Raw genomic sequence first — 144,179 nt, forward strand, 5'->3', positions numbered from 1 at the left:
AGAAAATCCTAATCTAACCCTAAGAGAGAGAAAATATATTAGGCTAAATTAATCTAATCTATCTCAAATAAAAATGTTGATTGAAAGTTTCTTGAGAAAATAACCCCAAAGGGGTATTTATAATACAAGTTAAATAAAAATAAATAAAAATAAATAAAAATAAATAAAACTAAATAAAACAATTAAAATAACTAAACTAAAAACCAAAAAAAAAAACAAAACTACAATAAAATAAAATAAAAGAAAATGAAAAGGAAAAAGAAAACCCCAAAACCCCCTAAAATTCCCACCCAAACCCACGAATCATCAGACCCCCAAACTCCCCTTCCTCGTGGTTGCTCTGATTCTCATCCTCCATTCCATTACTCAGAAGCCGCATGCATCCTCACCCTTCATCAAAAATCTTCATCAAGCAAAACTAAATTGCGGTCGTCCGATTTTCATTAAAATCACGTGAAAAGCTCGTGATTGACCCACAATTGCGCGACCGCACAGAAGTCGCGCACAGGTCGCGCAAAGCTACTGCCTCAACTCTGATTTTGGACTCCAATTTGTGCGCTTTCTGATAGGGCTGCGCGGCCGCGAATTGGCTGCTCTGTGAGTTTGTGTTGCTGTGAGTTGTGTGGCTTAATTGGTGAGTAATTGGGTTGGAGTTTGGTGGTCGATTGTGGGTGAAGGGCTGGTGGTTGTTACGGGGGGTGATTGGTGGTTCAGGTGGTTTGGGTGGCTGCGTGGTGGTTGATTGGAGTTGCGGGGTGTTGGTGGTGATTTGGGTGGTTGTTGTTGTTGTGTGAAGTGAGGGAGCAGGGGAATTGGTTGTTGCGGTGGTGTTGGCAATTGAAAAGATTTGACTTGGACCTTGAACTCGAGCCTACACACAAACAAACCCGAGGACAAAAGTGTGAAACCGAGACAAATAAAATAAAATAAATAAAAAGGAAATAAATAAAATAAAATAGAAAAAGAGAAGTAACACTAAACTAATAAAAATAAATAAATAAAACTAAAATAGAAATAAGAGAAATAAAACTAAAACTAACAAAGACATAAAACTATACAAGTAAATAAAATAAACTTAAAACTAATTAAAACTATGAAAGTAACAAAGAAAAGGAACGAAATAAAATAAATCGAAAGCAAATAAAATATGAAAATAAACTAGAAACTAATTAAATAAAGAAATTAAATTAAAACATACTAAAACTAAGAAATAAACTAGAAACTTTATTAAAAAGAAAATAAGAGAATAAAAGGGAAAATAAGGGAAAATAAACACGAAAATGACTCTAAAACTACTCCCTAAGAGTGACATAAATGTCACTCATCAAATTAAAATAAAATAGAACTAAGTAACCGGAACACACCTACAACCAAAAACCGACACGAGGATAGAACAAAATATAATAAAATAAAACGAAGTAAAAATAAAATAAAATTAGTAAAACAAAATAAATGACTAAATTAAAACAAATAAGAAAATGTGAGAAACTAGGAACTTATAAAAACTTAAAATATAAACATAGAAAATAAGAGAAATTAAATAAATAAAGAAAATAAGCTAAAAACTATTAAAAACTACTAAAATACATAAAATAAAGATAAGAGATGAGAATAAGCAAATAATAGAAATAAAGAACAAAATGAGCTAAATTATTGGAAAACAAGCCGGAAAATGACTCAATAAACACCCTAGAAGTGACATAAAAGTCACTTATCAGACATACATTCCTCTATCTCATATAACTTTTGCTTAGATCCACACCAACAACCTTCTACACCAATTATCGACCCACGCCAATAGCATCTACATAACCCACATCACCGTCATGCCACGTAGGCCTGACCTCTTCCACTAATTTTGTAATGTTTAAAGGGTTTTTTTATTTATTATTTTATTATCATCACAAGGGTGATAGGGGTGAACATGGTCTAGTTTGGTGCGGTTTGAGTTCAAACAAAACCAAACCGTAAAATACAGTTTAGTCAATTTTTTCAAACCAAACCATAATAGTATTGAAACCTGACCAAACCAAACCGTAATAATACGGTTTGGAGCGGTTTGGTTTGCGGTTGATGTTGAGACAAACATTCTATATAATACTACATTAACTTATAATAAAGTTAAATAATTAGCCCAACGGATTAAATTGTATTACAAATTTACAATAAAAACAACAATTATTATTATTTTTAAATTTTTTTAATATATAATAATTATATTTATTTATTCAAAAATTATATAAATATTAAAATACGGTTTATTGGTTTACGGTTTGTTTTGGTTTATAAATTTTGAAAAATCAAACTAAACTATATACTGTATTTACAAAAAAATTTGAAACCAAACCATATTTTTATAAACCGTAAACCAAACCAAACTGCTTAAATATGGTTTGGTTTAGTTTGGTTACGGCTGACCAAACTGTGTACAACCCTAACTAGGGTGGCTAACATCGCGCCATAGCTAGCCTTGTTTATGGAGCTTTTTTAGTTGTTGGCTATATTAATGAGGTAAAATATGTAAACAAATATTTCAGGGGTGTATAAATGTTGCACACTATATATTCTAAATAACATTAACAAACGTAAAAAAACTTTACTCCCTCTGTTTTTAAATACTTGCTCTACTTTCCTTTTTCGTCGTTTTTAAATACTTGCTTCATTTCCTTATTCGGAAATTTTTTACAATATTTAATTACTTTCTCTCACCTAATGGACCCACCATTTATCATATTTTATTAATTTCATGTTCTCTACTCTCCTTCAATTCTCACCACTACTTTTGCTTTTTACAATTTTTTATTCTTCCACCTACCTTACTATCTCCATATTTTATTACATTCTCCAATTTCTCCTAAAACTGTACGCATGGAGAAATAGAGCAAGTATCAAACCGGAGGGAGAACATATTAATGAGAGCACACATGCAAATACAAGTACACATTTTGAATGGTATAATTGGCAGCATACTATTCATAAGATCAATCGTGCATTTTTTATAAGGTAGGGATTTTTTATTAGTTAGGAATTCATGTGCTTTGGTGACGATTTAAATTATGTAGTAGGCATTTAATGGATATGGGTGCCTATTGTTCGGATTAAAACCAAAATTCAATCCAATTCAAACCGAATTATTGGATCGGATCGGATTGAAGTTTTTTAAAAATTCGGATCGGATTGACCATAATTGGATCCAATCCAAACCGAAAACCGAATTGTAAAATTAAGCTTGTATAAATATGTATTTTTTAATTTTTGAAGTTTAGCTCAAATACTTACTACTACATAAAATATATAAAGGGAGACTTTGTATTAATTAATTAATGACTTGATGTTGAACTATTTATTTTAATAATGATTTTGAAGACTTGTAACTATATTAAAGCTTTATTTTTTTAATTGTATTAAGCACTAAAAAAATATTGTATTACAATTTGGATTTTCGATTCGGATCCAAATAACCAAATTTAAATTCGGATTGGATTGAGAGAGAAATTCAGATCGGATCGGATCAGATTAAAAAATTGAAAATCGAATTATATTTCGAATTGGATCGGATTTGGGCTAAATCCAAACTGAAAACTGAACGGACACCCCTATTATTGGATAAAAATAATAGTGTCATATTGCTTAGAATTTCGATTAAAAATTGAAAACAAAACAAAGTAAACTTGAAAAATCATAAATTTTTAAACATTAGCCAAAAATAAATTAAATTAAAAAAAAAATCTCTAAACCCGTTGAGTTGACCTAAATCGAAACTTTGGGTTAGGGTTAAGCATTTCTCGACCCGTGAACCAAAGTAACTTGACCCGAAATGACCTGTGACCCGACCCAACCCCGACCCGATTGACAAACCTAATCATTAGTCATCATCCATAAATTAAACTAAGGTGTTAAAAATTGACCAGACTAAAAAAATTGACCTGAACCGACAAGATCCGAACTCGAACTATACTAAACAATGGATGATATGAGTGGTTCGAAACCTGACTTGAACCTAACTTGATATTAACCAATAACTGATTTGACATGATACTCTATGACCTATACTCAAACATGCACCTAACTTGATATTACCTGATGATTTAACCCGACCCACCAATAATTTAATCCCAAACTAGCACCTTACCCGATTGAAATCTAGAATTATTTATAACCTGACACAACCCATTTATTCACCCGACTTCTTTGACCCAATATGTAATTTAAGTGTTTACTGGATCTATTTCTATTCAACTTGGAAGTTTAATTTAGTTTCAATGGTTTAAACAAATATAATTTAACTTTGTCAATCCATTTTTTTTTTTTGAAGAACAATACTTATATATATATATATATATATATATATATATATATATATATATATATATATATATATATATATATATATATATATATATATATATATATATATATATATATATATATATAAGTTCAGTTTTGGTTTAATAACATGCTAATAACTATTGGTCAAATCATCGAAAGCATAATTATAATACATGTCTTATTTGATAGGGTTCGATATTAAGCCAACCCAAATTTAACCCCTGAAATTGACCTAAAATTGATGTTTGTCCAATTAACCAGATTATTATACGGTAAAATATGACTCGTACATAGATTTATCCGCTATAAACTCGCTCAAACCCAACACAACAAAACACAAACCCGAAATATTATCCAATTAAAAATTGACTTTAAACAGAACCGACTTGCACTCGAAAGCAAAATAGACTTGACATAACCCAATCCAAACTAGATCCCACCCGAACTTAAACTCGATCGGGAGACTGTATTGACCCAACCTGACCTAACGTGGACATGACTTGAGACTTGACTTAACTTGAACCAAAATAAACCCGAATATTCAAATCGACACCTCTAATTTAACCTCTCAAATCTCGAACATTTCGTTGCTCAATAACGTATAAAACCGGCAGGTAGGGAAATGAAGAATAGACAAGTTGTCCATGTTTAGCTTAAACAAAGGAATGTGTAGGATCCCCATTTGATCACCAACGTTAAGATTTATGTAGAAGGTGTGATTTTATGCATTATGTTAATCATCATCGACAATCAACTTTTTTTTAATTTGCATCTTTTTTTTTGTAGCACAATGATCATGTATAGCGGAAGATGGTAACAATGTCTCAACATTGTCTATCAATTATTATTTATTTTAACCAAAAGATACCGTGTATATAGCTACTACTCTACTAGCTTCTTGGGATTCTAATGTCTTGGTTTGGACCGTCAAAATTATGACTAATTGAATCATTTTAAATCTTTGATAAAGCTTTGTTTTTCTAATAATATTGCCCAAATGCCAAAAGTTTAGGAATTATCTTGTCTCCAACTCTGCTACGGACAAGTACAATATATTTTTGGATCTTGCACTCTATGAACAAGTACACAAAAGTATATCAACTGATTTAGAAGCATAATACTCCGTTGTTTATGTGAAGGTAAATCAATAATCAAATCAAACAATTTTGAAATATATGACATATTTATTGTCTTGGGTGAGCCGGACTCACTTTGGGCCTACCCACCAAGATATAAACGGCCATCATACTTCCTTCCAATTAATCTTCCATTAATACTTAACACTATTTCTTCCGTTATAATAAGTGATCCATTTGGCTATGACACATTGATATATCTATTTTATATAGTATTTTACCCCCGTCTTTTGGTCATAATTGGTACTCCCTCCGTTTTTAAATACTTGCTTCATTTCTCTTGTACACGCATGTTGATGCTAATTTTTGATCACTAATATCTTTAATTATCAATAAGTATAAATTCTAACAATTGAAAATTAATAATCTATTCATTGAGATGATTCCAACAAGTACCCATAAGACTATATTTTTTTCTTATGTATGAATCACAAATATTAGTCAAAGTATAATAAATGAATAGTGCAAAAAATAGAAATGGAGCAAGTATTTAAAAACGGAGGGAGTAGTGTTTTTAACTCTTTAGAGTCACTTTTATTACTAATTAGTGTTTTATAGTGTTTTCATAGTTTTGGGTGAATTTTGTAGGAAATTGCACTTTTGGAGCATTTTCTCGGGGTTTATGGAGCGACTAGAGCATTGGAGGGCCCGACCACTTTTCATAGCCCAGGGCCGGTTAGAGTCATCGAGCTGGTGATTAAGGGCTCGACATGTGAAATACCGAGCATTGGACATCGAGTGATCAAGCCCCAAAGTGGAAATTCGGAATGGGCCAAGAAGTGAAGCCCAATCCAAGTCCAACCAATAGCCGGGCCCGATCGGGCAATCCTTAGCTCGATCGGGCGGCTGGCCAGATTCAGAACTCAAAGAAAAAGGCGGGCCCGATCAAATTTTGACAGGCTAAAGTCATATCACCCAATCAAAAGTAATTCCTAAATCCTCTAACTAATGCAGATAGGGAAGTAGGGTCGAATCCATAGGGAAAATGGTATTTCTATTCCTAATTAATTAAAGCAATCTAAATTATTAAGTAACAAATTATTATTGCAGTGAAAGGAATCTAAACTACGGAGAGTAAAAGTAGGGAAGAATAAGAAAAAGAGAAAATCAATGTATAAAAGACCTAGGGTATAGGTTCACCAATAAACAACATTGCAGGGTAAAACATAATAATCAATCATCAATGCATCAATTAATCAGATCATAAAGGGCTTTCGCTACGTATTACAATCACATAATTAATCTACCGATATTAAATCTCATCTTTCGAATCTCGACTTAACCATTTATAAATTAACCTGCCTATTGAAACTAAGCCTAAATATCAATTATCATCTCTCGAATCTCGAATCAATATTGCTAAACTCATACATAAAAGATCTGTGCAAATCTACTTGCATAACATTAAATCAATCAATAGGAAATTAATTAAACATTGATAAAAAAAAAAACAACAATAAATTACCCCTTCATATTATTTATGGATCCCCATAAACCCTAGAAAGAAAACTACTCACGCATAATTAAATCTAAACTAAGCAAAGCAATTAAAGAAGACATGATGAATAAAAGAAATAAAATTACTGAAATTAATAAAGAAGAAATCGTTACCGAAATTAACAGAAATAACAAGTTGAATCAAGAAAAAAGCATAGAGTTGTAGAGAGAGAAAAAATAAAGCTAAGTAGAGAGAGAAAGTCTAAGAGAAGAGGTATTAAATCTAAACACTAAAACGTACTTATACAAAACTCCTCTATAATCCTAATTAAAACTAAGTAAATCGCCGAACACATCCCCTCAGAAACAAGCGCCTGATCGAGCGAAGGGTCGCCCTATCGGGCTCGCCTTTTTCTTTGACTTTTGAATCTGGCCAGCCACCCGATCGAGTTAAGGATTGCCCGATCGGGCCCGGCTATTGGTTGGACTTGGATTGGGCTTCACTTCTTGGACCATTCCGAATTTCCACTTTAGGGCTTGATCACTCGGTGCCCAATGCTCGGTATTTCACATGTCGAGCCCTTAATCATCGACTCGATGATTTTAACCGGCCCTGGGCTATGAAAAGTGGTCGTGCCCTCCAATGCTCGTAGTCGCTCCATAAAATCCCAGGAAAATGCTCCAAAAGTGCAATTTCCTACAAAACTCAGCCAAAACTACAAAAACACTAGAAAACACCAATTAGTAATAAAAGTGGCTCTAAAGAGTAAAAAACACTACCAATTATGACCAAGGAACGGGGGTAAAATACTATATAAAATAGACATATCACACATATGCGTATAAATTTTAGTTTGACTAATAATATATTTATGAGAAGCTATTGCATGCATACAGACGCACGAACTGTTTGCTGCGGCTGGCTGATATATTTTACTCGTTGGCTTATATGTTTCATGTGTTGGCTGATATGGTTTTTTGTGTTGGCGAATATATTCCTTTTGTTAGCTGTTTTTTTTTTCCTTTTGTTGGATGGTATCGGACATAATTTGGTTTATATATTTCTTTAATTAGCTGATATATTTATTTTTTGGCTGATATGTATGTTTTAATTGTTGGCTTATATGTTTCATTTTGTTGGCTGATATATTTATTTTATTGGCTTACCTGTTGCTTTTGTTTGCTAATTGACTTGTATGTTCTTTTTGTTGGCTGATATACTCTTGTTGTTAGCTTATATACTCCTTTTGTTGATTGATATGTATTTTTTGTTAATGTCTTTAATGTTGACTGATACAAAATATTAATTGGCTGATACGTTACTTGTATTAGCTTATGTAGAAAGTATATACAAGTACAAACTATTTTAATTTCATTTTCTCTCCTCTTTCCCCCCTTTTCCTCACTTGCTTTCTAGCACATTCACAAAACCAGATAAGCCAAGCCCAATTCTCCTCTTTCTTCCTTTCGCACGCCATTTCTCACGCCAAACATGTAACACCCCCAAATCTCCCTCTACGAAAATACCAGTATAATACGTATAATTATACCGTAGAGATAGACTCAGGTGTATTACCGTCGCGTGATTACGCAAGGATACTCAAAACTTGCTAAACAAAACTAATACTTTGCAGCGGAAAACTTCAATACTCTTCTTTTATTAATAATAAACCATAAATAAACATAAAGACCAACATTTCTTAATCTAGGTGAAACCATTCTCGGGACTCCAAATGCTCAATCATTGACTCAACCTGAAATTAGTCAACACTCCTTACCATTACGGTAAACAGGGCGAACCAAAACAAAATAAGAAATACGGGTTAGCAAAATATGCTAAGTACGCTAAGTGCAAGATAATTTAAACTCAATTTATTAGCAAACATGCTTTTGAAATCAATTCCATCCATTCCAATAATCAAACCAATAATTCCAAAACCAATTTTAATAATAATAATCAATAGTCAAATTCAATAAAACTAATTCCTCATTAAAATCCAATAATTCTTTTAAAACCAATTCCTCACCCAAGTGTGCACACCCCCCAAACTAGTTTCCTTATGTTACAAGACTATTCTTGAAGAAAGACTTGGTCATACAAAGTCCAAAGTCTTATCAAATAAACCAAATCCGCATAGTGGAATTACTAACATGCTTATAAAGCTTTAATAATAATAATTCAATAAATCCACCTTAAATACAATACTTCTAACTTTTAATAATAATAATTCAAACACCTTTTTATTAATTCCACATGCTTTTAAAATCAAACCTTTTAAACATGGATAATAATTTTAATTATCCAAAACATGATATAAAATCAATACTCAAATTTAATTATTAAAACTAATTATTTAAACATACTTTTATTTCATAAATCATAATCCAATTCAATATACTTTAATTCAATCATCATAAAATCATTCAAACATGCTAATTCAAACCGATCACTTTCAATGTATCTAGCCACCTAACGTACCTTGATCCTTGCTTAGCAAAACACACCAAAAGAACCTCAAGAATCTTGATCGAACACACCCTACAAATAAATATAACATTAATCAATATAAGGTTAACAAGTAATTAAAACCCCCCAACTATATGTACATGAACCATTTAAATTAATTTCTCATAAACATCATTAAAAATATGATTTTATATAATTAAAACTACTCATAATAATAATTTATAAATCTCCCCATAATAATAATAATAAGAGAATAAGAGAAGAGAAGAAAAAAAGATAAGAAACCAAGGAAAAGAAAAGAATTGGATTTGCATTGGAAAGAATAGGCAGAACTTGTAGTGCCTGTAACTCCTTTGACATAATTCCTAATTGGGTGATTCTTGAGCATAACCACAAGTATTTTTTGAGAGGAACATTCTTATGTGAAACATCAATACCCCAAAAACTGACCAGAAGTGCTCGCAAATTGGCTTCAAAGATAAATGGGATGATTTGTGTAAAAAGAGGAGAAGAAAAGTAGAGAATTGGTGTGAAGAATGTGAGAGGTATGGAGGGGAATTTATAGGCTAGCTCATGAAAGAATTATGGCAAGAGAATGTGGGAAGAATTATGGAAAGTAGGGTTTATGGAATTACTTTGAGAAGTGAATGAAAGAAATATGGAAGGTTTTGATATTAAGGTGATTGTGCAAAATAAAAATATGGAAGGTGTATAGTCATGAAAAGTAATATGACAATTGGAATTACTTGGGGAATAATCAAGAGGAATAAAAGGCAAGAAAATATGATGATCAAATATTAAGAAGATGGAAAAATAGAATTAAGGAAAATAAGAGATTTTGGGAGATAATTAAAAATACAATTTACCAAAATAAATCTCCCCAAAATAATACAAGAGGGCCGAAAATCTTGAGCTTTCCATAGCTTAAATTTTCTGATTACCTTAATAGTATAAAAGGAAGATTTTTGCTCGGTTTAAGGAATAAAAATAATTGTGTAAATAATATAGAATAATTAATTAAATAAGTAATTAATTGAATATCAATTATTCACCAATAATTTACTAAGAAAATCAGATTTTCTATACATAGAAAATCCGAATTTTCTAGCTAAATAAATGGAAATTTTCGGCCATTTAATATAATTAATAGAATATAATTTTGCTTTGATTTAAATACCGAAATATATAAATAATCCGGTTTTTTAAATAAGATAAATGGATAATAAATTTTATACAAAATAATAATTAGATTTTGAAATATTTTTTGCGCCAAAATTCAAATATTGTTTTGGCTTCAAATAATAAATTTACTAAAATACCCTTTTTATAAAATAATTCATAATTAATTAATTAGAAAATACGAATGAAAATACGGGGTATTACAAAACACCAGCCTTTCTTTCTCACGCCACCACCCAAGACCTAACAAACTACGACCCTAACCTCACACAACCACCCTAGCTAAACAAAACCCACCCAGCCAGGGAAACAACCCACGCACCACCAAACCCATCTTACCACCTGTAGACACCCATTTGTGTCTCCCCAAAACCAAACCCGGTGATGAGTACCTTTCACGTCGAATCATAATCGAATGAAGCGAAAGTGTGGAAAGTCTAGTGTTGCGGATAGTTTTAATTTCTTTTCTCTTCTCTCTGTTTTTGAAAACTTATTTTAAGAAAACAGTCAATCCAGTTTGTTTGGTCCATGATATGGGTCCAATAGTAGTGTAGTTGGATGGGGCTTGACAAGACCTTTCCAACGATATATTATAAGCCCAATTCCGATGAATATTGAGGAAGTTATGGCTAATTTACTAAACTGGGCCCGGTTTGAGCTTTATATGCGGCTCAATGATCTAGGGGAGGGCCTAATATGATTTATCATTCCTAATGCAATTAGGAATGGTTTAGTCTTCTAGACTCTTCTAGAAGGTTCTTTTCATTCCTAATTCAATTAGCATTCATAAATTGACTTTTGTTGACTTTTCAGAGTTTTAATTAAAATCAAATAGCATTTTCGAAGAAAATATATAATTTTATCCTCCAGTACGACAAACTTATCTAATTTTCAAAAACGCGTTAAAACCAGGCTTGGCGCCTAACTCCAGGCATTGGCGCCTGGAACCAGGCCTGGCGCCTAGCGCTAGCCATTGGCGCCTGGCGCTGGTGTTGGTGCATGGCGCCAGTTAGCAAGGGTTTGCGCCAGCTCTGTTTTTTGTGCGTCAGGCTCTGTTTTGATATTTTATCTTTTTAGCTGATTTGCTCTATAAATAACGTATTAAAAACTCCGTTTTCATTCACCAATTCTCACGAATATTCACCTACAATCAGTTTTCATTCGCAATCATTAATTCTCTAATTCTCTCTTAATCATTCACCAATTCTCATCAAGTTTTCTTGATTATTTCATCTCTCTCTCTTTTTCTAAACTTTCTTTTTCACACAAAATTCCGCATTCACAAGATCTAGAAACACCTAGCCAAGTTCAAAGTTGCCTTCGCCCTAGACGTGAAAGGTTTAATTTCTGAGGGTTTGGTCCCAAATATCTATTTCAATTATTTAATTTAATTGTTTTGATTATTATTTTCCTTGAAGTTACTAACGCGTGTATTTTGTTATTAGAAAGAGGTACGAGGCATCAAAGTAAGTACTTTAACGGTTTTAATTGATGTTATGATGTCGAAATCATGTTTATATTGTTATTATGATATTCCTAGTATCATGTCTAGGGTAATTTTAATATCAAATATGATTGTTACGATGCTTCCTATTTTCTTCCTAATATTTATGATTGTTAGTATCATGTTAGGGTTAAAGATTTGATTTTTATTGCTTAGTGACATGCTAGGGTTTGTTATTAATCTTGTTAGTATCATGCCTAGGATCTTGCTATTATTATGCTTTAATATTAACATGAACATGATTATGATTATAATTGTTGTAATTTATGATGATCATGATTATGATTATTATTATTATTTTGAGGATGATTATTTTATTTATGATGATTATAATTATTATTATGATTATTTATTATGTTTCTTGATATTTATTGTTTATTGCTTGATCACAGCTTTTATTGCATGTTTAAAGGGAATTTGTACTTGTAATCACGCTTAATGAGATAATTAATAATCATATTTAGGGTTATTTGTGATTATAATTTCAAGTGATCGCCAATAATAGTTTTATTTGTGCATTAATATTCAACCAACATAGATAAACAGGTTTAGGGTTAATTCTATTGATTGTATGTTAATTAAAAAGCGCACATGAATACGATCAGAATAAAGTAGAGGCCTATTATTAGGGCAGGTTCAATCTCTTTTAGGTTGGATTTGTACCTTCATCCCCGAACCCTTATTTGGTTCAAGACCTTATGGAGTTGACGATCTCTTGGATCGTTAAGGGGTGTAACCTTCACCCTGTGAATGGTTTACAAGTTCCTAAAACTTGTTGGCGACTCTTTTGCTCTATCTTCTTCCCTTTTGGACGCCACCGTACTTTAGTGTATGATCACAGTAGGGTTCAAGCTCGAGGTTAAAGCTTGTAATTTATTCCCCACAGTTTTTGGCGACTCCATTGGGGAGGATTTCTATTTTAATTCCTGAATTTGTTTCGGCAATTATTTAGAATGAGTGGATGAGACTCGAAACGTTCTAAGTATTTCATGTGCGTAATTTTGATTAACATTATTGTCATATGCATAAAAAATATCTCATTGGAAAGACCATCCGTAATGAGTTAAAAACTTAGGATTTTACACGTAGGAAATTTGAGAAATATCTTTCACAACTAGAACCGAAATAACACCGCGCGAAACTGAAAAATTCTATCGAGCACAGAAAGCTGCTGAGGCATGTAGGAAGTAGCGTCAGGGGCCAGAGCATTGGCGCCAGTATTTTAACCGTAGCGGCAGACGCCAGCATTGGCGCCAGGCGCTACAGCTAAAAGCTGGTGCCAGTCTCTGTTTGCTGGCCCCAATTTCCCCCAATAGCGAGCCAGAAATATGCGTTCTAATTTCGACCGGTTTTTCGTATTGTTTGCTCAATCCTACTTCCTGATTGAATTTTTTCTCACTTTTCTGAAACCCATATGTGTTCTACATATGGACATAACCCTCTGGGAATTCATGCTCCATCTACCCGATTGAACGCTCTGTGCAACAAAGGGTACATCCGAGATTGTTGAATTCACCAAACCATGGAAGCGAGTTTTTTCTAAAACTCGCGGTGTCCCATCCACTCGCGCCAACCCTTCACGGTTAGGCTTCAGCGCGGTGCATCCGGACAATTAACCATGGACCCTCTATTGACTAAACCATATCCCGAACTTTAGAGAACTAGAGCCATGGTTAGGTTGCAAACTCATTGCATCATATTGTGCCTACTTGACTAATTGTGCATTATTTGTTGTGCATACTCTATGTGTTTTTCCTAACCGTTTGTTTGACTTGTGTTAAGACTAAATAAACTAATTAATTACTAAAGGAATTTTTTTTAATAAATAAACATAAAATCGAGTCATAGTTCCTTTAAATCAACCCAGATTTTTATTCCAGTATACTGCACAAACGCCAACTTGTTTTGGTTATATCTGGAGTTCTAGAAAGAACTAAGAGTCTTACAACCTATGGATCTGTAGCCCCGAGTTTTATATTTAATTTGGAGTTGGTTTCATCCAAATCAGAGTCATAGATAAAAAGTTATGACTAAAATACCACAGTCTATCCAGTTTAATGCATATACGTGAGGTCTTAACTTAGTCTTTGCTTGAGTCTAGTCACATAGTCTAGCCACATTGTCATGACACGAGTCTTAACATGTCACCTACACTTACTAGTCTTAGCACACACTTCGTACATACTCTTTTCACACCATGACCATGTCTTAGGTTCATGCATGAGTCGGTCTTTTCCGTCATTTGAGTTGGGGGGTACATTCTATTCCTAATTCTTCATATCCCTCCATCTACATCGTTTTTCCTCCATATTCTATTCCATTTTTCTTCACTTCCTCCATCCATTGCATGTTGAATAAAGTTTGAGTCAAATAATCAACAATGAATATCCCCAAATTCCTTATCCACAGTACTTGGTCGAGGAGTGAAGGGCGATTAATCAAGGATAACCTCTTTATTCAAGTTTCACTTTTCGATAAACCGATTCGTCAAAAGAGGAAGGCTAAAAAGATAATGGCAACTCAAGAGGAAGTTAATGAACTTAGGAGTCAATTGACTAACGTGACTGAGACACTGAAGCTACTCACACTCAAGATCGATGATCCCGTGAAGCAACAACAAATGAACCTCATGCAAGAAAGTTTGAGCAAGCTATCTAGCAACTATAAATTTCAGGGCATGAGTTCACAAGGGGTCTCGCTGGACAAGGAACTTCTTCCGCATAAGTTCAACGCCACTGACATCCCTAAATTCAAGGCAACGGATAACCCTTATTTTCATCTAAGAGCTTTCGAAACTATAATGAACATTAAGGGTATCGATAAGAAGGTTTTCCCCTCTCTGTTCCCACTATCTCTTGAAACCGTTTGCCAACAATGGTTCTTCTCCCTTGACAAAGAGAAAACCTCTACCTGGGAATCGATAGCAAACGCTTTCGTTGATAGATACAAGTGCAATATTCAAGTTGAAACCGATCATAGACAACTTGAGATGCTAAGACAAAAAGAGAATGAAGGTTTTACTTCTTTCTTTAATAAATGGAGGGAAACTTCCGCCAAGATGATTGAGGTCCCCACCAAAAAGGAGTCTGTGAGGATGTTTATCAAGAATCTCCAAGAAAAGTATTCAAAGAACTTAAAATATCAACACAACTTGAATACTTTCAAGGCCGTTTATGACATCGGAATTGAAATCGAAGATGACCTCGCAAAGCAAAAAGCTACTAAGAATAGTAACCACGGTGGCTGGAAAGGAAAGAAGAGCGGCAATCCTTCTTCTTCTGAAAACGCCCACTCTAGTAATAATGTTAGTATCTTTGACCATAATGGTGTCTTAGCCATGGACAATCAAGGATATAAAAGGAAACCCAGGCGAGAGTTCACACCCATTGGAATGACCTACGATGCTGCTTTCGATCGTCTCTATAATCGAGGATTAATCAAACCTATTGGCCCTACCGAGGATCCAACACCTGAAAATTGATCTTCGAGATAGAATCCAAACTCCTATTGCAAGTACCATTGAAGGCGCGGTCATAATACTAATGAATGCTACAGGTTTTCAAAACCTCATTCAAGATCTCATAGAGGCAAATAAGATCCCATTGCCTCTAGCTAGCGAGAAGACTAGATGATGTCGGAGCAAACAACACAAGACAGAGGCGAGCTTCAACGACAAGATTTCATGACCTCTTTTTCTATTTCTTTTTCATTTTTTCCTTTCCCCAATAAGTCTAGCATAGGCATCTTTTCTTTTCCTTTAGATTAATTTTGTAGTTTTTTTTCCTTTTCCCTTTTTAATAAAATGAGCATTTATTTCCTTATATATGATCATTTCATTATATTGCGTTAAATAAACAAAAAAAAATAATAATAAAAAATCCATGACGAATTAAGCACAAGGTATACCAATGATTTGAGGCACCCCTTGTAGCCACATCATATCTCCTTTCACCTTCCTAATTTACAATCCTTTCTTCATAAACCACTTTGAGCCTCGTCTAATGATAGACCTTTCTTTTTTCAACCTACATCTACCTAACCTTGGGATGGGATGGTGTGCAACTTATGCAATTCTAAAAAAAGGGCTTGAGTGATTTAAAAAAATTAAAACAGCAAAAATAAGCAAAAGCAAGAATAAATAAAAGTGTACAAAAGGGCAAGTGTTCCAATGTCTTTGATATGAAAATATCTTTGATAAGAACACGTCTCAGATTGCGTCTCTTACCGAGTGCTCGGTACCGTGCCTGAGAAACATGAATGCTAAGTGAGTGATAGACCGCATGATCGGGATTGCCCACACTTATAAAATAAAATAGATGCTAAAGCAAAAGATAAAAGAGAGCTAAAAAGAGTAGAAACTCAAGCATAAAAATATAAATATTCGAAAGCAAGGTTGCACACCTTGGGGGCTTATCTAGGGTCTTGAGCCTTTATCCCCTTCTTCTATAGCCTTTACCCTAACCACGTTACAACCCTTAAAAATACCTTTTTGAGGTATACACACACTTGTGCGAGGTTCAGCTAGAGCTACGTTCGACCTGATTCCTAACGGATACGTAGGCAACCTCACATCGAGGTACGGCCGTAATAAACATGCATTCATATTCATTTTCACACACTTGCACCATGATCATATCAAGGGATCTCCAATGCTCATCCCTATTCACTTAGAGCTAGACTTGGGGGCTTGATCCTTATATCATTAGCTTACCTAGCCTAAGAGTCACCACCATTTGACTCTTTTCAATAATATTTTCTCCACACACTTAGCCTTTACGGCCTAACTTTAGTGACACTTTCACACACATCACAGATACATGACCAAATATACTTCCTTTAGGAACCTTTGTCATGAAATCTTAACACAACGCTGAAGCTTGTCATATCAACATCACTCATCAATCATAATCGTCATTGCATCACAAAGTATGAAGTGCTTAGCCTCCGTGCCTAAGTTACCCAAATGCTTTCATCATTGAGTCAACAATTGAGATAGCATAGGATGAATTAATCCTTGCACCTTAAGAGACAGTATCAAATGACATTTGACTAAGCTCATTCAACATGCACCTTCAAAAAATCCTCGATTCTTTTTTCGCGTCTTTCTTTTTTCGGGAGAAAGTCGGTACCCTCCACACAAAAATGACGGAAAATTTTTGCTTTTTTGCATTTTTGAATCGCACAATCATAATACAATGCACACACGAGTCATGTACACATTGAGTCATGTCGTGTCATATCACTTTGATTTGAGTCTAACACATGTGTCAAACTCTTTGAGTCGAGTCAACCTCGAGTCAGTCAATCATATCGAGTTAAGTTTATACCTTGAGTCGTGTCGAGTCAATGAGTCAAGAAATGCTAAACCTTAGGTCAACCCTAAGATAATTAAAAGATTGGCAAAGTTCTATAGTCAAAATAAATACAGGTGCAGCAGAATAGGGAAGACCCTACTCCAATTCCTGGCGCCAGAAATATCTCAACAACGACAGAGCTCGAAGCCTCTCAGAAAGGTGATTTCGACCTCATGCAGCAATTTCGGGTTCCTTGGTACGCCAGTTAGCCCCTATAAGCAATTTGACATGATTAAGTAGTCAGTTTGATTACAATCACAATAAGTGGTCTACCTGATGCAAGATCGTCTCACTTAGCTTCAGCGTCTAAAACACTGGCTCATTACAATCGGTTTAAAAGCAAGCAATTAAACGACAATATTTCCAAATATGGATTGTCGCGCATTCTTCTTAAACGACAATTTTTCCAAGAGTGGATTGTCATCTCTGGCAAAATTTCCAAGCGTGGATTTTCGTGCTCCTTCTTTATTGACAAGTTTTTCCAAGTTCGGATTGTCATACATTCATCGGCTCGTTGGCAAGTTTTCCAAGATTGGATTGTCATACACCCAGTTCCCTATGGCAAAATTTCCCAAAGGATTGTTGTAGGTCTCTATTCATCATAAATTTCGGCAAAGTTCCTCAAACGTGGATTGTCATTCATTTCAGTAAGTGGCAAATTTTCCCGAATTGGATTGTCGGTCGACTCTTTTTTTTGCAAATGTTCCAAGACGCGGATTGTCAATTGTGGCGATATTTTCCCAAAAGGATTGTCGCATAGCGTTGGCAAAATTCCAAGGTGGATTGCTTTCAAGAGTTATATTCCAAGATGTTGATTGTCGATCGTAGCAAAGTTCTTATGAAAGATTGTTACGAAGCATTGGCAACTTTTCCAAAGATTGGATTTTGGCAAATTTTCCGAGGTACGGATTGTCGCTTCATCGTGGCAACATTTCCAAGGATGGATTGTTACGTGGCATTGATAACTTTCCCTAAATCGAATTGTCATACATTACACAAGAGTTGTGTTGGCAAATATTCCCAAATAAAAGAGGATTGTCGACATACTGGTACACAAGCAGCAAAGCGCCGACGTACTAGCATAACAAGCATTAAGAAGCAGTGATCTTTTCGAAGACTATCACAGCAAAAATTGGAACATATCAAAAAGAAGCTCTTTATTCAGAGATGAGTGAACATCGAAACAGCAAGGTGGCGTTCCCTGGATTATGGAGAGTTGTCACAAACAACTGTGGATTGTTTCAAGAGAAGCAATCTTCGATGGTATTCCCTTGGACGTGGAATATTATCAATGCGGATGAGGATTGTTTCAAGAGAAGCAATCTTCGATAATATTCCCTTGGATGTGGAATATTATCATAGCGGGGGAGGATCGTTTCAGGCGAAGCAGTCTTCAATATTGGAAGCAGTTACAGGCGTAGCGGTTTTCAAGCGGGATGGAATTCTCTAGCTTGCAGGAGGTCATCAAAACAATCGGTTACTTTAAGATGCGTGTGCTCGACGGTGCAAGATACGCGTTTCTTAACTCTTTTATCTGTTTAACTAACGCTAGTTCGCAGGTATCGGCATTACAAGAATGATTTAGGATCGCAGAACGTTCTTAATCATTCTCCGTCCCTATTGATACTTTGATTTTTGTTTTCGAAACTTGTGTTTCTCCAAACTCATTCAAAGTGGGGGCTTCTGTAGACACCCATTTGTGTCTCCCCAAAATCAAACCCGGTGATGAGTACCTTTCACGTCGAATCATAATCGAATGAAGCGAAAGTGTGGAAAGTCTAGTGTTGCGGATAGTTTTAATTTCTTTTCTCTTCTCTCTGTTTTTGAAAACTTATTTTAAGAAAACAGTCAAATCCAGTTTGGTTGGTACATGATATGGGTCCAATAGTAGTGTAGTTGGATGGGGATTGATAAGACCTTTCCAACGATATATTATAAGCCCAATTCCGATGAATATTGAGGAAGTTATGGCCAATTTATTAAACTGGGCCCGGTTTGAGCTTTATATGCGGCCCAATGATCTAGGGGAGGGCCTAATATGATTTATCATTCCTAATGCAATTAGGAATGGTTTTAGTCTTCTAAACTCTTCTACAAGTTTCTTTTCATTCCTAATTCAATTAGCATTGATAAATTGACTTTTGTTGACTTTTCAGAGTTTTAATTAAAATCAAATAGCATTTTCGAGGAAAATATATGATTTTATCCTCCAGTACGGCAACCTTATCTGATTTTCGAAAACGCGTTAAAACCAGGCTTGGCGCCTGACTCCAGGCATTGGCGCTTGGAACCAGGCCTGGCGCTAGCCATTGGCGCCTGGCGCTGGTGTTGGTGCCTGGCGCTAGTTAGCCAGGGTTTGCGCCAGCTCTGTTTTTTGTGCGTCAGGCTCTGTTTTGATATTTTATCTTTTTGACTGATTTTCTCTATAAATAACGTATTAAAAACTCCGTTTTCATTCACCAATTCTCACGAATATTCACCTACAATCAGTTTTCATTCGCAATCATTAATTCTCTAATTCTCTCTTAATCATTCACCAATTCTCATCAAGTTTTCTTGATTATTTCATCTCTCTCTCTCTTTTTCTAAACTTGTTTTTTCACACAAAATTCCGCATTCACAAGATCTAGAAACACCTAGCCAAGTTCGAAGCTGCCTTCGACCTAGACGTGAAAGGTTTAATTTCTGAGGGTTTGGTCCCAAATCTCTATTTCAATTATTTAATTTAATTGTTTTGATTATTATTTTCCTTGAAGTTACTAACGCGTGTATTTTGTTATTAGAAAGAGGTACAAGGCATCAAAGTAAGTAATTTAACGGTTTTAATTGATGTTATGATGTAGAAATCATGTTTATATTGTTATTATGATATTCCTAGTATCATGTCTAGGGTAATTTTAATATCAAATATGATTGTTACGATGCTTCCTATTTTCTTCCTAATATTTATGATTGTTAGTATCATGTTAGGGTTAAAGATTTGATTTTTATTGCTTAGTGACATGCTAGGGTTTGTTATTAATCTTGTTAGTATCATGCCAAGGATCTTGCTATTATTATGCTTTAATATTAACATGAACATGATTATGATTATAATTGTTGTAATTTATGATGATCATGATTATGATTATTATTATTATTTTGATGATGATTATTTTATTTATGACGATTATAATTATTATTATGATTATTTATTATGTTGCTTGATATTTATTGTTTATTGCTTGATCACAGCTTTTATTGCATGTTTAAAGGGAATTTGTACTTGTAATCACGCTTAATGAGATAATTAATAATCTTATTTAGGGTTAATTGTGATTATAATTTCAAGTGATTGCCAATAATAGTTTTATTTGTGCATTAATATTCAATCAACATAGATAAACAGGTTTAGGGTTAATCCTATTGATTGTATGTTAATTAAAAAGCGCACATGAATACGATCAGAATAAAGTAGAGGCCTATTATTAGGGCAGGTTCAATCTCTTTTAGGTTGGATTTGTACCTTCATCCCCGAACCCTTATTTGGTTCAAGACCTTATGGAGTTGACGATCTCTTGGATCGTTAAGGGGTGTAACCTTCACCCTGTGAATGGTTTACAAGTTCCTAAAACTTGTTGGCGACTCTTTTGCTCTATCTTCTTCCCTTTTGGATGCCACCGTACTTTAGTGTATGATCACAGTGGGGTTCAAGCTAGTGGTTAAGGCTTGAAATTTATTCCCCACACCACCGAACCCACTTACCCACCATTAAACCCACACATCCACCACCTAAAAAAGGCCCTAAATGCGATTACCCGTCAGATCTACTAGCGTTGGAATTCGCATCTCCAATTCAAACTCCACCAAATCAAACCTCCACCTAATCGCACCAGTGTAGCGAACCAGCACCACCGACTGAAGCAGGCCATGCCCATTATTTCCGGCAACAGTATCGGGGGCAGAAATCACAGTGGCCCGATCTTCCATGTCCAAATTGCCTCCAATTAAATCACAAATTGTTTGAATAAAGAAAAAAGAGGATAGATAAAAGGTTCACTTTTGTGATTTTAGGGAGAAGTAAAGTGAAATAGCGGAAAATGGAGAATGGCAGCATAAACACTTGGGTGCGGGTGGACGCACCCAATAGTTTGCATATATTTATAATAATCTATTTATTAAGATAATATCAATAAGTACCCACAAGATTATATTTTATTTTTATGTGTAAATCACAAACATTAATTAAAAGGGTAATGCTGCATGTAGTCCTTAGGGTTGCATATAAACATTAAATATATTTTGGGTGTTTTTTTCCCTCGAGAGAGTTACAGCTCGAAGACTGGTGAATGCAGCCTGTACCTGCGACACAGCGGAGACTCCGGGTGGTTGGAGCTCCGCCTCCGACGATCAAGTTAGTACTTGAGTGAGAGTATGAAAAGCTGCGAAAATTAAGGTGAGATCTTCTCAGATTCCGAGATCAGGTGTTTCTCTGATGTAAGAGAATGTACGGTATGCTGTAATAAATTGTAGGTGCCCCCAAAATAGGGGAAACCTCCCTATTTATAGGGTCATCGGGAAATGTGCCCCTGATTAGGTCATTCTGACCTAATTCTGTTAGGCTACGCTGAGTTACGGTTTTCTCGGGATTTGGGCCCTTAAAGGCCGCCTTTTCTCCCAGGTTCTGGGAGTGACACGTGTCAAATGGGGATTGGTCCAATTTGGACCGATCGGGGTATGACATGTGTCACAATTTGGTTGGCCCACGTGGCATGGGTAAAATTACCCAAAACAAAATACACTTTTGAAAATTGTATAAAATTAGGAGCTCATGACAAAAATACGAATAAATCAGAGTAATTGGTGTATTTTTGTCATAATTTTCTAGCGTGTGGGTAAAGCTTATATGTAGCCCGGCCTAAAGGCTATGCATAGTATTTTTCTTAATTTAATAGGTCAAGTGAATTTGCAAAAAGTGCTAATTGACATATGAATCTAACTTCATCATATTCCAGCAGGACTAAGTCTCTAGTGTATTAATCCTAAGTCTTTTAGGTACACTAATTGCTTTTTAAAGATTTTTCAATCACACTTTCGGAGAAATTAAGTTTTAATTATTAAAGGAGTAATTTTGATGGATATTAATGTATTGAAATACATTGGTTGATTCATGTTTGAGAAATTATTTAATGTTTTGTTAATAGTATTCTTTAAATTTATTTGAACAATTGTTGCAAATTTGTAGCATTGAGCTCCCAATTTATGATGGAGAAGCTATTGCGTTCGCACACAAATTTCCGTGCGGTTGGCTTGGCTTATATGTTTTATTTGTTGGCAGATATGTTTCATTTGTTGGTTGATATGGTTTTTGTTTTGACTAATATACTCTTTTTGTTGGCTTATGTTTTTTTTTAATTCTTTTATTTGCTGGTATCAGACATCATTTGATTTATATGTATTTTTAGTTGGATGATATATTTATTTTGTTGGCTAATATGTATATTTTAATTGTTATTTTATATGTTTTATTTTTTGGCTTATATATTTATTTTGTTGGCTTACCTGTTGCCTTTGTTTGCTGATTTCATCCTTTTATTGACTAATATGATTCATTTATTGGCTGATATGTTCCTTCTGTTGGCTGCTAAGTAGATATTGTTGGCTGATACGTTTTTTTTTTTTTTTTATCAATGTCAGATATATTTATGATGTTTATTGATATCGTACATCAATTGGCTGATATGTACCTTTCAATGGCAAATATGAATAATATATCAGCTAAGAACCCAAAATGTATTAGCCAACAACCAAAACTGTATAAGCTAACTATTCAAAATCTATAAGCGAACAGCCCAAAATAAGGCCATACATTATTTTTATTTCATTCTCTCTCCTCTTTCCCCTCTTCCTCTCTTTCTCTTTCACGTGAAAATTGGAACAAATCCTCACAAATTCCCTCACTCCTTCAATTTTTTCCTCACTTCCCCCTAATTTCCTTCTCCATCGCACCTACCAACCCACTACACCTACCGACCGAACCCACCAGCTGAAAACCTGCAACCTCCACCAAATCGCATCTCCAAATCAAATCTAGGGTTTCAATTGTCGTCGTCTTCATTGTCATTGTTGTCATTCACCATTGCCATCATCGCCATCGTCATCGTCATCATCGTGTTCGAAGACCGGATGCACAAACACTTGGGTGCATGAGGGTCCCTGCACCCAATAGTTTGCGGTAATGATGTTGTCTTTGATCCGATATAATAATCCCTCCGTTTTTAAATACTTGCCCCATTTCTCTTGGACACGTAAGCCGATTCCAATTTTTTATCAATAATATCTTTAGTTATCAATAAGTATAGATTCTAACAATTGAAATTTAATAATCTATTCATTGAGATGATTCTAACAAGTACCCACAAGACTATATTTTTTCTTATTTATAAATCACAAAATTCAAAGTAGAACAAATGAATAATGCAAAAAGTAGAAATGGAGCAAGTATTTAAAAGTGGAGGGAGTACAAGTTTATCATCTAGATTAATATTACTCCATTCATCCCTAACTTTTTCCTCATTTAACTTCACGGTTTTGAATACGAAGTATATATCTTTACTTGCATACGCATAAAAATTATAAGTGCTTGATATTAATATATTTATATATGGCCTAAAATAGCACTATTTATGGGTAAAATCATTTATAATAAAATCGCTAACATCATTAACTTATTTTTATCATTATGATAAACTAAAACTCTCTCCTTTGATTATTGCATTATTTTTTAGATTGTTGGTATAAACTATTAAATTGTCGATTAAAGCTACTCCCTTGAATTATTTATTTATTCTTTTTTATATAATTCTTGAGATTTGATGTGTTCAACTTATAGACATTTTGACCATAGAAACTCGATTAAGACAATCACTATTATAAACATTAAAATTTTATTATGTGATTTTGTTAGATTCAACTTGAAATATATTTTTAAAATATTAATTATATTAGAATATTTTTACTTGTGTTTCATAAAGATATTTTTGGTTAATCTAATATCATATCACTAATATATAAAGATGGTCTCGTAGTTAGATCACGAGACATAGACACTTAACATTATATTTTAATTTTTATGTTATTTATAACCCGTGCAATTTACTTATATATGCCATATGTCTCTATTTTGTTGCATATTTTGACCGGCGAAATATTTTATAGCATACTTTAACTAGCACAAGTATTTATATACAAGAAAAAAAAAATGATTTTATTAATGAAAGATAGTCAAATGATAGTTACAAACAATTCTTAGGAAATCTAAAATGCCAACACAAGTACAAATCACCTTATAACTAGTTACATCGCAGAATTGATCAACGATCGCCTTAATAAGAAACTTCATCTGAAGCAATACAATCTGTAAGTTAGCACTAATTCGGCTTGAGGTTCGATGGATGAGTAGTTGTTTCAGTGAAAAAACTTCATCTGATGCAATACAATATAAAGCAATACAATCTCTAAGTTAGCACTAATTCGGCTTGAGGTTCGACGGATGAGTAGTTGTTTCGGTGAAAAAACTCACATGACCTTCTAGATACTTTCTTAGATTGTGAAACCCTAATACTTCAATCTTTAGTAGACGAAAAAACAAAGAAATTAATCCTAATAAAATAAGCACCATCATAAAGACGAGACCCATTTATTGAAAGAAAATAAAAAGTTTTTTGGGGCTTACCACCGATAAAAACACCAATAAAAGCCCCTACAAAAATTTACAATTGAGATCAGAAGAAAATAAATGAGAGAGAGAGAGAGAGAGAGAGAGAGAGAAGAGTGAAGGAAAACCTACAAAAAACGTAGAAAAAAAAATCTATCAATGGAGGCTAAAAAACCCTCCCAAGGATAAACTTAGAGGGAACAAAAACAACCTCTCAAGGAGAAAAACTAGAGGGAACGATAAGAAAAAGATAACATTTCACACTTATTTTTATACACATTTAAGTGACTTATTATTTGTGACAATTAATAATCAAGTTTTTTTTTACAAAAATAAAATAAAATTATATTTATACTTATTGAAGTGTAGTGTTATCATTATAAATAAACCAATATATATATATATATATATATATATATATATATATATATATATATATAAATAAATAAAGTGTTAATCATGGATGGAGCAAAAAAAAATGTCAAAAGAAAAAATACGATGTCAAATGATACAAAGTACAAGAGTAGTGCATTATTATAGTAATATTACCTTATATAAGTAGTATATGTTTGTTTATCATAGAAAAATACCTTTTTGGAGGCTAAAAATACCTATTATAAAATATAAGAAATGTTAAAAAATTTTATTAAATGCATATAGAATATACTTAGAATATAGTTGTCAAATTAAAAGTTAGAAATATAGGATATATAAATTAATATGCATGAAGATTTGGAAAAAAAAAAAAAAAAAAAATGAAAGTGGCTGGAAATTTTTTAATCAGAACATGATAAATGTCATGTCAGATTTGCTTTTAGTATGTTACTAGCTTATGGTCCCGTGCTATGCACGGTTTTACCAAATTTTATAAAGAATTTTAACAAAATGTTTAATTTTTTTTCTCTTTATAAAAAAGTATATGAAAAAGGTGGTCAAGGCAAAGGTCAATATTTTGTATTAAAATATTTTGTAGTAAATTTTAGGTTATACATACCAATATGATATATTTCGTACAAATTTTATACTCCCTCCGTCCACTATTATCTACAACATTTACCATAAATAATGGGTGCTCTCTATCATCTGTAACAAATGTTTTTCTTTCCATATTTAGTAACTTTTTTCTAACAAATTGACTACAATACCCTTACTTTAAAATTTATAACCTCAATTACATACTTAAAAAAAATTAATTAAAAACTAATCTAATGTAATTAATCTCAAAATATTCCACTCATCATCTTCATCTTCATATTTATATTATCTTTCTCTCTCATCCTTTAACCCATTCTCATGAATTGAAGAAGAAGAAGACCAACCTTAAGTGTTCCGATTCTAGATCTAAGTTGGTGGGTTTCGTTTGTGGTATAGGTTTGTGGGTTTCATGGTCTGGGTTCGTGGATTTCGTGGTCTGGGTTTGTGGGATTCGTGGTCGGGTTCAGTGATTTGGGTTCGTCGACTGGTGGGTTTGGGTGGTCTAGGTTCGTCGATTGGTGGGTTTCGGTGGTATGGGTTCGTGTAGTGGTGGGTTTTGGTGGTTTAGGTTCATAGGATGGTGGGTTTCAGTGGTGGTTGTGTAGTTGGGCATGGGTTGTTGGTGGTTTGTGGGGTGGCCTGTTTAATTGTAGTTTTTTACTCCCTCCGGTACATATTACTTGCAACAATTACTAAAAATAGTTGTTACGTATTACTCGCAACAAACCGACTTTTTTCCTGTTAATAGTAAAAAAAAAATTGTGTGATTTTACAAAATTACTATCACTTTTTTTTAAACACCCTAATTAAACGTCTGATTTTATCTTATTAACTTAAACATAACATTGATTAACTTAACCATTTCTACCTAAATCATCATCTTCCATCTAAATTCAACATCACCTTCCATCTAAATTCATCATCACCTTCATTGGCAACCACCACCACCACTACCGATCTCCACTCTATCTTCATTGGCAACGACTACCACTGCAACCTTCTATGACGACCTCTACCATTATCGGAAGTCACCACCGTTGTCTTATTCCTTGGTGTCGCCTTCATTTTCTCTCTCTTCCTTTTGTCGTTGTTTCTTCATTATTGCTAAAGCTCAAATTTAAAGGTTTATGGACAAATTTAAACCATTAAAGCTCTAAATCTAGAGTTTTGATGGTTTAATTTGACCAATTAAAGCTTTGATTTTCCAAATCTGTCTATTTAATTTTATGGGTTCACATTTCGTGGCCTGGGTTCGACTTTGGTGGTTCGATTTTTTGGGCTGGTTGGTTCGATTTTCGTGGTGTCGCCGACTTTGGTGGTTCGCTTTTTGGGGGGTTGGTTCGATTTTCGTGGTGTCACCGACTTTGGTGGTTCTATTTTCGTTGGTTGGTTGGTTCGTGGGTTGTTTGGTTTGATTTTCGTGGTGTCCCCAACTTTGGTGGTTCGACTTCCGTGGGTTGGTTGGTTGGTTCAAATTTTCTGGGTTCCATTGTGTTGTTGCTTGGTGGTGGTGGAGCTGCTAGGTTGTTGTATTTGATTTTTTTTTTGGCTGGATTAATAATAAACACATGCCCTTATTTTTCATTAATTACACTTACCATCTTTTGTCTAGGAGTCTGCAATCCTCATGTTTGTTGCGAGTAATACGTAACGGAGAGAGTATTTACTTTAAATTAATTATCCCTTCTCTCTCCTCTTACTACTTTCCCTCCTTTTTCCACTTAATTGAACCCATTTAAATATAATTACACTCCACTAAAAGTTGTGTCTATGAGTCCGCAAAAAGTACATTTGTTGTATATAATAGTGGGCGGAGGGAGTATTAAAAATTATGCATATCTTTATAATATTTTTCTTAATTTCAATTTATAAGTAGTTGTAAAAATGCGATTACGTTATATAAACTATATGGAAGATTTGGAATAATATTATATCTATTTACAAATAAAACTAAATAAATACACTATTATATATATATATATATATATATATATATATATATATATATATATATATATATATATATATATATATATATATATATATAAGCGATATAATATCGTATGTCTAAATATTTTACAATATCAGAAGGGGTTATATGATCGTATTTACCATTCAAGCTAAAAAATTTAGGACAATCCGGGCATCGCCAGGGCTAGGGGTGAAAATTCGGTTTGCAGTTTGGATTATAGCCAAAACCGAATCCAATCCGAATTTGGTTTCAGAAATCTCAATCCAAATCCAAACCAAATTAAGATTCAATCCAAACCAAATTAATACAGTTTTTCAAATTAGAATCCAATCCAAACCGAAATTTGTTCCCTTCTTTTGCAACATTCAAATCCAAAACTCGAACTTTACCCTGAAAATTCCTACAATCATTTCTTGTTAACTACATTCTCTGTGAGAGAGTAAGATATTGAGAAAGGAGAAGTGAGAATTAGATTCTTTTTATATATGAAAGGGGAAAGTGGTTAGATACTTTGAAAAAGAAAATGGGCTTAAAGTATTGGGCCGAAATTCGGTTTGTAATTCGGTTTTCGATTTTTTTAAACCCCAAACCGAATCCCATCCGTAATCCATATTTTTTAATTTTTCCAATCCGATCCAATCCGAATTAAAAAAAAAATCCAAGCCAAATTACTAATTCGGTTTGATTTTCGGTTCGTTTGATTTTAATCAAAATTACTTTTACCCCTAGCCCGGGCACAAAACTAGTATATATATAAAGGGGAGTTTTTTTCCTGTGTTTTTAAAGCGCCACATAGGATTTTAATTTTTAAAAAATTATTAGAGCGCCACTTATGATTAATATTTTTAAAACGCTATAATAGTATTTTTGCCATGTAAGATTAGTTTTTTTAAAAACGCTATGTAGCATTATATATATAAAAAAAATCGACACATATGACTAATAATTTAAAAAAAAAATACTAAAATAGGATTATGCCACGTAAGATTAATTTTAGAGCGTCACATAGGAAAATGTTATATTTTAGCCAATAAAAATTGCAATTTTATTTAGATCGAAAATTTAATATTAATTATAAAAATAAAGCCAGCTCATTTTTTGTGTGCCTGGCTATATCATGTGGCCTGTTGAGACACACACGAAATCTGACCGAGTAACCCTTGACCGTCCGAGTAACCCCTAATCAATTGAGTAACCCTTCACATCCCAAGTAACTCCTGACCAAGTAATTTATGACCACACAGTGTGACCAGCCACATATAAACTTGGAAAAAAAAATATTTTCTTTTTATGTAACGAATTTTATCTAAATACATGAAACAAAGTTAATAATTCATTTTATGATAAAAAATTCAAGTAGCCAGCGAATATCAAAAAATTTATTAAATAAATATATATTAGAGCAACTCCAACAACAAGCACTAGTGGAAAAATAGCTATCAAAAAAGGGCTATCCGTAACGGGAAACAAGCGTTACGTATGCCACCGTTACGGATAGCTAGTGTTATTCGTAACGGGCAGTGTCCGTTACGAATAATGGGTTATTCGTAACAGGCACTTGAAATGTCCGTTACGAATAATGGGTTATTCGTAACAGACATTTCAAGTGCCCGTTACGAATATCCCGTTATTAGTAACGGACATTTCAAGTGCCCGTTACAAATAGCCCGTTATTCGTAACGGACATTTCAAGTGCCCGTTTCGAATAACGACTTATTTGTAACGGGAATTTCAACTGCCCGTTACAAATAACAAAGGGGAAAATAAAGCAATATGAAACAGCAATTAAAACATCAGTATGTCAACAAGGAAATTTGTGAATCCCAGGTACTAACATCTGAATGTAGATTCAACCACAAACCTTTCACGTCTCTGGTAAAATTTAGACTCCTTTTTTAATACAAAACTAATTTGGACTCCTTTTTTAATACAAAACTAAATTCATCGCTATATCCGTATGAAAATATTATGTCAGTGTATTCCTCCATGACAGCATTTGCATATGAACTCATCAACTCCAAGGCTTTTTTATCACGAGGCTTCTCAAATTTATGAGCTTCAGAGAACCTTCGAATATTCCAGCCATCAATGACAACAACCATCAGAGTGGGCAACATAATTTTGTACTTCAAAGGACTTAACATACTCATATTTGCTGTTTGCCATGGACTTTTCAGCTGTTTCTTTTGTCAAAAAAAAATAAATAAAAAAACAAAAAAAAACAAACAAACTAAAAAAATAGAGCAAAAGAAAATCGATCATGTCTTGTGTCTCCTTCATGTCTCCAATCCCACTTCCACCCACCATCTTTCTCCAATCGATCATGTTTGCATTTGATATGGTCCAACAGCAGGAACAGTTAGACCATGGCAACATAATTTTGTACTTCAAAGGACTTAACATACTCATATTTGCTGTTTGCCATGGACTTTTCAGCTGTTTCTTTTGTCAAAAAAAAATAAATAAAAAAACAAAAAAAAACAAACAAAACTAAAAAAATAGAGCAAAAGAAAATCGATCATGTCTTGTGTCTCCTTCATGTCTCCAATCCCACTTCCACCCACCATCTTTCTCCAATCGATCATGTTTGCATTTGATATGGTCCAACAGCAGGAACAGTTAGACCATGTATCTTATCAGCCCATCCTAAGAAATTCCAACATCGAACAATTGTCAAAACAAAACTCAAATTTCATATTCTTAAACCCAAATAGCTTAGCTTATTTCAATACCTACCAGCATAATATCTCATTAGACGAACACACATTGGTAATTCGGCTTTAGCAGCTTGCTCATATGGCTTGCCATTATCCCAAGTCTCAAGAGCAGCTATCTCATCAGTATGCTGCTCAAGTAGATCAGCAAATTTGAACAGAATTTTTGACCTTTCCTGAAAAATAAAAATATACTTATTTACTGCTGTTTTACTGTGGCCTGTATAATCAGTTTTAATGAAAGAAGCTAGCTGATTACATAAGCAGTCATCTTAGGCCAAGGCCCCTCATCAAATGCTTTGCGAGCAGCAGCAACTGCACGATTAATATCCTCAGCATCACCCTCAGCAACTTCTGCAATCACATTTCCTGTCCTTGGATCGTATGTTTTGAATTTTTTACCTGAAACAGATGGAGAGCTATTAATCATCATGGCATCAGCAATCGTTAGTAATTTTCTCGTCTGATTAGTCATCATTAGGAGCTTAATAAAAACACACCTGATGCAGAATCCACAAATTTTCCATCGATCAGAAGCTGAGTATATTTTACACTCACAGGCGGCGTAATAGGATCCTCAGTGGCAGCAGCTGTGCTGTATCTGCTCACCACTCTTCTGCAGTTACTAGTCCTTCCTGAACAATTACAGAAGCTTCAGCATCAGTCTTAAACAAAAGAATACTGTGATTAAAATACCATACATTTGAAACAAATGGAGTATTGACATAAATTATGGGTGCATATATCTTGAAGTTTTTCTTACATGTTTTCACAATACTTCTAATTAAAGTGAATGTTTATTATATAGCTTCACTAGTCAATTTACAATATAAAATGTTGTTGCATATACAGCTCATTGCAATTTACAAGACTGCAGATCATGTTTTCTTTTGCTCCCTTCATTTCCCATAAAAATCCTACCTTCTCTTCATTTTCTGTTTCATTTAAAATAAGCCAACTTAATTGAAAATTTGGTAAGCAAAATTCTGTAAGATAACATACTGCTTCTAGAATAAATTTAGCATATTATGCACAGAGATATATGTGAGTTATGAACCTGGGTTTCTGACAGTGGCACGTACAGTGTGTCCCTTTTCAAGCAGCGACTTTACTTACTAGCACATATGCAATCTCCAATCATTTAGAACTACAAAGAGATTTTGTTCCACCTATACGGTATATCTGGAAATTTAAATGTTGTTTTTGAATGAATTTTAGAGTTTTATACCACCAAAAATATGAAGGATATCCCAGATTTATTTTCAAGTTACAATCAAAAGAAAGAGATCACAGGGGAGGGAGGATTCGCCATTGGGTATGCTTCGTTTCATATTTTCGATAACCCCCTCCAACACACCCCCCTCCCCCCCCCCCCAACCTTGCATAGAGAATCAACAACCAATACCCAAATTCTCACTTCAATAAACAGATTAACAGAGATTATATACCAACAACCCATAAATTACCACTAAAAATGAACGAATTAGGGATAAATTGATCGATTTCGGGAAAGAACTCGAAGAACCCTAAAATTAATCAACTTGCCATCTCAGGTTTCTTAATTCTCTCTATAAACAAAAAAAATTACAAAAAAATTTGGGTATTAATCGACAAAGATGAACTAAATTCACTACTATTTGCATGTATTACTCGTTTCAACTGAAGAACATATTTTTTTTAGATTTATTATTCGTTTGGTCGTATAAAAGATAACCGAACCATATAAATGCCAAAAATGCATCAAATACAAAATGCATGTAGAAAAAAATAAAGCAAATCAGAATTCACAAGAACAAATTCAAGAATTTAAACAATTAGATGCCCAAAAATCAATTCAAGAAAGGAAAAAATGATTGAAGGATATCTTACCTCACGATCTAAAATGGTTGAAGTTTTCGGCAAAGATATCCTAAATTATCTAAGAATTGTTCATCAGTGGTTAGGTTTAGAGATCTTCACTTGTTGTTAAGGGGAAGATTGATGGAGGAGAGGAGAGAGGTGAATGACGGGGAGGAGAGGAGAGGAGAGAGAGAGGCAGTGAGGGACTGATGAGAGAGAGAGAGAGAGAGGTGAATGACGGCTGTGAAACCCTAAAAAGCCAAGTACTGGGCTCCTCTCATCAGTTGGGCCAAGTTTGGGCATTTGTATCGGGCACAATACGCCTGTTACGTGTAATATAGTATTCGTAACGGGCAAAATATTGTCCGTTACGAATAAATGTATTCGTAACGGATACTATTTTGCCCGTTACGAATATCTTAATTGTAACGGGCAAAGCTTTGCCCGTTACAAATAGCCTGTTACGAATGAGATTTTTTCCACTAGTGAAGCTAATTGCCAAATTAGCTTGCCATGCTACATAGGATTGCAAAGCTATTCTTCCTTCTAGCTAATTTATGCCACAATGGTTAAGCTAAGTAGCATTTAGATTTTTCAGCTTTATTTTTTAAATAATTAGTATTTTATTAGAGACAATTAATTTTTAAACTAATTAGCTTAGCTAAGCTAATTTGCTTGGCATTAGCTTGGCCAAGCTAATTATTAAACTATCCTCCAATGGTTTGGCTATTAGCTTGAAAATTATTAAAATTGCAAGCTAGTCCCTAAAAGCAACCGTTGGAGTTGCTCTTAGTAAAATACGTAGTATTTTATTTAAAAAAAATACAAACAAACCATGCATTGCACGACCTTCATCTAGTAACGTATATTTGAGGCCGTAAAATTTAGAGCGTGAAAAATAAAAAGAAATAGAGGGAGTTTAAATTGTCAATATAAGCTACTATATATTAAATTATTAATATTGGATATTTCAAAAAAAAAATCAATAAAAGTATTTCAGTTTGCGATATATGTTTGTAGACACCCATTTGTGTCTCTCCAAAACCAAACCCAGTGATGAGTACCTTTCACGTCGAATCATAATCGAATGAAGTGAAAGTGTGGAAAGTCTAGTGTTTGGGTTAGTTTTTATTTCTTATCTTTTTTTCTGTTTTTGAAAACCTATTTTAAGAAAACAGCCAATCCAATTTAGTTTGGTCCATAGCAAGGGTCCAATAATAGTGTAGTTGGATCAGTTCAAAAAGACCTTTCCAATGATATATTATAAGCCCAATTCCGATGAATAATGAGGAAGTTATGGCCAAATTACTAAACTAGGCCCGATTTGATCTTTATATGCGGCCCAATGATATAGAGGAGGGCATATTATTGATTTGTCATTCCTAATGCGATTATGATTGATTATAGTCTTCTAGAATCTTCTAGAAAGTTCTTTTGAATCCTAATTTGATTAGCATTGATTAATTGACTTTTAAGAGTTTTAATTAGAATAAAAGAGGTGTTTTTAAGGAAATTACAGTTTTACCCTCTCGTACGCTTAAATTTTATCAAAATATGAAAACGCATGGAAAAACTGATTGCAGCGCCGTACGACACGTCTGTCGCCTGGCGACAGAACTGGCGTCTGGCGACACGTCTGGCGTCTGGCGACAGGCGCGTGTTTGGCGACAACGTCGTGTTTTATTCTTTTCGAATGATTCGTTCTTTATCATATCCGGCTGATTTTCTCTATAAATAGCCTCCTATAACCTCCATTTTAATCATCAATTCTTCTCATCAACTATCACCAATTCTCGTCAAGAAATTCTTGATATATTCTCTCTCACTTTTCTAAACTAGCCTTTTCTCAAACAAAATTCCGCATTCACAAGATCTAGACACACCTAGCCCAATTCGAAGTTGTCTTCGCCCTATAAGTGAAAGGTTTGATATTTCTGAGGGTTTGGTCCCAAATCTCTATTTCAATTATTTAATTTAATTATTTGATTTTATATTTTCCTTGAAGTTACTAACGTGTGTATTTTGTTATTAGTAAGAGGTACGAGACATCCAAGTAAGTGTTTTAATTGTTTAATTGATATTATGATATAGAAATCATGTTTAGTTTGTTATTTTGATTCCTAGAATCATGTTAGGATGCTTTTCCTAGTATCATGTTAGGATGCTTTTCTTAGTATCATGTTTAGGGTGACAACAATAAGTTCCTAATATCAATTATGATTTCTACGATACTTCCTATTTTCTTTCTTAATATCATGTTAGTATCATGTTAGACTAAAACTTTGATTTTTAATGTTTAGTGACATGTTAGGGTTTGTTATTAATCTTGTTAGTATCATACCTAGGATCTTGCTATTAATATTATGCTTTATTATTAACATAAACATGGTTATGATAATCGTGATTATTATTATTTTGATGATGATTAAAGTTATTTTAATTATGATTATAATTGTTATAATTTATGATGATTATGTTGCTTGATATTTATTGTTATTGCTTGATCACACCTTTTATGCATGTTAAAGGGAATTAGTACTTGTAATCACGCTTAATAAGATAATTAATAATCTTGTTTGGGTTAATTTGATTATAATTCAAGTGATCACCAATAATAGTTTTGTTTGTGCATTTAATATTCAACCAACATAGATTAAACAGGTTTAAGGTAAACCTATTAATTGCATGTTAGTCAGAAAGCGCACATGAATACGAGAAGAATAAAGTAGAGGCCTATTATTAGGGCAGATTCAATCTCTTTTAGGTTGGATTTGTACCTTCATCCCCGAACTTCCAATCATGGTTCCAGACCTATTGGAGTTAACAATCTCATGGATCTTTAAGGGGTGTAACCTTCACCATGTGAACGGTTTACAGGTTCCTAAAACTTGTTGATTGACGACTCTTTTGCTCTAGCTTTCTTCCCTTTGGACGCCACCGTGCTTAAGTGTATGATCATAGTGGGGTTTAAGTTTGGGGTAATGCTTGAAATATTCCCTACATTTATTGAATATTCAATATAAAATATTAAACTGTTGATTTCAAGAGCTATTAATATTCAAAAAGACTTGCGTGGACCTGATCCACAATAATATTATTGTGGACCCGGGATTTATACACACGCAATTGACATTATATTAAACATAGTGACCCTTATTTTTAACATGGTAACCTTTATTAAAACTTGTATACGTTTAATATTATTGTGAATTTGAATACGATGTTATGACCCTAATTTGAACATAGTGACCTTTATGATTCATATTAACCAGTATATAAAATATTTCATTAAAAAAATTAACCTCTTATATAACCTATTTATTACCAAAATGACTTTTATTTCAACATAGTGATCTTGTTTTTATTATAGTGACCTTTTTTTTTTAATTAATAAAACACCCATATTTTCTCTAATACTAGTGGTCCACAATGAATTAATATGAACTAGATTCATTTAAGAATTTGTGACATTCAGTAACCGATCATTACGTGATTTTGACATATATTTCCAAATTAATGTCATTTTAGAAACCAAAAGGATTATCTAATGCCCTGGACGCGTTCGTTAGCAAGATCCTTAAAATATTACAAATTCGATAGAGCCTACAAAATTGTCACTATATGCAATTGAATCAATTGGAGCTGATCGTGGTTTCTCAAGCGACCAAATAGTCATTTGTATTAGCAAGTGAGGCTACTTTTGTGATTAGGTTTGAAGGCTGAAGTTAGCGAAAGTTAGCTCCTTCATCCTTCTTTTACTTAGTCCTTCTTCCTTCAACCCCCACAGACCTTCAATTTTGTTTTCCTTCTCCTATCAATATACCCACCGTTGCCCATACCAACACCATTATTTCCGACACCAGCACCATCTTAGTCTCCACCGACATCGATACCGACATCTTCTTGTGTTTATAGATGTGTGTAAACTCAGGAGGGTTTAAACTAGCTTACTTATGAAACAACTAGCAGAACAAAAATTTGAGTGATTTTTCTTTCTCAAAGGGATGTAAACTTCAATATTCCTTTAGACATGGTATTGGCAGTTGCCTCCAAAACAGAACCTGTAAAAGAAAGTTGTATCTATACACATTTGAGTGGTCACTCGCAGATTTGTAGAGGAAATGTAGCAGGACACAAGGAAGAGCAAATTATGCTGTCATGGAACCTAGGCTTTGGAATAGCAAAAAGACCATACTATTTTTTTTTTGACGGGGACCATACTACTCTTTACTAAGCGGCAAATTAGCAAAAGTTTGCCAAAGTCCAAGGTTCATGACGCTAGTCGATTTAGGGACCTTGAAATTGAATAGGTTAGTCACTTTCCTTCGTAACTCAGCTTGTATAGTGCTATTCCTTCCACTGGGGGAGGCAATTCAACATTGATAAAATACCTTCCGCAATTTAATGTTATTTTTATGATTCCCTTTGAAATCATCATATAAAACCAGACAAATTATACTTACATTAATTCTACACCTTAAATTTAATTCAAGAATCAAATCCTTAAAACAAAAGACACTTCTCCAAATGGTCCTCTCTATAGCTTTTCATCACCTTCTGCTTAAATTATTCGGCACTAAGAAACCTCATGGTTAACCCTTCTTTGTTTCCTGATTTTCTGACTTTTCTCCTAAAATCAGGAAGGGCGGCTGTCACACACTCCCGCCCCAACCCCAAAATGGATGTCACCTTTAACTTTCAGGTACTCCCCAAACAGCAAGATAGCAGTTGAATAAGAAAAGATCACAATATACGATCCACTACAACACCAAGATGAAATATTATTTACGCTCAATCAGGCACAAGCCACCCTTGAAGCGCCTGCAGATACAAAATACAACCCACAATAACACATGCAAAATTTTCACCACACCAGAACAAAATCTAGGAACATTTAGAGTTACCACAACGAAACCTATTAATGATTTCTCACGTCTTCAGCAACTGTTTGCAATAAGAATGTTTTCCAAGATAAATCAAGGTTTCACTGCACAACTGAAAGTTATGTACATAGCACAATTATGACCAACACCTGAAAGATATTATCATAACTAAAATCAAATGAATTTTTCAGGTGAAAGCACATGGATTCGGAAAATATTAAAGGACCTAACTTCATATATAGCGACACAGAAGTTGATGCGCAAACCCTGGTGAATGAGTATATTCATTCTAGGGCTTACAGGTTTCTACCACAACGATCACATACATCAGTTTCCATTGAAGTAACATGTTCAGGCTTTTCCTTTTGCATCTTAGGTAGATCAAACTCAAACACTTCAGACAGTGCCTTGGTTCCAAGTTTAAGCTCATCCATGCTGCATGTGTAAATTGTTTATTAGGCAACAGCCTGACAATACCAATATATTGGGAAAAAAACATGCAGATAAACATGTACCAAACAAGGATAGCAACCCTAGGCAAAAAAGAGAGCTAAGATAGCAGGGTATGCATAACTACGTAGTATAACAAAATAAAAGATGAATATACATTTTCTATTACAATATACAAGATGAAAATACAAAAATCTATAACAATAGTCTAAATGGAAGGCTAAACAAATTTCCAATGTAAAGTGTATAAACAATTGAGCACATCAGATAATTAGTTGAAATAGTCTAGCAACCAAACTATTAGAGCATCAACACTCGTGGTATAATTTTATACCACGGTATAAAAACTCATAAAAAATAGGAAAAATTGACATTTACTACCAGCGAAAACACCCCGTGTCACATTACAACCACATAAATTCCCTAACTGTATATACTGCTACCACTTAACAGATTCCGTTAAGATTTTGTTAAGTGGGCCCCATATTTCATTAAATAATAATTTAAATTATATAAAAAAAAACTTTTTTTTAAAAAAAAATTCTCAAACAACTCCCCTCCCCTTCCCAGCGTCAGCCACCCTCCCCCCTCCCCTTGCTGGCGGCCAAATGTTTCCTCGAAACCAGCGAACCCCACCTCCTCCATTTCCCCACCTGCTAACCACCCCTAACCTCGTGGTCGGTGCACCGACCCACTGCTAAACCACCTCCGCCGCGAAACTCCACCAAATTCTTCATCGGCGGCGCCCCGACCTTCCCCCCACCCCTACCTAGCCAACGAACCCCAATCTCCTTCTTGTTGCCCCGACCACCAGCCCCAAACCACCAGCCAATCGAAACCCTAAAATTCAAAATCGAAATCGAATTCGAAATCCTAAACCACCAGCCCCAAACCACCGAAATCGAAACCCTCGTCTAGGGTGGTTTGGCGCTGGTGGTTTAGAAGTAGGGAGGGGGGCGATTTTCGGTGTGGGGAATAGGGAGGGGGGCGATTTCCTGTGGGGGAAAGGGAAAGGGAAAGGCAGTGGTTTCCGGTACGGGGTGGGGGTCGGGGCAGCAACAACGGGAAAAGGGAGGGGGGGTTGTCTGCGTAGGTGGGGGAAAGGGAGGGAGTGGGGTTCGCGCGCTGGAGGGGGATGTGGTGGGGTCGCGCCGGCGCCGGCAGGGGGGAGGGGGTGGCAGTTGAGGGGAGGGGCTGCAAGGTGGTTGAACGAAGGGGTGGCTGCCGTTGTTGTGGAGGGGTGGAGGGGTGGCTGCCATTGTTGTGGGCCCCTCAAACAGAAACAGTAACGGAGTTAGTCACTGGTAGTTATTTCTACAGTTAGGGAATTATAGTGGTAGTAATATAAAATATTTTTTTAAACAGGTAGTAAATCCGATACATGGTGCTTTTGCTGGTAGTAAATGTGAATTTTTCCTAAAAAATATGCAATTTTTTACTATATTGGTGGTAAAACTATACCATTTGATGGTACATACCATCCCATGATAAACAATTGCTTTGGTCCCCGTAAAACATGAACCAACCATGTCACGCCATGTGGCCTGGTTATCATGTATCTTTTTTTTTTTTCAATTGCATTTTAAGAAAAAATTATAAAGTAAAAAATTATGAAAAAATTACCATTGTTCATAATTTTTCAAGAGCTACACATAGACACCCATATTGATATAATTTTATATATTTTTTCGAATTCACTTTTTAATACATAAAATGCTTATTTTATTTAATTTAACTTTACAAACATTAATTAGTTATTTCCAATAATAAAATGAAATATAATTATAATTAAATTTGGTGTATTATTAATACAAATAGGAGAGAGAAAGTGTGGTGGTAAACCTTTTTTTATACCATGGGTGAGATGCTTTTTGGAGAAAGTATATTGTATTGTGGTATAAATGATGTGGAGGAGTGAGAAAGTGGTAGAGAGAGAGGGATAGTATAAATTTTTATACCATGAGTGATGATGGTCTTGGAGCACACAATCCCAAAGGCTGCAGCAAAGTAGCAAATCATAGGTGCATTCTAAAATCTCACCAAGGTTATAGATATCTTTAACTGCCACATGTCAGAAATGACTTGCTCCTTTCTTTCAATTGATAATTGCCAAACGAGCATAGCAAAAATATGTATGGCCATTTCTTTTAGGCTTCTTCTATTCTATTTTAAGCTGCTATTTCCAAAAATAGTCTCAAGAATATTTTTATTTATTTATTTATTTTTTATCTAGGCTATGTGATATGTCTAGTCTATATAGTGTTTTATCCCCGTCCCGTGGTCATTATTAGTAGTGTTTTTGGCTCTTTCGGGCCACTTTTATTACTAATTTGTGTGTTCAAGTGTTTTCGTAGTTTTAGTTGTATTTTACAGGTAATTGCACTCTTGGAGAATTTTCCCGGGCCTTATTGGATCGACTACGGAAGCTAGAAGGACACAACCACTTTTGGAGCCCAAGATCGGTGAGAGCCGGTGACTAAGGGCTCGGTAATTTGGATCACGAGGCATTTGGACCATGTATTCGAGACCCGAGAGGAAATATGGATTGGGCTGAGAAATCTAGCCCAATCGAAGTTCAAGCCTCGAAGATGAAGATCGGGCCCGATCGGGCAAGCATACGCCCGATCGGGCGGCTGCGTGCATTAGTGCCCTCAAGGAGGAGGCGCGCCCGATCGGGTGAGCTAGGCTCGATCGGGCGCGGCACATCAGTAGGAGCATAGTAAAAAAGGCGGGCCCGATCGGGCGGCCCTTCGCCCGTTCGGGCGCGTGTTTTCTTAGGACCTGATTAAGTTTTGTTTTAATTCTTGTTTTAGGAGAAGTTTATATACGTTTTTGTACGGAATAATTACTTACCTCTTTCTCTTAGACTTTCTCTCTCTACTTAGTATTTTTCTCTCTCTTAAATTCTCTCTAAACTTTTGTTCTTAATTCCTTCATTAATTCCAGATTTACTTTGGTACAATTTCTTCCCTTTTTAATTTCAGCTATTTTAATTTTTTTCTTGATTATGCTTTTAATTATTTATTTGATTGGTTTAGTTATGATGATTAGTGAGTAGTTTAATTCTAGGGTTTATGGGGATCCATAATTAATATGAAGGGATAGTTTATTATTATTGATTTTTGATATTGCATGATAATTTCCTATTGAATTGTTTTAATTCTTCGCAATTAGATTATGAATCGAGCAGATGTAATTTGATTGTGAATGTTTAGCAATATTAAATTGATGAATCGAGCAGATGTTGATTTAATATTAAAGGCTATTTTTAATAGGAACTTAGGTCTAGTAAATTGCGAGAGCCTGTTAGATCTATGTTGAGTAATAAATTGCGAGAGCCTGTTAATCATGTTATCTATGCATTGTTAATTATTAATTACTTCGTTCTATCACGGAATATTATTTATTAGTGAACCTGTGACCCTAGGTTTCCTTATTATTGGTTCTTTTCTCCCTAAACTTATTCTTCGTAGTATAGAATTCTTACCCAAAAATATTGGTTACTTAGATAATTTAGAGTATAATAATTAATTAGAATTAAAAAGACCTGTTTCCCTGTGGAGTTCGACCCTACTTCCCTATCTACTGTAGTTAGTGATTTAGGTAATTATTTTTGATTAGGGGATACGACTTTACCCTGTCACTATGCTCTAGTTTGACAACAATTATCTTTAATTATGCGTTGATTATAATCATAAAAAGTTAATATTTTTAAAATAAATATTAGATGTTTCCAACAAGATCTCATTTGAATATATATTTTCCTGTACTCCCTCTGTCCCTATTTTTTGCACCATTTGACTTTTCACAGTCTATAAGGCTCATCTTAAAACGCATATATCTTCATTTTCATACACGTAAAAATAATAAAAACGCAATATTAATATATACAATTAGACGATTCTTTAATAAAATCCCACATGACTCTATTATCTCTTAAAAATTAACAGTAATATATGGACAAAATTTTCAAAGTTAAACCCAAAAATGACAATGAGGCAAAAATAAAGGAACAAGGAGAATATGATATTGTAAATCGTGGTTGAAGTTTATAAAGTTTGATGTTTAAAACAGAAATAGTACATCTTTTGTGTCACTATGAAGTATATAAGAATGAAAAGGTGTGAAAATACGACAACACCACCACCAACAACAATAACAAGCCTTAATTCCAAAATGATTTAGGGTTGGCTGACATATATCGTCATAAGGAACCGTCGGAAAAGGAAAGAGCATAGCAAGATAATTGATAGACTCAAAGAAAAAAGACCAAAATGACTAATGCATAATTAAATAACAGTACAAGGAAACAAGGTATTAGAAAGCAGTTTGTAATAAGCACAATTATACATATAGAACTGCCTTCAAGCCAATGACGATTCTATATATATACATATATATATATATATACTAATTTATCCTTTATCTTAGATAGTTTAATCTACTAATTTATCCTTCTATTTGATTCAGCCAACCCCTCATCTCCCCACGACCATACACCAACCTGAACCCTGCCATGACTAGCCGAACCCGACCCAACAAAAGGGCAAAAACCGCTATCCACCCACCAAAATCCACCACCTAACCACAAAAAACCTCACATCCACTAAAAAACATCCCTCCCCCACCCCCCAAACCCTTTTCCCAACCTTTGAAACCATCACCCATCATTTAAAATACCAATGACACAGAAAAATACCACCTAACCCACCAAAATGAAAGCCTCCTTGACCTTCATTCCCATCTATATTCTCTATCCTTCCTTGAAGGGTGGTTTAGTGGTTAGGCTGCTGGTACGGCCATCCAATGTAGCTGGTGGATGGGGTGGTGGATCTAAATAGAGGGCAACGTGGTTGGTGGTTGTTAGAGCGAAGATTAATCATTTAAGCCTAAGTTAGCCATCTTAATGGCAATTGGCGGGCTCTAGTTAAACATGCAAACTAGTCACTTGAGAAAAGGGCCAAATTATATCCACCAAGAGGAATTTGCAATAACATGAGGCCATTATATTGAATTTCCAAAATTAAAAAAAAAAAAAAAAAAAAAAAAAATAAACGAGAAATGCTTAGCTAGGAGGAAAAGATGGAAATAAAAAATGAAACAATAGAATTGATTATAGTTTTAAGCAAATAGGGATTCCTTGATTATGATTTCACAAACACTACATTCTAGTTTACAATTAGATTCTATCTTACTAAGACTCTACATTTCATCTAAAGTACTCGTGCTCTAGTACCCGTGCTAGACAATTATGGGTATGACACTTGGACACTTTAATTTTAGTTCAAATTCATGAAATTTTTCACAAGATAGCCAAGTCGGACCTGTATATGTATCCGTACCCATCATGGGTACCCGTGTCCAAGTAAGATAGATTAGAGTTCACATATTAGACCACTATGAGCATCAATAATGGTTTATAGCTAGGGACTTGTTAAATAGCTAACTAATTTCAAAATTTGCTCTAACTAAAATTTCAAAAGACTCTACTTAAAATTCGCTTGGGCAAATTAATTGCTTGAAAAATCGCCAAAAGATGAGGAACTGGTACATAAATGAAATTTCCTTCTATTAACTACTTTAAATAGCTAACCATTGGGACACAAACTAGCTACAAAAGAGTTAAGTTAGAAATCTTACGAGGCATGGCAAGCTAATTTAACAATTAGCTTAGCATTGGAAATGCTCTAATGCAATATAAAAAATTCGAGAAGAAGAGAATTGCAAGAATGCACATTTGCATCAAATTATAATCATATGAAGTATAATTAGATCACAAATGAACATAACCAATAATCAGGGAACTCTAAACCAAAGAAAGGAACCATCCCATTGGCCCATTTTCGAGAAAAGTTGACTTCTATGTCAGCTTTACAAAAGACAAAGAATACCCAAACTTTAAACCATATAAATTCTTCGTATCCATATTGTTGGAAAAATATAATTACCTTATTGAGAGTGGAGGAGTTAATCTTATGATTGTGTTGTGGGTAGGCTTAGCAAGAACACCTCTCTCCTTCAATTTAAGGCATATATCATAAGCTGATGCAGGGAACAGAGCTTTGCTATTGAGTTCTACTGCGTTAAAAAGACCTTTTCCACACACTTTTACAATGAAGTTAGGGTACTGCTGTTGAAGCTTATTTAGCAAATGCCTAAGCTCCTCTCCTAACTCTGCAGATCTGTATCAAGAAAATGTATAATTAAACAATCTACAAATGCTTTAAATGAAAACACCAAGAATAAAACAATTTGTTAAAGACATTAATAACTGCATATTATCTTGATGACTAATTTAGTCCATGTAAAGGATATACATTTTGCCATTTTAAACCACTATGCTGAAATATTTCGCTAATAGCAAGTTTCAAAGTCTTACTATAGGAGTTCATTCGTGTTAGGTGGTCTTTGAAAAATATTCTAAGACATCATGTTGCAGAAATTTCTTAAGTGGACTACCCTAAGAAGTTGCACACTTCAGCAAACCACCTAAATCACAAGTTATAGTTGAATTTATAATGAATACACAACCACCTTCTTATTGTTCAAAGATGGATACATTTTATTTCAGATAACCACCCACAAATGTGTTGAAAGTCACCAAACATTAATTTAGAAAACACTAAAATTAGTTTACTTTAACTAACGTTTAGTGAGAGGTTGGAAATGAGAAAAATTTTCGTCATCAAATTTAGCAAATTCGATAACATATTTGCAATGTATTGTTTTCAATTTATACTGCAGAAGAAAAAGAAGAATAAGAGAGGGATAAAAAAAAAAGAAAGGAGATATAAGGATTAGAAAGTTATTTGTGAAAAAATATATAAAAGTGCACTTTTGTGATTTGGGATTGTAACCCATGTTTCTTTCTCCTTGATAATAACACATAAACTATACAACGGTTTTCACTAGTTATTATATTGTATTTAGTATTACCTAAATTTAGAGCAAACAATAGACGTTACCATTTCACTAATAATCAGACTTCCAGGAGAATAATTAATTACCTAAGTTACCAATTTGTAAATTGTAACTCCTACATTTGGTATCACAGCCACGTTATTTTCTCAACAAAAATGTCTACTAACTTTATTCAGCCACAAGTGCCCCAATTATCAAAGACCAATTATGAAGATTGGTGCATTAAAACGAAAGCACTATTTAGTTCCAAAATTTGTGAAAACGATGGGTTTGAAAAACCATCATATGAGGCAAAATTGGCATTAACTCAAGAAAAGAAAGATGATTTGTAAGAATATAATAAAGGAGATCAAAGGGCATTACTTTTGATTTACGCAGGTGTAGATCGCGAAACACATGTAAAGATCTCCAATGCAACCAGCAAGTAAGCTAGGGACAATCTTGCAATTATATTAAAGGAGTTGAGAGAGTTCGAAAAATTCATTCACAAGCCTACGAGGTGAGTTTAAGAAAATCACAATGACTATTTTTCTTGCCTACCTACAAATGCTAACCAGCAGAAATTAAATGGAGAAAAGACCGAAGACACAAGGATCGTTGAAAAGTACTTAGATCATCCAGTAAAATATTTAATCATGTATTACATGCAACTGAAGAATCAAAACACATTATCAATAGAACTTATAGAATCCCTTCTAGTGCATGAATAAAGAAGTCTGAAGAATGATGAACCAGGTGTTATGGAGCAAGCTTTTGAATCAAAGTTTTCATATGAACAAAAAGGTGTAAACCAACGAGGCGGTTTTCATGGACAAGGTACAGGTTGTGGTAACTACCCACCAAAGTAATGAGAGATATTTTGGCCATGGAAGAGGGTCAAACAGAAGAGGAATCAGTTTTAATGAACGTAATAAGACAAAAGTCATTCCACGATTTAATTGTAAAAAAATGGACATCGCATCTGAGCAGAAAAACAAAATGATCAAGGAAATCGATTGAAGTTTGTTGAAGATTCAAGAAACGATTAGGAAAGTCTGACATTGTTGCTAGCCCATGAAGAAGTTATTAATCAACAACACGTGGTTTTTCGATTCTGAAGCGATTAACCACATGTGCGGAAGAAGAGAATTATTTATTGATCTTCAGAAAATCAAAGGTAATGTAAGTTTGGGAGATACGTCCAAACTATAGGTTGAAGAAAAAGGGAAAATTCAAAATTTTCTCAAGCATGGAAATGAAGAATTAATTTATGATGTTTATTACGTGCCTAATATGAAAGTAACTTTTAGCGTCGGGTAACTTTTGAAAAAAAGGATATATCATTCATTTGGAGAGTAATAATCATCAACTTAAAGATAACATTGGAAGAATTACTGTTCAATAAAAAGTAGAGAAGAATCGCATGTTTCCTCTACAACTTAACACTAAAGTACAAAAGTGCTTTCATATTGTCATAGAGAATGAGTCATGGAAATGACATAAACGTTTGGGGCATTTGCATTTCAAAGGCCTAAAATTATTACAGTCAAAGAACATGGTGCAAGGGTACTTTGAAGATCTTAAACAAGTTTGAAAAATATGTACGATGGAAAACAAGCAAGACTAAGGGATTATCATCGAGAGCGAAAGAACCATTGGAATTGTACACATGGATCATTGGAGCCCGTATAATTGCTACTTTATTATATACATTGATGATTATAGTAGAAAATTATGGGTGCATATGCTAAAGTTGCGTTTGATACATTAGTTGAATCTGATCAAGGGGTGAATATACATCAAATATATTAATTTTTTAAAATAAATTTACAGGAATTAGACAACAATATACAGCCCCCTATACACCACAACATAATGGAACTACTTAATGGGAGAATCGAACAGTTTTGGACATGACACAAAAGCATTTTATAAGAAAAAGGATTTCCAACATGGACAACCTGTATACTAAATGATTGTCCTATAAAGTGTAAAGAATATGACTTCACAAGAAGCATGGAGTAGTGAGAAGCCAAATGTTAAACATTTTCGAGTGTTTGGGTGCATTGCATATGCCCAAATACCTGACGCAAAAAGGAAAAACTTAGATGATTGAGGTGAAAAATGTATCTTTATTTGATATAGTTCACAATCAATCAAAAGCTTATAAGTTATACAATCCAATCACTGGAAAGTTGATTGAAAGTAGAGATGCAATCATTAGTGAAGGAGAATCTTGGAAATGGGATAATTAAGAAAGGAAAAAAGGAAAATAAAATTTGTGTTCGAAGAACATACTTATATTTCTAGGATGAGTTCTGAAAAAAACACATCCAAAAATTCCTAGAAATAACAATAAAGCATCATCATCACCATCATTGGAAAAGTGTCATCATCGAAAACACATATTAAGATGAGTAGCCTAAATGACATCTATGAAAAGACAGCTAAAGTTGAAGGCGTTGATTTATTTTATGTATATATAGACCATGAACCCATCAATTTTTAAGAAGTTGTTGGAGAAGTAAAATGGATATCTGCTACGAAAGAGCTAAATAGAGAAAAATGATGCATGGGAGTAGGTTACATTGCGAAAGGGCCATAAATCTATAGGTGCAAAAAAAGATCAAAAGAGGTACATGGTGTTGATTATGATGAAGTATTTGCTCATGTAGCTCGTTTAAACATTATGAGAATGATGATCTCACTTGCCGCACAACATAAATTGAAGATATGTCAACCTAGTGTTGAGTCGATATTTTTAAATGGCATTTTAGAACAAGTTTACATTGAACAACCAAAAGGTTTTATGATCAAGGGAGAAGGTAAAGTGCTCCATTTAAAAAAGTCACTTTATGGTTTAATGCAAGCCCCATGAGGTTGGAATACACATATTGATGGATACGAAATAAAAAAATGGTTTTATCAAGTGTCCATACAAACATGTTATGTATGTAAAGAAGAATGGTGATGATGTTCTTATAATAAGCTTATATGTTGACAATCTACTATTCATTAAGAACACCCAAACTATGTTTGATGATTTCAAGGTAGCAATGTTTAAATAATTGAGATGACATATTGTGGTTTAATAAACTTCTTTCTTGGCATAGAGGTGAAGAAATGTGAAAATGGAATGTAAAGAAGATTCTTGAAAAATGTAAAATGGATTCATGCAAACCTATGAACACTTCTATTGCAACAATGTTAAAGTTGACAAAAATAGAAGGGAAATTCATTAATCTAACTTACAAGAGTCTTGTTGGGAATCTAAGATATTTAACCATCACCTATTATATATGGTATCAAGCTTGTTAGTAGATATATGGAAACACCTAAGGAATCTCATTCGTGCATTGTAAAGAGAATAGTAAGTTATATCCAAGATACCTTAGATTATGAAATGTTCTATTCTTATGGAGATGGAGCAACATTATTTATTTATTCTAAAAAAGTACAACAGGATACGTTTTAACATGGTTCAATTGCTTTTAATCGAGTTCAAAAAAGTAACCAGCAATTGCTTTCCCAAGGTGTGAAGCAAAATAAATAATATCTTCATTTGCAATATGTGAAGCATTATGGTTTAAGAATTTATCGAAAGAACTTGGACATGTTCAAGAAGGATCTACTATGATCTATGTGGATAACATATCAGCAATAAAACTTGCCAAAAATCCAGTACAACATGGGAGAAGCAAGCATATTGATACTCGGTTTCATTTCCTACGAGATCAAGGCAAAAAAGAAAAAAAAATAAGAGAGAAAAAGAAAGAAGAGGTGTTAGAGATATGATATATCGGAAAATATGTGTGATATATATTTTCCGTAGATATAATTAGAAGAATAATATATTTAGGATTATTTATGTTAAGATATTATTTAGAGAAAATGTCTGTAAGATTTATGGTTATGGTATTATATCTTTTACAAATATTGTTTCCTATCTTATGATTTTAGGTTTTTTTTTTATAAATACTCAACCTATTGATGAATAATAATCAAGCCATTCTGTAAACTCTTTCCCCCAAATTTATCATGGTATTAAGAGCAAGTTAGATTTTGGGATCCTTCACACCAATTTCCCCGTGTTCGTGGGTTGGAAATTAAACCCAACGGTGGGATGAACTTTTAGCTAAGATTACATTTTAAAAAAAATCCGTTGTGCAAGTTTTTAGATATATGATGGTATGTGATTTTGTTGGAGTACGTGAGTGAGTTTTATCCTGTAATGCATCTCCATGGAGATGAAGAAAAACCACGTTTGGCGCAATATTTTTATAAAATAAAAAGGATTTTTGGCTTTCTTGTGTCGTGAGACAAGATATTTTGGTTCTCCTTGTGCCGTGAGACAAGGTTTTATATATGGGTTCCAGGGTTTGGTTGGCCCTTGATGTTGTACCTTGAAACGACCGGAGAAGCATATTGGTTTACCTTGAGACGACAAGGCAAGCATATGACGTCTTTTAAACATTAGGATAAGAATAAACGTGGTTGTAGAAAACTACGGACAGTAGCAAAGGATGGATGTTACAGAAGACCATAGAATCTAGTAAAGGGACGTGGCAGAAGACCTACACTAGCAAAAAGTTAGTTTATAATCACTTTTATTTAATGAAGATGAGTTCGAAAAAAATGAACGTTCTCATCATTAAAAAAAAAAAAAAAGATTGAAGGCGACATCACCAAAGTAGTGCATTTCGACTTCAACCAAAAGAAGAATCTCCAATCGCAACGTTCGTGTTACTGCCATTACGAATGCGTGAGGGCGTTAGAGATATGATATAATGGAAAATATATGTGTGATACATTTTCCGTAGATATAATTAGAATAATAATATATTTAAGATAATTTATGTTAAGATATTATTTAGTAAATATATCTTAAGGATTTATGATTATGGTAGTATATATTTTACGAATATTGTTTCCAATCTTATAATCTTAGGTTTTGTATAAATACTCAACCTATTGATGAATAATAATTGAGCATTAACTTTTTCTCCCAAATTTATCAAAAGGAGATACAAGAATTAGAAATGTCATTTGTGAAAAAATATATAGAAGTGCAAATTTTTTTTTATTGAGGGTTGAAAACCATAACTATTTGCGTTACCAAGTTGTAAATTGTAACTCCTACATTTGGTATCATAGCCACGATATTTTTTTAATAAAAGTGAGTACAACTTTGTTCACACATAAGAGCATATCAAATAGAGTATTTTAAAGACCTCTTACAAACCTGTAAAATATTAAAATTGTTGCTTAATCGTTGTAGCACTATTGAAATACAATACAGATGAGTTAAGCAACACTGCATGGAAAATCTATGCAAATGAAAATTATTTTCATAGATTGGGGCGTGGATACACGGTTTTTTTTTTTATTTTTTTTATTTTTTATCGAACATGAGGTACACTAGGTACACTGTTGCACAAGATAAGAGCAACATCATTTTTAACTTGTTCTAAGGAAAAATAAATTTAATACTTCCTTTGTTTTTAATTATTGCATCACTTGTCTTTTAAAGAAGTTTCACAAATATAGCACCATATTTATTTAAGGAAACAAAATGTTTGTGTTCACACTACAAATACCCAATGTACCAATACTTTTAATACTTGATTCTTTAGTTTATGCTTACATCATATGGTTAATTTTGTACTTCTACCACTCTCTCTCACTTCCTTTTTTTTTACTACAAAAAAAATTGTGCCCAAACCTATATGATCCAATCATAAAAGAAACGAGGAAGTTTATTATATTCAACTTTATACATAGGTGAGATGTTGACTCACATATCATTCCTAGAGCATCTTTATTCATTTATAGGTAGACTTGACTAACATATGACATTCTAGAGGACCTAACGGTGTTGTAAACATCATATGTTTTATTTTATTTTTTAATTTTTTTTTACAATATTTAAATATAAATTTATTTGATTACTTCATATAATAAAAAACTAGACTTTTTCAACAATGGATTGTACCAAAATTTTTAGCCAACGTAAAGTATTTTGTAGCCGTATTTAGCATTGAGTTATCAAAAATTTATGAGCTAATGTGATTACTTCTTATAACAACAAACTAGAGTTTTTCAACAATGGATTTTGCAAATATTTTAGCCAACGTAAAATATTTTGTAACCGCATTTAGCTTTGAGTTATCAAAAATTTATATGCTAATGTATCTATAAATAACAAACTAAAACTTAAGAATACATCCAACATATTGTCTCATAACAATATAATCTATAAATACTTTCATATCTACGATTAATTCTTCGTAAAAAATTAGAAGGATGATACAGATAATCTATTTAGTTAATATTTTGGTTATTTGGGAATTTCACCAAACACTGACAATTACGCCTCCGAATATTCCTACCCTCAAACGCTACTATTGTCCCAAACACTACAATGCCTAATTTGCATGACACTAGGTCGAGCTACTATCCTCAACCTCCACTTTCGAGTGAATTTTATGTGGTTCATGATGCTACAAGAAGAGAAAGTGTAGGGGCCTCTAGCATGCATCATGAATCTTCATTTCAAAGGTCTAAAACTATTAATAAGAGATAAATCCATAAGCTATTAATAAGTTGACAGATAAGCTTTCATGGACCCATGGACGAAGATTTTTGCATGAGTTGGTTAGATTACAACTGATTCAATCAAAGGCACCAAGTAAAGTAAGGCGAATTATTGGAAAAATATTATAGAGTATTATAACGAGTAAAAAAAGGGAAGACCTCTTAATAACTCACTGATATAAAATGAATCATGATGTTAGCAAGTTCAACGAGTGTTATATACAAGTTAAAAGTGCTCATCCAAGTGGCAATGACGATGACCAAATAATTAGTAATGCCCAAAATCTTTTTACTGGCCAAAGTGAAAACAAGAGATGAACATTTCAAAATTTTCATTCATGGAAAATTCTTCGAAGTGGAAGCATTATGTTTCTCCACAAAGTAATTCTACAAAAAAGAACAAAGACTTCTACTCCCGGGGATTACATTACCTCTTCCTTAAATCCTGATTTGTGAAATTAATAACGTGGAGCTGAGGAGATAAACGACCAATGGGACCAAAAGCAACTACAGAGGTTGCGAGGAATAAAAGCAAAACAACTCATTTTGACGAGAAATGGGATAATTATCAAGATATAAATAAATAAATAATTAAAAAAAAAAAGACTTACATTGTGCAAAGAACACATTCGACAACAAGATTTTGGGATACTTTGCAAGGACACGTCTAATATGGACGAAAAAACTAGAAAAAAAAAAGAGAAAGTATGCGAAATCATTAAGGCCAAGTATGGAATATCATTATCACAAATCCCTTTAATATGATGACTATTAAGTCAAGTATTTTAAGCATTTTTTGTTAGGGGGAGTAATTTAGGTACTTTTATGTTGAACTTAATAAGCAAGTTATTAGAATTTTTCTTCTCGTGTAATATTCACAATTTTCTTATTGTTATGCATTAAGGTTTATAGCATCATTGTGCTTTTTATTCTTTCTCTATTATTAATGATTAAAGTTACTGTTTAATTTGCTACTTCTCGTTTCCATTTCATTGTTATTCATTTGTATTTTAAAAAACGAGTAAACCATTGTCTTAAAGATTTGTGCCTTCAAAGTACGACTAACAATGAAAGAAACAATATTTGGAGAAAGAAGTTGAATTGTTCATCATGTCATCATCAGAGGAGTTAAGAGAAAAAACTTGGCTTAAGCTAAAAATATGATGGGAGAGAATATAGTTACAACTTTGACTTATCTTCTTTATTATATATGCATTTTTACAAGAACATTTATTATATATGCATTATATATATAGAACTTTACTTGTATATGGTTAGATTATTATATACGTCTTCCATTTTTTTGTCAACACGTTTCCGTTTTTACATTATTTATATTTTATACATGTATATAGTATATGTATAAAGCGACACTTTTATAAGTTGACACGTTTATATTTTTACGAAAGTAGTTTACAGGTATATATACAACGATTTACTTTGAATAACTTTTGTAATTTATAGTTGTTTAGGGTAAAAATACCCTCGATATGTGGACCAATGCCACAGCGACACGTGTCCACAAGCTAATTAAAGCATGACATGTGTCATTCAATATTAGAAGGGTAAAAATGGGCTCCGAGAGTACATTAACTCAATATAAGCTTGTTGTGCTTGATTTTCGAGGTCGTAGATATGTAAGGACGCGGAGACCACAAGTGGAGCCAAAGATCAAGTGGTGGAAACTTAAGGGGAAAACCAACAAAAAATAGTAAGAAAGATAGCACTGGATGTGGGGTAAAATGGAGCATAACACAAACGAAGTGGCGAAAGAAATCCTAGGAGAATCTAAAGGAAACATGCCACTAACTTGGTGAAATGAAGAAGTGCAACATGCAATAAAGAATAAACGAGATTGCTATAAGATGTTGGGTAGATGCAGAAGTGATGAAATTATGAGAAATATAAAGAAGCTAGAGGAGAACGAAGCAAAGAAAGTTGTACGTGATGCGAGAATGAAAGTGAACTGAAACCTTTATGCAAGCTTGGATACAAAGGAAGGAGAAAAAGGCATCTATAGGCTTACTCATATTAGAGATCGAAAGACGCGGAATATTGGAAAGTCCAATAAGTGAAGGAGATTGACCAAAGGTTTCATGTTAGAGACAAGGAGTTAAAGGATGGATGAAGGTCTTACTTGGATAGTTTATTTAATGGAGATCGAACTCAAGATGTTGGTAATACAGTGTCCCTCATGATATGGTTAATCGGGAGTTTATTCGAAGAATTCAAAAAGGAGAAGTCAAAATGGCATTAAAAAAGATGGTATTGAAGAAAGCAGTTGGACCTGATGCCATTCCTTCTGGGGTTTGGAGATGTTTGGGAGAAAGAGGAATTGAACGGTTGACAACTTTTTTGAACAAGATTTGGTGATGTAATAAGATGTTTTTTAAGTGGAGGAGAAGTACTTTGATACCTTTGTATATGAATAAAGGTGATGTCCTGTGCTAGCTATTGAGGGATCGAACAATGAGTTATATTATGAAACTTTAGCAGCGAGTGATTAAACAAAGGTTAAGGAGAAAAGTCAAGATCTCGGAAAACCAATTTGGATTTGGATTTATGCCTAGATGATCGATTGTGGAGGCAATCCATCTTATGAGACAACTAATAGAGATCGGAATAAGAAGAAGGATTTACATATGCTTTTTATTAATTTGGAGAAGGCTTATGATAAGGTACCAAGGGAGATTCTTTGGTGGACTTTAACAAGGAAAGGCGTTTTGCGGAAATATATTGACATCATTAGGGACATGCATACGAGAGCTAGCACAAGTGTGCGGACTGTGAGGAAAACTGGAGAGTTCCCAATTACAATTAGAGTTCATGAAGGTTCCTTACTTAGTCCTTTTCTTTTTGCTAGAGTTCAATTCAAGATGATATACCATGGTGCATAATGTTTGCTGATGATATTGTGTTCATTGATGAGACGAATGAAGGCGTAGAAAGTAAGTTGGAACTGTGAAGACGTACTTTGGAGTCCCGTGGCTCGAAGGTGAGCAAAAGTACATAGTATTTAAAATGTAAGTGTAGCGGTGTGAGAATCAATAAGGCACGGGTAATCACGTGGATGGGAAGAGTGTTTAAAGTTGTGAGGTCTTCCGATATCTGGGATCTATTATTCAAAAGGATAGAAAATTGGATGGAGATGTAGCTCATATGATCAAAGCGGGTTAGTTGAAGTGGAAGAGTGCGACGAGTTTTTTACAACATTGCCACGTGCATAAGATGAATGTGGCACAGATGCGTACGTTGCAATTGATGTGTGGTCATACAAGAAAAGATCGTGGAATGAGATGATAAGGAAGAGAGTATGGGTTACATCGATTGAATACAAGATGAGGGAGAATCGCTCAAGATGGTTTGGCCATGTAAGAAGGAGACCAAGTGACGCTCCAGTAAGGAGGCTTGAAGAATTGCAAAGTGTTGGGATTGCGAGAGCCGAGAGGTAGAGGAAGACCTAAGAAAACTTGGAAGTGGGTGACGACATGAGTGTTTTGAGGATTAAGGAAAATATGTTGTTGGATAGGGTGGTGTGAAGGGAGAAAATTCATGTCAGCGACGTGTCGTGATTATATATACTTTCTAAATTTATTTTCGTATGGAAAAATTGTCAAAAATAATACAACTTTTGAGTGGTCCGCTAAAAACAAGTCAATCTTTTAATTATTTCTGAATAATACAAACTTGGTGAGTTATTCGCTTTAAATAAGTTATTTTATCTACAACTTATTTTGACGTTTAATTTTTTTATTCATCTTATAAACTTGTTTAACAGTTTAAATAAAATTATACAATGCCACTTGTTCCATATAACATTTTCATCGGATAACTAATCGGTTTTAACTTGTTTAAAGCGGATACCTCTCAAAGTTTGTATAATTCATAAATAATTAAAAGATTGACTTGTTTTTGGCGGGCTGCTTAAAGTTTGTATTATTTTTTACAATTTTTCCATTTCGTATTTTATTTTATTTTTAGCCCACCAATGTTTTATGAACTGTAATGTTTTCCTTTGTAAAAGTTTTCTCAAATCATTATGTTTTCTACTTCAACGTTTTAACCAGTGTTATTAAAATCACGATTCGGATTGTAGATCCCAATCCACCCAAACGATTTGGTAGAATCGCTCGGCGATAGGATCGCTCATGGAATCAGTAGAATCGGTTAGAATATGTGGAATCGGACCAATTCCATAATTCTATACCGATTTTAACAATTCCACTCTTGCATAAAGTCTGATTTTTCGAAACCCATAACTTTTGATAGCAAAGTCGAAATAGGGCTTATAATATATTGTTGGGAAGCTCTTGAGGTCTACTTTCTAATAAAATTGGTCCCGCACCCATATCATTTATATATTTTATGTTATACCCTAATGAATGTAAAGGTATCATAGTTGAGCCTAACTTTAATCAATGACTTATATATTATTCAATATAAATCATACTTAAAGCTTATCAAACATTAATATAAAGAAATTTTAAAATTCTATCCAACCATTTAAATATTTTGGGCAAAAGAATATATTCACGAGTCTTATACACTAACTTTGGGCATATATACACTTTTATAATATGAGTTTGTCGTAGTTGTCATTCGATCTTTAGCTATCTCTTTGAAATGAACTAACTTGACACTTAGTATTCTATTATCAACGCATTATTTATTAAGGGAAACAATTTTAGGAGTCAAGAACGTTATTTTTTTTCATAAATTTAACAACAATTGTCTCGTACTCTTGTGATAAATATTATATACCAATATTATGACTTGATAGAGTACTGTGTGACTTATCCGCGTGCGAAATTACTTCTAAAACTATTTTATGTTTGTATTGTCGATATTGTGTTATCAACACTATATATTTTTATCATTCTCATTGCTTGAAAATTATGTATGTAATCATTTATTACATTTTGAAGCCCAATTTTTCACCTTTGTAGAATCGAATCGTATTATCGATTCGATTCTACCCCACTCATCGATCCAAGGTAGAATCTCGATTCTAATAACTATGGTTCAAACCACTCTTTAAAAAAAATTATTAAATTTTATTCTTGATTCTCTTTTAAAACTCCCCTAATTTTTCTTATATGCTTTGTCGTTTACTCACTTTACTTGCCTTTTTTCAAACTCTTTTAAATGATGATTTTGTTATGTCCTTTTCTTTATATCGTACGATTCCTTATGACGATTCATGTTAGCCAACCCTAAATCTTTTTGGGACTAAGGCTTTGTTGTTGTTGTAGTAGTCTATCTCTCTCAAATAACCCCACATGCACATATGCACTCTCAATTATTAGTTTTAAGGAAGCTACAATCTCCTTAATTCTCGTAAAAAAAAAACAAAAAAAAAAAAAAACCAAAAAGGCTCTGTAGTTTGTACTATATGACCATGACCCAAGAATGCCACATACACCCAAGTCTAAGAATTTTTAAATTCAAAACACCTACTCAAAAGGCCATGCATGATTTGTATCCCTCTAGTTATTGTCTTGACATGCTAGGACAGACAAACTGCATGAGTATTTTAACTTAAGACTTTCACAGTTTCAAGGACAAAATTATGCAAGCAATACATTTAAGTACCTCTCAGCAAGCCCTTCCTCTCTGAGAACATCTAGTGATGCAACAGCAATCGCACTTGCCAATGGATTTCCACCAAAAGTACTGAAAATGAATGATAGTGATAAAGCTTATTAGAAATAAAGAAAATGACATAATCAGCAGATATATACAAAAAAAAAAAAAAAAAAAAAAAAAATTAAATGAGAAATGATTAATTTTTCAGGTCATTAAGCATAGCATTGATCAGAGGGCTTTGACTGCAGTATAAAGTGAACGATGTACCAACAGTCCACTTGTATCCATAGTAAAAGCTAGATAAATCCTAGTAAGCCATATAAATACACATCAACAAATTATAAAGATCGCGCTCTACTTGCAAACAAACGATATATTCCATATCAATATATACCAGTGCAATTCAACATTTCAAATATTTTTTCAAAAGGTTTTTTCAAATTTAAAAAAAAAGGGAAAAAAAAAACTAAAAGGCAGTAATTATGAGTGTTAATACAGAAAAGGTTAGGGTATATACAAATTAAGCCATGGACAAATGGAACAGAAATCATATTGTATCATAAGCATCATAGAAATACAAACCTCCCATGTTCTCCAGGTCGAAAACACAGCATCACATCTTTGTCAGCAAGAACAGCGCTGACAGGCATTACTCCACCTCCCAAAGCTTTTCCAAGGATCTACAGGAAAATAATAAACAACATTTTAAAGGCATACTTCTGATGATGGTAAGTTGTACTAATTTAACAGTGACAATAAAATCAAAGTTTGTAGAATCATAATAGGAGAGAGAAGAAAGAATACTCCTTCCAATCCTAAATGTTCATGTCATTTTGACTGTGCATGTTTGTCAATGCATTATTTGGACCATAAACATCTATCTACAGTTGCATAAAAAGAAAAAAAATAGTAGTTTAATATTAATAAACTACTCAATAAAATGAATCAAATAAGACCCAACATGACTATGTTATGTTTTATATATTGAGAGTAATTTAGAAGATGTTCTCAACTTATAAATAGTGTCAAGATTCTAAATAGGAAGAACAAAAAGGATCCAATGGAGTATAAAAGGAAAACCAAGAATAATTTATGTACCAAATTAATGGAAATATCAAGATCAATCATCCCTCTATTAGAGGCCGTCACAAAATTTTCCTAAATCTTCACTCGATCAAATTAATTTTAACTATGGGGCAACCTTTTCAAAACAAAATCTCAAAGTTGCTAGAGTGTTGGGCTGGTTAAAAATAATAATAATGTGTCATGAGCTAATTGGCCATCAAAATTTTTGTTTTACTCAGTAATATATTAAGACAATATATTCATACCTCTCGATCTTCACAACCACTTGGTCTAATAATATATACCAAACAGAAGTAGAAGAAACTGCTTACAAAATCATATGATAAAATTTACATTTAAATCATTTCTGTAAGCACATAATTCCTCCTTCAATTAATTTTTTCTGCCTAAGGTGCGGCTCTAAAATGCCATGTTTGGTATGCTTCATAAACACAAAATGAAAAATACAGATGGATCCTTATTGATGACATTATGATTGATTCTCCCCTGTCCAGACATTCCAATAAAATGCAACAAACATTAAAGATGCTAATGCACACAAAAATAGTCTTACAACAAGACTGGACGAACACCTTCCCAGTCACAAGCAAGCATTTTTCCAGATCTTCCAAGGCCAGATTGAATTTCATCAGCAATCATCAATATTCCATATTTTGTGCATAGATCCCTGACAGCTTTTAAATAACCTTCTTTAGGAACTATAACCTGCAAAGATGAAAAAGGTTCTGTAAAAAAAGATATGTTAATTAAGAGAAGAAACAAAAAATTAAATAGGATGATGAGTTCCACTCAGGGAGACGTAAATGAGAAAATAAAGAAGTCACTTTCCTTATACTTGCTTTTCTTATATAAGATGAAGTAAGAAAATATTTAAAAACCAGCATGAACACAGAGAAGACTAAGGTCAGCCTTTTCTTTGATAAGGATACAAATTTTATTTAGCAACAGCAACAGCAACAACAAAAGAGTACCAAAAGTCCACCAAAAATCAGGGCCAAAGACAAAAAGAGCTCCAAACTCTCAATACATCAGAAAAGGGCACACTGCTATGATCCCCATGTGAGTGCTCCCAAAAAAAAGGCTAAATAAACCATTCCTCACATAGAGTAACCAACAAAGGCTCCCGATCTTGGATAATCTTACTAGACCCCTACCACAATATCACCACATAACGGCCAAATGCATCCTGACACAATAACTCTTGTTGCTTTCAACTTCCAAACTTCACATATGGTATCTGAAGATAACTCCGAGTAGAAAAAAATAATTTAAAAAAAATTAAACAAAACTTAGCAATATTATGGAACCATGCAAAAAACAAATGTGCTTTTTCCCTTTTTGCTCTTAGATTTGTTCTGGTACTTTGGGATTTCTCTTACAGCAAGCATGTATTGGCTAAACAGGAGTTTTTTGATGGCTAAAAAATGCCATGTGACCATGACCATGAAAAAAACATACTTCCTCTGTTCTCTTTTACTCACAACGTTTAACAATTTGCACTATTCACGTTCTCTCATTCGATCACCTTTATTGATTTACATATTAGACAACATATAGTAATGTGGGAACTTGTTAGATTGTAACGCCCTTGTTAGCTGTAAATGTAAGCTCAAGTATTCAAGCAATAAAGATATGATTTTTTTAGGGAAGAAGGCTGTTGTTTCATTGATTCAAAAAATGGAAGCTTTAAACAAAATGGTGACTTGAGGCCACTAGTCTCAAGGGAGTACCTTTAGGGCACCAATCTCCTATCCTAGAATTTACGAATTCACAGCCTACCAACACACTCCCCCCTCCCCTTTGTTATATACACATATCAAGCCAAAAGCAAAAGAGACAAAAATGTAATATGGCAGCTGTCACTGATTGGTGCACTGATTTGATGGCCTTCCCTGCTGTTGTCCTTTCTTGCCCATACGCTCATAAGTAATCCAATCATTGTGCTTGCTCTTGCTCTTCTCAACAGTCGTTACATCCCCCCCCCCCCGCCTTCAAGAGTCAACTTGTCCTCAAGGTGAAATGATGGAAATCTCTCTTGAATAGTGCTTTCTTCCTCCCAATTAGCTTCAATTAAGGGTAACCCTTGCCACTTAATTAGCACCTCTCGAGCCTTGGGGTTACTTGCAGCAGCCCTGATGTCCAGTACACTCTCTGGCTCAGCTCTTAACTCGAGCTCCTCTGTTAGCTGCTGAGGTATCGTGGGGCTTACCAAGTGTTCACCTATTGCGCGTTTGAGTTGAGACACGTGGAATATGGGGTGTACTCTGCAAGTTTGTGGCAGTTCCAGCTTGTATGCTACCTTCCCAATACATTGAACCACTTTGAAGGGACCGTAAAAGCGCGGTGCTAACTTCACATTGGGTATCCTTGCAAGAGATTTTTGCCTATACGGCTGCAACTTCAAATAGACCCAATCATCAACCTGAAATTCCTCTTCCCTCCTCTTGTCTGCGTGAAACTTCATCTTGTTTTGAGCTCGAATCAGGTTCATGTGCAAGTCATCTATCACCACATCTCTCTCTTGAAGCCATTCTTCCAGCCTATCAACTGGGGTCTGCCCATGACCTACTTTAATTAGCTTGGGTGGTTCCCTTCGATAAACCACTTGAAAAGGTGTGAACCCCGTAGAAGAATGATAAGAAGTATTATAGGCATACTCCGCCCAATGCAGCCATTTTCCCCATGATTTGGGCTTACCATTCACAAAACAACGCAAATAGGTCTCAAGAATTTTGTTAACGATCTCGGTTTAACCATCGGTTTGTGGGTGATATGAAGTGCTTCGCTTGAGGTCCGTCCCTTGTAGCCAAAACAGTTCCTTCCAAAAACACACTCATAAAAATGCGATCCCTATCCGAAACAATTGAGGTTGGCATTCCATGGAGCCGCACAATCTCCTTAGTGAACACCTCGGCTACTGTCAAAGCACTATAAGGGTGCTTCAACCCAATAAAATGCACATACTTAGACAACCTGTCAACTACCACCAACACCGAATCCATCCCTTTCGAATGGGGGTGCCCTTCCACAAAATCCATTGAGATGTCTTCCCATATGGCCTCGGGAATGGGTAAAGATTGCAGCAAACCCAAGGGCTGCAATTGTGAGTGTTTGGCCTGTTGACACACGACACATTGCCTTACATACACGCCAATTTCTTTCCGCATTCCCAACCAATACCATTCCGAGGCTATCCTCAAATATGTTTTAGTTTCCCCTTGATGTCCTCCAACCGGACTATCGTGGTATTCTGCCAAGAGTTTGGTGATTAGGAACGACCCCTTAGAAATCACCACTCTTCCTTTGAATAGCAACCTCTCCCTCTCCAATGTGAAGCCTACATGAGCCTTAGCATCTGCTGCCAGGTCTACTATAATTCGACTTAAGTCTTGGTCAGCCTTGACTTCCTTCTCCAATTCTTCCCAATTGATTCCCACCATTGAAATTAAATTTGCTAACCCCTTCTCGGTTCCTCCCTTTCTAGACAAGGCATCGGCTACCCGGTTACTAGCCCCGGGTTTAAATTGGATCTCGAAATCAAACCCCAACAATTTCCGAACCCATTTTTTATGTTCCCCACTTACCTTTCTTTGCTCCATAATGTACTTCAAATTTTGTTGGTCGGTCCTCACAACAAAGTATCGCCCAAGGAGGTAATGGCGTCATTTATTTACCGCCAAGCAAATTGCCATTAATTCTTTTTCATAAATGGCTTTAGCTTGCGATTTTAGCCCCAATAATTTGCTGGAAAATGCCACAGGCCGAGCCTCCTGCATTAGTACCGCGCCCAGCCCATAATTAGAACAGGGGCCGAAACCATAGCCGATTTCAGCCTCTCAAAAGTTGTTGTAGCTTCACTTGACCACCCAAAATTATCCTTGCGTAATTGTTCAGTCAACGGCCTTGCAATTTGGGCATACCCTCTTATGAATTTCCGGTAATACCCGGTAAATCCAAGGAACCCGCACAATTCTTTCAGATTTTGTGGGATAGGCCAATCCACCATGGCCCTTACTTTCTCAAGGTCGACCGCCACTCCATCCTTGGACACTACATGTCCCAAGTAAGCTACCTTAGCTTGGCCGAAATCACACTTCTTGAAATTAGCCACCAAGCTATGCTCCCTTAGTTTGGATAACACCACTTTCATGTGTTCCAAGTGACTATCCTTATCCGAGCTATAGATTAGGATGTCATCGAAAAACACTAGCACGAATTTCCGAAAATATGGTCGAAACACATCGTTCATGAGTGCTTAGAAGGTGGCCGGCGCATTTGTGAGTCGAAGGGCATCACTAGAAATTCATAATGCCCTTCGTGGGTCCGAAAGGCTGTCTTGTGCGTATCTTCTTCTCTCACTAAAATCTGATGATAACCCGATTTGAGGTCCAATTTCAAAAACACAGCAGCCCCCGTGGAGCTCATCAAGTAATTCCTCTATGATAGGAATAGGGTATTTGTCGGAAATTGTTTCCCGGTTCAAGGCCTGGTAGTCTACACAAAACAACCACGAACCATCTTTCTTTTTAACTAATAAAACCGGACTGGCGGAAGGTTTAATTATCCATGCCTCTAGCATCTCTTTGATCAACCTTTCAATTTCATCTTTCTGAAATTGTGGATATCGATAGGGCCTAACACTATAGCATGCTCATTACCAACGTTACAAGGTTCGCGGTAGGTTGCTGCGAATCGCGACCTGATTCGCTCGTACCGGAACACGGTATAGGCACAACTCAGTTCGCCGGTGGTCGCGACTCAAGTCGCCGGACTCTGCGACCCCAATTTCGTAGCTTGGAACGTGTAAAAACTCGGCCGTGATTTTGTGAAGACTCCATTATTAAGCTTGTTGCAGACCCCAAAGAGAGAGAAGGGACAAGGCTACTAGGGTAGGTGGAGGGGGAGTTGGGTGGGACAGCTGTCCACATTGTGTGGTTTCTTTTATTTTCATCTTTTATTAATTTCTTGACTTTTTGACCCCACTAAAGAAAGTCACGTGATGATTTTGGGGATTTCAATTTTCTTTTTTATTTTTTAAAATTCCACTACTTTTATTTAAATTTAAATTGTTACATTATTATACTAATATAAAAATAATAAGTACAGTATTAGATTTTTAAACACATCGTACCCATCATACCGGATTCATACATGGTAACGTACCACGTATCCGTTTCTGTACCGCGTTTCGAATCGTACCTTGTACCTTGTAACGTTGCTCATGACCACCCTTCGGTGGCAGCCCACTAGGGGGACAAACACCCCTCTTGAACTGCTCTAAAACCTCGGTCAACCACCCTGGCACATCTGTTTCTTCTGCTTCTGCCACCTGCCTGCCCTGCCTTCTCAACACTATTAACTTCCACCCAAAATCCTCCCCGTTCATGTCGTAAATTTCTGATCATGGCCTTGAGGGTGACTCGAGTTCGAGTCAAGGCAGGATTCCCCTCCAAGGTCACCTTCTCTTCACCCACCATAAACTCATGAGATGAGTTTTCCAATTGTGTACGACCGGCCCTAGCTTCTCCAACCATTCAATTCCCAAGATTAAATCTGCATTACCCAACTTCAATGGCAAGAAGTTTTCGACCACCACAAATCCACCATTAATGACTACCCTCACTCCCCTGCATCTTCCCTTACCCACAATAATGTCCCCATTACCCAAAGAAACCCCAAATTCTTGCGTACCTGACACGGGTATTCAAACCTCCGACACCAAGCCGTCGGAGATGAAGTTATGGGTTGCTCCTGGGTCTACAAGGACCACCACCGACCTTGGCCCCACTCTTCCTTCGAGTTGCATTGTTTTCGGGTTAGAGATACCCACTACCGAGCACAAAGTGACCTTGGGTGATAGTTCTTCTTCGCTGGTGTCGTCGGCAGCGGCCCTCGAAGGACCCACATCGCCGTCGTCTGTTCCCCCTAGAATGAGAAAACTCATTTCTCGGTTCTTACACCGATGTCCGACACTCCAGCGCTCATCACAGCAAAAACAAAGGCCTTTCGCCTTTCGATCTTGATGTTCGGCGTCAGTTAACCGCTGTGGTTCACCGGTCTTGACTAAAGTGGTGTTGGTAGACCTTGCAAAATTAACAGAGGCCTAAGGGGCTTTAGGCTAGCCTTTGAACGTTAAAGCTAGCTGGGTTGGAGTCCCGTCAGCTTGTATGAGTCCAGGCCCACTTGGCCTAACTAAGCTTTTAGGCCCAGATCCGCTACTGCTAGCCATGGAACTACCCGACCCAAAATAACCGGTTCCCTTCTTATACCCACCAACCCGGTTCCTCTCTTTGACCGGACCCGCTATTTCCATAGCCTGTTCCAGATCAAAAGGATTCATCAACCTCACATCAGCTTTAATGTCATCCTTTAGTCCGTTAATAAAGTGCCCCATCATTATCGTCTCCGGTATGTCCTCTAACGGAGCAGACAACTCGATGAACCTCTTGCGATATTCCGTCACCGTCGTCTCCTGAGTCGCCGCCAACCATTGCTCGTGAAGGCTGCCGGCGTAGGTTAGCTGGAACTGGCGCAAAATACGGCTCTTCATGCTCTCCCAGTTAGGTATAGGTCGCCTCCTAATTTCCCATTGGAACCACCTCAGAGCATCGCCTTCCATGGCGGAGATGGCGGCTTGTAGTTTTTTATCCTCCGTGAGTCCAAGGGTGGTCGCCACCGCCGTTCAAATCATTCAAGTTCCGCATTCCAAAGTTCATCCCCTATCCTTGGTCGTGGTTTCTCAGATTCACCAAATTTCGCAACTCTTCGAAAAATTGGGTTTGGATGGTGGTGTTTACTGTCATCTGTGCCTCCTGTTGTTGCCAGAACAACTCGAATCGGTTATGGCCTCCTCCATCGATTTCTTCAGGGACTCCTCCTGGGTCTTCAACGCTGTTTCTAACGCTCCTAGTTGAGTTTGAACTCCGGCCATTTGTTCTTCTAAGGTATCACACCTCTGAGTTGCAAAAATAACCATTTTTTCTCTTTTTTATTATTATTATTATTATTATTAATAATAATGAGAGTTGTGGTGTGATGTTTTCCGGTGACGGCAGTCACAGGATCACCGCTCTGATACCACTTGTAACGCCCTTGTTAGCTGTAAATGTAAACTCAAGTATTCAAGCAATAAAGATATGATTTTTTTAGGGAAGAAGGTTGTTGTTTCATTGATTCAAAAACGGAAGATTTAAACAAAATGGTGACTTGAGGCCTGGCCTCAAGGGAGTACCTTTAGGGCACCAATCTCCTATCCTAGAATTTACGAATTCACAGCCTACCAACACACTCCCCCCTCCCCTTTGTTATATACACATATCAAGCCAAAAGCAAAAGAGACAAAAATGTAATATGGAAGCTGTCACTGATTAGTGCACTGATTTGGTGGCTTTCCCTGCTGCTGTCCTTTCTTGCCCCTGCGCTCATAAGTAATCTAATCATTGTGCTTGCTCTTGCTCTTCTCAGCAGTCGTTACATAGATTTGTCTCAATTTACAATTTTCCCAATATCAATTTTTTATGTTTTTTACTTTTCTATAATTATAAATAAAAAGAAAAAAAATTGGGGGGGGGGGAAGGTGTTCAATCATGTATTGGAAAACGTGAAAGTCAAAACGTTGTGGGTAAAAGTGAACAGAGGAAGTATAATTTTGTTTCATCTCTAGCAAGACTAGGAGTAGTAAAGAGCCTAACCTAATAACTAATTATTCGAGACTGACTCTGCTATATGATGTGTTAAACATGATCCTTTGACGATAAATCTAATTTATTTTTTCGATGACAACAGTCGTGATTATACAAAATTTCGGCTCAATACGAATATTAAAATAAAAATAAAATTAAAAAAACGAGGAAAAATGTTGTACTTTCCTATATTCCCATTATAATCCTACCTAAAAACTTAAGAACAAGGAGGTTAATTTTTAAATAAATTTCCTCTTAAAATTATTGGAAAAGAATCAAGCAATGTATCGTGAGGGCTTGTTATGAACACAGCATGCAAAGTGATTTTGGGAAGGTTTTGGTGCATGGATTATTTATTTTGGTGATGAGGGGCATTGTGTTTATAAATTTATTTTTTAATTATAAAATTTAATATTGAAATTATATACTCCCTTATGTCTTTTAAGGGTTACACCTGGTTATATCATCAGTTTTATTTAAGTGTTACACTTCTATCTAAAGTAAAATACTACATTTATGTATTCTGTCTCACTCTCTCATGATTCCCCCCTGTTACTTAATTTTATTGCTTCTATAATCTTACATTTATCACATTTGAATAACAATTAACTCCTCAATTACTCTGGTGCTTTGGTTTAACAATGGGTGTCGCATGTCGACATAACTCAACTCCACAGCTCCGAAAAATTGTTAATGTCAATGATGTGTATGAAAACAAGTGTCAATATCCTACTATTTGACCCAAATTTCTTCAATGTAACTTTCAGATCTGGGATTCAGATCAAAAACCTATAAACCGGTTCATGAGTTGTAGGACACCTACAAACAATAAAACAATATGGCCACCAGTGGATTTCAAAACATGGTATAGATTGCCGATCGGCATGTGCTGGAGGCCCGTTGTGGTGGCCAAGTGTGGGACAGTGGTAAGAACGCGAGAATATAGGGTCTTTAACCCTCTCCTAATCGTCAATGTTTTTAAAAAGTGACGACCCTACTTATGGGATTAAGGCTTTGATTGATTGACTGATTGTTTTTAGAAAGAGGAAATGGAATTAAAAGTTAAACCCCGCTTAAATTCTTCAGTTACCACCTTTCTATCTCTCCAACTTCTGCCACATAGGGTTCACTGCTTAGACCTGAACACCTTCACCTAGATCTTCCTCCCTCCTTGTTTATTATTGGGCTGTTTTTGTTGACTTAGGTTTGAGTAGGTAGTTTTTACCCAAGTGTAAACTGGTATATCCATACCATATTTTATACCCAGATCAGTGTCAGGGTTATCGACCTGGATATGGGGCATTTTTCAGTGTCCGAGTAACACAGCTCGTGACCCACCCAACCCATTAAACCCGTTGAAAAAGGCAACCCACAAATGACCCTACTTGATACAAGTCTGACCCAACCTTCCCAATTGCTAGATCTATTTCACATCAAAGTGATATTCTGGAAATCAAATTCCCAAACCTGAGGTCTCCCTCCACTTCAGGTCTACAAAACACAATTGAGGTCTCCCTCCACTTCAGGTCTACAAAACACAATTCCATCTTACACAGGAATCCCTCTTCTCCTTACCAAAATCAAGCCCAGACTACATCCCTTAGAAGTCTCTCCAATCTCTTGGAGAGTAAAAGAGCATGGGAATGCACCTGAAGCTTATAAAGATGAAGAAGAAGAAGATTAATACCACAAAAGAAATTAAAAAAATAAAAAATAAAAAAAATTTAAAATAAAAAAGCTTCCTCAAAAGTCCGATGAAAACCACATTCAGATTAATACAAAAATAAGCACTCAAACAACTACAGCAATCTTGAGAATCAAAGCAATCTTGAGAATAAAACCCAGTAAATAAATGGGAGATCTTAGTATCTTACCCCTGCCTCCCCTTGAATGGGTTCAAATAAGAATCCAGCAATATTATCTCCATGCTCTGTGGTCCACATAACAAGAAAGATTCAGACAAGATATAACATTGAAAAAGTCATCTGATTCTCAATCCCAGTAAACAAGAATATCAACTTTAAGATTTATATTCAACAATCAGACTTTCAAGGTAAAGTGTGACATGCTCATAAAATATGTAGCATATATAAATGATGCAAAAAGGTTGTAAAATCCTCAGCTGGTACTTGACTTACTCCACTCACAATCAACAGAATTGACTCAGGTGAGACAAGTTAATGAAGTTGACCCATCAAGCAGGGCCACCTAAAATGCTTTCAGACTTTATAAAAAACGGGGTCAAGAAATATTGCTTCACAATGAAGAATGTTCAGCGGCTTCAGCCTTGACTTGAAACTCTATGGTTAAACAAATTAATCACATAAGTCAATAGCACCTTTCCATTACTTTTCTTCAACAACTTGAATGATACTTGAAACAACTATTACACAGTTGTACATGATTACAATTTTTTAATTATACTCTACAAATAACAATCGAAAAAAGTGAACCTGTTACGGAAAACATTAAAATGATAATAAACTTGTCATTTAATGGATTAAAGATACAAATTTGAGCCAAGTTTTTGGGTCACAACGATATGACAAGTCTAAACACAAACCCTAATATAGATAGAAATTATTGCACATTTCTTAGTTGAGGCACAGGTTCAGATTCCTCCAAATTCAAAGACAGATCAAGAATCTATAAGACTATCCAGATTAAACAAAAAAATTGAAACCATATCTGAGTGTACTATATTCCGGCAACATGGGCAAGCTTTAATTAAATGCATTCATACATTTAGAATAAAAATACTTCAGACCTTCAAATATTTTTTCAAGGGCAACTTCATCTCCAAAATCAACTTTGAGATGACCCGGCAACAAAGGACCGAAACCACGGGTTGCTTCATTGTCACAGCTCATTGAGATGACAGCTAGAGTGCGACCATGAAAGCAACCGCAACAAGAAACAATAATGGCCTGCGATTTTAAAAAAGTAAATTGATCTATAAACAATACAATAAAACAATAATCCAAGAATGCAACATGACTAGGTTGGTTGGATAACAAATGAGTTGTAAGCTACAATTTCTCATGCTCTATTACATAGGATGATTGATAAACATAAATGAGAGAATGAGACTTCCCAAATAAACCATACTCATCTAAACCATGCAGCTCAAGCTTCAATCACAGGCAATACCCAGAGTTGAAATCCTCAACCAAATAAAATACAAAAAACACAGACACCATGAATATAAGATTAATCCCACCTCATTATTAGGAATCTTTTTTTTTTCATAACCCCACTTTCTTGCAAGCTTGAGAGCAGTTTCTACCCCTTCGGCCCCAGTATTCATTGGAAGCACCATATCATATCCAAACATACTAGTTATCATCTCGGCAAATACGGGAAACCTGTCATTGTAGAAAGCTCTAGAACTGAGAGTGAGCTTTTCTGCCTGCTCAATTAATGCCTTCATAATCTTAGGGTGACAATGTCCCTACATGAAGAAAGGAAAAGTCAATCAACTTCATAAACAGTTTCCCTACTATTCAATTACCAAAATTATCAAAGAGATGGGGAAAACAAGTAACCTAAAAACTAAAGTTTTGACAAGCTTAAATATCAGGTATAATCATACTCCGGGCACTGGAATACAACAAGTGAGTAGATTGTTTGGTAGATATGCCAAAACCAGGGATGGGCAGCGGCTCAAAATATACCTGGTTAACAGCAGAGTATGCAGACAGAAAGTCAAGATACTTGTTCCCCTCTGGATCCCATATTGAAGATCCTCTTGCTTGAGAAAAAACCATGGGAATTGGATGGTAACTGCATGTGAACAATAAAAACCTGTCAACAACAAAGCGTACCACTCTAGTATACAAAGTAAGCATAATTTGCATTCCCTCTACATTATTCCCTTACAACAAAAGTGTCAAGTGGGAGGAAAAAAAAAAGGTGTGCACCTATACCACCACCCTCCCATGTCATTGCGCAACTCTATACTTTTCATTCTTTCATACTACATATACATAGATGAGAATGTGAATGGAATTGGCTGTGGCATATTTAAAATGGCATATTTAAAATCGCTGGTATTTTACGAGTTTACTTTAAGGTTTGGAATGTATGAACAGTTGTCCAAGGCATAAGGATGCATAGCTTTGGAGTTAAGCTATAGGTTGACTGCTTGGTACGAAGCAATGATGGATGGCAATGGGCTAACTTCAAATGAGCATATATCAAAACCTAGAAATAATATTGAGATTATTCAAGTTGGAGGTGATAGCTTGTCTAGAGAGCTTTCCAATGACCTAGTCGTAAGCTCGTTTTGGACAAGAAACAAGGAAGTTATGGCCGTTTTACAAAGAATTGTCTGCACTATGAGAAAGTTCGCCCGAACCTAGAAAAGGTTTGCCCGAACTTAAAGGGAAAACTGTCCCAAAGTCCAAACCATGGCTTGGTTCACCCAACATCTTGCCCCTGTTTTCTATGGTTTAGCAATTTAAGTAGCGTGGCTTATTTATGGCAGTAGGATTGTTTTATTACGCCTTCCACTATGTATACTCATATTTAGTCTGTAATAGTCAAAGAGCCTCAAATGTAAAAGTCCCAACACTTAATATTTATGGCCGTGGGAATGTTTAGTCTGTCAGGTGGGAGCTTTCATGGTGCTTTGAAAGCTTTCAAACTATATTATTCTTCATCTCTATAGTGAATTGGTGGGTTTTTATCCTGATTCTCTGGCTTCTCATGGTGAATTTTCTTTTGTCTTGTTGTTTACTTGTTTTTCGTCTTCGTTATTGTTAATTATCATTTATCGTGTACAAGCTAGCACAATTTGTTCTCACTTTCATTTATAGCTATCATGACAAAGAATTGACTAAACAAAGAATTTTCAAATACACAATGTAGTAAATAAGGAAACTTAATTTAAAATTACACTTGAACATGTACTTTGTATCTCTAAACCATGTCCATTGTGAAGAAATCTTTGGCTATAAAAATTTGTAATAACTAAAATATGAATTTAAAATTCTACTATGCTCTCTGTGTTGAGTAAACTTTGTTATAATATAAATGCAACACTTTTGTCTGGGGAAAGTTTTAAAATTCTAAACAAAGTTACCTTTTTGCATGTGGGTTCTCATATGTCTCACTTCCTCAATCTATCTCTTTAACATATGGGCCTTTTTTTCTCACTATATTGGCTCCCGTCATCACACGGACTCCTTGACCACTATGCTTCGCCCCCACCCCCCATGTTAAATTTATTTCAATATGAATTTCCAAACAAAGGCGGTATGTGAGCTTCAAAAAGAGATAATAATGGTGAAATGATTGATGTGAAATGTTTATAAACATGTTACAAAATGACATTTTGCAAAAGAACAAGCTGAAAATCCTATACATACCTACATTTAGATATCAGCACATTGTTAATGGGTAGGATAAGAAATCATAGGATTTTGTGCAATGTTTCCTCATGAGTGAATTCCTCATTTCTCTTTGCCTCCTAATTAATGTAGTGTGGTGGTTGTCCTCACGTTTAACAATAGATGATGCAAGCATAGTTTGCATGCAACATTTCCCATTCAAATTCTAGAGAATAATTGTTTGGGGTGTAGATTTTCTCAAAAAAAAAAAAAAAAACAATAGAATTGTTAAGGGTGTGTTTGGCATCATTGCTGTTTTTGGTTTTTTTGTTTTTTACCCCCAAAATAAAACAAAACAGTGTTTGGCAAAATTGCTTAAAAAAACAACTTTACAACTATTTTATAAAAAATAAAACAGTAAACCTAAAACACCTAAAAGGAGTTTTTGAGGTTTTGTTTTATTTTTTACAAATAATAAACCCTATCAAGTGTATTATCATTGTACGTATCTCCTCCAAATTCAATATTTCATCTTTCTTCCTCAAGCAATAATCATTCTCAAGATTCAAGGAGCAATTACAGGTATGGAGCGTTCTCCATTCTCGTTTTTTTAATTTTTTAATTTTGTTTGTAATCACCATGTTTCTTCCGATTGTTCTTTCTTAATTTATAAAGTTATTGATGTTTTTGTTGTTAAATTTGGTTGTATTCACTTTCGTTGATCAAATTGATGATCTTTGTTCTTTATTTTTCTGAATTTTAATTGTTCTTTGTCTAATTTGTATATGATTTAATTTGGGTTTTATATTTAGAGAATTTTTTCTCCTGAAATAATACGATTGTTGATTAATTGTTAGTGTAATTGAATAATTATATCATGTTGTAAATTGAATTTATTGAATTTATGGGCAGAATATCATGTAATTCATGTCAATTCTATAAGTTAATTACAGTGTCTACTATCTACTATGTGAACTGGTTGTGTGAGTATAGTAAGGTTATATGGGGGCTGATGTGGGTTTGTATGGGATCGCCTACCTAAAGCTAGTATATGGGAACTGGGATGGTTCAATTCTCTTGTGATACGATCTTGTATCAGAAAAGCTCCTAAAGTGATTGTGATCTCATACTCTTTATTTTTCCCCTGATACTTTGGTTGGCTGGCCTACTTTTGCTACTGGTTGATTTTTGTATGTTGTACAAAATTATGCTTTATTATTCACTATTCTCTTGCATTTTTCCCTTTTACTTGAGCTGCCTTCTTTAACATCGAGTCAATGAAAAGTATTGATATAACTTCCTCAGTCAAAAATAAAAAAAAAAGAACTGGTTGTGTGAGTTGGGGTAGCTCGTCGATTTTAATCTTCTAAGTGTTTTTGTTGCTAATAAGTCTAGGCCATAGACATGTCGTTTAAAGTAATATGATTTATACATATTGGAGAAAAACTAGTATTACTTTTGTAGTACACTTTATGTGAGCTATATGCCAAGTTAGCTTAAATAATAGGATCAATTACTTTGATAAAGTTTGTATGTTTAACATACTGGTAATGGCAGACAAATGGTTATGCTTTCTAAGGACCTACAATGGAATTAGGTAACTCTTAATAATTTTTTATCTCTAATTCTCTATCACACATTTGTGACATCAGCAATAATAAAATTTTTAATCTTTGTCCTTAAAACGTTCATTGTTAGTCTACTAATAATGGCGTAATGGAGTGTGTTGGATGTGTTGTGCTCTTTTTTTTCTTTCTCTTCTTGCTTTATCTTGTTGCTAGTATGATATTGGTGAAGTTTACATATGCTATTGTTTTTCTAGTTGCTGCACATTGGTTGTTTAGTTGAATTAGATGATTATTATGTCTAATAGTGAATTACTTTATAGATGTCAAAATTGAAAAATGACGAGTGCGAAGATGAAATTGTTGAGATTGAATCATTGAATCTACTGGGTAGTTGGAGTATGGAATGAAAATATTGAATCTTACCTTATAAGCTTGATAGAGGAGGAGGTAAAAAAAGGAAATAGACCAACAACCACTCTAACCAAGCAAGCTTGGAGGTTTATCAAGCAAAAACTAAAGGAGAAGACAAAAAAGGATTATAGTTAAGAACAACTTAAGAACAAATATAACCAACTAAGACAAAGATGGAAGGAATTTAGTAAACTAGTACAAGAAACTGGAATGGGATACAATGCTATGACTTATCAACTTTGTGCTGAGGATGCTGTATGGAAAAAGTTGTATGAGGTAATTGTCAATAAGTTTATTTTGATATTCTTTTATGGATCAAGTAGGGACATTTTTAAATTAATACGATTTTATTTTTGTGATATTTGATGTGAATGTATGGTTGTTACAAAAAAATAAGTATGCCAAAACTTTTAGAAAGAAGGGATGTAAGCATTATGATAAATTATGCACAATTTATGGGGATACAACCGCTACTGGTGTTAGTTCACATCCTTCTACTAAAAGCCCTTTTGAGAGTGAGGATGAAGATGACACAGACGGAGAAGGGGGTGACTCAAGAAACAATGTGAAGAGGGTCCTAAAAACAAAAAAATCAAGCCTAATGTCAATCGTAAGAAACTTAGGGAAAGTGTTAATGTAGCAATGGCGGATGCCTTGGTTACAATGAGTGAAAATTCCAAGAAAAAACTTGAACTTATCGAGAGAAAATTTAATGGCAATGATGAAGGTGGGCATCAGTCCAAGGAGGATCATGATTTGCTCATGGAATGTGTAGATGCACCGAGTGCTCTTGAGGGAATTGATGGAGCTTCATTTGCAAAGGCAACTAAACTAATACATGATGATCCATTGTAGAGGAAAATGTTTATTAGATTTCCAAATGATAGGAAGATAGATTTTGTGCTCAACCTTTAAGCATTGTCTCGTTAGTAAAATTTTTATTTCCCTTCAATAATGCATGTTTGAGTGTTTAAACTCAATTTAGATTTTGTCGTAAGTATGATTTTTTTTTTTTTTTTTATTTTGTATTTGGGTTTGATTTAATAAAAATAATAATGGTGATAATATTCTTTATGCTTGCTTATAACATTTATATGTACTGATAATATACTATATGCTTGCTTATAACATTTATATGTAAAAAATGCAGATAGTTATGGATTTCGACATTGAAGATATCTTATCAGATTCTAATGAGGAAGATTTTCAACAAATATTGACAATTTATATTAACTTACAAAATAACGGGTTCCTTAAAAAGAAAACTCGTTTGCAAAGAATTTCAAAGTTAACAGGTCACCAATATGTCCTTGAATTGCTTAACGGTCATCCAATGACATGTTATGTTGCTTCGAATGACTCCTCAGATCTATCTTTATTAGCTTGTGTGAAGAATTGAAAAAAAGGGAAAAGTTGCAAGATTCCAAATTTATATCAATTCAAGAACAAGTTGCAATGTTTCTTCTTATTATTTCTCATAATTTGAGGCACAGACTTATAGCGGATAGATTTCAACATTCCTTAGAATCTACTCACCACCATTTTCGAAAGGTTTTGTATGCCATTGCATCTTTATCGAAGCATTGGATTGTTCCTCCGGCATTTGACGAAATACCTCCAGAAATAAAAAATAACCCAAGATACTAACCGATTTTCAAGGTAATTTTTTGTCATTAATGTTTTATTTTTACATATTATCTATGTATTAATTCACTAAGTATGTAGTTTGAATTTAACGATTTATTATAGAATTGCATGGGAGCTATTGATGGAACTCATGTATCAGCACGTGTGCCACAAGATGATCAAATTCCCTATCGTGGAAAAGAAAAAAAGCCTACAATGAATGTAATGTGCGCTTGCTCATTTGACATGAAATTTACATTTGTGATGGCTGGGTGGGAAGGTTCGGCAAATGATTCAAGAATTTTTTGGGAAACAATTACAAATGTAGAAGAGACCAAGTTTCCTATGCCTCCTACTAGAAAGTATTATCTTGTAGACTTAGGCTATACAAATATGCCAGGATTTTTTTCACCGTATCGTGGAGAACGATATCATTTGCTTGATTATAGAGGAGCAACGAGCCCACAAAGTCCTGAAGAAATATTTAATTATACACATTCTTCTTTGCGAAATGTTATTGAAAGATGTTTTGGGGTATTAAAAGCTAGATTTCCCATTCTCAAAGATATGCCTTCATAAGACTTAAAACGACAAAAATATATAAATTTGTTGTGTTGTGTTATCCACAATTTCATAAAAATGTGCAAGGACGGAGATCCTTTGTTCATACAGTATGCGCATGAAAATGTCAAACTAGAAGATGATGCAATCAACAACAATGGATCTGAGGACCTAGTGACTCCTTCTAAAAGTCAACAAGAACCTCACAGAATGGCTCAATTTCGAGATCGTTTGGCAACAAGATTGTGGGAAAGACAAAATTCACAATGAAAGTCTTCAACGAGGAATAAATATTACATTGCATTTGACTATTTTATTGTTACCTTTTTTTTCCGTAGTTGTTCCTTTAAATTTTGTTATAACCTTATTCAATCAATAAATTTATTATTGAAATATATATATTTTTTTGTGAAAATAAATAAGCTGTTATTAAATAAAAAAATTAATAATAATAAATAATTATCGGTAGTAAAATAGTTGATTAAAGCTATAAATGATTTGGTTGTATTTTGAGAGTTGATTATAAACTCAAAACTGAAAAATGAAAACAGTTTTTAAAAACAGAGAATAAAAAACTGAAATCAATTTTCAGTTTTGAAAAAACAAAAAACTGAAAACGATGTCAAATGAGCCCTTAAGTTTTAATCCTAATAGGATAGGGATTTTACCAGTGATCATCAACAAAATACTCTCCCTCCTTTCACTTCTATCGGATGTTATATTCTTCTGTATACAAATTCCTTCATAAAAATGGAAAAATGGAACTAATAATCCCACCTTTGCTCCATCTTCCCTTAACAATCCCACCTTTTGATTATTCCAAAACAATCCCACCTTTCACTCTAATCTTCTTATAACAGTCCTTTTGACCTTTAACCGGTTAAACCGGGTCTTTTTTTTTTTTTTTTCTTACGAGACTCTCTCCTCTCACCATGGCCTCCCGTCCACCACCCACACATCTTGCCACCACCTCCATCCTCCTGAACCACCCAACCTCAAAAATGCCTGCTTGGCTACTCCATGCTGCGTGAATCCCCACTCCCAACTCCTCCTCGATTCCCTACCCCTACCTCACACAAATCACCACACACCTCACGCAACTCACCCCAACCACACAAATAAACACTCGCCACCATTACCACCGAGATCCAACCTCCCAAGCACTGCCACCGCCTACAACCACCTTACAGCAACCCACACGATTTCATTTCACCCTCCAACTGCAATCCGCAACCCCACACTGAAGTGTAATACCAATTTGTCTTTTTTAATAACCCAATTGTTGTATTTACTTGTTTAGTCGCGGAATTGAAGCTGACTAATTTATGTTTTTGGTTTCATTTAGAGTATTTGGGTTGTTTGTGATGTTTTCAGAACAAATACAAAGTTGAAATAATATTATTTCAAAAATCGTATACTTTAAGCTAATAAATTAATGTCATCAATATACCAAATGTGTAGGTGCTGGTGATGAATTTGATATTGATCCTGCAATTGAATTTTGATTGATTCTTAATGGTAGTGATTGTGATAGTGTACTTATTGCTAGTCAATTACATTATTAGATGATTTTTCCTATCAAAATGAACGAACTCAGATGTTAAAGTGAAATGAAAAGAAGTTAGAGGTGAGGATTGGGGTGGGGCTTGCTGCCGGCGAGGAAGGGGAAACAGGGCTGGCTGTTCATGCAGATGGGGAGGGAAAGGGGGTGGCCATTCATCCCACGGCAGCACAAGGGGTGGGGGCACGGTGGTTGATTGGTCATTCAGACTATGGTGGGACCTGGGGTTGTTTTTTTTGTTTTTTTTACAAAAAATGAAATAGACTTGTTAAATAGTGACACGTGACAACTAACCTAGGAAAACAGGTTACCAAAACAATTTAACACGTCGGGGATTGTTAGAAGAAGATTAAGATAAAAGGTGGGATTATTTTGGAATAATCAAAAGGTGGGATTGTTAAAAAAAGATAAAGCAAAGGTGAGATTATTAGTTTCCATTTTTTCTAAAAAAATCTCCATCCCTTTCTCTATAAGGACCCATTTGGAGGTACCAACAAGCCCTAAAATTCCCATGCTTTCCGATTCCGGTTTATTGATCTTGGCTTCCATCAACTTATTCTAAAATCTCCATAATCTTAAAGCTCCGTCTTTCCTTGCCAAAGTATATAGTTACAATCATCAATATCATAATGTTTCAATAACAGCTCAGGTTTATTATTTATCAACCAGTAGCTCAATTTTTTCAAATTAATAGGGTAGATGAAAATACATTCACATGAAAACTTACTGAGACAAACAAGGAGGGTGTCAGGAACGTACAAGAGGTGGGATGAAAATTGTAGGCCATATTGAATACGAGGAACTAGAAATGGAGGAACGTTAGGCATTTACAAATGCATAACAAGGGGTATTCATGTAATTATACATATGTACAAACGAATTCATATTCTGGTGTCATTGGATGATCAAATGGTACTACTGAATATACACTGATATTATTTATGCACATAATGGTATTATATATGCATTCAGTTGTACAAAATTTATGCATAAATAGTACCACTGAGGATTCAATGGTACCATATAAACTTTCAGTAGAACAATCAACATGTGGTCCCCCATCACGTAATACAATCCGACCAAAAAATAGGTAGGTGTCACCTACAGACCTCTCTCTTCCTATCTCTCTCCTCTTTTCTCTCTCTATCATGTGTTTTCATAATATTTTAATCAATGTTATGCAGTTACAAATGTGTAACTTTCCTCCCTTTAAAATTCATCTATCGAATACGAACTAATTTCACATCAAAAGACAGCAAAAACACTCCATCCAAACGATGATCTAATAAGTAGCCTAACTCCAATCATTTGACAACTATAACAAGTAAACAACTAACAAAACAAATTGTATGCCCAGTGAGATTGCAGTGTGCTAAGCTTGACCAGAAATATGGAAATTGCATAACACAAATATATTTTCTGATATTGATTATATCTCATGTCTCATAACTCTATCAATATTTAAGGGAATACTAAGCTAACTTAATTACCATCAATAATCTCCACCCACAAAAAATATATAAAATAAAAATAAAAATAAAAATAAATAAATAAATAAATAATAATAATAATAATAATCATTTTTTTTATCATCAATAAGAATACTGAAAATACGGAACATCAATCAGAAAAGGCAATACCCAGAAAAAAAAAAAAAAAAAAAAAAATTAAATTAAAAAGATAAATTGAAGAAATTGTGAGGAAGAATAGCTTACTTATGAGCACTAAATTGATCCTCTAGATTGATGAGTTTTTGTGAAAATGAAGGAATTTTGGAATCAGGAACTGCAGCAAAACACCTAATTCCAAAACCATTTCCAGTTGTTCGTCGAATTGCATGCTGCAAAAGTCTTTTGCTCGCCAATGAAAACATTCGATAATTCAAACAAGCAGTAGATTATACTTGTTAATTGATCAGAGTAAGAATTTCAATGATTATGGAGAATTTAGAAAAACATTATTTGCGATTAATTGAATGAATTTTAGGTGGAAATTGTTGGTTTGGTTGTTTTTCTGGGAGAACATTTGATACACGAAATGTTATTTTGTTTTTGTTAATGTTAAAATGTGCCGCGGTTTCTTATTTGTTACAAAATGTGGTGACTGGTGACACGCATAATTGTCAGCTTGTGTGCATTCCAATTTATGGTTATCTATCTCTGTAGTATTCCTTCAGTCTTATAAAATGGCCGTTACTAATTTTCGCACAAGCCTAAAAAATTGTGAAATTAAAAGGTTATATAATATATTCTACAACAAAATAATTAATATGGAGTAAGAGTGTAATAATTTTATTAATTAAACTTTTTAATTTGGTAAGGGGTGTGAGGCTACCCTTAGCAAGTCAACAACATTAATAACAACCAACAGCATTAGGCCAATAGTACTTACGGAATACTCGCTTTTTTATTCATGCTTTCTTTTTTGGTATTCCAAAATTACATTCCTCTTTTCTTTTTTAGTAAGGGTATGTTCTCTTACGTTGAAATTCAGTTCAGTTCAGCTCAGTTCAGCTCAGCTCCTAATTTCCTTCTCTTATAAAATATTCATTTCAGTTTAGTTCAATTCAGTTCAGTTCATGTCATCTCAGCTCAGTTCAGTTCAGTCCAGTTCAGTTCAATTCAATTCAATTCAATTCAGATGAGTTTAGTCAATGAGAACAGGACTTAAGTATTTTTTTTCCCCAAATTATCTCTCTTTTTCTGTTATGTAATCAATGTTCACTCTTTTTCACATTCTTATTTTTTCACTCTTACTTTCCTATTCTCACTGCTAAATTTAGATGAATATAATTGGTTCTTAATTTTCTAATAAGAGCATATTATTGGTCCTTTTTTTTTTTGCAAAGGTTTGATGACATGGCATCATTTAATATTAATTTATCTTTGTTTTACTCAAAGACATGATTTAATGTTTTATACTTCCCATTGTGTTTTGTTTATTCTTATTTGTTTTATTCTTATTTATTTAATTCCCGTGTAATTTTACAAACAGGAATATAAAAAAGGGACGAAGGGAGTAACAATTAATAACTCCGTACTTATTTTCTAAGGAAAGAAAAAAATACTCGTATATGTATACAATTAGGTTCGTCTTTTCTTAAAACTACAACCTAATCTATCAAAGTTAAGAAAGTAGGAAAATTTAGATGGAAATCTGCCATTTATTAGCCCAAATAGATTTTAAAATTTTAGAATCATTTTCGTCGCATTATTCACATGTACCTTTAGCGTGATCGATCGAGAAGGTTTTCCTTTGCAAAGGAGTCGAGATGAACTTTGAATTTGCCTAATTACGAAACAACACAACTCTTATTACAATAAATTAATAAGAAAATACACCCTAAAAGAAACATAGATGTGTGCATCTGTGAGGTAGAGGGTAAAGTTGCATGGTAAATATGAAACTAGCCTTTATGGAAAATTTGGTCCTTTTAACACAACATACGTGAAATTATCCAAGAACAAACTCGCATTATATACCACAATACTGTTAATAAAATAAATGGTAAAAAGAACTTGGACCTATGACTTGTACGGTCTTGCTAGTCCAGTATTTTCAAGCCATGCACATGAGACAATATATGAGAGTAAAGGTTAAGTAAAGAAGTCTCTACCCCAAATACCTTTACTTGCAAGATTCCAGCTCCAAACCTCTAGGATTTGAGGTAAGAACTTACCAAGTGAGCCGACACATTATTGCTAATTGCAAAGAAAACATACTCAATTCTATACATTATTCATTGGACCATTGGAGTAACTATGATGCTTGGGTAGAAAATACCAACATTTCTGTGTATAAAGCAAAAAGAGCGCATTCAAATCATTCATGATTTTCAGCTGACTGTTAAACACAAGGTTTTGAACTTTTCATTTTACTTGTATTTGCTACTAAGGCTAAAAAAGCTTTGGTTTTATTGCTTTTGCTAGTACAGTTTTACAAAGTACAAAAATGCACACTACTCATTTACATCATAAAATGAAATTTTACTTACAGTTGCATTAAAGAATCAATGGATATAGTCAATTTTGTGACCACAATCTATCAAAAATCTACAAGCACAATCTACCAAAATTTACACACTTTTTAGTATTCACACTATTATTCTGGAGTCAAATCTCGGAACACCTCAAGTCTGTTCTTAGTTTTCAATGAGTCTTGCTGAGTATCTACTGAGTATTGATGCATCTGCAACATCTCCTGTTCCTCTTCATCAGCCATATCAGCCCAGCTCTTCTGAGATTTAAAGCTTGAGAAATCCCACAAACAACTGTAAGAATCCCTACCCTCATTTTCAGGACCATAAGTTTTTGTTACTGACAAATGCTCTTTCCTGTCCACATCAGCTGTCATGTCCGAAACTTTTCTATTTGGAGTAGAATCGATTGGCATATTTATTGTATTCTCAGTCCCCTTCTCGTCAGTTTCCGAGTATTCGCTTCTCAAATCTTTGGTAGATTGAAAACCTGAATCTGCAGGGTTTTCAAATTGGAGTCTGCGAGGCAAGCAGCTTACTGGTTCATTACTGTATGTTCCTTTTCTCCAATTCCTGCTGTCATGGCTTAAACTTTTTCGGGGCTGTGTGAAAGGACTCTTAGGGATTCCTCTTGCTGGAACCGATGGTGTGTACGCTCTCTTACAATTGAAACTAGCATCAAATGCAGCTGTGTTATAAACTGAACTTCCAATATTGCTTGTGGCAAAAGAATCCCTGGATCTAGCTCCATCTTTCAGATCAAGTTCATTATCAGAACCTCTTCTATTGCTGTTTCGGACAGATTCATATGGCTTTTTGTGAGGGCTAAAAGCAAAGAATCTGGCATTTCCATAACAATTTTCTTTTTCTGCTTCACATGAAGATTCATCTGGTTGATTTTCTATTTCAGCCAACAGGTCGGATGCTCGTTCAAAGGACTTGGCATAGGACTCATCCATCAGCCCTTCAGGAGCTGAAGCACGGGTGACTTGAAGAAGAAACTTAGCTTCAGCTATCCTGTTCATGCACATCAAGCAGATGGCAAGATTGCACTGTTTGTTCCTGTCTGGCTCAATTGATAGAGCTTTCCTGGACAAGGTATATAAAATGTATTTAGGTACACCCAAACAAAAACAAACTATGCCAAAGGCAGATGCAGAAGTCCATATGCAATACTTTGCAGAAGCGCAAACCTGTAATACTCCTCAGCAGTTTCATAGTCATTTTGTTGTAAGTATGCCCAAGCCAAGTTCCCTAAAAGCCTGTATAAAAATGTCAAGGCATATGGTCAGAAAATGTATTGGTGAAATTGATAAAGATATGACATGCAATTGTTATAATAATCTATTGCATCTCACCTTGCATATTCCTGCTCAACTGTAATTTGAACCTTCTTGCCCTGAGATTTTCCCACTTTAACTCTCCTTCCCACAAAACGAAAGCCTTCTTCGACTCGCTTTAGCTTTTGCTGAAGAACCTCAATCTGCTCTTCTAGCCTTCCTGAGCGCTAAACATTTGGAATTCATGCAGGCAATTTTAAAATTAAAACATTAAAACATTAGCTGAGCTGAGGTCTCAAACAAATTAGAATTATATCATCATCAGTGTCAAACAAAATCTATGTCCTTTGGCTCAATTATAATTCTAGGATGCTGTTATGCTAAACATTCTTACCACATCAGTATTACCATTATCATCATCTGATATGTTACACTAGACTATGGAGAATCATGTTGCACTTAAATGCAATGTTCTGTTGATGTACTTCTAAGTACATTTCTATCAACAAAAGATTATGCGACGGACAAAAATACCAACAGCCTCTCATCCCAAGATACAATTAATAAAAATCTTATGGAAAGTAGCAGTTGATCTCTAGCTAATTTAAGGAAAACAAGCAAGATAGGCAGTACAAGCAGTTAACCAAACTGATAAACTCCTCCTTAACCCTTCATATATAGCTACCTAGCAATATAACACTATGTTACTCTACACTTATATTACATCAAAGACTAAAGTTGGATCATCAAGTATGTTCAGTGTTTGAAATGAATTCAGTAATCGAAATAACATAGGTATTACTTCAATAATGAGCACAAACATCATCCAAATTCCAAACAGACTAGCAACCAGAAGACACATTGATCAAAGCAAAGCAAGGTATTACCTTGTAGAGCTCCACTAGAACATTGTCTAGTGATTCTTGAGAATCTGATGAACAGAGATGGCGAAATGATTTGATCGCCTCGATGGCCTCATCCGACCTATCTAATTGCTTCATCACCACAGCCATATCCTTCAAAGCACTATCTACACGATCACCAGCATTTATAGCATTCCAAAACATGGCTACTGCTCTACTTGGATCCTTCTCAATCAACTTTGCGACAAAAAACACAGGATAGATTGATCAAATCGCTTAATTCACTCACAACCACAATTTAGAACACTTCTAATGCATTAATCAAACTTGCATTTTTATATAAAATTTTAAAAATTAATGAATAAATCCAGAATATCAATTTAACTCAAAATAAGAAATACTCATTCAGAATTTCAGATTATACCTTTTTAGTAAATTCAATAAAGAAGCACAGATTCAGATAATAATCCAATTTAGTAATTTCAATAAATAACCACAATTCCAGGAAATCTGGAAATATCCCAAGAGAATGGGGTTTTTTTCGTTTTGGGCAAAAAAAACTAAAAAATAAAAACACCAGTAAAACCAAATCAATAGCATGAATTCACAAGAAAAACGCAATTCCAAAAAACCCAGAAGCAAATTCCTAAAAAAACACAGAAATTAAGAGGCGGTAATTCTCAATTAACCCTGAATCATCAAGAAACAGCAAGAAAAACTGAGAAAATCAAAATTCAACAAAAATAACAAATAAATTATGATTATAATCAAATCTTTCATCTCAATTAGTTAACTAGCAGCATTACAAAAAGTAATTCCAACAATTAATTACCCCACAAATACCCGTATCGGATTCTCGACACTTCAAAGGAATACCTGAACGTGTTTGGCCTTGACATAAGGAGAATGACCAGAAGGGACTTTGTGAATGACATGAAAAATATCAGAATTCTTCTTGGTTTGTTCTGACATCCATGATTTTGAAGATATTGAACTGCGTTTTGGAGGAGGAGTGTAAAATCCCAGTAATTTTTCGTCGCTGTTATTTCTGTCTTTCCACATTTTTTTGTTATTTTATTGAAAGTGTCAATTTCTTTGAGGAAGAATTGTTGAATTTGCAGAGAAACTGGGTTGTTTCTGGGAAAATGGAAGGGAATTGGGGGGAATGTAAGAGGAAGAAGATGATGACTAGCCGTTAATATTTGAAATTTTTAGTACATGGGAGCTTTATACCCTTTTTTTTTTTTTTTTTTTTTTTTGGCAATGTGAGTCTTTTATATTTTTACCCTTTTGTTTGACAAAGGATTAAACAAAATCACGCTTTTGTTTGACAAAGGATTAAACAAAATGTTTGGCAAAGGATTAAACAAAACCAGGCTTTTGTTTGGTGAGCCAAATCTATCTATATCTAGCATAACATATTTAACATATGCCACTTTTATTACTTACTCGGTAATACATGTGACGCTGTGCTGCCATGTGTAGGGGTGTCAATTCGGTTAAACAGTTTGGGTTTGGATTGGGTTTATCAGTTTCGGGTTATAACGGGTCGGTTTATAACGGATTGAAATAATAAGCGGGTCGGTTTGGATCGGTTTTGAAAATTATCGGGTCAGTTCGGTTTGGTTTTTTAATTGCAGTTTCTATTCGGATCGGATCCTTATCGGGTCGGGTTCTAGTCGGTTCGGGTCATAATCAATTTGGGATAAACTGGGTCGGTTTGAAAACGGGTTTAGCCCATTTAATGTGGGTTTCGGATAAAAACAGTTCGGGTCTTAATCAGGACGGGTCGTAATTGGTTCGGGTCATAATCAGTTTGGGTTTAACTGGGTCGGTTCGAAAATGGGTTTCGGTTCAAATCGGGTCCAACCATTATTGTTTCGGTTATAATCGGTTTAGATTGAACTTGGTTGGTTTGAAAACGAGTTTACCCAATTTGAAACGGGTTTCTAATCAAAATCATATCGGGTTAAAATTGAGTCGGATGATTATCGAGTCGAATTAGTCAGATAATGGGTAGGAACGAGTCATGTTATAATCAAGTCAAGTCATAAATAAGTTGGGTTTATCGAGTAGTGGGTTGAAACAGATTAGATCATAAACATATTGGGTAACAGGTTGTAAATGACTCAGTCATAACGGGTTACGGGTTTTAAACGGTTTGGTCATAACGGGCTACAGGTCGTAAACGGTTCGGTCACAACGGGTTACGGATTATAACCGGTTCGGTCACAACGGGTTACGGGTTGGAACGATTTAGGTTTATCGGATTTTTATCGGTTTTTAACGGTTTTCGGTTTAAAACGGGTCGGGTTACTATCGGGTTTAAACGTAATCGGTTTGGGTTGCTTTCAGTTTCGGGTTGTAACGGTTTGGCTTGATAACGGATCGGGTTAGTAACGGTTTGCACAAATTCGGTTTAGTTCAGTTTCGGTTTGGAAAAAATTGGGTCGGGTCAGTTTTTGGTTTCCAAAAAACGGGTTTTAAACAGTTTAGTTCCTTTTCGGATATGTTCGAAACTGTCGGATTTAACGGTTCGGGTCAGAAACTGACAGCTCTAGCCATGTGTATTCTATGTGTATCACCCTTATCTCACTACATTAAATCATAGAAATATATACTTTAATTTGAAAAACTCTTTATTGGTCTAACTTTAATTCTCTATAATAAACTCTTCATCTTTGTTGAAAAAAAAAAAAAAAAAACTCTTCATATATATGTATAACCTCTATATTTAAATTTGTCATATTTTATACATAAATTAATGAAAGATAATATAAATTTAATTATTATAACTGTTTCGGGGTTTTCTGATGTCCTGCGGGAGAGCTACAATTCCGAGACTGGAACCGGACGCCTGTACCTGCAAAATAACGGAGACTCCTGAGAGCTCCGCCTCCAACGGTCAAGTTAGTACCTGATTAAGGAGTAATTAATACAGAAATTAAAGTAATAAGGTCTCTCTAGGTGAGAGTATTTAATGTAGGTAATCTGCTTTGCTAGCGAGATCAGCCGGTTATTAGTGTGTTCCGTAAATTATTCGGTCCCTTGATTAATGAGGATTAATCGAGTATTTATAGCCTTGGGAAGCGTGCAACTCTCTAGGTTTAAGGTAAACCTAGGGCCGATCGGGCTTCTAGACTGAAATGGGCCTTGATGGCCGGTTGTCCCATTTGGCATGGGTGGACACGTGGCGTGTCTTAAGTGGTCCGTGGAGGACGCGTGGCGGAACCTGGTTGGTCCACTTGTCAAACGGCGCTTGGTGGATAAAAATCCCCTAATCATTTGCCCCTCACAGGTGGCACGCGACTGGTCACGTGTCGCCTGTGACAGGCGTCGCACGGTGACAGGCGACGGCCCGTTACAGGTGTCACCTTGCAGACGGCCGGGAGACTCTCCCGCCCAAATTTGAATTCGGAAGCGACCCTTCGCCTTCTCATTTTGCCTATAAAAGGAAGTGCTGACTTCGGTCATTTTCACATTTGAGAATTTTTGCGAGAACATTCGGACCCCTGAACTTGCTCTGACATTTTCGGACTTTTTCTGCCTACCGCCTGTTCTGACAAGCCGACTGACCCGAACTTTCAGGACTTCATCAACTGTCATCCGTTCAGGTAACTCAGTTCTCTTACTCTTAATTTTCTTTTTATTTTTTGAAATGGCACCATGGAAGCACACGACACGCCCTAAGTTAGTGATCAGCCGGTCACCGGGGACGGCTGAATCTAGGACTAGGAGTGCCGCCTGCCCTTTTCTGGACCCATCTTTGCCCTTTATACAAAGTCCGACTGAATCTGTGTCTATGCAGAACGTGATGGCCAGAACAAAAAAGACTGCTAGAATATCAAACTCAGACGGCTCCTCCCAAAGGGTACTCCTTAGCGAAACATCTGACCAGGCGCCAGATGTGGAACGAGGCGACTGTCAAGCTGACAGTTCTGAGAGAGGGACCAAGGTGTTCCCTTCTCATCTAACCGTGGACATGTCCAATTTACCTTCTGCTCCTTCTAAGGGAGAGGAGGCGGGCCCCTCTAGGAGAGGGGAGGCGTCGTCCTCTTCGGACTCGTCAGGGGACGAGTCCGATTCCAGCTCTTCTGACCATAGTTCTTCTGACCATAGTTCTTCTGACTCAGAAGAAAAACATAACCGCCTACAAGAGGCAAGAAGTTCCCATGCAGTGGAGAAGGGGGATAATTGGGCAGAGCCGTCCGCCTCTTACAGAGAGGAAAACACCCCCTACTACTGCAGGGTGCCCCGGGGCCGGATCGCAACCATGCGAGACAACGTGGCGAGCTTTATTGCTAACCACAAAATGGGCCCGGAGTATTTACTGTTTGTGCCGGATCCAGAAGATACTGTCGTCTGGCCGGCTGGTACCAGCTATGGTGACGGCTGTTTTGGCTGCTATGTGGCGGCCATCAAAGCTGGTCTGCGCTTCCCATTACATCCGGCTGTTCAGCGGATTTTAGATGGGTATGATCTGGGGTTATGGCAGTTAGCCCCCAACTCTTGGGTAAACGTACTCGGCTATGTGGCCGGGTGCGAACTGAACGGGGTGGAGCCAAGTTTTGAGGCTTTCGCCCACATGAACTATCTCAGCCGGACCCCTAAGTCGGGAGGTACCGGCTGGTATCAACTAACAAGCCACAGGGGTTACCTCATGACGAGAGGTAAGGCAAACAAATGGAAGGATTGGCGGAACACCTTCCTTATTATCGAGAGTTCAGACACGGAGCTGAACAAACGTTTTAACAAGTGGAACAGGGATCCGCCTCTTCTTGCAGGCGGCCGCAGCATGCCGCCTGTTCCCCCAAAGGCTAAAAGAGAGATCCTAGACAAAGGACTCTTCAAAGTAGAGACTAGGGTGAACTCTACTTCAGGGGTACGAGAGCAGGTACCCCTACACTGCGTCCCGAGCTTCAAGTGGCTCTATGATGAGTACTTCTTGGCCGCCTGTGGCCTCGGCAGTCGGTGCTCTAGAGGTAGCCGGCCTGACGAATACTGTTTTTTCACACCTTGTTTACTTGGGATTTTTACTAACTTTGCTGTTTATTTCTTTCAGCCGACGCCATGAGTAAAATAACAGCATCTAAGACTGCGGCGGCCATGCTGCGGGTTTCGCTAATGAAGCAGTCGTACGCCGACTCCCCCAGCAAGGAGGCACCCTTGGTAAGCTTTGAAAACTCTTCCCCTTTAAGTTGTATTATGCATATACTAACTCTTTTTGTTTTCAGTCTGGAACTCCAAGGGCTTCTTCCTCGCAACAGCCGGACCCCAAGGCCCGGAGAACGACTGTTGCAAGCTCTCCTGGGTCTTCCAGGAAAACAGTGGCGGCTGAGAAGCAGCCGGCCACTTCTTCAAAAACCCAGGCGGGGCCGCCTAGATGTATGGACACTTGCTTGTAAAAACTCACTCTTGCTTCCTTCTTGATTAGGTCTAACTTGTTTTTCCTTCTGCTTAATGCAGCCGGCCCCCAGGGACTTGACTTGGTTGAGGTAGCCAAGTCAATGGTTAAAGTAGTTCCTCCCTCTGACAGGGAGGCGGTCAAGGGTGCCGGCACCCTTGACCTCGATGGAATTTCGGGGATCCTAGCTGAGGTATACCCTTTTGAAGTTCCAGGACGCCTGTTAACCCTTTTGATTGGAAACTGACGCCTGTTTTTCTTTGTACTTAGGCCCTGCTCCGAGTCAACAGCCTTCGCAAGCCGATTGATCGGAAAAACAAAGAGGTAAAGGCCGCAAAGGCTATGGCCGCCTCCAGCTGTGATAAAGCAATGTTTCAAATTGCCCAAAATGAAGTACTGACCATTGATCTTCTTTATTATCAGGCGCAGGCGACCGCCGCTGTTCGGGCTCAGCTAGAGGCGGCCCAAAAGAAGGTTGACGAGCTGGAGGGGACCGTCACCAAATTTAAAGCCGAGCTGAAACCCCTTCGCCAGAAAATGCACTCTTACGAAGCCATGGAGAAATCTTTGGCTAACGTAAAAGAACGCCTGGTGAACCAGGAGAAGAGTCTTACCCAAGAGCTCTCGGACAAGGCCGAGCAAGAAAAACAAGAGCTCGTCCGGGAGATGGTGGAAGACTCCGCCCAAATCCAACGCATGACCTGGGAACGACTGTTCCCCAGTGCCGACTTTGCCTCATGGGAAAGAACGTACCGCCAGTGTTCGGAAATATATAATCAACAGATCCTGGCGGCTGCTGAAGAAGAGGCGATGGACGTTGCGTTGGAGGAGGAAGAGCCGGTTGTGGCGCTTGTGCCACTTGGGGGAAAGGCATCAAAAGATGATGCAGCGAAGGCCGAGTCCAGCAAGAAGAGTGCTGACCAGGCGGCTGCTGCTGATACTGAACTGCCCCCTTCTTAAGCTTTAAGTATATTTTTTCTTTTCACGGCCTGCGTGCCGTTTGCTTTGTAATTACCCGGCCAGGGGGCCGGGGTTTTGAATATTCTGCTGGTCTTTTATGGCCGGCTCATTTTAATCAAATTTTTTGTTTTTGTTCAAATTTGTCTAAGTATTTGAAATTTGCTCACTAGACAGACTGTTGTGTATGGCCGAACGTTAAGACAGGTACAAATAGTAAGTATGCCGCCTATGCCCCTGGACGACTGGTTGTCTGTTTCCAGGATAGATGATCAGTCGGCCATTTAATCAATCGGTATTCGAACTCTTTATTCAATTTGACCAAGTAAATAGAAATACCAAGTAGCCAAGGAATTTAAGTAGGAAAACAAGCGGCGGGTACCGGTTGTTTCCCTTTATTGCCAATGTTGGCCTCTAATTTGTTATTTGTTAACCTAGCAAGAGTATTGGTTGAGAGCCTTTGTTTATTAAAAACAAGTGGACGACTCGTACCTTTTAGGCTCAGTACTAAGTTTGAGTGACTATTAAGTTAATCATAGGAGTTACTTAGTCTTCGTCACAATCTTGATTGAGTAGTAAAGGTATCAGGCGGCGTAGGCCGGCTAGACCCCTTGATTCACCAATGTTTGTTGGCTATTTACTCAATAGGTTATCCAGTAGGAATAGGGGTTCGAGTGCCCTTGTTTGTATAAAACAGGCGGACGACTCAAACTTTTTAGGTTCCATACCAAATTTGAAGGAGTGACTATGAGTTAACTTTGGAGTTACTCAGTCTCCGTCACTTTTGTTTGAGAAGTAGAGGTACCAGGCGGCGTAGACCGGCTAGACCCCTTGATTCGCCAATGTTTGTTGGCTATTAACTCAATAGGTACCCCCTGCATTTATCCCAAGTAATACAGGCGGTCATCTGACTCAGATGTCAACTGCTACCACTGGTTTGGTTAGTGATAGAGTTATCCTTGTCTCAAAAACGGCTACGTGGTTGCCCTTTGGGACAGTCGTATAGGTGCCGTGTAATTAGTTTATAGAACAATGTTCCACCCAAAAGGGAGCTGCTCTCTGCGACGAATTTCATCCGAATGGATGCCGCCGGACGCCTGCTATAATGTTGGGACAGGTCGGATTAGTTTTTAAAAGTTAGATCAGTTGACTAGGCGCCTGGTCTGATCATTCGGCCAGTGGCCTTGGTATGTTCTTGGTGAACGTATGTGCTAAGTAAAAGAAGGGTAGCCGCCTGTTAGTTACAGGATCGGCCAGGCCCTAAACTTTTTAGCTAAGTATTGTGAGTAAAATACTCGAGGGAGAGTAGCCGACTGTAATGGAACAGACGGCATGCCCCTGTAAAGATAAAGAGTGAAACTCAATGGAGAGTAGCCGACTGTAAAGGTACAGACGGCATGCCCCTCGTAATACAAAATTGAATAGTAAGTGCCAACTTTATTAAGTAGCTCTTTACTTTACATCATTCAAAAGAAATATTTCTTAAGGTTATCTATATTCCAAGTTCGAGGCAACGGTTGTCCGTCTGGTGTTTCCAGACGGTAGGTACCGTCCCTGACTTCCGCATAGATTCGGTAGGGTCCTTCCCAGTTGGGAGTTAGTTTGCCAGACTCGTTAGCCCTACCAACTGCTTCCATTTTTCTAAGTACAAAGTCCCCTACTTTGAGTGGACGCCTGTGCACTTTTTTGTTGTATGATCTAGTCATTCTCAGGCGGTAGATTTCATGGCGCAAAACAGCATTGCCCCTCTTTTCAGGAAGTGAGTCTAATGCCAGGCGCATAGCTTCCCAGTTTGCCTCTTCGTCATATAGCATTACTCGAAGAGTCGGCTCGTAGTGTTCTATTGGAAGAACAGCTTCTGCACCATAAGTTAGGAGGAATGGAGTTTCTCCAGTCGCCCCTTTTTCAGTCGTCCTAATGGCCCAAAGAACATGTGGTAGTTCATCTGCCCATAGGCCGCCTGCTCGTTCAATTTTTTTCTTGAGACCGTCTGAGATGATTTTATTAAAGGCTTCTACCTGGCCGTTTGCTTGTGGACGGCCGACAGATGCAAAGTAATGTCCAATTCCTTGGTCTCCCAACCAGCTTTTGAGAACAGGCGTCTCAAATTGGGGACCATTATCAAAAACCATAGACATGGGAACCCCGAACCGAGTGATGACGTTTTTCCAAATGAATGAAATTACATCTTTCGTCTTGATTCCCTTTACAGCCTCCGCCTCTACCCATTTAGTGAAGTAGTCAACGGCAACAAGTATATACCTTCTGCCGCCTGTAGCAGGCGTATATGGACCCAGAATGTCCATGCCCCACTTAGCAAACGGTAGTGGGCTGTGAATGGTAGTGAGGTCAGTAGCCGGACGGTGAATTAATTTGCCAAACCTTTGGCACTTGTCACATTTTTTCACCATCTCCATTGCATCTGCTTCCAAAGTAGGCCAAAAGTAGCCCTGCCGCCTTGCCCTTTGAGCAAGCATCCTACCACCTATATGGGAAGCACAGAAACCAGAGTGAAGATCATCTAGTATCTCTCGTCCCTTTTCAGGAGTAACACACTTTAAGAAGGGTTGAAGGTGCCCCCTCTTGTGCAGTTCCCCCTGTATCATTTCAAAACAGGAGGCTCGTTTTTTCAGTGATGCCGCCTGTTGAGGATCATCCGGCAGTGTACCGTTTGTCAGATATGCCCTGATTGAATCCATCCAGGTTGAGCTTCTGTCTAGAATTCCAATAGGATTTTCCTCGATGCTTCTCTTCTCCATCACTTCCCAAAACACAGTTCGAGGAGTATCGGAGGAGGCGGATGATGCTAATTTCGAGAGTGCATCTGCCTGGTTGTTTTCTGATCTCGGTACTTGGATCAGATGGAAATCCTCAAGGGAGCCGACTGCTTGTCGGACCGCCTGTAAATATTTGATCATGGCCGGATGTGTTGCTTCGTATTCGCCATTGTACTGACTCACTATCAGTTGTGAATCAGAACAGGCGTCTATTTTCCTTGCCCCGGCCGCCTTACACATGCGGATCCCGGCTAGTAAAGCTTCATATTCTGCCTCATTGTTTGAAGCCTGGAAACTGAAGCGTAGAGCATACTCGAACCTGTCGCCCTCTGGAGATTGACATACGACGCCTGCTCCACAACCGTTTGAAGTAGAGCTTCCGTCCACATATACCTTCCAGACTTGGTCTGGAACTTGAGAGTCAGGAGGACGAGTCATCTCTACAATAAAGTCAGCAAAGGCTTGCCCCTTCACTGCTTTTCTAGGCTCGAAAGTAACTTCGAGACTCTGCATTTCTATGGCCCATTTGATCATTCGTCCGGAGGACTCCATGGTGGTAAGGGGCCGTTTGATCGGTTGGTCGGTATACACGACGACTGCATGTGCCAGAAAGTAGGGCTTCAATTTTTTAACAGCCATGAAGAGTGCAAGACCAAATTTCTCCACTAGGGGATACCTCAACTCGGCATTTTTCAGTACGTGACTGACAAAGTAGACCGGAAGTTGACAGCCGTCCCTTTCAGCAAGGAGCACCGCGCTTAACGCATGATCAGAGACGGCCAGGTACATGTAGAGATTTTCTTTGGGCAAAGGGCTGACCAGCCTTGGCAAGGAATGCAAGTGAACCTTTAATTTCTGGAAGGCGGCCTCAGCATCCGGCCCCCATTCAAACCTTGCCTTTTTCTTAATTGCCTGGAAAAAGTATAGGCATTTGTCGCCTGATCGGCTTAGAAATCTTCCCAAGGCCGCCAGACAACCTGTTAACTTCTGAACCTCTCGGACGGTACGAGGCGACTGCATGTCAATGACCGCCTGTACCTTCTCAGGGTTCGCCTCTATTCCTCTCTGGTTGATAAGGAATCCGAGAAATTTCCCAGACTCAACTCCAAATACACATTTCTTGGGATTGAGCATGACATGGTGCCGCCTGAGTGTGGCGAAAGTTTCTCGGAGGTCCGTCAGATGATCTTTCTGAAGTTTAGTCTTAACAATCATATCATCAATGTATGCCTCGACGTTTCTCCCAATCTGATCAAAGAACACTGTGTTTATCATTCGTTGGAATGTAGCCGGGGCATTCTTAAGACCAAACGGCATGACCGTATAACAGTATAATCCCTGATCAGTGACGAAGGCCGTCTTCTCCTGATCTTTCTTCCACAAAGGAATTTGATGAAAACCAGAATAGGCGTCCATAAAACTCATCAAGGCATGGCCGGCTGTTGAGTCGACCAGGTTATCAATTTTGGGCAGAGGGTAACTGTCTTTGGGGCACGCCTTGTTCAAGTCTGTGTAGTCTACACACATTCGCCAGGTGCCATTCGGCTTTTTAACAAGTACCACATTTGCAACCCAATCTGGGAAGTAACATTGCCGAATGAACCCTGCATCAAGTAATTTTTTGACTTCGGCGGCGGCCGCCTGACCTCTTTCTTCACCATGGTTCCGCTTCTTTTGCCGTACCGGCTTCTTTTTCGGATCCACAGCGAGTTTGTGTACTGCCAGATCAGGACTAATGCCTGGCATTTCATGGACTTCAAATGCAAAGATGTCCTTGTATTCTTTCAACAGGTTGTGAAAGTCATCACCAAGGTTTCTCAGAGCAGTCGTCCCAACTTTGACTGTTCGGTCAGGGCGGGAGTCGTCTAATATCAGGTCCGTATGCTCACCAGCCGGCTGAGGACGGAACTCATCCGGCCGGTCCTCTGCCAATGATTGCTATTTTCTTGCCTTTCTGGCGGACTCTGTCTGGGACGCCTTTCTTTTTCTGTCGCCTGTTTCTTGAACAGGCGCACTTTCCTTGACATTGTCAAGGTCTGTTTTTTCTCCACTTGACCCAGTGGCCTTAGCAGTGGGTTTGACATCCGAGAGATAGCACTCTCGGGCCATCCTCTGATCTCCCCTGAGGGAGCCGACTGTTCCATTGTCCCTTTCAAACTTAAGCAGCATAAGTGACGGGATTATAACAGCCTTGGCACTATTCAGGGTTGGGCGACCCAGAATCATGTTGTAGGCAGAGAGTTCCTCTACAACTAGGAATCGGACTACCATGTGTCGTCCTTCCCCTTTTTCGCCCAGGCGGACGGGTAGATCAACTCGTCCCAGTGGGTGGACGACTCCTCCTCCAAACCCTATTAAAGGGTGGGAGGCCGGATGTATGCAGTCCGTCTGATATTTCAGTTTTGACAGACATTTGCTGCTGATGAGATCTGAAGAGCTCCCAGTATCTATGAGGATTCGACCAACTCTCTGGTTGGCCACTTTACATTCAATAACGAGAGGGTCGTCATGCGGCCCCCTTATTCCTCCTAGATCCTCTTCAGTGATGACAATCTCAGGAAATGTATATTTGGACGGTCGTTCTTGGTGAACGGAATTTACATCTAACCGCCTTATATTATCTTTGTTGCCCCTAATAGTGGGGCCGCCTCCTGAGAAGCCGCCTGCAATGGTGTAGACGACTGCATCATCTGTATCGGAACTGTCGGCCTGTTGATTCTTTTTGGCCGACTGCTTTTTTGAGGAAGTATTCCCCGTAGATTTCTTGACATAAGTGTCAAGATCACCTTGATCTGCCAAGCGGTCTAGGTACCGCATGAGACTAATGCAGTCGTTGGTGTGATGACCAATGTCATCATGATAAGCACAGATTTTGTCTTGGTTCCGGTTGCTCGCAGAACCCTTCATGGGGAGCGGTTTCTCAATTGAGAGCCGTCCCTTTATTTCTTTTAGGATAAACTGGTTATCCTTGTTAAACACATACTTTGGGGAGTATGGTTTGAATTCCTTTTTCTTCTTGGCCGGCTGTTTAGAGGAATCAGCCGCCCAGACCCCTTTTCTTTTTTCATCTTTGTTGGACGACTGTTTCTGTCGTCCTTCTCTATTGTCGAACCTCTTCCCGTCCGACTGTTTCATTGTACACAGATCAGTCGCCTGTATATAGGCTTCTGCTTCAATCAAGGCCTCTTGAAGAGTCGCCACCCTTTTTCGAACTAAATCAAATTTGAAGGTAGACCCGTCTTTGAGACCTCTAAAAAAGTCAGTATAAGCTACCTCATCCGGTAACCCTTGAATCTGTATTCTCATCAGGTTGAACCGCCTGATGTAGGAACGAAGCCCCTCCTTTTCACCCTGCTGAATTGTTCCCAAATCAAGGGTCGTTTTCTTCGCAGGGATGTTCATTGCAAAGTTGGAGGCAAATAAGTAAGCAAGCGTCCTGAAACTGTTTACACAACCAGTCGGCAGGTTGCCGAACCATTGCTGTGCAATTCCCTTGAGAGTTGCTGGGAAACACTTGCACCAAGTGGGATCATCCAACCCTTGAAGGTACATCAGGTTGGTGAATGCCATCAGATGGTCTTCCGGGTTAGTAGTGCCATCATAGGCGCCTACTAAAACATTTTTTACTTTGGCCGGCTGAGCGGCTTCAGTAATTTCCTTGGAGAAGGCCGACGGCTGTTCACCAAGTCTAAGCAGCCGTAGCTGCCAGTCCATAGGTTGGACGTTTTTTGCTGCAGGTCCACCAAATGGAGGTGGCTGCATAAAATATTGTTGTTGCGGCACAAATGGCAATTTTGGTACCGCCTGCGCACTATGAAAGCCAGACTGACGGGAGGTGCCGCCTGACTGACTCTCATGGTACGACTGAGTTGGCCTCATCGAGGCATTTCGCAAACTGTCCTGAAAATTTGAAGTAGAGGCCGACTCTGATAATCGGTCACTCTTCTTCTGCTCTAGCAGGTGCCGAGCATCTGTGAACGTTTGCTTTGACCCGTCCGCCTGAATATGACGAACCGGTTTCCTACTTCCCGTAGGATAACGGAGTTTTGTGAAATCAAGAGCAGACGGCTCCCGCTTCTTAGATTTAGGATGGGGAGTCGCCTCTCGCCCTTGAACTGGCTTCCTCTTCAGTGAAGTGGAAGGTTTTTTGGCTGCCTGCTCTTTGACTGAAGCAGGCGGTTTTTTGTTGATCAACTCTTGGATCTCTCCCTTGAATCCCCTCATGAAGGTCATGAGTTCGTTCCTTGTGATGGGAGCAGACCCATCAGTCGGCTGTTGCCGAGCAAGCGGTGCGCCTGCTGGCTCGCTTCCTGTTTGAAGATACTCCCGTTCCCTTATTTCAGTATGACGGGTACGGCGGGCCCTTAGGGTCCCGTCTGGAGCTGTATGAGTTTCAACTTCAAATTCACTTTCGGTATCATGGTCCGACTGAACTTGAGGGTCGTCTAGGGGACGCCTCTCTTCTGGGGTCGGTACAGACTTGGATGCCATCTCTGAAGTACTCTCCCCACAGACGGCGCCAGATGTTTCGGGGTTTTCTGATGTCCTGCGGGAGAGCTACAATTCCGAGACTGGAACCGGACGCCTGTACCTGCAAAATAACGGAGACTCCTGAGAGCTCCGCCTCCAACGGTCAAGTTAGTACCTGATTAAGGAGTAATTAATACAGAAATTAAAGTAATAAGGTCTCTCTAGGTGAGAGTATTTAATGTAGGTAATCTGCTTTGCTAGCGAGATCAGCCGGTTATTAGTGTGTTCCGTAAATTATTCGGTCCCTTGATTAATGAGGATTAATCGAGTATTTATAGCCTTGGGAAGCGTGCAACTCTCTAGGTTTAAGGTAAACCTAGGGCCGATCGGGCTTCTAGACTGAAATGGGCCTTGATGGCCGGTTGTCCCATTTGGCATGGGTGGACACGTGGCGTGTCTTAAGTGGTCCGTGGAGGACGCGTGGCGGAACCTGGTTGGTCCACTTGTCAAACGGCGCTTGGTGGATAAAAATCCCCTAATCAATAACCTCTATATTATATTTCTCACTCACTTATTATTATTGTTCAACATTAATCTTTTTTTGTTGATTTTGATCAAAGTTATAAAATTACGATGTATTGGGGCATCACATGGGCCAATAACTAGTTAGTAGTAAAACAGCAGCAATATTATTATTGTTTTATTTCTAGCTAGTTTTTATTGTTTGTTTTGTTGGGGCTTGCCTCTTAATAACCAAAAATAAAAAAATTTCATTGATTAGAATAGACTTTGAAAATATTAAGGAATGTACGAGCTAGTTTGTAATTAATGACAATTAACAACAACAAATACGGAAAAAGGAGTAATAAACGAGACAAGGAGAAGTTACCGTGAAAACTTGAAAACCGGGAGAAAAATCCACCAATCCACTATGGAGTAATACTTTGATGAAGAATAATGTAAATTACAAGCTTTCAATTCACCATGAAAGCTCCTACCCCAATCTCAGCATCTCAAACACTCAAACCCTAAGTGTTTGAGTTTCCATTGAGACTCTCTCTCTCTACATCTTTCCCTTCATCATATTTTTCTCTATCATTGACAAAAAAATGAGTATATATAGTGTACAGGCCCGACCCTTTCCTACGCAGCATGTGCGGCCACACAGGGCCCGAATTCAGCTTGGGCCTCAAATGTAAAAATGTATAAGTAATATATACTACAATTATTATGAATGCATGCTAACTTTAGCCTAGAGGTTAAGTGAATTCAACTATTCAAGCTTGTTGTGGGAAGTTAGTGGTTCAATTCCCACTACCAAGTACCAACCTTTCCAAAAAAAAAAGTGTTCCCACTAACAGTTTTAATGTTCACTATTTTGGTAAAACGTAATCAACGTGTAACACCCCCAATAATAATTATTATAAAATATGATTTAGAGAGTAACTTCGGGATATTACCGCCACATGATTACGTAAGGCTTCTTGCAGCGGAAGAAAAGTACTTGTCATTTAATACTACTACTAATAATAATAATAATAATAATAATAATAATAATAATAATAATTTTGAAACACTTTCAAAGTAACTACAACAATGATACTGTGTTTACTAAATTAAATTAGGTGATCACCGCTCATCGTTCCCAATGCAGCATATAATTCACGTTGTCTGGTCATCATCACCTATCTACTCATCATTAATGATGAGTAGAGCCAAGCCAAAACAAATAGAGAAATAAGTATTACCAAAATGCTTCAGGAATGAATTTGTAGTTTGACCCGAAAACAAAGTTTCTTGACTCGGGAATCAATTTAAAATCCGATTTTCAAGTAATAACATTTTAACTCGACTCGTATAATTAAAATCTTTATAAAGTATAATTACAAAATTATCTTCGTAAAATCATTTAAATATTTTTATATAATAAAATATTTTGGAAAAATCCATAGTAATTAGTAAGATGCTTAAAAAAAGTACGGGGTATTACACAACGCCTATTGAATTTTCACAACTATTATGTGTTTCGTTTTCTGTCATACTAAATAACTAAACCCTTACAACATTTATAAACTTGTTTTTTTAAGGGCGGGGAAAAAACAATGATTTGCTTTTTGGTATAAAAATAAACCTAATAGAGAAAATTCATGTACCAATTTTAAACTCTATTCTCGCACAGGGCCTCCGAAAAAATTGTGTAATCCCCCGTATTTTTAAATATGTTATAAAAGAAATTAAATTTTATTTATAATACGGAAATTTCACCATATACCACTGAGTTTAAGCTTAATTTACCGTATACCACCAAAAACTTTCAAATACACCAAATACCATTCAATTACTGTACATTAACACAAAATGCCTTTTTGGCTAACTGCCGTTAGTAAGCCATTTGGGGTAATTTACCATTTCACCGTGTACCATTTATGCAAAAGTTTTTTTCACCATATACCATGTTTTAAAAGATATTTCATCATTTACCCATTTTTTGAAAACGGTAAATTTTTTCAAAAAACTAGCCGTTGAACACTTCCCTAATGATTGTGCAATAAGTATCATGATTGTATCATTGCAAAAAAAAAAATATATGCATTATAATTCATAGCTTTTGTGCTCAAAAAATTATGCCTACATGATTGTGCAATAGTTGTAGTACATTTCCCTGAAATGTAATAAACAAGTTTGTGCCAATTTAACCAAGTACTTAATTACACCAAGTACTTTACAATTTGTCCAAACAAAACATGACACTTAACACATTAGTTATAAAAGTTTTCCCCAAAAAATTATACATCATTTCTGGCAGCTTCAAGGTTTCTAATTTGCAGCCTTTCTCTTCTTTCCCCTTCCTTTGCCTTGCTGTGAACTGGATGCTGCATTTTCTGCTTGTCTTGCTACTTCCTTTCTTGCTTTACATGATAAGGCATTGTGTCCTAACTCCTTACACAGACTGCATTTGTTGTTCTTGTGCCTCTTTCCTTTTCTGGCTTCATGAGATGCTCTCCTTCTCTGCTTAGCTAGTCTGCTTGCAGCTCTTTTGACAGTTGGTGGTGCTAACTCAGGCACATCAAGTGCTGGCCAGTGACTTGGATCAGCCATGGGATGGATTTGGTCTGCATAAGTGAGCTTGTAAGCAGCCCCCTTGAAGTATGGTGACACAAAATCTCTGGCTTAAAGTCTTTGGCTGTAGATGACCCTTAGACCATGCTTGCATGGTATCCATGACCCTTACCACTTCCCACACCCACAGATCATAGTATGTAGTGTGACAGGGAACTTCACATGCCCATCCCTCACCTCAAACTCCTCATCATCAGCTGATGTCACATGACAGAACCTGGACTCCTCACTTTTTGTTTCCAAAATCCCTTTAGCATACTCTGTTAGCTCATTAGGATCCATATCTATTGCTGTGTCAAACCTGGAACCTATCCTTTTCATGCACCAATTCCTTACAGCTAGTGGAAGTGAAAAAAATAATAAAAAAAAACACCAAACATCAGAATATGTTCCTTATCAATTGTATCCATATCAAATAAAGGGTTAGATGTTACCTTCCAGTAAAGTCAAGACAGGCAATCTCTCTTGTCCTTTGTGCATGAGTTGAGTGACTCAACAGAGTTTGTTATGTTATGATCACATCAAACTGTTGTGTCAAACTTGTGCCTACTCCACTACTCTTCAATGTCTGTCAGGTACTGAAATGCTTTTGCATCATACTTCTTTATCTTTGACATTGCTTTGTCATACACATATGCATTGTATGCATTGGCAGCAATCCAAAAAAGTTTATGGAACTCTGTTCCACTCCATCCAACAGTCTTGCAGTTAGAGTACACATGCTGACAGCATACCCTCCTACTTGCCCTTGGGAACACCTCAAAGAGGGCTGATTCAACACCCTTGAATGAACAACACAAAATTAGTAAATGGAAATTAACATATCAAACAAAAGGATAGAAAATTGTAAAACAGTAGGTCACTAACCTTCATCCTGTCACTTATAAAAGTCTAGTCATCCCTCTCAGATCCATACTGGGCAAATAGGACCCTTAGGTTTCTAAAGAAGTAAGTCCAACTCTCTATACTCTCTGTATCAACAGACCATAAGCTATTACAAAAATCTCATTATTCCATCAATTGCAACTGCAGTGAGCATGATTCCCTTGTAATAGCCACTGAGATGTGCACCATCAATGCCTATAATGGGTCTGCAACCCCCTAAGAAGCCTTTCACCTAAGCTGCAAAGGAGATGAAACATGCCTTGAACTTCTCACCATTAACCCCACTGTTAGTCCAGGTGATGAGAGCATATGAGCCAGGATTTGTGGCCTTAATCATCTCAGCATATTTTGGTAAGAGAGCATAAGACTAGGCAAAACCACCATGTATTTGCTCCCTGGCTAAACACTTCACTTTGTAAAACAGTCTGAGTTTCACTTGGATCCTATACCTTTTCAAGCACATTCTTTGCAATGAATCAACAAGGATCTATGGATTTGCCTCTAGGTCTTGCATCAAATGTCTGCAGAGCCATGCTGAAGAAACCATAGGGTTCTCTTCTAGCCTCCCACAAGTGGTATGCTCCCCTTCTAGCTTCTTTATTGCCCAGCTGACTTTATCAACAAGGACTGCTGCATGAATCCTCCAATTGCAGTCATTGATCAGACACTTTGCAGTATATCTATAGTTGTCAGCATAGTCAACTGTCATAGAAAAGCCTTCTTTTATGCAAAAATCTCTAAACACCTCATGAAATTGTTGCTTATTTTCAAATATTAACCAAGGTTCAAGTTGAATTGCCAAATGGTAAGTTAGACCAAACCTTGCCATTTTTGTACATCTTGTCTAACACATGAGACCCATCCAGGTAATCTTCAAATGTCTTCTCTGGAATATTATCAGCTAGGTCTTCCTCTTCCACATTATATTGATCATCAAGGTTCAACTCCATATCCAAATCATCTTCTGCTTCAGAAACTTCATAGTCATCATCTTCTATATCATCAGAAGGCCATGCATCAGACTCACCATCACTCTCCTCAACAGTCACATGTCTTTTTCTCTTGGTATTCCCTTCCCTTCCTCCTCTTTTATTTTTGCCAACCTCAAGACCATACTTGTTTGCTGTGCTTCTTGGAACCCTCTACTCTTTTGGTTTAAGTCTAGTCTTCTCTTTTGGTTTACCAGCAGAACTAGATGGTGCTGAGTTTGGTTGAGGTGGTGATGGGGGTGGTGGTGTTGGCTGCCTTGGTTGAGGTGCTGGTGATGGTGGTAGTGGTGGTGTTGGCTGCTTGGGTTGGGGTGGTGATTTATGCATATGTGGGTTGCTTGGTGAAGCATGGTGTGTTAGTGTTGGTGGTGGAGAAGGGTGTTCTTGGGAAACATTTGGTGTTGGAGATGTAGGCTTATTTGGTTGAGTGGACTGTGATTGTTGGGTTTTTTTCTTACTTGGAGTTACTTTATTCCTTCTTGGAGATTTTTATTTGGGTGCTGATGGTTCATTTTGTGAAGGTTGAGGTTGAGTGGTTCATTTTGAGAGGGTTCAGGTTGAGAATCTCCTGGAAATGACTCATCAGCTGCTGCACTTTTGAATACCCTGACATATTCAAGCATATCTTCATCTGCATTCACAACAGGGACCTCTACAGCCATTGTAAATGGTTCTTGGGCCTTAAGGTCCTCCTCAGCTTCAACTGCCTCTGCATTTCTCCTATTCTCTTCCTCCCTATGCTTAATTTTGTCAGCCCTCAACTTCAAAGTTCTTGCCCAACTAGCTTCTGCAGACTGAAACACTACATGGTTTTTCAGTCTCTTTAATGAACACTTCTATTTCATCCTTCCCTTCATTCCACTCCCACATTTTCAACATTGCCCCATCATTAACTAACTCTGACTTACGATTAGTTCTGGGTTTACTCACAAACAAAGTGAAGTATTTAGGGAGGAAAACATTCTGCTTCACTGAATACTCTAACATATACTCAAACAACTCCATCAAATTAGTCTTATCAGTGTCATCCACCCTAACATCAAAAGTACCACTTGGGAACGAACTAATAACCACACTGCACTCATCCTAAAAATGAATTATAAACAACAACAATTAACATCACACTCCAAACAATTGACATGCAACAAATCATGCTTAATCTAACCTAAATTAATCAACAATTCAGACATTTTAGCAACACATTCAAACTAACATAATCATTGTAGAATAAACCCTAACCCTAACTAAATTTCGCAAAAAAAACAACAAAATCAGAGCTCGAAAAACAAATCGATGAGAACAACAATAACTTAAGAAAGCTTATTCGAGCCCAGGTAAGAATGAGGAGCGAAATTCACTCACGAACAACTTCCTCTCTCTCAAAACGCACCAACCAGCGTTTGTGTTCAAACGAAAAAACCTGTAATCACTGTCTTACTAGCAACATCTACCTTTGATCGTAGAAAGTGTAAAGATTTTTGATTGAATTTTTGAGGTTCAAATGTAATGGAGAAGAACAGAGAGATGCTTCAATGGAAAGAGGGAATGGGGGGTCAAATTTTTTTGAATCACAATTGTGATGTTTGGAGGAGTCAACCCTATTGATGGCGCCACTTTGGTGTATAAGGGCATAATGGTAAATTACCCCAAACGACTCACTAACGACAGTTAGCCAAAAAGGCATTTTGTGTTAATGTACAGTAATTGAGCGGTATTTGGTGTACTTGAAAGTTTTTGGTGTTATACGTTGAATTAAGCTTAAACTCAGTGGTATATGGTGAAATTTCCGTTTATAATATTGGTCTTTATTTTTCCGTAATTTAATTTCAAAATATTCAAATTATTATTTTGGGTCAAAAATTATTTTGGTACAAATTATTTATGAACCTTCATTCTATAATTTATTTCAATACAACTAAAGCTTAGTCCATTTCATTCATTTGGCCCATTAATTTTATGAGACTCAATCTTTCTATTTACCCTACAACATTCTCCCCTATAAATACCCCATGAATCCCCAAAAATTTCCCACACAAAAAGGTTAGTCTTATTTTCTTTCTCTTTTGTTTTATTAATTTGTGTAATTAAAATAATTGATTTATGGGTTTTGATTTTATTGTTTGAAATTAATTTCATTAGTATCAAATTGTATATTAATGATTAAACTTTATAATTTCAGATTTAATAAATGTCATAATTTTCAGATTTTGTAAATTTTATAACCTAGGGTTTTTAATTATCGAAAATCATGATTTTAGGATTTTTATGTTGATTTGGGGCTTTTATAGTAATAATGATGTTTTGAAATTTTGGTGATTATAACTACTGATTAGTTTAACTTAATTCCAGATTATTTTGAACACGTAAATTCGTGTTTTAATTTTTAGATTTCCGTTCGTTAATATTAATCCCGTTTTAATTCCGATCAGGTTTTGAACTCATCCGATTTTGATAAAAAAAAGTAGTGTTTTCCACGTGTTAACAACGTTTTAAGAAAGACTCACTAACTTTGGTAGTGAGCACCACCCTCTCGTGGCAAAATTCAGACTCTAAATATGATTTTCGGGCAGTTTTTGATTTTTTAACGAAGTTTTTTTTTATGTTTAAAATTTTATCCTTGAGTTTGATTAATAAAATTAATTATGTTTAAAGTTAATTAAGCATAAATATATGTTTTTATTGAAGTTTTAAGATGTTTTCATCATGATATATTGTTGAAAATTACTTAATTGTTGGTTGTTTTTTTTTTAAGAAGTGATTATTTCTTAGGAGACTTTTTATTGAGTATAAGAGTGATGTGTTGATAAAGTTTTTAAGGGTTTTAATTAATCTAATGCTGGAAATAGATTCTAAGTACTACTTTTGATGTTTTATAAAGAGGGTTTATTCACCCATTAAAAAGGGAGATTATTAGGGGTTTTTAAATAAATTTCAGATTTTTATTAAACTTTAAACTTGCTGTAAATTCATGTATAAGAGTGTATTTTAAGGTTTTTATGAAGAAAATTTAAAGAACTATATATAAGCCTTTAATTTTAACTAAAGGGAAGGTTTTAAAGTGTTGTTTGATTTAGATTTTGAAGGTATTAAAGTAAGTTAGTATTGCTGTAAATTTGATTGATTGGGTATTGATTGAGATGTTATTGTTTGGTTTAGGAGAGGAGTTTATTGAAGGTGATTTCTAGATAGTAAAGTGGCATACCAATTCGTTTATTCAAGGTACGTACAAGTTACGATACCTTGCTTTTAGGTGCATGTTTAAGGACGGATCGAGAACTTAGTAGCATGTATAGGGATGACTGAGTTAAATTGTTTGGTTATACATTGTGAATTTCGTATGACGTGCACTATTCTATATTGCAAGTATTATTTATGCTCTAATTATGCAATGTGCGCTTAGAGGCAAAGGTATGTGATTGGTAAAATGATTAATTTATTACTCATTCATGACTATGGAAACAAGATGAGTAAATGATGAATTAAAGTCTTATATGACGAGGTTAAGTTTGTGGGTGCCTTATGCACTTAAGGTGTTTATACACCGAGGTAGTTAAAGGATTAAATAATAAATGTTGTTTGTCACTAATAAATCAGGAATTGAAATTGGAAACTTGCTTTACTTTATTGAATTGATATTGGAATGTTTGTATTGTTATGCATATGAGTCATCACCAAGTCTAAACTTTTAAATCATGTAAAGTGCAAGATGGATGAGCAATAAAACTCTGGATTGGTGCACATCTGGAGTAATGACAATCAGGGGTTGGGATACACGGGATATTAGCCGTGCACTTTTCTCGAGGCCGTCTGATCTACGAGTCTCTTATTTTAAATACTTTTCAAAACTAGGAGTTAGATGAGATCTCATACTAACTATGGTAACGGAGTCGCGCCCGTGGTCGTTGGATGTTTATTGATGTTCCAAATGGAGCATGGGTTGGACAACCTTGTCTATTGCTTAATCCAAAGAAATAAATAAAATGAGTTTGCTACTATTAACTAGTGAAGTCTTAATAAAATTGATAATTGAGTCGTGTGTTGAGTCTATAATTTAATGATGCATGATGATTGATTATTTGTAGCATTTTATGGATTTCTTATTTGTTTCGCAGCTTGTATGTACTCAGCTTTGCTAATTGCATGCTTTTGTGTGTGTCTTTCTTTAGTCATGGCCTTCGCCTTTCAATGACCCTATGACGATCCAATTTTTACACTTGTAATATTGGGGAGAAGGTTAACCACGGGTTCTTACACATGCAGCATCCGCATAAGGGATTTTGAGTGGAAAGTTAGTTATTGTTCGCAGTTTATTTTCTTTTGCAAGTTGAGATTTATTTAAACTCGGTTTTATTTTTATACTATTTCTTCCAGTTTGGATTTTGAATAAGGGCCTTTATGGTTCCAGCTTGTATCACTTAATTTGGTTTTATTTGTTGGTTTTGAAATTTATTTATAACTGATTTAGTTTTTCCGCTGCTAATTTTTGATATAGCCTTAACGTTTGAACACGTGGAGGTAGCACGCCAGTAATTCTCTTTGATTTTGTTCAGGTTATTCACATGCTTAAAGAGAGAATCATTGGGGTGTTACAGGTTGGGACGGCCCTAATAGTGCAAGATTACAAGGAAGATCAACAGCTAAGATTACATCCCGAAGGAAATAAAAGAAATCGCATAGTTGGAACACGGGCAACCAATTCAACCGAATTCAGTCAAACTGGGGGTGGTTCGATCGAACCTCCAAGAGGTTCAGTCGAACATCCAATTAAGTCAGTGGATGCACTCTATTTTCTTCAAGGACAAGTTCAGCCGAACTTTTCAACAGTTTGATCAAACTCTCGCACAACGCGATCAACTCTTTGTAAAACGACCATGACTCCCTCGATTCTTACCCAAATCAAGCTTATGACCAGTCGTTGGAAAGCTCTTGAGACGAGTTATCACCTCCAAATTGAATCATCTCAATGTCATTTTTAGATCTTGAGATATTACATTTGAAGTTAACTTCTACTTTTCATTATTGTTACTTTGCACCAAGCAATCAATCCATAGCTTAACTCCAAAGCTATGCACCCCCTTATTGACAAGGTAAAGTCGTATCCCCTAATCAAAAGTAATTCCTAAATCCTCTAACTAATGTAGATAGGGAAGTAGGGTCGAATCCACAGAGAAACGAGTCTTTCTATTCCTAATTAATTAAAGTAATCTAAATTATAAATTAACCAATATGTAAATTTGGATATAAAACTATACGGAGATTAAGAATAAGGAGAAAACAATATATAAAAGGATCTATGGCATAGGTTCACCAATAAATAATGTTCCAGGGTAAAAAATAATAATCATTCATCAATACATACATTAATCAGATCATAAAGGGCTTTCGCTACATATTACAATCACACAATTAATTTACCGGTATCAAATCTCATCTCTCGAATCTCGATTTAACCATTTATAAATTAACCTGCCTATTGAAACTAGACCTAAACATCAATTCTCATCTGTCGAATCTCGAATCAATATTGTTAAACTCATGCATAAAAGATCTGCGCAAATCTAGTCATAGAGCATTAAATCAATTAATAGGAAATTAATCTAGTATTGATAATTAACAATAATAAATTATTCCTACATATTATTTATGGATCCCCATAAACCTTAGAAATAGAACTACTCACACATAATAAAAACTAAACTAATCAAAGCAATAAAACAAGACATGATCAAAGGAATAAAATAAATAACCAGGATTAAGAGAAGAGAAATTGTTACCAAAGAAAATCTGGAATTAAGAATAGAGTTAAGAACAAAGTATAAGAGAGAGAAAACTAATCTAAGAGCTAAGAAGAGAGAGAAAAATCTAAAAGTGAAGGTCCTTAAAATTACGTACAAAAATCTTACTTAAACCTCCCTAAAACAAATCCTAATTGAAAACTAATCAGATCCCCTAAAAAACACGCGCCCGATCGGGCTCGCCTTTTTTTACTACGCCCTTGCTAGTGTGCTGTGCTCGATCGAGCCTACGCTCACCCGATCGGGCGCGACTTCTTCTTTGATGCTTCTTTGCGCGCGCCCGCTCGATCGGGCGTATGCTTGCCCGATCGGGCCCGACTTCTTCTTCGAGGCTTGGATTTCGATTGGGCTCGATTCCTCGGCCCAATCCGGATTACCTCATCGGGTCTTGATTACTTGATCCAATTGCACCGGTATCACATACCGAGCCCTTAATCACCGGCTCTCACCGGTCCTGGGCTTCAAGGATTGTCGTGCTCCTCTAATTTCCGTAGTTGATCCATAAAAACCCGGGAAAATGCTCCAAGTGTGCAATTTCCTACTAAACTCAAGCAAAACTATTATAACACTAGAAAACACAAATTAGTAATAAACGTGGCCCTAAAGAGCCAAAAACAATACTAATTATGACCATGGGACGGGGGTAAATCACTATATAAATTGGACATATCAAACTCCCCCAAGCCAAACCTTTTCTTGTCCCTAAGCAAAGAGCTCATCAATGAACATATAAAACATGCCTCATCCCAATAAACAAAATCAAGCACAAACGATTCAAGATGAATCTAATGACATGCTTCAGCGTCAATCAATCTCATTCATCTAATCATCCTTCATCCCCAACAATTGTCAAGTAGAGCAAGCCACATGAGCATATAGAATTCAAGACTAGTGCTCACACACTCAACTCTCATTTATGTGGCGAGTAAAAGATGTACTCAATCGCTCTCCAACCAACCCCTTTATTTGTGAACAATGCCTTCCCAACTCACAATCTTGTGTGTTTAAAACAATGAACGCTCAAACTACTAGTCGACTCGAAATATGTCAAATCATAACTTGCATTGATAAACAACACTTTCACATTTATACAACTCTATGCACAAAGGTCGGAAGGTCTTTAAAGCTTTTAACGTAAGGTTAGGGTAAAGGGTAGGAATCATTTGGGAACAAGTGAGAGAAAAGCTATGCTTAAGGGAGCAAATCCTAGTAAAACTCGTGATCAAAATAAATAATGACCAAACATCTCCAACATAACCAACTCTAACAAAAATCCACCAAATACAACTTCAAACAATATAAACAATCCCAACTCTTACAATTTCACTCATAAGATATAATAATGAAGAAGTGGATTGAATAAACAAACTTTATTTTCCAAACTTGAATTTTCATTGAAGCTCAATTTTTTTTCTTTTGATCAACCTCCAACTAGAACATTTGAACATTGAACAATTTTTTTCTTTTTGCTTTTTTATTGAAGTTCACTTATTTTTCTTCACTTCTTTATTCTTGAACTTCTCTTTTTTTTTCATAACATCATACTTTATTTTTTTCAAGAAAATATAACTGTAAAACTCTTCAAAAATAAACATGATCAAGAACAAAATAACTTCTCAAAACCCACCCAAATTGTGCAAATAATAAGCACACTACAAACTCCCTCACCTCACTCACTAATAGCTCCCCCAAGCCAAGCTTGGGACTAGTAACCAATGGGGAAAAATCGGCTTGTAATGTGGCTAATAAACAACAAAAAGTCAAGGCAACAACATGGGTAGCAAGAAGGGAACAAATGTATCTAAAGTCATCTGGAGGCTACCTAAAAGAATGAACGCCTTCGTCCTCCACAATGTGCATAATAATGAATCATATAAACATTACTAATAGTTGCAAACCAATACTCAAATTCATTAACATACCAGGAACTATCACACATTCCTAACCAAATCAACTAGTCAAGCACTGACAAATAGTTCTTTCAAAAAAAAAAAAAAAATTCACAAATAGTTGGCAAAACTGACTCATGTTAAGGTTTCAAGACAATCAAACATCAAATCATGATCAACTAATCCACAATGATTATCATCAATAACCAAGAATCAAAACAATTTTCTCAAGTATGGGGCACAGGGAAGCATGATTTATAATTTATTGGAACGTATTTTTGGAATTTTTTATTTTTCAATTTTTTTGTATTTTTCATAAATAAGAAAGCAATAAAACTAACCTAGAAAGAAATAAAACTAAACTAAGAAAACACACCAAAACAAAAGAAAAGAGAAATAGAAAGATACCAAATCCAAAATCTCCCCCAAGCCAGAATCAGACGATGTTCTCATTGGCTTGGGAACTATCCCAACATAGCTAGTCTTGATCATCTTCATCCATCCTCGAATAGTCTCCTCCATGGATAGACACGGCTCCTCCATGGCTCGAACCACCACCTCCGTAACCCGAACCACCTGCAAAATAGTTAGGGTCTACATTCCCCCCAAGCCCACCAAAAGGAGCATCGGTCCCATAACCGTGGACCGAAGATTAGTCCACATAGGTACCAAAGGCACTTGGGTCCGAATATCCTCCTTGAGGATATTGAAACCAATCGGGAACAAGTGAGTTGGGGGAATAGCCCCCCGACGTGTGTAGTCATCACATGGGGTTTAAACCCCTCCCAAGGTTTTCTCCACATGCCCCACCCTCCTATCTAGAGACCCTACTCTCGTATCCAAGTTTCGCACCATACTCTCCACTCTCCCTTGCCCCATCTCAATCCTATCTAGTTGGCTCCTAAAAGCCGAGAAGTCATAAGGGGCATTTGGGTCAATGTTATAGTTCGTGGAAGAAGTGGGGATGTCATAAGTGTAGGGATGAGGTGGTGGTTGAGGGTGTAATTGAGGTTGTGGTGAAGGTGGTTCTTGGTGAGCCGCTTGAGCCTCACCTTGGTTGTCTAAAACAAAGGTGTAAGAAGGTTAACCCTTCTCAAACTTGGTTAAAATGGGGTTAGGCAACGTAAAGGCATTGTCCCTTCTACCCGACTCCCTTTGGATTACCCACCAAGTTTCACCCCCTATGACATTGATCCAGTTGAGGCTACCTAAGGAGGGTAAGTCCATATGAGTTGGGCCTACTACCTTCCTAAAGTCGTTAGGAACAAAGTTAAGGTGCTTGACCGCTATGTGGGTGACTAAACCGCCAAAATAAATAGGGGCCCTAGACCTACCACTCTCGGCCGCATTGGCCGCCCGTTGAAAGTGTTGGGCTATCCTATGAGGTGTGTTTAGCTTGTCACTCCTAGGGATCGTGTAAGACCCTAACAACTCTAGTTTGTCCCTCCTTACATTGGCGGGTTCATGCCTCCCAAATATAGTGAGGCTAACAAACCGTTGCCAAAATTTTGGCACGGGATGTTGTATCCAAGTGCCCTTGGCATGTTGGAGGTTTAGATTAGCATCCCCCGTGAGGGATTGATAGACAATGACAATGTTGTCTTGGGGTGGTTCAATAGGCCTATCCGATTTTAACTCAAATAATTTACCAAATTCTTTCAAAGTCAATCTCACATCATTATTAAGAAAACGGAATTGAACATGAGTAATTAAAGCATTATATTTTATCACATTAAAACTATAAATAAATTCCAAAGTTAAATAGTCATAAGTATCATAATGCAATTGAAATAAACCACTCATTCCAATACCCTTAAACAATTTTTCTACTGGCTTATCGATTCCTAATATAGAAAGCGTAGAATGATGAACAAAACATGTAGGAATTACCTGCCTCGAGATAAGGTGGAGCATCCTTCATCGTTGTTCTTGTGAGGCTATCACCACCTCGCTCCATCCCGGAATTTGCAGCTCCGGGTCAACCAATGGTGGTTGTTGTTGCCTTGAGCTTTCACCCCTTGCAGTTCTAGATCTTTTGGATGCCATTTTTGTGAGAAATGGTGGAATTTGAAGCTTTCTCTCTCTTAGGGTTTTAGAGAAATTAGAGAGAAAGTGGTAGAAATTTAGTGTAGATCGAAAGAAAGATGAGGGGATTGAGAATATGTAAAAAATTTTGAGTTTGGATGGAAGAATTAGAGAAGATCTTGAAAAGAAATATGGTTTGAAGGTATGAAAATGGGGGTTTTAGAGAGAGATAGAGTGATGAAGAAGAAGATGAAATAAGGAGAAGGTGAGAAAAGGAGGAAGAAAAGGAAGTAAAAAACCGGCCGAAAAGTGGCACGCCCGATAGGGCAAGCTTTGCCCGATCGGATGAAAATAGTTTATTCTGGAAGTTTAGTTGCGCGCCCGATCGGGCAAGCTCCGCCCGATCGGGCGTGAATGCGAAGGGAATTTTTGCCCTTTTCTCGCCCGATCGGGCGAGATTCGCTTGACATATCTTTTCTTCTTACTCGATTTCTCAAAAATTTCGCCCGATCGAGCAAACTTCGCCTGATCGGGCAAAAATAGCTCGATTTCCAACCTCACTTGCGCGCCTGATCGGGCGAAAATTAAGTTGGAATTTTCTTTACTTGTGCGCCCGATCGGGTGTGTGCCAAAATCGGATCTCTTCTTTATTTTCAACTTCTTTTCTTAAGTCTCCGTACCTGTACAAAAACACTTGCAAAAGGTAAAATTGCACTATCCTCTCCTCTCTAAAAAAAAGTAATAATTATAAAGTAAAATAAAATAAAGAAAATAAAAATAAACTAAAATAAAGGAAAGACTAGTCTAGAAAGCAGGAAATACGGGTTGCCTCCTGCAAAGTGCTGGTTTATCTAGGCCCCGCACGACCTTCTTACCAAGTACAAGAATTAGGACCCTTGGCCTAACGCTTGGTCGGGTGGTTTCTCACCCGGTCGAGCGGTGTTTAGATCACATCGCGGCTTCCTGACATAACCTGTGGGGCGCCAATTCACCTTATCTGGTGGATCCTCCTTGACTTGGATTGGGGGCTCTTCAATGCTACGCACTAAAGATCCCTCTTCGATTGAGGGTCGCTTTAATTTGTCTTTGCATTTAGCACTTGCAACTCGATCTGGCGGAACACTCACCGTAGGCTCAATTTGCACAACTTGCTTGTTTGATTCCACTTTTTCATCCTCGAAACCAAGACCGATAGTTTAGAGGGCTATTTCTATTGCATCAACTTCCTTTTTCCATTTGTCTATCTCATCTTAAAGGGATGCAACACAAGATACCGCCTCCAAGGGATCTTTTACAAGAGCTTGGGGCTTGTTAGAATAATTATGAACCACATTAACACTAAAGCACTTCTCCTCTGTCATGGGGCTTTTAGGGGTATTATTAAGATTAAAAATAATTTTATCGTCCCCTACTGATAGTGTTAATTTGTCACTTCTCACATCTATAACTGCTCCTGCAGTGTTAAGGAATAGTCTACCTAAAATGATTGGGGTTTGCATATACTCAACCATATCAAGAACAACAAAATCAACGGGTATGTAAAATTTACCTACTCTAACGGGAACATCCTCTAAAACACCTAAGGGGTATTTGAAAGAACGGTCGGCCATTTGTAGTGTAATATTAGTAGCTTTTAGTTTACCCATATTTAACTTGGAACACACAGATAATGGCATAACACTAACGCTAACACCCAAATTACACAATGCATTATCAATTAGATTGCCAATATGACAAGGGATAGAAAAACTACCCGGATCTTTTAATTTAGGTGGAGATTTATTTTGAAGTACGACACTACACTCTGTAGTGAAAGCTACTGTCTCTACCTCACTAATAGAACTTTTTCTTGTCAATATTTCTTTCATAAATTTTGCATATGCAGTAATTTGTGTGATTAAATCAGTGAAGGGAACTGTTACCTTCAAATCTTTTACCATCTCCAGAAACTTACCAAACTTCTTATCCAAATTTGTTTTCAAGTGACGATTGGGGAATGGAAGTTTGATAACCGCCTTTGGAGAATTATTGCCCTTATTTGGAGTGGAAAACTTCTCTGGATTCGTACCCTGCAATGTAGAATTAGATATATTAGTACTATGCTTTAGCCCTGCAGGGCAGTTAGCTACATTGTCTGGTTTAACGGAATCAAGATTAGCATTATTTATTAAAACAGGTTCATCAACTCTGGGCATTGGGGGCCCTTCATAGTTTGAACCACTCCTTAGAGTAATTGCATAGGCTTGATCCGTAGGCATGGTCGGATGTGCTGGCAGAGCTCCCTGTTGGCGGGCTTATAGAGTAGCGGATAGTTGCGCAATTTGATTGTCTACAATTTTATTGTGTGCTAGAATTGAATCAATTTGTGCATCTCTACTCTCCATGTGCTTCTGCATATTAAATAGCATCACTCTAATTTCTACCAAAGCAGGGTCGGAAGATGAGGAGGGTTGTTGTGGTTGGTTCTTCTGGCCAGCATTGGGGTGGTAATATTTTTGATGTTGTTGTTGTGGCGCTTGTGGTTCTTGTGGTGGTAGATTTTGAACATTAGTACTCCGGTAGGAAAGGTACAGACGATTCCGGTATCCAGGATTGTAGGTGTTGGAGTATGGGTTGTTTTGCCTATAAGCTTGAAAGACATTAACTTGCTCCACCGAACTCCTGCAATCTTGTTCCCAATGACCTAAAATTCCACAATTTTCACAAAAAGCCTCATTAGCATTATTATTAATTGCAGAAACATTAGTTACATGAGCAATGCTAAGATTATCTAATTTCTGACAGATAGAAGTTAATTGAGCTTGAAAAAAGGATACAGAGTCAACACTATGCTTCCCCTTGTTAGCAAAGCCTCTAGGATTCCCATATTGGGAATTATGTATCGCCATATCTTCAATTACCTAACCTGCATCATCAACATTAAGATTTATAAACCTCCCACTAGCTGCAGAATCTAAAATTATTCTAGATGAATTTCCAATGCCATTGTAAAAGACTTGGACTAACTGCCATTGTGCCAAATTATAGTGGGGGCATTCTCTTTGTAGGTCCTTGAACCTATCCCAAGCCTCATATAAAGTTTCATCGGCTTCTTGGGCAAAGTTCTGAATTGCACTCCGTAGTACGGCTGTTTCTCTGCAGGATAATACTTGTTATAATAATTCAAAACAAGAGTTTCCCAGTCATTTATACCAAGTGCAGTTCTATTTAAACCATTAAACCATAATTTGGCTTTTCCAGTTAAAGAGAAAGGAAAGAGAATCTCCCTGATTTGGTCTTGTGTGACCCCGACTTGCATGATGGTATTACAATACTGACAATAGTCTGCAATGTGAAGATTTGGGTCTTCACCCTTAGCTCCACTAAATTTCTTCCTCTCTATTATCGTTATAAATTGGGGTTTAATCTCAAATTGTACCCCATCAAGAGCCGGAGTGGGAGTGAGGTGTGGAAAAACTGTAAGCTTTGGTTGTGAGTAATCACTAAGCTTCTTTGGAGCCGTCATCTCTGATTCTGGATCTGATGATACCTCTGAATCGCTAGAACCAGTTCGAGGATCCCGGTGATTATTATTATCACCAGAATCCGCCAGAATTTGCATGAAAAAATTCTTCTGTCTATGGAAGGATCGATCGATCTCAAGATCGAATGGGATGTACCCTGATCTGGAACACCTGGGTATAAACAAAAAAAAAAAACAAAAAGAAAATATGAGACTTGCCTCAAAGAACTAACGTTCTCTGAGACAAAAAGAAATAACCTAGATTATAAAAATAATCAGAAATAAAAATAAAACCGTTTCCCCGGCAACGACGCCAAATTTTGACAGGGTAAAGTCGTATCCTCTAATCAAAAGTAATTCCTAAATCCTCTAACTAATGTAGATAGGGAAGTAGGGTCGAATCCACAGAGAAACGAGTCTTTCTATTCCTAATTAATTAAAGTAATCTAAATTATAAATTAACCAATATGTAAATTTGGATATAAAACTAAACTACGGAGATTAAGAATAAGGAGAAAACAATATATAAAAGGATCTACGGCATAGGTTCACCAATAAATAATGTTCCAGGGTAAAAAATAATAATCATTCATCAATACATACATTAATCAGATCATAAAGGGCTTTCGCTACGTATTACAATCACACAATTAATTTACCGGTGTTAAATCTCATCTCTTGAATCTTGACTTAACCATTTTTAAATTAACCTGCCTATTGAAACTAGACCTAAACATCAATTCTCATCTGTCGAATCTCGAATCAATATTGTTAAACTCATTCATAAAAGATCTGCGCAAAATCTAGTCACAGAGCATTAAATCAATCAATAGGAAATTAATCTATAATTTATAATTAACAACAATAAAACCCCTTCATATTATTTATGGATCCTCATAAACTCTAGAAATAGAACTACTCACACATAATAAAAACTAAACTAATCAAAGCAATAAAACAAGACATGATCAAAGGAATAAAATAAATAACCAAGATTAAGAGAAGAGAAATTGTTACCAAAGAAAATCTGGAATTAAGAATAGAGTTAAGGACAAAGTATATGAGAGAGAAAACTAATCTAAGAGCTAAGTAGAGAGAGAAAAATCTAAAAGAGAAGGTCCTTAAAATTACATACAAAAATCGTACTTAAACCTCCCTAAAACAAATCATAATTGAAAACTAATCAGATCCCCTAAAAAACACGTGCCCGATCAGGCCCGCCTTTTTTTTACTACGCCCTTGCTGGTGTGCTGCGCCCGATCGAGCCTACGCTCACCCGATCGGGCGTGACTTCTTTTTCGATGCTGCTTTGCGCCTGCCCGCCCGATCGGGCGTATGCTTGCCCGATCGAGCCCGACTTCTTCTTCGAGGCTTGGATTTCGATTGGGCTCGATTCCTCGGCCCAATCCGTATTTCCTCATCGGGTCTTGATTACTTGATCCAATTGCCCCGGTATCACATACCGAGCCCTTAATCACATACCGAGCCCTTAATCACCGACTCTCACCGGTCCTGGGCTTCAAGGATGGTTGTGCTCCTCTAATTTCCGTAGTTGATCCATGAAAACCCGGGAAAATGATCCAAGTGTGCAATTTCCTAGAAAACTCAAGCAAAACTACAATAACACTAGAAAACACAAATTAGTAATAAACGAGGCCCTAAAAAGCCAAAAACACTACTAATTATGACCATGGGACGGGGGTAAAGCACTATATAAATTGGACATATCACTTATCCTTATTGAACCGTTCTCCACACTTCTCAAACCCAGCTTCAGCAAAGAATTCAGGTTCATAAAAAGATTGAACTGAACTCCCACCTAGAGATAGGTTCAAGTGTGAGAACAAACACACTACACATATACTCTCATGGCTTCTCCATTGTGCTGTAACTTCTCTACATAAGCCCAACAATCTCTCAACCCAAAAATCAACTTATCATCACGAGATGACACCAACACAATGAGCCAACCATTGTCATCAACATCTTTGCTAATCACCATAGCAAAGATCCGCTTTCTCTACACCAAGAAAATAAACCCACTTTCTCTTAGCTAAGGAAGTGACATCAAGGTCTTCACCAACCTTGACAAGATACTCATCACACAACCGAGGGACGTTGCATTATTCCTCAAGCCTTTTCACCGTGCTCTAAACCAAACACAACGCCTTCCAAAGCAACACACAAGTCAAAGGAATTCATCTTTGCTCTTGAAACAACTCACTATGCTCCCTTTAAACACCCATTTGTGTCTCCCCAAAACCAAACCCAGTGATGAGTACCTTTCACGTCGAATCATAATCGAATGAAGCGAAAGTGTGGAAATTTTAGTGTTGCGGATCGTTTTAATTTTCTTTTCTCTTCTCTCTGTTTTTGAAAACTTATTTTAAGAAAACAGTCAATCCACTTTGGATGGTCCATGATATGGGTCCAATAATAGTGTAGTTGGATGGGGCTTGACAAGAGCTTTACAACGATATATTATAAGTCCAATTCCGATGAATATTGAGGAAGTGATGAATATTGAGGAAGTTATGGCCAATTTACTAAACTGGGCCCGGTTTGAGCCTTATATGCGGCCCAATGATCTAGGGGAGGGCCTAATATGATTTATCATTTCTAATGCAATTAGGAATGATTTTAGTCTTCTAGATTATTCTAGAAGGTTCTTTTAATTCCTAATTCAATTAGCATTGATAAATTGACTTTTGTTGACTTTTCAGAGTTTTAATTAAAATCAAAAAGCATTTTTGAGGAAAATATACGATTTTATCCTCCAGTACGGAAAACTTATCTGATTTTCGAAAACGTGTTGAAAACAGGCCTGGCGCCTGACTCTAGGCATTGGCGCCTGGAACCTGGCCTGGCGCCTGGTGCTAGCCATTGGCGGTTGGCGCCAATTAACCAGGGTGGGCGCCAGCTCTGTTTTTCGTGCGCCAAGTGCTCTGTTTTGATATTTTATCTTTTGGCTGATTTTCTCTATAAATAACGTATTAAAAACTCCGTTTTCATCAACAACCAATTCTCACGAATATTCACCTACAATCAGTTTTCATTCGCAATCTTTAATTCTCTCATTCTCTTCTCCTTGATTCATCTTTCTCTCTTTCTTTTTCTAAACTTTGCTTTTCATATACAAAATTCCGCATTCGCAAGATCTAGAAACACCTAGCCATATTCGAAGTTGCCTTCGCCCTAGACGTGAAAGGTTTAATTTCTGAGGGTTTGGTCCCTAATCTCTATTTCAATTATTTAATTTAATTGTTTGATTATTATTTTCCTTGAAGTTATTAACGTGTGTATTTTGTTATTAGAAAGAGGTATGAGGCATCAAAGTAAGTACTTTAATAATTTTTGTTGATATTATGATGTAGAAATTATGTTTATATTGTTATTATGATATTCCTAGTATCATGTCTAGGGTAATATTAAATATGGTTGTTATGATGCTTCCTATGTTCTTTCTAATATTTATGATCGTTAGTATCATGTTAGGCCTAAAGATTTGATTTTTTATTGCTTAGTGACATGTTAGGGTTTGTTATTAATCTTGTTAGTATCATGCCTAGTATCTTGCTATTTTTATGCTTTAACATGATTATTATTATAATTATTATTATGATTATTATTATTTTGATTAATATGTTTCTTGATATTTATTTTTATTGCTTGATCACACCTTTTATGCATGTTTAAAGGGAATTTGGTACTTGTAATCACGCTTAATAAGATAATTAATAATCTTGTTAGGGTTAATTTGATTATAATTTTAAGTGATCGCCAATAATAGATTTATTTGTGCATTAAATTCAACCAACATAGATAAACAGGTTTAGGGTTAAACCTATTGATTGTATGTTAATTAAAAAACGCACATGAATACGATCAGAATAAAGTAGAGGCCTATTAATAGGGCAGGTTCAATCTCTTTTAGGTTGGATTTGTACCTTCATCCCCGAACCCTTATTTGGTTCTAGACCTTATGGAGTTGACGATCTCTTGGATCGTTAAGGGGTGTAACCTTCACCCTGTGAACGGTTTACAAGTTCTTAAAACTTGTTGGCGACTCTTTTGCTCTATCTTCTTCCCTTTTGGACGCCACCGTACTTTAGTGTATGATCACAGTGGGGTTCAAGCATGGGGTTAAAGCTTGAAATTTATTCCCTACAGTTTTTGGCGACTCCACTAGGGACAATTTCTATTTTAATTCCTGAATTTGTTTCGGCATTGATTTAGAATGAGTGGATGAGACTCGAAACGTTCTAAGTATTTCATGTGCGTAATTTTGATTAATATTATTGTCATATGCATAAAAAAGATCTCATTGGAAAAACCATCCGTAATGAGTTAAAAACATAGGATTTTACACGTAGGAAATTTGAGAAATATCTTTCACAACTAGGACCGAAATAACACCGCGCGAAAGTGGAAAATTTTATCGAGCACAGAAAGCTGCTAAGGCATGTGGGAAGTAGCGCCAGAGGCCAGAGCTTGGCGCCAACATTTTAGCCGTAGCGCCAGACGCCAGTATTGGCGCCAGACACTGCAGTTAAAAGTTGGCGCCAGTCTCTGATTGCTGGCGCCAATTTCCCCTAATACCGAGCCAAAAATATGCGTTCTAATTTCGACCGGTTTTTTATATTGTTTGCTCGATCCTACTCCCTGATTGAATTTTTTCTCACTTTTCTGAAACCCATATGTGTTCTACATATGGACATAACCCTCTGGGAATTCATGCTCCATCTACCCGATTGAACGCTCCGTGCAACAAAGGGTACATCCGAGAATGTTGAATTCACCAAACCATGGAAGCGAGTTTTTTTTCTAAAACTCGCGGTGTCCCATCCACTCGCGCCAACCCTTCACGGTTAGGCTTCCGCGTGGTGCATCCGGACAATTAACCATGGACCCTCTATTGACTAAACCATATCCCGAACTTTAGAGAACTAGAGCCATGGTTAGGTTGCAAACTTATTGCATCATATTGTGCCTACTTGACTAATTGTGCATTATTTGTTATGCATACTCTATGCGATTTTTCCTAACCGTTTATTTGACTTGTGTTAAGACTAAATTAACTAATTAATGAATAAAGGACTTTGTTTAATTAATTAATTAATAAATTTGTGCTAATAAATAAACATAAAATCGAGTCATAGTTCCTTTAAGTCAATCCGGATTTTTATTCCCGTATACTGCACAAACGTCAACTTGTTTTGGTCATAGCCGGAGTTCTAGGAAGAACTAGGAGTCTTACAACCTATGGATCTGTAGCCCCGAGTTTTATCTTTAATTTGGCGTTGGTTTCATCCAAATCAGAGTCACAGATAAAAATTATGACTAAAATACCATAGTCTGTCCAGTTTAATGCATATACTCGAAGTCTTAACTTAGTCATTAATTGAGTTTAGTCACATAGTCTAGCCATATGGTCATGACATGAGTCTTAACGTACCACCTACACTCACTAGTCTTAGCACACACTTCGAGTATATGTCACCATAACCATGTCTTAGGTTCATGCATGAGTCGGTCTTTTCCGTCATCTGAGTTGGAGGTACATTCTATTCCTAATTCTTCATATCCCTCCATCTCTATCATTTCCTTCACATTCTATTCCAATCTTTCTTCACTTCCTCCATTCATTGCATGTTGAATAAAGTTTGAGTCAAATAATTAACAATAAGTATCCCCAAATTCCTTTTCCACAGTACTTGGTCGAGGAGAGAAGGGCGATTAATCAAGGACAACCTCTTTACTCAAGTCTCACTTTTCGATAAACCGATTCGTCAAAAGAGGAAGGCTAAAAAGATAATGGAAACTCAAGAAGAAGTCAATGAGCTTAGGAACCAATTGGTTACTGTAACTGAGACACTAAAGCTACTCACACTCAAGATCAATGATCCCGTGAAGCAACAACAGATGGATCTCATGCAAGAGAGTCTAAGCAAGCTATCTAGCAATTATAAATTTCAAGGCATGAGTTTACAAAGGGTCTCGCTGGACAAGGAACTTCTTCCGCATAAGTTCAACGCCACTGACATCCCTAAATTCAAGGCAACTGATAACCCTTACTTTAATCTAAGAGCTTTCAAAACTATAATGAACATTAAGGGTATCGATAAGAAGGTTTTCCCCTCTCTGTTCCCACTATCTCTTGAAACCGTTTGCCAACAATGGTTCTTCTCCCTTGACAAGGAGAAAACCTCTACCTGGGAATCGACAGTAAACACTTTCGTTGATAGGTACAAGTGCAATATCCAAGTTGAAACCGACCATAGACAACTTGAGATGCTAAGACAAAAAGAGAATGTAGGTTTTACTTCTTTCTTTAATAAATGGAGGGAAACTTCCGCTAAGATGATTGAGGTCCCCACCGAAAAGGAGTCTGTGAGGATGTTTATCAAGAATCTCCAAGAGAAGTATTCGAAGCATTTAAAATATCAACACAATCTGAATACTTTCAAGGCCGTTTATGACATCGGAATTGAAATCGAAGATGACCTCGCAAAGCAAAAAGCTACTAACAATAGTAACCACGGTGGCTGGAAAGGAAAGAAGAACGACAATCCTTCTTCTTCCGAAAACGCCCACTCTAGTAACAATGTTAGTACCTTTTATCTCAGTGAAGTTTAAGCCATGGATAACCAAGGATCTATGAAGCAACTAAGGAAAAACTTCACCCCCATTGGGATGAGCTACGATACTGCCTTCGATCGACTCCATGCCAAAGGACTCATTACTCCCATTGGACCTATTCAAGATCCCATACCTGAAAAGAGATTGCCTAGTTGGAATCCAGACAAGCACTGCAAGTACCATCAGGGTAGGGGTCATACTACTGAGAGCTGTTGGAAGCTAAAGGAGGCTATCCAACATTAATTTATAATAACAAGCTTCCCATGCCTCCAATTAACAAGAAGAGCGAGTGATGATAAAGGGAACAACACAAGACAAGAGGCGAGCTTCAATGACGAGATTTTATGACCTCTTTTTCTATTTCTTTTTCATTTTTTCCTTCCCCAATAAGTCTAGCATAGGCACCTTTCTTTTCCTTTAGATTAATTTTGTAGTTTTTCCCCTTTTTAATAAAAATGAGCATTTATTTCCTTATATATGATCATTTCATTATATTGCATTAAATAAACAAAAAAAAATAAAATTATGTCGAATTAAGCACAAGGTATACCAATGATTTGAGGCACCCCTTGTAGCCACATTTTATTACCTTTCACCCTTCGATTATACATCCTTTTTTTTGGTAAACCACTTTGAGCCTCGTCTAACGATAAACCTTTCTTTTTCTAACCTACATTTACCTAACCTTGGGATGGGATGGTGTGTTAACTTATGCAATTCTAATAAAGAGCTTGAGTACTTCAAAAAATTAAAATAGAAAAAATAAGCAAAAATAAATAAAGTGTACAAGAGGGCAAGTGTTCCAATGTTTTTGATATGAAAATGTCTTCGATAAGAACACGTCTCAGATTGCGTTTCTTATCGAGTGCTCGGTACCGTGCCTGAGAAACATGAATGCCAAGTGAGTGATAGACCGCATGATCGGGATTGCCCACGCTTATAAAAATAAAATAGATGCTAAAGCAAAAAAAAATGAGAGCTAAAAAAGAGTAGAAACTCAAGCATAAAAATATAAAGATTCAAAAGCGAGGTTGCACACCTTGGGGGGCTTATCTAGGGTCTTGAGCCTTTATCCCGTTCTTCTATAACCTTTATCCTAACCATGTTACAACCCTTAAAAGACCTTTTTGAGGTATACACACACTTGTACAAGGTTCGGCTAGAGCTACGTTTGGCCTGATTCCTAACGGATACGTAGGCAACCTCACATCGAGGTGCGGCCGTAATAAAAATACATTCATATTTACATTCACACACTTGCACCATGATCATATCAAGGGATCTCCAATGCTCATCCCTATTCACTTAGAGCTAGACTTGGGGGCTTGATCCCTAAATCATTAGCTTACCTAGCCTAAGAGTCACAACTATTTGACTCTTTTAACAAATAATATTTTCTCCACACACTTAGCCTTTGCGGCCTAGCTTTAGTGTCACTATCACACACTGCACAGATACATGACCAAATATACTTCCCTTAGGAACCCTTTGTCATGAAATCTTAATACACCGTTGAAGCATGCCTTGTCATATCAACATCAGTCATCATTGCATCACAAAATACGAAGTGCTTAGCCTCCATGCCTAAGTTACCCAAATACTTTCATCGTGGAGTCAACAGTTGAGATAGCCTAGGATGGGTTAATCCTTGCACCTTGAGAGATAGTATCAAACAACATTTGACTAAGCTCGTTCAACATGCATCTTCGAAAGCTTCTTTCTTTTTCGTGTCTTTCTTTTTCGGGAGAAAGTCGGTACCCTCCACAAAAATGACGGAAAATTTTTTGCTTTTTTGCATTTTTCGAGCCGCGCAATCACATTACAATGCACACACAAGTCATATACACATTGAGTCATGTCGTGTCATATTACCTTGATTTGAGTCTAACACATGTGACAAACACTTTGAGTCGAGTCAACCTTGAGTCAATCACAGAGAGTCAAGTTTATACCTTGAGTCGTGTCAAGTCAATGTGTCAAACACGTTAAACCTTAGGCCAACCCTAAGATAATTAAAGAAATTGGCAAAGTTCTATAGTCAAAATAAATACAGGTGCAGCAGAATAGGGACGACCAAACTCCAATTCTTGGCGCTAGAGATATTTCAGCAGCAACAGAGCTTGAAGCCTCTCAGAAAGGTGATTTCGACCTCATACAGCAATTTCGGGTTACTTGGTACGCCAGTTAGCCCCTATAAGTAATTTGACATGATTAAGTAGTCAGTTTGATTACAATCACAATGAGTGGTCGACCTGATGAAAGATCGTCTCACTTAGCTTAAAGCGCCTAAGATTTGGCTCATCACGGAAACACCGACATACTGGTTTTAGCGGAAGCAAAGTTCAGGCGAGCTTTAGAGATGACAAACGTTGGTCTTTGGAAATTTTTCTTCAGAACATTATCGCAACAGACATTCAAGTACCGAAGCTCTATTGTTCAGAGACGCGTGTGACAGGGTATAGTCGTATCCCCTAATAAAAAATAATTACCTAAATCACTAACTAAGGTAGATAGGGAAGTAGGGTCGAACTCCACAGGGAAACAAGTCTTTTTAATTCTAATTAATTAATATAATCTAAATTATCTAAGTAACCAATATTTTGAATGTGAATTTTATACTACGAAGAATGAGTTTAGGGAGAAAAGAATTAATAATAAGGTAACCTAGGGTCACAGGTTCACCAATAAATAATATTCCGGGATAGAACGAAGTAATTAATAATTAACAATGCACAAATAACATGATTAACAGGCTCTCACAATTTATTAACCAACATAGATCTAACAGGCTCTCGCAATTTATTAGACCTAAGTTCCTATTAAAAATAGCCTTTAATATTAAATCAACATCTGCTCGATTCATCAATTTAACATTGCTAAACATTCACAATCAAATTACACCTGCTCGATTCATAATCTAATTGCAATGAATTGAAACAATTCAATAGGAAATTATCATGCAATATCAACAATCAATAATAACAAACTATCCCTTCATATTAATTATGGATCCCCATAAACCCTAGAATTAAACTACTCACTAATCATCATAATTAAACCAAACAAATAAATAAATAAGAACATTATCAAGAAAGCAATTAAAATAGCTGAAATTAAAAGGGAAGAAATTGTACCAAACTAAATCTGGAATTAATGAAGGAATTAAGAACAAGAGTTAGAGTGAATTTAGGAGAGAGAAAAATACTAAGTAGAGAGAGAAAGTCTAAGAGAAAGAAGGCGAGTAAATAATCCGTACAAAACGTTTATATACTTCTCCTAAAACAAGAATTAACTAAATTAAATCAGACACTAGGAAAAACACGCGCCCGATCGAGCGAAGGGCGCCCGATCGGGCCTGCCTTTTTCCTATGCCCAGTCTAAAGTGCCGCGCCCGATCGAGCCTACGCTCACCCGATCGGGCGCGCCTTTTCTTGATAGCCTTCATGCGCGCAGCCGCCCGATCGGGCGTATGCTTGCCCGATCGGGCCCAGTCTTCATCTTCAAGGCTTGGACTTCGATTGGGCTATATTTCTCGGCCCATTCCATATTTCCTCTCGGGTCTCGAATACATGGTCCAATTGCCTCGTGATCCAAATAACCGAGCCCTTAATCACCGGCTCGATGGCTCTAGCCGGCCTTGGGCTCCAAAAGTGGTCGTGTTCCTCCAATGCTCGTAGTCGCTGCATAAAAATCCCGGGAAAATGCTCCAAAGGTGCAATTCCCTGCAAAACTTAACGAAAACTACGAAAACACTAGAAAACACATATTAGTAATAAAAGTGGCCCTAATGGGCCAAAAACACTACTAATTATGACCAAGGGACGGGGGTAAAACACTATATAAAATAGACATATCAAACTCCCCCAAGCCAAACCTTTGCTTGTCCCTAAGCAAAGAGCTCATCAATGAACATATAAAACATACTTCACCCCAATAAACAAATCAAAAGCCAACGATTCAAGGTAAAATTAAACAAACATGCTTCAACATCAATCAATCTTATTCATCTAATCACCCTTCCTCCCCAACAATTGTCAAGTAGAGCAAACCACAAGAGCATATAGAATTCAAGACTAGTGCTCACGCACTCGACTCTCATTTATGTGGCGAGTAAAGAATGTACTCGATCGCTCTCCACCCAACCCCTTTAATGTGAACAATGCCCTCCCAACTCACACTCTCGTGTGTATAAAAACATTGAACGCTCATCCTACTAGTCGACTCAAAATATGTCAAGTCATAACTTGCATTGAAAAACAACACTTTCACATTTACATAACTTCTATGCACAAGGTCGGAAGGTCTTTTAAGCTTGTAATGTAGGGCTAAGGTAAAGGTAGGATAAATTTGGGATTATGTGAGAGAAAAGCTATGAATTAAGGGAGCCAAATCCTAATAAATCCATGACCAAAAATAATGATCATACACATCTCCAACATAACCAACTCCAAACAACAAAACACCAAATATACTCCAAACAATATAACAATCCCAACACTCACAATTTCACTCATAAAAAATATGATAATGTAGAACAAGAGTGAATAACAAACTTTAAGCTCATAACTTGAAATATTTACATTGAAACTCAACTTTTTTTTTCTTTCTTTTAATTAACCTTCACTTAGAACATTTGAACATCAAGCATTTTTTCCTCTTTTTTCTTAGAAGTTCACTTTCTTTTTTTCAAATTTCTCACTTTTTTTTCTTTGAACTTCTTTTTTTTTTCATCACACTTTTACTTTTCTCAAATATATACAACTTTTAAACTCATAAAAACAAAAATATGATCAAGAACAAATTACTTCTCAAAACCCACCCAAATTGTGCAAATAATGTGCACACTACAAACTCCCTCACCTCACTCACTAATAGCTCACCCAAGCCAAGCTTGGGACTAGTAACCAATGGGGCAATTAAGGCTTGTAATGTGGCTATAAAAAATAAAAGGGCACAAGCAACAACATGGGTGACAAGAAGGGAACAAATGTATCTAAATACTCTGAAGGCTACCTAAAAGAATGAATGCCTTCGTCCTCCTCATGTGCATAATAAAAAGCCATGAAACACTACTCATAGTTGCAAATCAATACTCAAACTCATTGACATACCAGGAATTATGGAACTATCACACATTTCCTAACCAAATCAACTAGTCAAGCACTATATTCACAAGTAGTTGGGAAATATTGACGCAAGTTTAGGAATCCAAACAAATAGACTTCAAATCATGACCAACAAATCCACAATATTCATCATCAAATACCAAGAATTAAAACAATTTTCTCAAGTATGGGGCACAGGGAAGTATGATTTACAATTCATTGGAACGTATTTTTGAATTTTTTATTTTTATCAATTTTTTTGTATTTTCAAATATAAGAAAGCAATAAAAAACTACACTAGGAAAGCAAATAAAAACTATACTAGAAAGCAAATAAAGAGAGAAAAGGAAGAGAATTTCCAAGTGAAAGAACACCCCCCCAAAGCCAAACCAAGCAATGCCCTCATTGACTTGGGAGAGTAGCCTAATCTTCATCCTCATCCATCCTAGAGTACCCCCCACCGTGGCTAGAGCCGGCACCTCCATGGCTAGAGCCACCACCACCATACCCCGAGCCACCGGCATAGTAGTTAGGTTCTACATTCCCACCCATACCCCCATATCTGTGGACCGAAGAGTAGTCCACATAAGTACCATAAGCATCGGGGTGAGAATACCCACCTTGGGGGTATTGGAACCAATCGGGAGTAAGGGAATCGGGAGGAATAGCCCCCCGACGGGCATAATCATCATACATTGGGTAAAGGCCCCTCCCAAGATTCCTCTCAATAAGACCAACCCTCCCATATAGGGTGCTTAACCTAGAGTTTAGGTTTTGCATCATGCCCTCTACCCTTCCTTGCCCCGTCTCAATGCGGTCTAGTTGGCTCCTAAAAGCCGAAAAGTCATATGGGGCATTTGGGTCGACATTGTAATCAACCGAGGAAGTTGGCATGCCGTAGGTGAAAGGTGGGGGTGGTTGGTATTGGGGTGAGTGGTGAATGGGGGACTGGTGAATGGGGGATTGGTGAGGTTGTGGTGAGGGGTGAGGTGGTTGAACCTCACCTTGACCATCTAACTCGAAAGTGTAGGAGGGCTTCCCCCTCTCAAATTTGGTCAAGGCGGGGTTAGGTAAGGTAAAGGCTTGGTCCCTCCTACCCGATTGTCGGTGGACAAACCACCAAGTATCACTCCCCACCGGTTGTACCCAATTCAAGCTCCCTAAATAGGGTAGGTCCATTAGGTTCGATCCCACAACTTTCCTATGGCCATCGGGGTTCCAACCTAAGTGTTTCCTAGCTATATGGGTCACTAACCCCCCAAAGTAAATAGGATCTCTAGACCTACTACCCTCGGACGCGTTGGCCGCCCTTTGGAAATGATTGGCTATCCTATGCGGTATGTTTAATTTTTCAGCATTAGGAATTATATAGGAAGCCAATAATTCCAATTCATCCCTCCGAACATTTGCCGGTTCATGCCTCCCAAAAATGGTGAGGCCGACAAATCTTTGCCAAAGTTTGGGGACGGGATGTTGAATCCACGTCCCTTTGGCATGTTGGAGGTTCACCAAATCCTCCCCTGTTAACCTCTTATAGACCACGGCGGTGTGGTCTTGAGAGGGTTCAATAGTCTTGTCCGATTTCAAGTCAAACAACTTACCAAATTCTTTTAAAGTTAGTCTCACATCGTTGTTTAACAATCGAAATTGGACATGAGTGATAAGTGCATTCATTTTGATAACATTAAAACTTGATATAAATTCCAATGTTAAATAATCATAAGTATCATGGCACATTTGAAACAAACCACTCATGCATATGCCCTTAAACAATTTTGCTACGTATTTATCAAGACCTAGCCTAGCTAAAGTAGGATGATGAATGAAACGGGTAGAAATTACCTGACGATCGATGAGGTTGATCATCCGAACCCGTTTCTCCTCCGAGGTGATTACAACCTCCTCCCATCCCAGAATTTGAAGGTCCGGGTTGATTGTTGGTTGTGGTGCACTAGAGCTCTCACCCCTTTGATTTCTTGAACGCTTAGAGGCCATTATCTTTGAAAATAGTAGAAAATTTGAGGTTTTTCTCTCTTAGGGTTTGGGAAAAGTTGAGAGAAAATTGGGGAAAATTAGTATAGAGTGTAGAGGAAGGTGAGGGGAGATGGAATATGTAAAAAATTTTGATTTTGGATGGAAGAATTGGAGAAGATCTTGGATTGAAGTGTAAGTTTAAGGTTTGAAAATGGAGGTTTTAGAGAGAGAAAGTGAATGAAGAAGATGAAATAAGGAGTAAATGAGGAAAGAAAGAAGAGAAAAGAAAATAAAGGGGGGTCGGCCTGATGGCGCGCCCGATCGGGCGAGCCTCGCCTGATCGGGCGAAAGTGCGAACATCCAAAACTCAAGTTGCGCGCTCGACCGGGCGAGCTCCGCCTGATCAGGCGCGAACGCGAACGAATTTTTGCCATTTTCTCGCCCGATCGGGCGAGCTTCGCCCGACATTTCTAAAATTTTCTCCGAAAGAGCCTTATTCTCCGATTTCGTTTCTTCTTCAAAAATTTTCTAAGTCTTTATACCTGTCAAATGCATACCTGTACAACAACACTTAAAACTGGTGAAATACCACTCTCCTCGCCTTTCTAAAAAAAATAAAAGTCAAAATAAAAATAAAAATAAAAAAAGAAAAATTAAGGAAAAGGAAAACTAGCCTAGAAAGCATGGAATACGGGTTGCCTCCCGCAAAGCGCTGGTTTATCTAGGTCCCGCACGAACTTCTCACCACCTTGAAACTCATGTTGGAAGTGGAGTTAGGAGAGTCTCCTCCACATCTCTAATGGTAGCACCTTCATGGTACACTTTCAACCTTTGGCCATTCACCTTGAATTCTTCACCTTTGTCATTCACCAACTCTACCGAACCAAATTTGTTCACCTTTGTGACAGTGAAGGGACCAGACCATCTAGAATTCAACTTTCCTGGGAAAATCTTCAATCTAGAATGAAAGAGAAGAACCTTATCGCCCGGTGAAAACTCTCTTGGTAAGATCCTCTTATCATGCCACTTCTTGGTCTTCTCCTTGTAGATCCGCGCACTATCATATGCCGACAATCTAAGCTCATCCAACTCATTGAGTTGGAGGAGTCTCTTCTTACCCGCGGCCTTAGAATCCATATTAAGCTCTTTGATCACTCAAAAAGCTTTGTACTCCAATTCTACGGGAAGATGACATGCCTTACCATAAACCAATCTATAAGGTGAAGTGCCGATCGGTGTCTTAAATGTTGTTCGGTATGCCCAAAGTGTGTCATCAAGCTTCATGCTCTAATATTTCCTTGACTTGGCTACTACCCTTTCTAGGATCGCCTTGATTTCCCTATTAGAGACCTCAAATTGACCACTAGTTTGAGGGTGGTAACTAAGCCCTGTTATGTGATATACGCCATACTTCTTGAGGAGGTTATCCAATTGTCTTTCATGGAAGTGGGTACCCCCATCACTAATAATAGCGCGTGGAACACCAAACTTGGGAAAAATGATCTTCTTGAAGAGCTTAATGACTACCTTGGAGTCATTTGTTGGTGAAGCTATGGCTTCTACCCACTTTGACACATAATCGACGGCTACAAGTATGTAACAATTCCCATTGGAAGATGGGAACGACCCCATATAATCGATACCCCAAACATCGAATATTTCAACTTCAAGAATCCCAGTTTGGGGCATCTCATGCCTCCGCGAAATGTTGCCAGTCCTCTGGCAAGAGTCACAAGCCTGCACAAAAGTGTTAGCATCTTTAAACATAGTAGGCCAAAAGAAGCCTGACTCATTAATCTTAGTCACCGTTTTAGTGGGGCCATGATGTCCACCATATGGTGAAGTATGACAACTGGTAAGGACGCTGTGAACCTCCCATTTGGGTACACACCTGCGAAATAATCCATCTGCACACTCACGAAACAAAAAAGGGTCATCCCAAAAATAATGTTTAACATCATAAAGGAATTTCTATTTCTGTTGGTAGGACAAGTCAGGAGGTAGAGTACCACCCACTATATAATTAGCAAAATCGGCGTACCAAGGGTGATGCTCTACAACTGCATACAGGTTGTCATCAGGGAAAGAATCATCTATAGGTAAAGAATCCTTACCCTCATCATACCTGATACGTGACAAGTGGTCTGCCACTATGTTCTCTGCTCCCTTTTTATCTTTTATTTCAATGTTGAAGTCTTGGAGTAAGAGAACCCAACGGAGTAGCCTTGGCTTTGATTCCGCTTTGGCTATCAAGTATTTCAATGCTGCATGATCAGTAAAAACAATAACTTTAGAACCAACTAGATATGATCTAAATTTTTCTAAAGCATAAATAACAGCAAGAAACTCCTTTTTCTGTGGTGGCATAGTTGACTTGGGCTTCATCTAAGGTTTTTCTAGCATAATAAATAGCATGCAAAAACTTATCCTTCCTCTGTCCGAGCACGGCTCCTAGTGCAAAGTCACTTGCGTCACACATGATCTCGAAAGGGAGGTTCCAATCGGGAGCACATATGATGGGTGCCGATATCAAAGCCTGATTAATCTTGTGAAAAGCCTTAAGATACTCGTTAGTAAAAATAAATGGGGCATCCTTGAGCAAAAGCTGGGTCAGTGGTTAGCAATTTTAGAAAAATCTTTGATAAAGCGGCGATAAAACCCCGCATGACCCAAGAAGCTTCTAACTCCCTTAACATTGACTGGGGGAGGTAATTGCTCAATCACTGATATTTTAGCTTTGTCTACTTGTATGCCCTTATCAGATATAATATGACCAAGGACTACTCCCTCTGTCACCATAAAGTGACATTTCTCCCAATTAAGTACTAAGTTGCACTCCTCACATCTTTTCAAAATTTTAGCAAGATTAATTAAGCATGAATCAAATGAAGAACTATATACGCTAAAATCATCCATAAAGACCTCCATAATAGACTCTATGAAATCAGAAAAAATGCTCACCATGCAACGTTGAAAGGTAGCAGGTGCATTACATAAACCAAAGGGCATTCTACGATATGCAAAAGTGCCATAAGGGCATGTAAAGGTGGTCTTTTCCTGATCTTCAGGGTGAATCGGAATTTGGAAAAATCCCGAATACCCGTACAAATAGCAAAAGAATTTGTGATTAGCTAACCTCTCAAGCATTTGGTCAATAAAGGGGAGAGGGAAGTGATCCTTTTTAGTGGCGGTATTTAGTCTACGATAGTCTATGCACATACGCCACCCTATTACAGTTCTAGTGGGAATTAATTCATTTTTATCATTAGTTATCACAGTCATCCCACCCTTCTTCGGTACTACCTGCACAGGACTTACCCACTTGGAGTCAGAAATAGGATAGATGATACCTGCATCAAGTAATTTCATCACCTCTTTCTTGACTACTTCCTGCATGTTTGGATTTAATCTTCGTTGGGGTTGAATGCAGGGCTTGTAATTTTCCTCTAGATGAATCCTGTGCATGCAAAAATCAGGGCTAATACCCTTGAGATCATCAATACTGTACCCTATAGCCTTCTTATGGGTTTTGAGGACCCCTAGAAGTTGGGAAGATTGTAGGTCAATGAGTGCAGTATTGATGATCACGGGGTGTAGTTCCTGCTCATCTAGAAAAACATATTTTAAATGAGAAGGGAGAGGTTTTAGCTCAGGTTTCTTGACCTCTGCAGGTTTTGATTCCTGAACTAAATTTACTACCTTCATTGTCTCCTTGGGGCTTAACTCTTCTAAGGAAAGAGCCTTTTCAATATCTTGTATCTCATTACCCCAAATGCTTGCATTGTCGCTAGATAAATTCCCGCAGAGAAATTACTCCAAGGGATCCTTCGCAAGAACCTGTGGCAAGCTATCAACACAAATATCGTCCATTATATCAATTGTATCAATATGTCAACAATTTTCCTCCAACATAGGCCCTTTCAAAACCTTCCCTAAATTAAAGGTAACATTATCGTCACCTACAGAAAGGGTCAGTTTACCATTTTTCACATCAATAATAGCTCCTGGAGTGTGGAGGAAAGGCCTACCTAATATAATGGGTATTTGTGTGTCCTCTGCCATATCTAAAACAACAAAATCGACAAGAATAAAAAATTTACCAACTCTGACAGGTACGTCCTCTAAAATACCTAAAGGATATTTTACCGAACGATCTGCCATTTGCAAAGTTATATTAGTAATTTTTAATTCCCCCATATTTAATTTAGCATATATAGATGATGGCATGACACTGACACTAGCGCCCAGATCACATAAAGCTTTATCAATAAAAACATTCCCAATGTGACAAGGGATAGAAAAACTACCGGGATCCTTTAATTTAGGAGGTGATTTATTTTGCAAATAAGCACTACACTCCTCTGTGAAAGCTACAGTTTCTACTTCGTTAAAGGCCCTTTTCCTAGTCAGAATGTCTTTCATGAATTTAGCATAAGCAGGTACTTGAGTGATTAAATCAGTGAAAGGAACTGTTACCTGCAGGTTTTTCACAACCTCTAAAAACTTACCGAATGGTTTATCAAGCTTACTCTTCAGTTGTCTATTAGGGAATGGAAGCTTGATAACTGGGCTCTGCACAACTCCTCCCTTATCCTGCAATTTACCCTGCACAGAAACATTAGTAGGGTTAGTATCTTTTTGTAGCCCTGCAAGGCTAGCAAGATTACCGTTTGGTATAGAGGAATCTAGATCAGGAACTGGTCCATCTTCCTTTGGCATGGGAGGTCCATCATAATGTGAACCACTCCTTAGAGTGATTGCATTAGCATGATCTGTAGGATGGATAGGTTGTGATGGTAGAGCTCCCTGCTGACGGGATTGTAGGGTAGATGAAAGTTGTGCAATTTGATTGTCCATGATTTTATTATGCGCTAGAATAGAATCAATTTGCGCATCCCTACTCTCCATGTGCTTTTCCATATTAGCTAGCATCGCTCTAATTTCTGTTATGGCAGGGTCGGGAGATGATGAGGGTGATGCTTGTCTTTTCTGGCCGGCATTAGGATGATAATATTTTTGCTGTGGTGGGGGTTGTTGTTGTGGTTGTTGTGGAGGTGGAGGGTTTTGTACATTGGTACTCCGGTACGAAAGATAAGGATGGTTTTTATAACCGGCATTGTAGGAATTGGAATATGGGTTATTTTGCCTATAGGTTTGGAAGGCATTAACTTGTTCCATAGAGCTCCTACAATCTTGCTCCCAATGACCTACGATTCCACAATTTTCACAAAAAGCTTAATGGTTAGCAACAGTAGAAACATTAGCTACAGAGTTAGGAGCAGTAGTAAGATTATCTAATTTTTGGCAAATAGATGTTAAGATTATCTAATTTTTGGCAAATAGCAGTAAGGATACGGAATCGACATTATGTTTTCCCTTATTTGCAAACCCCCTCGGATTCCCATATTGGAAATTGTGTATTGCCATGTCTTCGATAACCTGTCCCGCATCATCCACATTTAAATTCATAAACCTCCCACTAGCTGCCGAATCTAGTACTGATCTAGAAGATTTTCCAAGTCCATTATAGAATGCTTGGATCAATTGCCATTGTGCTAGATTGTGGTGGGGGCACTCTCTCTGTAGATCCTTGAACCTCTCCCAAGCCTCATATAATGTTTCGTCGGCCTCTTGAGCGAATTTCTGAATAGCACTTCTTAGCACCGCTGTTCTCTCTGCAGGATAATATTTATTATAGAAATTCAAAGCAAGAGTTTCCCAGTCTGTAATGCCAATAGTCCTGCGTAACCTCGACTTGTCTAATGGTGTTACAATATTGGCAGAAATCTGCGATGTGAAGATTAGGATCTTCACCCTTAGCTCCGCTGAACTGCTTCCTCTCTATCATAGTGATAAATTGGGGCTTGATCTCAAATTGAACTCCATCTAGAGCCGGAGTAGGAGTAAGGTGCGGGAAATCTGTGAGCTTCGGTTGCGAATAATCACTGAGTTTCTTCTGGGCCGTCATCTCTGATTCTGAATCTGAAGGAATATCTGTATCACTAGAATTAGTGGGAGGATCTCTTCGATCGTTGTCCTCCTCAGAACCCGCCAAAATTTGTCTATAGAGTCTCCTTTGCCTATGAAAAGAACGCTCGATCTCAGGATCGAAAGGGATATCACCTGATCTAGAACACCTGGGCATAAACAAAGAAATAAAGACAAATATGAGATTTGCCTCAAAGAACTAATGTTCTCTGAGGCAAAACGGGGATAATCTAGACTACAAAAATATAATCAGAAAATAAAAATAAAACCGTCTCCCCGGCAACGGCGCCAAATTTTGACAGGGTATAGTCGTATCCCCTAATAAAAAATAATTACCTAAATCACTAACTAAGGTAGATAGGGAAGTAGGGTCGAACTCCACAGGGAAACAGGTCTTTTTAATTCTAATTAATTAATATAATCTAAATTATCTAAGTAACCAATATTTTGAATGTGAATTCTATTCTACGAAGAATGAGTTTAGGGAGAAAAGAATCAATAATAAGGAAACCTAGGGTCACAGGTTCACCAATAATTAATATTCCGGGATAGAACGAAGTAATTAATAATTAACAATGCACAAATAACATGATTAACAGGCTCTCGCAATTTATTAACCAACATAGATCTAACAGGCTCTCGCAATTTATTAGACCTAAGTTCCTATTAAAAATAGCCTTTAATATTAAATCAACATCTGCTCGATTCATCAATTCAATATTGCTAAACATTCACAATAAAATTACATCTGTTCGATTCATAATCTAATTGCAAAGAATTGAAACAATTCAATAGGAAATTATCATGCAATATCAACAATCAATAATAACAAACTATCCCTTCATATTAATTATGGATCCCCATAAACCCTAGAATTAAACTACTCACTAATCATCATAATTAAACCAAACAAATAAATAAATAAGAACATGATCAAGAAAGCAATTAAAATAGCTGAAATTAAAAAGGGAAGAAATTGTACCAAACTAAATCTGGAATTAATGAAGGAATTAAGAACAATAGTTAGAGAGAATTTAAGAGAGAGAAAAATACTAAGTAGAGAGAGAAAGTCTAAGAGAAAGAAGGTGAGTAAATAATCCGTACAAAACGTATATATACTTCTCCTAAAACAAGAATTAACTAAACTAAATCAGACACTAGGAAAAACATGCGCCCGATCAGGCGAAGGGGCGCCGATCGGGCCCCCTCTTTCCTATGCCCAGTCTAAAGTGCCGCGCCCGATCGGGCGCGCCTTTTCTTAATAGCCTTCATGCGCGCAGCCGCCCGATCAGGTGTATGCTTGCCCGATCGGGCCCGGTCTTCATCTTCAAGGCTTGGACTTCGATTCGGCTAGATTTCTCGGCCCAATCCATATTTCCTCTCAGGTCTCGAATACATGGTCCAATTGCCTCGTGATCCAAATAACCGATCCCTTAATCACCGGCTCGATGGCTCTAGCCGGCCTTGGGCTCCAAAAGTGGTCGTGTTCCTCCAATGCTCGTAGTCGCTGCATAAAAATCCCGGGAAAATGCTCCAAAGGTGAAATTCCCTACAAAACTTAACCAAAACTACGAAAACACTAGAAAACACATATTAGTAATAAAAGTGGCCCTAAAGGGCCAAAAACACTACTAATTATGACCAAGGGACGGGGGTAAAACACTATATAAAATAGACATATCAGCGTGAACATCTCCATCAAAGCTCTTTTGTTCAGAAACGCGTGAACATTTCAATCAAAGCTCTTTTGTTCAGAGACGCGTGAACATCTCCATCAAAAGCTCTTTTGCTCCAGAGACACGTGGGCATATCATTCAAAAGCTCTATTGTTCAGAGACGCGTGGACAATCCTTTTCAAGCTCTATTGCTCCAGAGACGCGTGGGCATATCATTCAAAAGCTCTTTTACTCAGAGACGCGTGGGCATCCTATTATCAAGATCTTCGTTCAGAGACGTGTGGACACATCATTTAGAAGATCATATTAAAAAAAAGAAGCTCTTTGTTCAGAGGCGCGTGAACATATAAAAAAGAAGCTCTTTGTTCAGAAATGAGTGAACATTGAAACAACAAGGTGGCGTTCCCTAGATTGTGGAGAGTTGTCACAAACAACTGAGGATTGTTTCAAGAGAAGCAATCTTCGATAGTATTCCCTTGGATGTGGAATATTATCATAGCGGAGGAGGATCGTTTCAGGCGAAGCAATCTTCTAATTTGGAAGCAGTTACAGGCGTAGCGGTTTTCAAGCGGGATGACATTCTCTAGCTTGCAGGAAGTCATCAAAACAATCGGTTACTTTCAGAGACGTGTGCTCGACGGTGCAAGATACGCGTTTCTTAACCCTTTTATCTGTTTAACTAATGCTAGTTTTGCAGGTATCGGCGTTACCAGAGTGATTTAGGATCGCAGAACGTTCTGAATCATTCTCCATCCTTATTGATACTTTGACCTTTTGTTTTCGAAACTTGTGTTTCTCCAAACTCAGTCAAAGTGGGGGCTTTTGTAGACACCCATTTGTGTCTCCCCAAAACCTAACTCAGTAATGAGTACCTTTCACGTCGAATCATAATCGAATGAAGCGAAAGTGTGGAAAGTTTAGTGTTGCGGATAGTTTTAATTTTCTTTTCTCTTCTCTCTGTTTTTGAAAACTTATTTTAAGAAAACAGCCAATCCAGTTTGGTTGGTCCATGATATGGCTCCAATAATAGTGTATTTGGATGGGGCTTGACAAGAGCTTTACAACGATATATTATAAGCCCAATTCCGATGAATATTGAGGAAGTTATGGCCAATTTACTAAACTGGGCCCGGTTTGAGCCTTATATGTGGCCCAATGATCTAGGGGAGGGCCTAATATGATTCATCATTCCTAATGCAATTAGGAATGGTTTTAGTCTTCTAGATTCTTCTAGAAGGTTCTTTTCATTCCTAATTCAATTAGCATTGATAAATTGACTTTTGTTGACTTTTCAGAGTTTTAATTAAAATCAAAAAGCATTTTTGAGGAAAATATACGATTTTATCCTCCAGTACGGAAAACTTATCTGATTTTCGAAAACGCGTTGAAAACAGGTCTGGCGCCTGACTCCAGGCATTGGCGCCTGGAACTAGGCCTAGCGCCTGGCGCCAGCCATTGGCGCCTGGTGCTAGCCATTGGCGGTTGGCACCAATTAGCCAGGGTTGGCGCCAGCTCTGTTTTTCGTGTGCCTAGTGCTCTGTTTTGATATTTTATCTTTTGGCTGATTTTCTCTATAAATAACGTATTAAAAACTCCGTTTTCATCAACCAATTCTCACGAATATTCACCTACAATCAGTTTTCATTCACAATCTTTAATTCTCTCATTCTCTTCTCCTTGATTCATCTTTCTCTCTTTCTTATTTTAAACTTTGCTTTTCATATACAAAATTCCGCATTCGCAAGATCTAGAAACACCTAGCCATATTCGAAGTTGCCTTCGCCCTAGACGTGAAAGGTTTAATTTCTGAGGGTTTGATCCCTAATCTCTATTTCAATTATTTAATTTAATTGTTTGATTATTATTTTCCTTGAAGTTATTAACGTGTGTATTTTGTTATTAGAAAGAGGTACGAGGCATCAAAGTAAGTACTTTAATAATTTTTATTGATATTATGATGTAGAAATTATGTTTATATTGTTATTATGATATTCCTAGTATCATGTCTAGGGTAATATTAAATATGATTGTTATGATGCTTCCTATGTTCTTCCTAATATTTATGATCGTTAGTATCATGTTAGGGCTAAAGATTTGATTTTTTATTGCTTAGTGACATGCTAGGGTTTGTTATTAATCTTGTTAGTATCATGCCTAGGATCTTGCTTTTTTATGCTTTAACATGATTATTGTTATAATTATTATTATGATTATTATTATTTTGATTATTATGTTGCTTGATATTTATTTTTATTACTTGATCACACCTTTTATGCATGTTTAAAGGGAATTTTGTACTTGTAATCACACTTAATAAGATAATTAATAATCTTGTTAGGGTTAATTTGATTATAATTTTAAGTGATCGCCAATAATAGATTTATTTGTGCATTAAATTCAAACAACATAGATAAACAGGTTTAGGGTTAAACCTATTGATTGTATGTTAATTAAAAAGCGCACATGAATACGACCAGAATAAAGTAGAGGCCTATTAATAGGGCAGGTGCAATCTCTTTTAGGTTGGATTTGTACCTTCATCCCCGAACCCTTATTTGGTTCTAGACCTTATGGAGTTGACGATCTCTTAGATCATTAAGGGGTGTAACCTTCACCCTGTGAACGGTTTACAAGTTCCTAAAACTTGTTGGCGACTCTTTTGCTCTATTTTCTTCCCTTTTGGACGCCACCGTACTTTAGTGTATGATCACAGTGGGGTTCAAGCATGGGGTTAAATCTTAAAATTTATTCCCTACACTCCCACACAAAAAACACATCCTTTGCTCCATTTGCATTCCACACATAATGCTCATGTGTGAAATAAAAGTCCTCTTTATCAAGGAACACCACCGAAGTCTACATCAAGTTCGACACAATTGTTTCCTCCTCAACAAGGAAATATCATTTCCTCTTCACCAAGAATACTAATCATCAAGATTAAAATCTTGATAAAACAACTTTCTCTCAACCAAGGAAGCACCACTTCCTTTACACCAAGTAAGCAAAACTTGGAATCTACTCCAACTCAAACTCACCACCGTCTATACATCAAGAAGGCAATGCAAACATCAAGATCTCAACCAACTCCGACAACGCACCCGTTTCTTCTACACCAAGGAAATGACGCCTCTTCTCAACCAAGGAAGCAAACATCAAAGTCGACACCAACTTTGATAAACATCGTGTTATCCAAGGGATTTTTCTAGTTCTCCAAGCACTCCAACCGCACTCAACAATAACTCACCCTCCGTGACAAACACAAGCCTTTAGGCCTTTTTCTTTTGTTGATGGAACACTCTTACCATGCTTCTGTTATGGGTCCAGCCCTATTGAAGTAAAATGTATTTTTTTTCCATTTACTTGGTCCATTTTTATTACATTTTACTAGCTTGAATTAATTCCAATTTAGGGACTTAAGTTGTGGTTTCTCTTATAAGCTTTTGGGATGACTTTTTGTGGCTTCTCTTGGGAGTTTTAGATGAGATATCTTGTGGCTAAAAACAAGTGCCCTAGTAAGCAGCAAGTAGTTGAGCATACACACACAAAAGTATAGAGTGAGAGAGAGAGAGAGAGAGAGAGAGTTAGGGTTCTTTTACAAGAGCTTCCTCCTTCGGATCTTTTTGGATATCTTTCAATACATCGTTTATTTCCAGAGATTCCACTGTTGGATCATTCTCAAATTTTGATAGCTTACTCCTAACATCAAGGGCTTCATTTTGGACAGTTGGATCGTCGTTTTAATCTCTAATTTGATCTTAATTATTTTCGGGAAGAACTGCTGTCTTTTTGGTGAATTCTACTCTTTTGCTCTCTAATTTTCGATCTCTTATAGTTTGTTGTCGTTTGTGGGTTGTTAAATCTTGTTTAGACTGATTTGGGTTTATTTTACCATCAATTTTCAATAAGAGAAGCTAGGGTGGAGTCCTGAAGCAGTCCCGTGGTTTTTATCCTTCACATCGAAGGGATTTTCCACCTATAATCTGTATGTGTTGATTATTGTTGTTTCTTCCAATTATTGTTGGCGTTATTATACTTTTACTACTGCTTAATTGCTATTTTGGTTATCTGAGAAATTGGTTTAATTTGATTGAATTTTATTTGATTATCTTGTGTGTGACAAAGTGGGTGTCGTAGTGACCCCTTTCCAATCCCTACAACTTGGTATCAAAGTCGGAATTTAATTTCTCACTGTATGGAATCAACTAGTGGTAGTTCGATGGTTAAATTGACATCAAATAATTATTCAATTTGGAGACCTGTGATGGAAAATTTGTTGTATTGTAAAGACTTACATGAACCAATAGAAACAACCACAAAGACTAAGGCCCCGATCTTTAGAGCTGCTCTACTCTGCTCTGTTGAGCCCTGCATGCTCTACTCAGATAAAATCTGCTCCGCTCTGCTCAAAAGAAATCTACTTTGCTCTATTTTCAAATAATATTTAATATTAACAATAACAATAATAATTAATATTCAATAATAATAATTAATATTATAGTGATGATAATAATTTATTATTAAAAAATTATTAATATTAAAATTAATTATAATAATTCTTACTATTAAAAACAATTATAATAATTATTACTATTAATAATAATTAATATTTATTATTGATAATAATAATTAATATTTATTATTCATAATAATAATTTATAATAATAATTATCAATAATAATTCAAAATATTAAGAATTAATTTAATATAATATTATTAGTTAATAATTTATAATAATTATAAAAATTCTTTCAAAAAAATATATAATAATAATAACAATTTTTTTTTATTTTGAAAGAAAAATAATAACAATTTGCAGTTGCCGAGAATAATAATAACAAACAGTTAATATTTTTTTAGAGAATAGTAATACTTAATATTTTTTTCTTTTGAAAAGCAATACATAATATTTAATAATAATATTAAATACATTATTTTATTTAATAATTATGACCAATGCTATAAAAAGAATAAAAAAGGTACAAAAAAATTATTTGCTTTAAAATATGTTCTTCCAAACAATCCTATTTACTCAAAAGGATCAATAAACAACTTGATAGTCAATTGTTTCCAAACCTATACATTAATATTCCCAATTAGGCAATTACCCATTTAGTTTTTTGTAAAGGAATATATTTTACTAAAATGTTAACCTTTTTTATTTAAAGAAAAAAGGAAATAGGATTAATTACTAATCAAATCTAAAAGCTGCCCATAATTGTACAGTGCATTTAATCTAAAGCTTCAACCAATATCTTTGTGGTCAAATGTTTCCAAAAATAATTCACAATATTGTCCCCAATTACCCATATAATTATCTTAAAAGTGGAAAAAAAATTAAATAAAAAATAAAGAACTTCCTCAATATAAAGCAACGACTACAAGAACTTCAATACCATTCAAAGTAAAAAAAAAATACGCTTCGATAACCCCGAAGCTCTGCCACCCGAAGTTGCCACCGCTCTACGACCTGCCACCGAGTACTCTCCCGGCACCACTTGCCGACCAGGAGCCTTCGATCCAGCCGCTCTTCCTGCTTAGAGAATTCCGTCGGCAGCTCCCTACTCAACTTCAGGTAACATATTACCAAACCTTCCAACTGTATGTTTATCATTGTTTGTTAAACTCTAGATACTTGTGGATGCGTGACTAGTTTTTAATCAAACTATATGTTTATCAAACTAATTGTGGGAGTAATCAGACTAATAATCATAAAGGGGTTATTATTATTATTATTATTATTATTATTATTATTATTATTATTATTATTATTATTATTATTATTATTATTATTATTATTATTATTATTATTATTATTACTATTACTATTATTATTATTTTACTAATAATAAAACTGATGCGTGATTAGATACTTGTTTCAATCTTATTATTCTATTATTTATGTGAATTTTGTGATAATTTTATATGTAAGTATTTAGTATCTTGAAATTCAGCTACTAAAGAGTATTTCTATATATGGAGTATATGCTAATTTGCAGCCTTGTTTACACAAGAATCCTTGTCCCCGGAGCATGTAAATTATTTGTCTAGTTTTTTCTTGGATGATATATTGATGTAATGATGCGTTGTATGACTTCATGTAGTATTGTCATGTTTTTTTGTTAGGTTGGATTTGATATTAGTAGGTTTTGTTTAGATGATGTATGTTCGATAGTTGATAGGCTGACCTTTGGATCAGCAAGAAGCACACAAGTCCGTAAATTATTACTAGAGCCATTGGAATTAGATATAAGAATGTACCATCAAAACCGTCCAAGGTACCCCCAAAATCGTGCATATGCACCTGGCCATACCTAGATTAATTATGAAAAACTATTACTCCCATCCATTAATTGTTTCATTCATGTACGAGCTAACAAGCTTGTTGTATCCCAAACAAACTATAAATATTATTAGTTCCTTGATGTGATTGCAATTACCTCAAGTATGTTTAATAAGGGGCCAAAGTAGGTTGTAGAAAAGTCTTTGAAGTGTGATTGAAACAGGGGAAAAAACAAGTGTCCAGTAAAATATTAGAGGAAAACCGTGATGTGGATTAGAGTCTAAGACATAGAAAGGCAGTTTTCTTAGCTTAGCTGAGATTAAATAATATACCAATACTAAAACTAAGGGTTAGGTGTTGAATCTTGACTCATTATTGAGTAAAAACTATTTGAAATTGTGAGTTTATTATTAGAGGTTTGCTTAAAGAATTGTTTATATGGTTGGTTGAATAATTTAATAACTACTGTCAGTGGACAGTGTATTAGATTGAATTAAAATAAAACACTGCTGATTTATATTATTGAACTTCTTTGAATTATTAGTTTGTCTTGGAATTGGATGAATTGGATGTAGTTGTAATTAAACGAAATTACATGCATCTAATGAATCCATATAATCAACCATGCATATGACATATTCCATTTACCATATATATAAAGAACGCATATATATTGAACAATGCATGTAATGAATTTGATTGCCATATATATTTGGCATTTTATGTGTGGTAATGTAACTTGTTAATTGGACAGCTAACAAGATGGGGAAAATGCATTGGGATAACCGTACCTGTAGGCGTTGTTCGAAGTGCGCCTACGTTAAAAACATGTGGTGAATATGCTTGGCACTCTTAGGAAGTGGGAATTGACACATACGATTAGGGACAAGGAAAGTAAGGAGCCGGCAACAAGTTTTTAAGGAACTTGTAAACCGTTCACGGATCATAAAAGGCAACCACGATTAAGGCACAACGATTGACCCGTGAAGGTTACACCCCATTCATAATCCATGATATTACTAACTCCATATGGTTCGGAACCACAAAAGGAGGATCGGGGATGATGGTACGAAGTGAGTCATGGAGTCACATTCGCCCGTATTGGCCTCTACTCGATTCTTATAGTGAAAAGTGATTCCTGCGATCTCAAAAGCATGCAAACAAAGATTCAATTTGCTCCAAACTATTATTAGGCTAAATTGGTTGAATATTAATGCAACACATAATTCTAAAATATTTATGATCACTTGATTTAAACAACAAGATTAAAAAGGAACCTAAACCGGTCGTCCAAATTATCTTATTAGGCGTGATTTTCAATTACATATTCCCTTTTAACATGCAATATGGTGATCATAAATAATAATAGAATAAACATCAATATTTGAAGCAATTTAACAATAATTCTAACAATACAAAATCGTTAGAAAAATAATAGAAATAAAAGGAACATAATTCTTACTTTGATTATGTTTGTTTGCAACTACAAAATAATAAACGAATTAGTAACTTCAAGGAAATAATAATAAAACAATAATTAAATTAAATTAAATTAAATAGAATTGATTTGGGGCCAAACCCTCAAACTGTTCTACCTTTCACGCCTTGGCTTAAGGACAGAACCACGAGTAAAGTATAGACTCATGGAAGTGCTTGAAGAAGGAATTTTGAAAGAAGAAGGGTAGGCTAGTGTTTAGGCTAGAGCATAGAAGAGAGAAAAATAGAGAATTAATTGATGCCCCGTA

General features: G+C 36.5%; 4 protein-coding genes across 4 annotated transcripts; all 4 read right to left on the bottom strand.

Moving 5' to 3' along the window:
• Nucleotides 1-29,813: 29,813 nt before the first annotated feature.
• Nucleotides 29,814-36,489, bottom strand: LOC110698476 (aldehyde dehydrogenase family 2 member B7, mitochondrial-like). The gene is made up of 5 exons (XM_021876287.1): nt 36,426-36,489; nt 31,264-31,398; nt 31,023-31,165; nt 30,786-30,939; nt 29,814-30,695 (listed from the first exon to the last, which is right to left on the bottom strand). The coding sequence occupies exons 1-5, from the start codon at nt 36,487-36,489 to the stop codon at nt 30,631-30,633; spliced, it is 561 nt and encodes a 186-aa protein (XP_021731979.1). The 3' UTR covers nt 29,814-30,630.
• Nucleotides 36,490-37,495: 1,006 nt separating this feature from the next.
• Nucleotides 37,496-78,936, bottom strand: LOC110699359 (ornithine aminotransferase, mitochondrial-like). The gene is made up of 11 exons (XM_021877158.1): nt 78,556-78,936; nt 69,458-69,566; nt 69,004-69,234; nt 68,551-68,710; nt 67,658-67,713; nt 58,655-58,806; nt 58,347-58,404; nt 57,598-57,695; nt 57,022-57,102; nt 43,884-44,117; nt 37,496-37,920 (listed from the first exon to the last, which is right to left on the bottom strand). The coding sequence occupies exons 1-11, from the start codon at nt 78,711-78,713 to the stop codon at nt 37,782-37,784; spliced, it is 1,476 nt and encodes a 491-aa protein (XP_021732850.1). The 5' UTR covers nt 78,714-78,936; the 3' UTR covers nt 37,496-37,781.
• A 1,871-nt stretch (nt 78,937-80,807) lies between these two features.
• LOC110704469 (protein POLLENLESS 3-like) lies at nt 80,808-84,199 on the bottom strand. Its single transcript, XM_021882287.1, has 4 exons — nt 82,984-84,199; nt 82,175-82,323; nt 82,010-82,078; nt 80,808-81,905 (listed from the first exon to the last, which is right to left on the bottom strand). The coding sequence occupies exons 1-4, from the start codon at nt 83,161-83,163 to the stop codon at nt 80,942-80,944; spliced, it is 1,362 nt and encodes a 453-aa protein (XP_021737979.1). The 5' UTR covers nt 83,164-84,199; the 3' UTR covers nt 80,808-80,941.
• A 45,047-nt stretch (nt 84,200-129,246) lies between these two features.
• LOC110700191 lies at nt 129,247-129,627 on the bottom strand. The gene has a single exon (XM_021878038.1). It carries the CDS (start codon nt 129,625-129,627, stop codon nt 129,247-129,249), a length of 381 nt encoding a protein of 126 aa, XP_021733730.1.
• Between the last annotated feature and the right edge of the window lie 14,552 nt (nt 129,628-144,179).

This window comes from Chenopodium quinoa, unplaced genomic scaffold, assembly GCF_001683475.1.
Source record: "Chenopodium quinoa cultivar QQ74 unplaced genomic scaffold, ASM168347v1, whole genome shotgun sequence".
Taxonomy (NCBI): Eukaryota; Viridiplantae; Streptophyta; class Magnoliopsida; order Caryophyllales; family Amaranthaceae; genus Chenopodium; species Chenopodium quinoa.

What these genes read in the sequence shown, in the direction of transcription:
- LOC110700191 (XM_021878038.1), bottom strand. Translation starts at nt 129,627, where the DNA reads ATGGATTCTAAGGCCGCGGGTAAGAAGAGACTCCTCCAACTCAATGAG.
- LOC110699359 (XM_021877158.1), bottom strand. Translation starts at nt 78,713, where the DNA reads ATGTTTTCATTGGCGAGCAAAAGACTTTTGCAGCATGCAATTCGACGA. An exon ending in GGTGTTCGTCCAGTCTTGTT is followed by an intron (nt 58,405 to 58,654) that starts GTAAGACTATTT and finishes TTTTGTAAGCAG; the next exon opens with TTTCTTCTACTTCTGTTTGG. An exon ending in GAGGAAGGGCTTGCTGAGAG is followed by an intron (nt 44,118 to 57,021) that starts GTACTTAAATGT and finishes TTCTTGATACAG; the next exon opens with ATCTGCAGAGTTAGGAGAGG.
- LOC110704469 (XM_021882287.1), bottom strand. Translation starts at nt 83,163, where the DNA reads ATGTTTTGGAATGCTATAAATGCTGGTGATCGTGTAGATAGTGCTTTG. An exon ending in GTTGAGCAGGAATATGCAAG is followed by an intron (nt 82,079 to 82,174) that starts GTGAGATGCAAT and finishes ATTTTTATACAG; the next exon opens with GCTTTTAGGGAACTTGGCTT. An exon ending in ACTGCTGAGGAGTATTACAG is followed by an intron (nt 81,906 to 82,009) that starts GTTTGCGCTTCT and finishes TACCTTGTCCAG; the next exon opens with GAAAGCTCTATCAATTGAGC.
- LOC110698476 (XM_021876287.1), bottom strand. Translation starts at nt 36,489, where the DNA reads ATGTCGGTGGAGACTAAGATGGTGCTGGTGTCGGAAATAATGGTGTTG. An exon ending in GGCCTAAGATGACTGCTTAT is followed by an intron (nt 30,940 to 31,022) that starts GTAATCAGCTAG and finishes TTTATTTTTCAG; the next exon opens with GAAAGGTCAAAAATTCTGTT. An exon ending in TCTAATGAGATATTATGCTG is followed by an intron (nt 30,696 to 30,785) that starts GTAGGTATTGAA and finishes GGAATTTCTTAG; the next exon opens with GATGGGCTGATAAGATACAT.